At 41.6% G+C, this 144,179-nt stretch overlaps 1 protein-coding gene across 2 annotated transcripts; it reads left to right on the forward strand.

The window, feature by feature from the left end:
• The first annotated feature begins 21,683 nt into the window (after positions 1–21,683).
• RYK (receptor like tyrosine kinase) lies at positions 21,684–117,584 on the forward strand. Of its 2 annotated transcripts, none has more exons than XM_037061252.1 (15): positions 21,684–22,130; positions 54,274–54,395; positions 64,658–64,757; positions 66,393–66,527; positions 68,668–68,721; positions 72,474–72,618; positions 76,270–76,370; positions 81,251–81,376; positions 82,739–82,825; positions 87,188–87,257; positions 91,499–91,631; positions 95,391–95,500; positions 95,665–95,824; positions 115,063–115,199; positions 116,459–116,670. In XM_037061252.1, exons 1-15 carry the CDS (start codon positions 21,902–21,904, stop codon positions 116,568–116,570), a joined length of 1,821 nt encoding a protein of 606 aa, XP_036917147.1. In that variant the 5' UTR covers positions 21,684–21,901; the 3' UTR covers positions 116,571–116,670. The 2 variants fall into 2 exon arrangements, with proteins under 2 accessions (XP_036917147.1, XP_036917146.1); XM_037061251.1 differs by having other exon boundaries at positions 21,685–22,130; positions 81,242–81,376; positions 116,459–117,584.
• Positions 117,585–144,179: the final 26,595 nt, after the last annotated feature.

A 144,179-nucleotide genomic window follows, 5' to 3' on the forward strand; every position in this document is an offset into this window, starting at 1 on the left:
CATCCTCCCCCTATGCCCAAAGGCCCCCGACCACATCCTCCCAATGGCCATCACCCCTTTTCCTCTGTTTTGGGGTACCAAATGAATCAAACCAGCTCACATAAAAGGTGAGATAGAGACAGAGAGAATACACAGGGAACAACATACACCAGGAATCCAACCAGCTATTTCTCACTCACTACCACCCACCTCCCTGATTTGATCCACCCTCACCTCTCCTTTCTTTTATTGCAACACCCATAGCTGATCATCCTGCTTTCACCTTGATGCCCTAAAATTTTCTTCATGTACAGATAAAATACAGGATTTTCAGCTAAAGTTACATTTCAGATAAAAAACAAATAAAATTTTAGAATAAATATGTCACAAATATTATACGGGATGTACTTCTACTAAAATAGTCATTCATGTGAAATGCAAATTTAATTTGACATTATGAAGTTATATTTACTAAATCTGACAACCCTACTTGTGTAGCAGCCAGAGACATTCTTTTACAATGTAAATTAGCTCATGACAGCCCTGTGCTCAGAATCCACTCACAGTGTCCTATCTCTGAGCAGAGTCCCCACCACGGTTTGTCTTCCTCAGCACCTTTCAGATCTCGGCCCCCACTCTCTTCCTCTGCCTCTCCATCCAGCCCTACTCACTGGCTTCCTTGTTGTTCCTTGCACTTCTCCCAGGAAGAAGCTGCATTGCTAGCACCTTCTTTAGGTTTCTACGTTGATGATACTACTTTCTCAGTAAGGCCTTCCCTGTCCACCCTTTAAAAACTGGAGCCGTCCTTACTTTCTATCACGTCTCCCTGCTTTTCTCCATCACACGGGTCATCTCCTAACCTACCGCCTTAGACATAGTTATCAGTTCTGTTCTCTGTCTCCCCACTAAAATGTATGGTCCGTGAGGACAGGTACTGTGTTTTGTTCAAGCTGAATATCTGCACTAGAACCCTGCTTGGCATATAGTAGACACTCAATAAATATTTGTCAAGCTAATGATGAAACCCAAGGGCAAGAATTACAGCCAGGAATGTTCAGAAACAAGGGGGGGTTGTGTTTCTTTCTCCACAGACTTGGTCTAATCTTTCTCCACTTATTCATCTTGCTCAAGGCCCCCTTTGGCCTCCTTCCCGTGTCTCACCAGGACTTGTCGGGGGGCCATCAAAAGACCGAAATAATCTGATTGGCTCAGCTCGCTTGTTCTCTCTTCCTTTCTCCCTCCCTGTCTCTCTTTGCCACTTATGTTTTTAATTTCTTAATAAATGAGCAATATTTCTAAAATCTATACATTATTTTCTTAGTATGCCAAGTAGGAAGAGGAATGATTTGGGGGCTTTGACAGCCAAGGACAAATGCCACTCCACATTTTCCCTGTGTCCTGTGCCAGGCTCAAATTCCCTGCCGAGAACCACCAGCTGTCTCCTTTGTATTCACTAGAAGACAATAAGCTTTACTTTGCTAGCAAATAGCCTCAGCCACATAGCAGAGAAATGTACATGTCCAAAGTGAACCCCCTGGCAGGGGTTCTGCTGCACGGCGTGTCAAACGCCAAGGCTGATGGAGGCTCTTCTTTCTGAGTTGTAGCTGGGTCATCTGGTCACCTTCTCCAGAGCAGAGAAAAAGAGAGATGGAGGGACGCACTCTGGTTCTTCTATGTATCAGCCCAGAAGTGAGGACCATCACTTCCACTTACAGCCTTCTGTCCAGAATCGGGCACATGGTTCCACATAATTGCTGAAGGGCTAGGAAATGTGGGAGAGTCTATAGATATTTAGTGAGCAATAGATGTCTCTTCCCAGACACTCTGAAGAGAAGAGATCAAATCTAAGCCAACTCTAAGCATCTGAACTAGACCAGGTGGCAGTGAGGGAAAACGATGCTTTTCTGGGTGATACAGGCACCAATTACACCTCCGTCCCCACTTCCTGATCCCATACCTGCTGTGGAAAATAATACCACTACCTTTTATTTCTCCAGCACTGACACTTTTTAAAGACCTTTTTTTTTCACCCATGTGGACTTCACAAGAAGTAGGCAGAGATTGCTACCTTTTACAGAGGAGAAGCTATGTCATAAGGCCAGGCAGGGGGGTGTGGAGAGGCCTGGGAAATGTCGTCTTCCATGTGTTCCGGAGGAGAGAATCTAGACTGCCCATGAGCCATCTCTTCCAACTCAAAAGATTGCTGGTTTGATTCTCAGACAGGGCACATGCCAGGGTTGTGGGTTCAGTCCCTGGTAGGAGTGCCTACCAGAGGCAACCCAATTGATGTTTCTCACTTGCATCAATGTTTCTCTCTTTCTCTCTTCCTTCCCCTCTCTCTAAAAGTAAGTAAATAAAATCTAAAAAAAGAAAAAAGAAATAGGCATTGACTGGTGGTTGTATGTGAGATACTATGCGTGACATACATCTGGGGATGCCGCAGAAAATGAGACAGATGTAGTCCCCACCATCATGTATTCCATTTATGCTATTATCCTCTCTCCATACCTTGTCTGCTCCCAGGAGTTCTGTGGAACCTACTGAGAACTCTGCACCTGGACAGCCTGCTGGTCTATGGTAACATGGAGAGGGGAGGAGAATGCTCCTATCTTCGCTCTGCACAGCTCTGAACCATTAGGCTCTGCAGCTGCACTGCTTGGAAGCAGAGTCTCACATAGCCCTTTGCTAATTCTGCTCCTTCTGCTTCTACCGGGAGGCATCGAAACCAGTGAGGCAGCCAGTCCTGGGGTGGTGGAGACTCAAACCCTCTCATCACCCTTGGTCCTCATCTTTGTCCTCTCTAGGGACCTTTCTTCATTCTTCAACCAAAACCCCAAAGTTGGCCATGTATGTCAACTAATGCAAACACTAATGGACAGGGGTGTCCCCAAGTGCCACCTACCAGGAGCATTGTAGACTCAGGGCCAGGTCACCCAGAACACCCTGAGATGACAGGAACACTCAGTGGACATCACAAAGAATAGTTGCTTTTTTCTTTTAGATTATTTCCCTAGGATAAATTCTCAGATGTGGGATAACTGGGTCAAGGCACGAAGACACTTTTTATGGCTCTTAAGTCAAGTTGACAACTTGTTTCCCAGGATTCGCACGGAGGGTAAGCACTATCTACGATGACATCAGTTTCTTGCACTGTCACCAGGATTAAGAACCACTGTTTCAAATTTTCTCACTGTGATGGGCAAAAAGTCATACTTTTTCCCTTATTTTAATGTGTATTTCTGTGATTACCATAAGCTTTCATCTTTCACCACATTTGTTTATGGCAATGTCTCCACTTTGATTTGTGAGCACAGCTGTTGGTTCATTATTTAATCAAGCCTTAATTTCTTAAGCCAATTTTTATAAATACTTCTACAACAAAAATGTTAGTCTTCTGTTTGTGGTAATCGCATCTCAGAGCCTCCACCCTACTGCTCCCATTCTGGCCTCTTTGACTTTTTATTTTGGTTATTTTATTTTCATTCTTTTTGCAGAAGTTTTGCATTGTCTGTACAGAAGTCCTAAATTTTTATTTATTCAAACTCACCAGTCTTTTCCTCTGTGGTTTCTTCTTTCTTTTTTCTGTCTTTTTTGTTTCTACTTCAATGCTTACAAACATATTCCCTGTTCATGAAGTTGATCATTATTTGATTCTGTTTTCTTCTAGTTTGTCTTCTATGATTTGGTTAATTCATATTTAAACCTTTAAACCAAATGAAACTTATTTTAGTGCTGTACCATTTCTTTTTCCAACTAGTAGGAAGTGTCAGACTTTCTATAATTCCTTAAACTAAATAGATACGTAAAAACAAATAAGCATATAAACAAACAAACAAACAAATAAGTGAGAAGTGTGACCAAAGCATCTCGGGACATGTGAGGCCTGGGAATGGGCCTGGGTACAGGAATTCTCCCCCTTCCCACATTCCCTTGCGCTCCTGATGCACGAACAGTGCTGGTAATGACCCATCCATTCAACTCCTTTTCCAGCAGAACCACTTCAGAGGAACAGAATGAACTCCAATTGGTAACATCCGTCTTTCTTTTTGAGTGTAGCATCTACTGGGCGGAGGGTTGGTGGAGAGGATGGAGGGTTAGCTTAGGAGCCTTTGTTTCAGGATTCACGAGGTTGTACTCTCTCAAGTTGTCTGTGACAGTTACATGGTTTGGGGTTTGTGTCACATACGATATTGTGACTTGCATCAGCAGCATCTAGGACTCCACAGGGAGAAGGCTGTGGAGTTGCAGCCCCCAGCAAAATCTTTTAAAGTGTAGACAGAGTAGCGGTGAGCCCAAGAGGAATGTGGGCCAGGGAGTTCATTACAAAGAGCAAATACTCACCTTGATTTTTTTTTCTTAACTGAAGGTCAAGAGATGGCTTACTGCTACTGCATTATAATGACAATTCTAATATGTCATTGGTCAGATAAGTGGTTGTTAGGAAACCAGATTATTATTTTGAAAAGTGATAAAGAAAAGAAAGGAGTAAGGAATTTATTTTGCTTTTCCCATAAAAACTTTATTTGAGGGCAAAGGAGTAGTTGATGGAGATTTTTCCATGACAGATTTCCAACTAACGTGTACAAAGGAGTGAGGCAGTCAGCCTTCAAGATGGAACCCCATGACCCTGCCTGCTGGTATTCACACCCTCCCACGCTGTACCACTCGGCATCGACAATGATCGGCTCCTGGCCAATCCTGTTTCATCCATAACTACACTCAGCCCTCCTCACTCTGTCACCATACTGGGTACTTTGAAGTACATCCCAGAGATCACATCATTTTGCCCACCGATTAATCTTGACATCACCAAAAGAGAAAGAGATAGACATCACATGTCTACTGATGTGACACAATGAGAAGAACCCAACACTATGAAGTATTATTACTAAAAAAGAAAAAAATGAACCTGAATTTAATCAAGTTCCAACTACAAGTTTACAGAAAACACAGAGACTATGTAGGAAACTCTACATATAAGTCACCTGACTTGCTCAATAAACAAATGACCTGGAAGAGTGAAAAGGAGCATTCAGAGACCCCAGCGATCTGTGAACTGTATTCATCAGAGTTCTCCAGTGAACCAGAACCAAAAAGATACATGTAAGAGGAGATGTCTTACAAGCATTGTTTCACATGGTTACTGAGACGGCGAGGTCCCACAGTCTGTTTCTGAAAACTGGAGACCCGGAAGGCAGTGAGAGCCTGAAGGCCTGAGAATTTGGGGGCTGGTGGTGCAAGTCCTCGCCTGAGTGAAGGCCCTATAGCTGGAAGCAGCAATGTCTGAGGGCAGAAGATGCTTGTCTCGACCCAAGCAGAGAGAGCAAACTTGTCCATCTTTTTGTTCCATGCAGGCCCTCAGTGGACTGAACGGTGTCTGCTGTGAATTGGTGAGGGTGATCTCTACTCAGTCTACTGATTCAAATGTTATCTCTTCTGGAGACACCCTCACAGGTGCACTCCAAAATAACGTAGCCATCAGTGAGGTAAGAGAAAAACAAGTACAGTGTTGCCTGAAGAAACATTTTCGGGGGAGGCATTCAATCCACTACAGCATTCAAAGCCAATGTGGCTGGTGGTAGTCTGTGGGGAATGGTCCCCTCTCACTGTAGCCAAAGTCTGTACAGGAGAGATACCATGCTACAGCCTGAGCCCAGTCAAATTGGCAGCTAAAGAGCTAAGGAAAGCCCTCCTCCAAGTTTAGTTTAGCACCATACACTCCTTTGCTAATTCTAGCTCTGCTCCAATACTTGACTCTAACCCCCACGCTTCATGGGCAAGGCTGAAGGTAAGTGATCTTCAGAAGAAACACAGATAAACAGATACCCTTACCCTAATTCAAAGACATTTGCTCTCCGTGGCCTCTCCCACCCTCTCCTGGCAATCTCTTAGCTCATAACCACTGAGCCATCAGATTTAGGAGGACATTTTGGCATTTGGATGACTCTCCCATGCCCAGGTCAATGCAGAATAACACTGAATCCTCATTGACTAGGAGAGGAAGGGAAGCACCACCTCCCTGGGGCTCTTATTTGTAGTTGAAACCATGCTGGACCATCCCTTGTTCTCATTTGGGAGCAACCACCATTCCAGATCCTACGCTCACATGGCATGGTGAGATGGTCTGCAAAGAAGACTGTTGTTAATTTCTGTCTCTCTGAATGCGCCTGCTGCTCCTTACAAACAGGTATGGAATCTAATTCCCCTGCCGTGGCTGGCCTTTGTGAGGTGCTTGACCAGTCGAATGTGGTATTCTGGGACTTTGGAGGCTAAGTCACAAGGCTTTTGTACAATCCCCTTAAGCATTCATTTTTGGAATCCAGTTGTAATTGTGTGAGAAGTTCAAGTAGCACGGAGAGGCCAAATGTAGGCTCTGCGGTTTATAGGACTTGCTGAGCTCCCAGCCAACAGCTGCATCAATGGCTAGACACATGAGTGAATCATCCAGAATGTCTAGCCCAGTCGAGTCTTCAGCTGACTCCAGCCCTAGTTGTAAACTGACTGCAATAGCATGCAAGGCCCCAAGAAAGAACCATCCAGCTGAGCCCAGCCAATCCCTAGAACTGTGATCAACACAAATAAATTGTTATCTTAATCTACCATGTTTTGAGGCAGATTGTTACAAAGCAATATATATATATATATATATATATATATACACATACATACATACATATACATACATATATATATATTAAATGAGAGAAGATATTAAATGTATGATCAAGGAATAATAAAGACCTTGCCCTGGCTGGTGTACTTGCCCTGGCTGGTGTAGCTCAGTGGATTGAGCACGGGCCTGCAAAACAAAGGATCATGGTTTGATCCCCAGTCAGGGCACATGCCTGGGTTGCAGGCCAGTTCCCAGCAGGGGACACATGAGAGGCAACCATACATTGATATTTCTCTCCCTCTCTCCTTCCTTCCCCTCTCTCTAAAAATAAATAAATAAAAATATTTTTTTAAAAGAAATAATAAAGACCAAGTGCCACAGGATTTTGGAGGAAGGGGATATCACTCCTGGGTCAAGGAGGGTTTCCATCAAGAAAGTGGATTTTGAATGCTGGGTGGGCGTTGAAAGGTGGAGCATAGGGCGACTCTATCTGAAAGAAGTCACAAGCACAGCAACAGCAGATGGAGAAAAGGAAGGGTAGATAAGAACTGCTAGTAGAATTTGTTGAAAACACCCATCTTTCAAGATCCAGTGCAAGAGTGCCCCCTACCAGGCACAGGTTGCCACTGCCTGCTCCTCTCTTCCATTTGCCTATTTCCTGCCCGACCTAAAGTGATTTTCCACTTTTGTCATAGTACCAGGACTCCTTCAGCCACTTTTTTTCTTTCATGTCCCTGTGATAGTTTGGGTAAAGGTAAGTGTCTATAACAAAGAGTTCTAAAAATACAGTGGCTTAAATTACACAGATGTATATATTTTCTCTCCCATATAACAGTTGTGAGATGAGAACTGCTCCTCAAGGTCATTCAAGGACCCAAGTCCTTCTGAGTCATTGCTCTGCTGTCCCTTTGGGCAACGTCATTAACTGCATGATAGAAACTTGGTCACCATCAGATGCAGGCTCTAGCCAATCTGGAAGATGGAAGAGAAGTGAAGGAGGCCAGCCTGGGGTCCTGGACCTGAAAGCGGCACACATCACTTGCAGCACACACCTTTGTCAAGAACTTGGCCCCAGGGCCTCACCGAAGCCCGAGGGAGCTGGGGAAATGTGGTCCAGGTGGACAGTAATTCTCATAGGACAGTAATTCTCTTACTAGGGAAGTGGAGGGTTAGGGGCAGGCAGTGGCAATCTGTACTCATTTTCTCCTGAGTCTGGGAGCTTCTTGGGGGCAGGGACCACATTTTCCTCATCTCTGATCCCCAAAAACTGAGTTTGATTCCTGACACAGAATAGTGTTCGAGCCATGCCTGCTGAGTGGATGAAGCTGTTGCAGTGGTCTAGGCTGGGTGTCATAAAGGTGTAAGCCAGTGCTGGGACCTGAGAAAGGAGAAAGAGAACAGATGTGGAAGAATTTAATAGGGAAAAATGCACGGGGCTTGATGAATCTTGCCAAAAGAGAGAGCTTTTAATGTTATGATCTTTTGTCATCTAAGTTGACAGCTCTTTGGCACAAGTTTAAAGAACTTGAACTGAATACCTCACTTAACAGAAATGTATTGAACACATTCCAAAGTTTCCAAATTACTTTAGGAAAAGGCATGCCTTGAGCTGGAAGACTTTCAGGGTTCTTGTTCAATACTTGCCTCTGCTACCGTTAACAGGTTAGAGCGCCTAACCGCACATCTGGGCTTTCACCTGGCGGCCGTTCTACACCACCGACCACACCTTCCTGCTCCAACAACACCTTGCTGGAGTGCTAACAACTCCCGCCACTTCCATAAAGGGAAGTGTGTGCTTATTTGCTGCTGTCCAGGCACCATTTGCTCTCTAGAAATTGGGCTCTTTGGCTAAGCACAGCTCAGACATGGCATCTTTCAATGTCAGCACAGGCTTTGGAATCACTACAGACCGAGTCTGAATTCTGGCTCTGCCATTTACTACCTATTTTGGTTGAGTCACTCAACTTGCGTAAATCCCAAGTTCCTTCACCTGTGAAGTAGGAGTTGTAATGGGGCGCCATCACTTAGTGTATGAGGATTTAATGAGGTCTGAGTGGAAAGCACTTGGCCTTGGCCTTTAGTAAGTATCCAATAACAATAGCTCTTAAACTGCTATGGTAACTAGGTTGTCAGGCCTCTGTGCCTCTTGAGTCAAAGAATATTAACAAGTGCAACAGAAATAATAACCAGTCATGGCCATTCACAAAACTCAAGTGTGTACTTTGGAACCTCAGTCATTTCTCGAACTGGCCTTAATTTCTGACCTTGTGGTTCTGTCCTGGCTTCTGGAGGACAATTTGATCCTGGTGCATAGAGTCCCACCCCATGACGTCTCAGCCAAATTTGGGGTGATTCTCAAATTGGCGCTCGGAGCTCTGTTTCTACTCCCTCTGCTCCTCCCCCGTCTGGCATAGTCTGGTCATCAGCATAGACAGCAGGCAGCCTGGTCATCGGCATAGACAGCATGCAGAAAGAGAAAAGGGTCTTTTTTTGGTCTCCTATTCTTCTGGGACCCATGTTGTTGTCAGCTACTGATGTCCTGTGGTTTGTGGTGCTCTCTAAGAGATGACAGTGTGGCCCCTCTGGTCAGTGGCACATTCTATTCCATCTCAAGGAGCCCAGTCTCATCCTTCCCTCATTTCTAAGGAACAGGCCTGTCCTCCCCTTATCTCCTGGGGCAGGCCAAGCTCATTCCCCAACCAGGCCATCTTGCCACCCACTGCCAGCTGACTTGTGGCTCTGTCTGAGCTCACAGAAGACCCCCAAGCCCCACTTGAGCCTGTGAGAAACTGGAGGCCACTCATGTCTAAGTGCACCATGCCACCAGCCCTCTTGCTTCCCCTTCTCAGAAGGTACAAGATGCATCTGAGTGACTGCAGCTGGGAAGCTGAGCCCATAACCCATCAGTCTTCCTTTCTCTTAGATACCCCTGTCCCTCCCAGAGCAATGCTTTCTCCCTTTCTCCTCACATCAGAACTAAGGACGAGGGGCAGGAGTTATTCTTTCCCTAGTGTTCTGTCTCCTCTTTCTCCCTCCTCCCCCAGTACAAAGCCCTTTTTTATGTAGGAGGAAGGGATACACACACACACACACACACACACACACGGTAGAAACCAGTTCTCCGAGTTTGTGCATACTTTCCAGACTGTTTTGTCTGCTATCCACCGGAGAACAGAAAGTCTTTGAAATGATAAGCTAACCAGTCTGCCACTCTTGTTAGCAGGCTTTGTGTGGTGGTTGAGGGGAGCAAACATGCTATTTGATGTCTCAGCTGTTATTATGCTGCAAACTGAGACTTCGTGTTTGATCCTGTCTCATGAGGTACATGGCTTTTTACTAAGTTGATGTAGTTGGAAAGAGGTCTACCAGGCTGCTCAATTACTGCAATGAGCAGAACCCCTTGACTGTATACAAGCTGACTCCTCTATACCCCTATACCTCCTCTATTCCCCATTCCAACCCTTTAATTTAATTTTTATCAAAGCTATGGGTATATGTAGTTTCAAAAGTCAAACCATTCTCTAAAACGTTAGAAAAGCAGAGGTCTTCTAGCCCCCTTCCATGTCCTCCACTCCTAGTCTCACTTTAGCTGATTATTTTGATATTTTCTTCTGCCGGTATATTGCTAAAGACTGGGATTATATTGTTACTTCTTCGCTTTTAGGCACTATTCACTGATTTCCAGGTGTGAGAGATGAAGCTGGAGCTCTTTTGAAAGACTCCCATACATACCAACTTCCCCTTCGTCCATCAAGAATTAGGATTGACACCATTTTGGCAAGGTCATCATTAGTCACAGAGGAGCGCTATCATATGTTTTAATCGCCTTTCACTTCTCTCTCATAACTTTTTGTGTTCCGTGGAGTTCATTCATAATTGCTCCTTTCCCCTTTGCTCGTTTTCTATGTATTTATCTCTAAATCGTTGCCCCCTTCTTGGAGGCTGCCCCTGGGCCCTTCCGCCGAACCACCTGGGCTGTTGCTCTCCTGCCTGAGGCTCAGTTGTCGTCCATATTAATCATCTTATCGTTTCCATCTTCTACCTCTATATTTTCATTCTATCTTGGGGGATATTTCTTTAACTTTTTATTTCAACTTTTATATTAGCTTTCAAATTTTTATTGTCATAGTTTTTTTCTCAAAGTGCTCTTTGTTTTTTGATCTTTTTTTTTTAAAAAAGCAACCTGTTCTTATTTCATGAATTCTATATTATATCTAATTTCTCTAGGAACATTATTATTATCATCTATTTTAAATATTTTTTCTAGTCTTGGTATTGTCTATTTATACAGATTTCTTTTTTTCCTGTTTATTTTGATCTTTGCCTTTCACGGTGAAGAATAACCCCAAATACCTAGTGATCTTCGATGTCTGTAGCCTTTCCTTTCATAATTAGGAATGAGGCTAAAAATCTGATTCTTCACTGGGAACCTTTACCTACAGTAATAAAGGTGAAAGGGAGACCAAGTGTCAGTATCTTCAGATATTTTTTTTCGGGACCAATCAGGTTTCCTGGAGAAAAATCTTCTAGTCTCCCACCTGGCTGTCGGAATCCTGGGAGTAAGACACAGGAAGAAAGCTGAAAGTAAAGGGTGGGGATTTCTTCTCTACTTGGTGTGCAGACTTTTACTTTACCCTCCCATTTTTAGTGTGGTATGTTGGCTCTCATCAGTGCCCGATGTCCTCTAGCCCAAAGAGCTCTGTGGTTTCCTTTCCAGATGGTAAACTTTTAGCTTTGTGCCTTGCTTGGGCAGAACACCTGGGGATCTATACGCCTCTCAAAGAGAGAATCGGTCCTCCCATTCTTGGCCCTTCCTGCATTCCCCTTTCAGAGAGACTGGTGCCTCAATCCCTGATTTAGGTTTTAGCTAAGTCAGTTACCACTGTTCTTCTGCCTTCGGCTTCCAAAATATAAAGACTCTTGTCTTTATTCCTATTTTCCATCTGGCCTTACACCCTTAAAAAAGTCCCTTTCCTGGCGTTTTCGTAGGTGTCAGGGGAATTGAAGAGGTGAAAGCTGTGTTCAATCTCCCATCTTTAAACACAAGAGTCTCACTCTGTTTTAGCTCCTCCTGGTTCCACTCAGGAACCATCTAAACTAGGCACCATGATGTATCCTCTACGACCTTGCTCCTTTTTCCTTCCACTGCTCTGGAAGGTTAGTGTTAACATTGCTGTCATTCTGTCTCCATCATAATGGCACCACTAATCACCTGGTCCAAGTTCAAACACTTGGGATTCATCCTCCCCACAATCTCAATTTATCATCAACCCTACTGATCCTATCCCATACATATCCATTAAATCAGGTTCCTTATTTCCATCCCCATTGCCCTGTTATCCTCTCTCACCTGGTTTACTGGGGAAGTCATGCTGCCTGCTTTCCCAGCCTCTGGTCTTACCTTTTCACTTCTAGTCTATCCTCTAAATATTCACGAAAATGATCCAATAACATGTTTGCCTGCCTGCCGCGTCTCTCCCTACACATATTTAAGCAATAATTCCAATTGTGGCAGAGAGGGAGGAAAGCTAATATTTAACATCAGAACAGACTGCAGCTGCATCTTCCCTTCGGGCATGCATTCCTCCTGAGCACAAGGCTCTTTGTTTGACAAAACACCTGTGCGGATGTGGCAGGTGAACAGTTGAGAATATAAAACAAACAGATAGTTAAACTCCTCTGCTGAGGATAGAAACCAGAATTGCAGGGTTAAAGGGCATCCTGAAAGGGAAGAGAGTAAAGCCTTGGGAGGTGGGAACCAGATATCCTCTCAGGATCTCAGTGGGCAGTGGTAAGAACGGGACTGTGCTGTTGAGATTAGAGGAGCCTAATCCATCCTGTCAAGATTTGGATGGGTCTATGCTGGTCTAGAACCCCTCCCATTCTGCCCTCAACCCCATTGCCCTTTACCCTACGTTTTTAATAAAGTTTATCACATAAATGCTGCAAGGAGGAAGCTCTGCACAGACAACTAAGAACACAGGTGGAGGGTGGTGCCCCTGGTGTCCCTGGGAATTCTGGGTAGGATGAAACTGGAGCCTGCAGATCCCAGGAACAAAGGGGCTTTGTGTTTTGGGGGGTGGGTTATGTGTAAACCTATTGGAAGCAAAGGTGGAGTTTCAAATCAATTATATATAAATTTCAAAGTGTTAAATAAAAAGATAACTCACAGAATGGGAGAATATATTTGCTGATACATCTGATAAGGGGTTAATATCCAAAATTTATAATGTACTTATAAAACTCAACACCAAAAAAACCAAACAACCCAATTAAAAAATGGGCAAAGGACCTGAATAGATACTTCTCCAACGAGGATGTACAGATGGCCAATAGACTTATGAAAAGATGCTCAATGTGACTAATCATCAGAGAAATGCAAATAAAAACCTAAATGCAATACTATCTCACACCTGTCAAAATGGCTATCATCAATAAATCAACAAACATCACGTGCTGGTGAGGATGTGGAGAAAGGGGAACATTTTGCACTGTTGGTAGGAATGCAGACTGGTGCAGCCACAGTGGAAAGCAGTATGGACATACCTGAAAAAATTAAAAATGGATCTGCCTTTTGATCCAGCAATCCCACTTCTGGGAATATATCCAGTGAACCCAAAACATTAATTCAAAGAACATAAGCACCCCTATGTTCATTGCAGTGTTATTTATGATTGCTAAGATGTGGAAGCAGCCCAAGTGTCCATCAATAGATGAATGGATAAAACAAGATGGAATATTTACACGATGGAATTCTACTTAGCTGTAAAGAAGGAGAAAATTTTACCCTTTGCAATAGTATGGATAGACCTGGAGAACATTATGTTAAGTGAAATAAGCCAATCAGAGAAAGACAAATACCATATGATTTCATTCATTTGTGGAATCTAACAAACAAACTGAAGTAACAAGCAAAACAGATAGACTTATCGATGGAGAACATATGACAGCTAGTCGGGGGTGGGGTGGGGTTAAGGGGTGGAGGGATTGAGCAAAAAGGAAAAAGGACTCATGGACATGGACAACAGGGTGGTGATTGTTGGGGGTGGGGGAATAAGGGGACTAAATGATAATAGAAAAAATATAATAAAGATTAAATTTTTTAAAAGAGATTCTCAAAATTTTAGGTGATTTTTATTTATATTCAAATCACAAATATGAAGCTATTAGAGATCTGTATTGTGATGAAATATTAGAACAGTGAAGAAATTTTTTCAAAAAATGTATAAAAAGAAAAAACCCAAAGTGTTGCCATTTCTCCTCTGTGTAGTATCATCGCCATGGCAATAACGTCGCAACTGCGTTTCCTATGGGCCAGGCAACAGGTTGGTTGCTTTGCATGCACCATCTCTTGTCCTCCTCTCTGGATCCCAGAGAGGGGATTGGTTGCTAAATTGGTGTTAGTTCGATTTACAACTAAGAACCTATAACTTGCCTGGGGTCACAGAGTTGGAGGGGCTTAGGGAGTCTGGGTCTCAGCCTTGCTCTGTCTCTCTGCTATTCAGCGCTCTTTTCTGTCTCTTGGATTAACTCTCAGCTACTCCTAGTGGCCCCAACTTTCTAACTGTGGTCAGACTCAGTCTCAAGTATGAATAAAAATTATCCACCCTAGCCCTGGCTGGTGTAGCTCAGTGGACTGAGCGTGGGTCTGTGAACTAAACAACCGCAGTTCGATTCCCAGTCAGGGCACATGCCTGGGTTGCAGGCCAGTTCCCAGCAGGGGACTCACGAGAGACAACCATACATTGATATTTCTCTCCCTCTCTCCTTCCCTTCCCCTCTAAAGATAAATAAATAAAATCTTTAAAAAAATTATTCACCCTGTTTTGCACACTGAATGAGGTTACTCCGAGGAAGCACTGTGACCCTGTCCAGGGGCCCAGTAGACCAGGACATTCCTTTCACTCAATGTCCTTTTCACTCCAATGTTCCACTGCACCAGTGTCCTGAATCTGGTCTGTAGAACTGGTGATGCCAATAAGTGTGCCCCGAGAAAAATGTCCTGTGATTAAATAAGTGTGGGAACTATTGAATTAAGTAAGGTTTAAGAGGACTTTAAACAATCTTCAATATGTTCACGTGCATTTGATTCTCCACAGCCAGGCGTTGGTGTGCCATGTCTCCTGAGCTTACTGGATAAACTGTTCCATAGAAGAACACTTTTTTAAAAATAGGGTTATTGATTTTAGAGAGAGAGGAAAGAGAGAAGGGGTGGGGACAGAGAGACATCCCTGTGAGAGAGAAACAGTGATTGGGTGCCTCCCACACGCTCCCCAATGTGGGGATTGAACCCGCAACCTAGGTATGTGCCCTGTTTGGGAACCGAACTGGCAACATCTTGGTGTATGGGACCATGCTCCAAACAACCAAGCCACACTGGCCAAGGCTGTGGAACAACACTTAACTTCTTACCAAGCTGCTATATCACGGAATAGAGTGTAGGGACTGACTTCCTTTGCAGAAAAGCACTGAGGAAATGCAGACATTAAGCAGGGGTTTTAGGTAATGCAAACTGACCACCTGTAAAGATGATATTTTCGACTGGAAGAATGAGGACCCCTAGAGTTCTGCAGGGTCTCATATATTTTCACTGACAGAACGGGGTGGAGACAGATGCTGAGGAGAAGGGATATATTTTGAGTAAAAAGAGGAACTCCACAGACTTTGATAAAAAGAACGGAATCTAGCAGAAGGAATCTGAGGAGAACGAAGCCAGACGTAAAAATAGCATATACCTAACATGTAAGGACAACTCCACAGTATTTAAATTGCAAGGATGACATATACCTTTAGTTTTTCCAGATAAAACCTGGCTCTGAGGACCACTCCTAATGGTTGGCAAGAAGTCTCCTACCAGTGGTTTTCTGGAACCTTTCCCATTCCCTTGCGTCATGGCAGAATCCCAGGCTTATCCAGCCCAGAGCCCTGGGGAAAGGTAGGCCTCTGGTCAGGATAGCACTGGAAGGCTCACCAGTCTAACTCCTGCTATGAGGATTTGGACTTCGGCTCAGACCAGCGCTGTTGCTCCAGGCACAACTCTGAAATGGCCCTCCCAGGGCCTTCGTTACAGACGGGGCTTAGTTATAGGGGCCCCTAGGGCCACCAGGACCACCCCTCCAGGTCCACAGACATTTAGCCTCCTCACCGAACCTGAAACCCTTCCCCTTCGCAGCCTCCCCGAGGTTTTCTTGGCAGTTATATATATCTATCTCACTCCTTCCCTGGAAGTCCTAACCTAGTCCCCAGCCCCAATCCTAATCCATCCAGTTTAATTCCTTAACCAAGCTCCTGAGAATACTGGTCTGTTGACTCTCTCCTGGGGGTGGGGAGAGTCAGGCTGACCATAGCATTTAAGGATATCATGAGTTAAAGATCCTCTTGAACAGGCAAAAAACAGTGTCTTTTCTTTCTTTGGCTGATGAATTCATAGCAGGCGCCATAACAGTACCATTGAAAAAGGATGATGTTTTTCCGAGAATGCATTGTATCACAAATATGCTGTTCATGTGTTATGGTTATATTCGTAGTAAAATAAAGGAAAGGGTTAGAGACAGTTTCAGTAAAACATTGAAGCCCAGGAAGGTAAACTCAGTCTAGTGAAATCCTAGTTCCAGTGGAACTGCCCCCGCAACGCCCCAACTCCCCAACGCCCCACCTTTGCCATCTGGGGCTGGGAAAACCGCGGAGTGATTCTGACACTTAAATGAAAACGACACCCTGTGCAGTGGCACTGATGCCTGGAGTGCTGGGTGGCCGCGCGCAGGAGTCCACATGCCGCAAACACATGCTGCTCAGCACCAACGACCATGCGTAACAATGACGAGCCACGCAGAGTGAAAAGGAAAAGAATAGGACGGCTGGCTCCAGTAGCTTTATGTATTAACTGGGGCCCCGTTGTTTGGTCAAACCCCAGTCTAGGCGCTGCTGTGAACGTGCTTTTTAGATGTGGCTAACATTTAAATCAGTAGAATGGGAATAAAGCGGATTATCTTCCATCACGTGAGTGGGCCCTCTCTAATCAGTTGGATGAAGGCTTTAAGAGCAAAGATTGAGGTTCCCTGAGGAAAAGGAATTTGGTCTCCAGACTGCAGCATAGAAATTCTTCCTGCATGTCTAGCTTGCGGATTTTGGACTCAAGACTAAGGCATCAACTTTTCCCTGAATTTCCAGCCTGCCAGCCTGTTGTACAAATTTTAAACTTGCCAGCTCCCGCAACAATATAAGCCCATTCCTTCGGATCATTCTCCTCCTTCTCCCTCTCTCTCTCCCTCTAACTCCTATTGGTTCTGAAGAACCCTTACTAAAATACAGTTGGTTACAACTACTAAGAGCGGAATATTCCATAAATACAATAAATAGTGTTTGAAACAAATGTCTCCCCATATGGAAAAAATAATATCATGTCATATACCATATATAACTATAAATTCCAGCTGGACTGAGGAGCTCATTTTGTAAAAGAGAGAAGTACAGAAGCATTAGCAAAATATAAACATTGTTAATTGTGGAGTCCTACTTAAGCAAGACTGCAAATCCAGAAACCATAAGAAAAACACTGGAAGATTTATCTAAAATAAAAATCTAAACTTTATATTGAGCAAAGGACATCATAACCAAAGTTAAAAGAAAAGAGATATAATCAAAGAAATTATGTACAAATCAATAAGACACAAGCAACTCACTAGAAAAGTAGTCAAAAATTGTGGGCAGGCACTTCACGAAGTAAATCGAATGGGCAATAAATATTTATGAGAAGATGCTCCACCTCACTAGTGAGGGAAATGCAGATTGAACAACGACTAACTTTTCTTTCCCCAGACTGTCAAAAGCGAAATGAAAAACACTGATGTACTATATTACCTTGTGTCTCTCATTTGTGCCATTGGTGGTAGTGTATATAGGTGAAGTCCTTCAAAGGACAACTAAGGGGAATCTGTCAATATGAAAAGGTACCTCCCTTTGACTCAGCAATTCCACTTCTGAGAATCCCCCCTTCGGAAGAGCTACACGTGTGCACAAAGGAGCACGTGCAAGAATGTGCAGTCTGTCACCAGAACTGTGAAGTCCGTGCCACTTGACTCCTTCACAATGCAACGGGTTAATATATTCCTGGTGAAGGGAGGAGTTCTCAAAAGTAAACTAGCCCTTGGCTGGTGTGGCTCAGGAGGCTGAGTGCCAGCCCGAGAACCAAAAGACTGCCAGTTCAATTCCCAGTCAGGGCACATGCCTGGGTTGTGGGCCGTGTTCCCCAGTTGCACGCATGTGAGAGGCAACCGATGGATGCATTTCTCACACATTGATATTCCTCTCCCCCTCTTTCTCCCTCCCTTCCCCTCTGTCTCTAAAAAGTAAAAAAAAAAAAAGTAAAAACCAACCAGCCAACCAGTAAACTGACCTACAGTACACAGAGTACTATAGGGCACTATAGGGGATCCCCAACTGGTCCTGGCAAAGGAAGGGGCAGTTCCCAGAACTTAGAGCCACGCTTTTGTAGACCCCTTCCCCACCGAGTGACAGTCCAGGGTGGGGATTGTTCCCAGGGCTCCCTGAGCTGGGCGCCTATCCTTGTGGATGTGAGCTGGGACTCTAAGTGGGGCATCAGACACTCCATGCAGGGAACACCCCAGTCATTTTTATTATTGCAAAGGCTTCATTTGCCCCTCCCCACCAAGCCCTTCCAGCCACCCACCCTGCTGCATTTCAAGCTCAAGGCTGTCCTTTTTAAAGGAGTAATGAAACAAGTCAGGATGATGGTGTTTTCCAGTCCTTCTGAAATTTGACTCCTGGAGAAGCAGAGTAAGGTCAACCACAATGAAAAGCAAAACCATGAGTGGGGGCAGTGCATTGAGTATGGTGGTGATTGTGGCCTTCACTTCCTCTAGGCAGAGAAACCTCAGGAGGCTGAGGTCAGGGCTTCCCAGCATTTTCACGGTGAGGCTTATTGGGAAATGTCAAAAGTTGCCACCCACACCTTGGCTGGGGAGGGAGAGGGAACTCCTTCTCTAGGGATGGGAAGAGGGTTATGGGAAGAGCTTTGTGTCAGACCAGGAAAGACTGGGAACTGTTTTTTTTTTCCTCTGGTAGGTTAAAGTGTTGGGAAAGTTACAGTTTTAATCTTATTTAGAAGTTAACATTTAAGTATAGATTTGAAGAGGTGAGAGATGAAGCCTGTGGGTGTCAGAAGGAAGAGCATTCCAGGTTCAGGGAAGGTGCAAAGGCCCTGAGGTAGGATTGCATCTGCTGTGTTAGAAATACAGCAAGGAAACTATTATGGTTGGAGCTAAGTGAGTACGGGGAAGATAGAAGGAGATAAGATCAGAAAGGAAGAGAAAAAGGTGGAGGGTGAGCACTGCCTTGATATCTTTTTAAAAAATAGTTGGTGACTTATTAAATACCTTGATATCTTTGTAAGGACTTTACCTTTTATTCTAGATGAGTTGGGGAGCCATTGGCAATCTAAAAGCCAGGGAGTGACATGATCTGGCAGACATTTGATAGGATGGCTCTGGGTGCTGTGTTGAGAGCAGACTACAAGAGTAAGGGCAAAGCAGAAAGGCCAGTGAGAGACAACCGCAATTGCCAAAAAGAGAGATGGTAGAGCTGAGTCTTTCTTGACGGAGTGGCCAGCATCACCTGGAGGTCCCAAGATATTCTTTGGGGGACAAGGACTTCTTAGAACAAATGATAAAATGTGCATATCAGTCCTCTGTGCATTGCTAACAGAAGTCTCTACTTACGTTAGTCTGGAGTAGGGCCTAGGAATCTGCATTTCTATAAGGTTTCAAGTGAGAGCCCTGATGGTCTGGGAACCCCAGTCTGAGAATCACTAACTTTTTCTTCATAGCACTGATGATAATGTGCAATAAATATTTGTTTATAGTACATCCTCAAGGAAGCACCTTGCTCATCTCTGTGTCCCTGTGCCAAGCATGCTGCCTAGTACGAAGAATATACTGAGTTTGGCTTTGGGCCAGGTGTGGTGCTATATTGAATGAAATTCCTTAGGATCCCTGGCTTGAACGGTTTGGAGGTTATTGGTGATGAAACTTTCTGGAAAGTGATCACTAGAGGGAAGGGATTGATTATAATAGCAATAACACTGGGTGTGTGACTGACAGGAAGTCCAGAATCTGCCTAGGTGTTTTACTCACATTTTCTCCGATTAAATTTTTTATTTATTTTTTATTTATTTATCTTTTTAGAGGGGAAGGGAAGGAGAGAGGAAAGACACATCAATGTATGGTTGCTTCTCGTGCATCCCCTGCAAGGGAACTGGCCCCTGCGGGAAACTGGCCTGCAACCCAGGCATGTGCCCTGACTGGGAATCGAACCGCGATCATCTGGTTCGCAGGCCCGCGCTCAATCCACTGAGCTACACCAGCCAGGGCTTTTCCGATTAAATTTTATAAAAGCCCTGTGAGTCAGGCATCCATCACCCTGACTTTATGATTGAGAAAACCAAGGCTCGGAGAGTTTAAGTAATTTTCCCAAGGTCGCCCCATTAACAAGTACCAGAACCCAGCCAGGCCTGACTGACAGCTCTGCTATGTTTGTATCACCGACTGCCTCAGGAAGCCACTGATAAGAGGATATTGCTTTGAAGACAGGAGCTTCCTTACTTGGGGACTGTGAACCATTTTCAAAAATTCAGACAATATACCATCCTTTTAAAAAAAAGTCTCCTCTCTGAATTGGGAGCCCTGTTCACACAGCGCACTGCCCACCCCCAAGACTGTTCTGATGGAGCTCGTCCCCTAATAGGGACCAGTGCCTGCTCCAACGTAAGTATTTTTGCCGACCTGTGTGGTTTTGATCAGTCTCTGGTGGAGCACTTTCCCTCAGCCTCACGCTCTGCCCAGCCTCCTCCTGCCTAACGATGGGTGCAGTACTGTGCTGGGGGGCTGAAGCTTGATAAGCGGAGGCCAGCCGATCTCTAAACGGAACCCTTCCCTCTCACCCCAGAAGGAGAAAATCAAGTTCCAGGACTTCCGGCCTGATCAGCCTCTCTCTTCCCTGAGCCTCCCCAGAGGATAAAAATAGCAGCCTCCCAGGGCCTCGCTGAGGTGGAGCAACTGCGCCTGGGAGCTGCCTGATCCAGGAGCAGCTGCTACCCTGGCCGTAGGCCACTGGAGGCCTGGGGTCAGGCCCAGGAATTGCCCACGGGGGCGAGGTGGCCCGGGATGGGCATGCCTCACGGACAGACGGGGCACCTGGAGCAAATTTGACCGCGATAGTGGGTGATCATTTAAATACACCAAGATCCTCATCAGGCCTTGCTGGGCTGCCTCTAAAAAAAGACTATGTACCCGTGATTCTTGACCTCTGTGGGAGATAGGGACTCCCTACAACGAATGATGAGATGTGCATACCACTTCTGGGGTGCACAGGCATACACAGCACACACAGGCATACACAGCACACACATCAACACACACAGCACACAGGAGACACAGATGTACAGGCACAAGTACACACTCAGACACAGACACACATTTGCACACAATGTTACATTCTTGGGAGAGGGGGCTATCAAAGCCTGGTGTGGACCACGGTTTTACGACCCCAGATGCAGTTTGATAATAAGAATGCAGAACAACTATAAAACAATAAAAATTTGTAACGTTTAACAATAGGTTAGTAAAGTTTGCTAAGGTCTTTTTGAAGAGCTTAAATGTTTAAAGTATATATGCATGACAACACAGAAAGGTTAATGTTGACTTCAATTGGTGGGGTACAAGGTGATTTTGATTTTTCCCCATTTTTTCACTGAGCAAAAACGCAAGTTTCTCTGGGCCGCCTCCAGGTATTTCCTTGGGTCTGGGGAGTCCACTCAACTGCAGGCTCGGCCCGGGCCTGTCTGCCCACACTCCCCGGCGTGGTAAGGGTGTTACAGACAACAGACAAACATCAGGCTGGTGACAACGTAGGGGCGGGGGAAGACTCCTTTAGAGAGTGATCTGCGATCCCTTCTCCAGCGATTGCACTTTACAATCAAAGCGCCCCGCGCCAAGGCTGGCCCGCACCGAGCCGGCGATGCATGCGCGCTCGCTCTCGGGACGGCGGCGACGCGCACGGGCGCGCCCCCGCGGCCAGCCCCCTGTAGTGGACGATGCCGCCGAGAAGACGGCGGCGGCGGCGGCGCGCTCCGGCAGTCTAAAGCAGCGGCCGGCTGCCACGGGCCGGCGGCGAGATGAGCTGGGCGGCCGCCCCCGGCTCGGAGCTGTGAGGGGCTCGGGGCCGGGGGTGGGCGGCGGTGGCGCCGCTGCGGGCGGCCAACGGTCTCTCCTGGCGGCGGCGGCGGCGGTGGCCATGCGCGGGACGGCGCAGCTGGGGCCGCCGCGCCGGGGCCGCCTCCTGGGGGCCCGCGGCCTGAGGGCCCCGCCGCCGCCGCTGCTGCTCCTGCTCGCGCTGGTGCCCCTGCTGCCCGCGCCCGGCGCCGCCGCCGCTCCGGCCCCGCGGCCCCCGGCGTTGTTGCCCGCGGCCGCGGGGCCCAGCGTGAGCCTCTACCTGAGCGAGGACGAGGTGCGCCGGCTCATCGGTGAGTGGGGCCGACCGCGCTGGGGCGGGTAGGTCGGCCCGGGCCCCCGGCTGCTTCCGGCCGTGGACGGCCCAGTCCTCGGGCATTGATCCGTGGGTCGGTCCCCGCCTTGTTCCCCGGGGATCCCCATCCCGTGGGATCCCCATCCCGTGGGATCCCCATGCAGTCCCAGCACCGGGACGGGATGCCCCGGGGCCCCGGCCTGTGCCTGCGGAGCTGCGTGGGAGGTGTGGTCCCTGCGTAGCCCCCGCCCCTGGTCAGCCTTCTGGCTTCTGCCCTACGCCCTCGCTCCTCTGCCACGGAGAGACTTGGGGACCCCTCGGCTGCCGCGAAAGACCCGGGATCCACCCCATTCCATCCTTCGCATAACCTCCTCAGCCCTTCACCATATTTTCTAGAGTCAAACGCCCTTACAACTTTTCTTCACTGCCGCACCAAGTTTCTTTGACCTTCTAATGCGTGTCACTTTAGGGCCCTGGATTTTGGATACCTCGAAATCCGCGTTTTATGTTGACTGAATCTGTAAACCCTTAGCGGTGGTTTTGATGTCCCAGGAGAGGCTACACTGCTGACTGAGCTCATACTCTTCGGTTATCACGCTTAAAAAAAAAAGAGAGAGAGAGACAGGTTATAAGGACATTTCATTACATGGTCGCGGCAGTCTCCAAATCTTGGTATTGATAAGCATGCTTTTAAATAGTGAATGAATCTTCAGGTAGCCCACACCTTGTAGCTTCTTCGGTACCTTTTTGGTTCATGTGTGGGATGTGTTGGAGTGTGGACTGACCCTGTATTCTGGGCCACTGTCCTACTTTGAATACCTTGTAGGGAAAGGAGAACTTAGCTTTGGGTCAATTGGTTCTGTTCTACTTAATTAGCTTTGTCATTTGGGAATGAATTTAAAACATAATGGTTTTCTCGTGTTGGGACTTTTCAGATTCTGGAAATGACCCCTTAGGGGAAGGTGTGATAGAAATGGTCCAAATGGGAAGTCTTTCAGTAGTGGCACGTACCTGGTCATTTACTTCTTTTGTGTATTATGGCAGTCCCTTTATGTCATCTCAGGTTTGTGGTGCATCTGAGTGAGTTGAAAAAATTAATCTCTTAAGCATCAATTATTGGTCAGTTTTATTTTTTGTAAGTTAAAGACTTCCTTGAGGTGTTTTGAGGAATTGCTTTTAGCAGACTGTTTAGACATTGTTACATGCATGGGTTTGCAGTCTTTGACCGAAGAAGAATGCTGTGTTTTGTAATGTCTTGCATTCTTAACCCTCTTTTTCTTCTAGCTGAATCAGCTGAACCTAGTTTACCTGAATTAAAACCGCAAATTGGGTTAGTACTTGGATCATAAAACTAGGGTTTAGGAAAAATAATGAATGCTTACAGATCGACTCATCATATTAATTTTAAAAAAATTTAATGTATTATTCATGGTTTTGTAAAGTTTATTTCACTGTTATTAAAAGCATGTATATAATTTGTGACTTTGTTTACATGTAAGGAACCAGTCTGGTTGGGGGTAGGGGACAGGGGGCAACCAGAGGCTGACACGGATGGAGTGCCTGTCATATACCTGCGCCTACTTGTGTTATACACATCATTTCCTCTACTTCTCTTGTGACCTGATTAGGTAGGTATCATTATTCCCATTTTACAAATGAGTAAAGTAAGGCTTTAAGTAGCTTGTTCAAGGTCACACAATTTTATATAATCTTTTTAAAAAATCGAACATAGGCCCTGGCTGGTGTAGCTCAGTGGATTGAGCGCGGGCCTGCGAACCACACGATCGCGGTTCGATTCCCAGTCGAACATGCCTGGGCACATGCCTGGGTTGTAGTCCAGTTCCCTGCAGGCCAACTCCCAGCAGGGGACGAACGGGGGGCAACCATGCATTGATGTTTCTCTCCCTCTCTCCTTCCCCTCTAAAGATAAATAAATAAATAAAATCTTAAAAAAAAATCGAACATAGTATTGACATAGGCCACAAAGTTTTATGGAATTAAATGACGATAATAGTTTATACAATAGAAGTCTGATTATGGCATGGTGGAAAATAAAATGATTGCTAATTAATACTTGAAATGATATTTTTGTTACCTGTTGATGAGCAGGAATGAGCTATTGGGAGCAGAGAGGGAGGATGCCTTGCTCATCAGACTGGTCCACCTCTGAGGCAAGAGGGACCTCCAGCAGTATTTTCTCCAATGCAGAGAGAGTTAACCTGTTACAGTGGGTTTCTTGATTATCCATCCTGCCAGATCCAGGTCCTCTCCTTCCATTCCCTTCCCACGTCCCTAATACTTTCTACCTTTAAAGTGTTCCTTGGCTGCAGAAGAGTGAGTGGGTAGGACTGAGGTGTATACCAGGCCTCCTGAGTTCTTAGAATGTAGTTTCCCACAGAAACTCTTAATGGTATTTAAGTCTACTTGAAATACTTCTTTATACCATATTTTTATGTCTTTGTGGGTAAATGCGTTCTGAAAGCTAAGTTGGGAAACTAACTATCACTTTATAATATTTCTATGACAATGAGTTTGGAATACCAAGTAAGACACATACATAAAATTGATAGTGGCAACTTTATAAATCAAACGAATTTCCCTTGATATGAGAATAAATTGCTATAATCAATTAATACATACACACAATTTATAAAATATCAAATAGTGCTAAAAGGCTCAAAATGAAAAACAACGATCTCCAGCCTTTGGCCTTTTAATACTCCGGGCTCTACTTTCCAGGAGAAGTTACTGTGTTAACCTGGCTGGCATAGCTCAGTGGATTGAGCGCGGGCCTGCGAACCACACGATCGAGGTTCGATTCCCAGTCAGGGCACATGCCTGGGTTGCAGGCCAGTTCCTGGCAGGGAACACCTGAGAAGCAACCATACATTGATACCTCCCTTTCTCCTCCCCTTCCCTTCTAAAGATAAATAATAAATAAAATATTTTTAAAAAGTTACTGTGTTAAACTAGTTCTGCTTATTTTTCCTGGTTTTTACTTTCATATTTCTGAATCAGTGTGTAGTGAGCATTTGACTTCCTGGTGTCATAACCGAGTACTTGCCTTCTTCTGTTCCCCAGGCCCCCCCAATAACGTTGTATAACAATTTTTGGTAAAACCAGTAGTCAGTATTTACATTATTGTATATATATTTGTTACTTCTGAATGAAATAGTGACCCATGATTATTTTTTCCCCTGACCATTTTTGTGTTTCCTGGAGCAAATAATTAATTGCCTTTTAAACTTTTTGGTTAGTTTTTTAAACGTAGGCTACATTCTTTTAACTACTCCAAGAAGTATGTTAAATGCCTTTTGATTTTTTTTCCAGGTAACACATCAAATCATCTGTCAGTTCCACTTGGTTTCCCCTTAGAGACCGGCCCTCCAGAGTCTTCCATTCTCTTATTCCATTTTGGACAGTGTTTTTTTTTTTCCCTTGGGACTTCTGTTCCCTTTTTTGTCTTGGAGCCTGTGTTTTCTAGACCTCCTGTCTTCCTTTTTCTGGTTGTGCTTTGTTTTGTTGAAGTGTATCTCCCTTTCAAAAGGGGCACAGGGAGGCGAATTACCCGAGGCCTTGCGTGTCTGAGGGGTCTCTCTGGTCTTCATGCTTTGTAGATGGTTTGGCGAATTTAGAATATTAGGTTGAAAATAAATTTTTCCCACATGATTTTGATGGCATTTCCATACTTTTCTGGCCTTCAGGGTTTCTGATAAAAAATTCGAGGCCATTCTGATTCCTTGTTTTCTTTTTTCTTTTTCAAAGTCTTTTTCTCTAGTGTTCTGAAGTTTTATAAGGCCTTGTGTGGGCCCTTCCTTCTGTCTGTCCATCGTCTATCTTGTCTCAGTGGGCCAGTTCAATCTGGAGAACTATTTTGGAACAGTTTCCAAAAATGTCCATTACTCCTTTGGTACCTTCCTTCATTTTTTGTTCTTTCTTTCCAAGATATCTATTGGTTTGGTTATTGGATTGCCAGATTTTGTTAATATGTTGCCTCTTATTCATATCTTTGTATTGAAAGTAGAAAAGGCTGAGACTTTCTTAATTTCATCTTCCAAGCCTTTATTTTTGAATTTCAGTGATGTTTTTAAATTTTAAAACCTACTATTTTTGTTCTCATGTCCATTTCCATTTCATTCTTATTTTGTAGGTGTATTATCTTTCCTTATCTTTGAGATGTGTGTACATGTTGTTTTTTAACTATTCTATGTGTTTAGTATGTTTTTAATATTTGGCTTCCTCCAGTGTGCCTGTTAATTTCAGGGTGTGTTTTATGTTTGTTTATATTACAAATGTCTGGTGGTCCCTGGCTGCCTATAATTAAGAGCAAGATGCTGAAAAGTTGATTAAGGGGGAGAAAATGTTGTGTGTGTGCTGGTGGTCTAATGTGACTGCCCTGGGTGGGGGTGCAGGTGGACCTTTCACTGGGAGTCCACCCCCCACATCAGCACTTTCAGATCTTCTTTGGGACTAGTCGGTGTCTGCAGAGGAGACACCTGCAATTTTCGGCCTCGGGTAGGTTTGTGATACACCAGCTACCTGGGTTTGGGTTAGATTCTGATTTCTCTGTGTAGTGCTCCTGCCACTGTGGTTCAGTTTCTTTAGAAGCACCTTTGGGTCTCTTGCTGGACCTGGGGCCCAGCTGCTTTGAATACCTCCTTCAGAAGCTCCCCCTTCATCAGGCCTGAGCCCAGGTTGGTCTTTGGGGGCTTTTGAAGGCTCCATTGCTGAGCCACTCAGGAGTCCTGAGGGGCAGTGACCACCCCTTCAACTGCTATCTAGCTTGCAAAAGTTGTTGAAATGTATAATGTGTTGTTGTCTTCTTTTCCTTTCAGTTTGTGTGGTTTCATGTCTTTGTGATTTCATTGTTATCATTTTAGGAGAGTTTGGGGAAGGAATGAGGAGAGAGGCTAGTGCTCATTCCACAGTGTGTAAGTGACAGGATTGGGCTCTTTGACTGTTGGAAGAGCTGGTGCCATGTTGTAGCAGGTTTTGGGGTTTTTTTGTAATAACAGTATTAAGAAGACTAGTGGCAGTTGGAATAGCAGTCTGCATGTTTTTAGAATGCTGCTAATGCGTGGCTCTTGTCTGTGTCAGGTCCAAAGGTAATCCCTGTGTTAGGTATGTGCTGTTACCTCCGTTTTACAGATGAGGAAACAGACGTGGAAGAGGTGTAGGTAACTGGTTCAGTTCCCTGGTGGCTGTCATACAGTGCTGATGGAAGTCCATTTCGTACGAAGACTCCAAAGCCTCAGGAGCTTTTCATCATATGTGGCATCTCTGTGTCCGCAGGCCTTGCTCCATTGTTCTCATTTACTCCTCTTAACAAGCTGCATCATAGGCATCCATTTTCTCATTTTGCCAATAAGGACTCTGAGTCTGGGCCCTTTGTGCAGTGAGGAGAGTGTCAGGTCTTGACTCCATCCTGGTGGTGTCCGGAATCCATACTGCCTCTGTCAGTTCCGGAGGAGTGATTACCCAGAGTACTTGAGTGTAATCTGCAAGCCTGCTGCCACATGTGCTTGCTTGTGGTCTGGATCATTATCTGCATTCTCCCATTCTCTAATTGTGCTTCCTGGAGTCCAGAGCTTATAAAAGTGGTATGTGGCCGGGGCAGTGCTAGGCTCTTGGGAGTAAAATGTTGGTGAGTGGGGTTGTGGCGTAACCTGGTCATGGCAGTGGTGTTGGTGGCATTAGGGAACCTGTAGGGGTCAGTGGAACTTCTAAGGATAGGCGCTGCCTCCCAACAGTGAGAAATTTGCTTTGGACAACTTGCTTCTCTGTTAAATATCCCCTGGAAGAGTCAAGCATTATTCACATCGTATTTAAAATCAGGCCAATACTAACTGAGATCGTTTGTTCCCCCAATCAGTCCAGTAAAAAATTTTGAAGCCCATAGCATGGTAGAAAATGATGATTCAAAATTATTGAACTTTTCTTGAGGAACTTAGAATTTTGTAGGCAAGACTGTTTATCTGTAAGAGTTATATTACTGATTTGAGATAAGTTACTGTAGAAGTGATGACTTTTGACAGTAGAAGGGGGGAAGGGAGAGAGGCTTAGAGAGTTTTAGGAAAGGTATTCCAGGAAAGGAGACATTTGAGTCTCGTCTTTAAGGATGAGTTTGATTGGCAGAAAAAAGAGACATTTCTTGCCAGACAAAGAAAATAGTGTGATCAATTTCACGTACCTGTGGAAGCAGATGTATGTGAAATTCAAGGGTAGGAGAAATCTAAGGTGGCTAAGATGAGAAAAATTGGCAAAGTCAGGGAGTGGTAGAGTATAAAGCTGGAAAGTAAGCTGAGACTGGACTAGGACTTTAAATTTTATCTTGTAAGTAATGAGGAGCTATTGAAGAGTTTAGGAAAGGCGGGTGCCCAGTCAGGACTGAATTATAGGAAAGATACCTTCGGCCCCAGGGATAATGATGGCTTGTAGACCGAAAAGCTGGATCTGGGAAGTGGGACAAAGTCAGCCTTGTGATAAGAGGGATCAACTAGGGCAGTTAAAGGGGTAGGATGGATTTGGGAGGAATTTACAGGGCGTTTGCAGGAGACTTGGTGGAGACCTGAGCATTAGAGAAGAGGGAGGAGTCGCAGAGGAGTCCGGGGTTTCAGGTTTGGGCAGCTGAATCAAAGGACTCTCTCCTTTGGGAAGTGGTTGAGGGAAAGAAAAATGAGATGAGCCATGTGTTGCTCTTCTCCCAGCATCTTTCTTTCCTCTTCAGCCTCAGGCCAAGTGCTTGGTGCAGGAGGGCAATGAGGGTGTCCCCTCTGCTGAAGCGTCTGGCACAACCTACCACTGCTGAAACCCTGAGAAGGTGGGGTGCTGGGGGGGAGTGGGTTGGCCCCTGCGGCAGACTCTTCGCCCTGGGCGTTTGGGGTGGGGTTGGTGGCACCGACACAGCATCGGTTTGAATCCATGTGTTCTTCATTGGGAGAGCAAGGCTGAGTGAGACATTGTGCAATTGTGGGTTTTGAGTTATTTTTTCCTTCTTCATGCTACACATGTGGTAGAACTCTGTCCAATTACAGCTAAACCTGTCCCTTATGAGTCACATCCTGAGTTGACTAGTCAATTCTGAAGGTGCTGCCTAAAATACTGTTTGGATTTTAAGGGTCACTTTAGAAACAAAACATGCAGGTATTTTTTGAACACCATGAATGGAGAAGCCCCACAGCATTACTTTTGGAGTTTTAATGCAGCTACGCCAGTGTTCTGAAAAAACTTGTGAGTTATACAAACTAAAACCAAACAAAAAAAGAACTTGGACATGAAACAGAGCCATTAGCTACTATGAAATTATATCACACTTGAAAGTATGCTTTTTGTGTGTGTTATCCATGTCGATGTAAATCAAGTACGATATTTCTAATCAAAATGTTTTTAAACAGCTTTCATTTATGTAGGGCCTCTTAAAATGTGATGAGCCAAAAAAAAAGGCCTGTGTATTGCTGAGTTACAGAATAAACGCTTACTGAAGGATTTTTTTTACTGTGCCTAGCAAGTGACAGTGCTGAGTGGTAGGGTATTTCTGAAAGCAGTTTCATAGGTCCCATTCTTATTCATGAGATAAATGTTATGTCTTGTTCATAAATAATAGCTCTTCTATAAGTATGTGTATTTTCATACACTAATTGCTAGGTGGCAATACCTCATATGTGTTCTCTTTTATTTTATCAGCCATAGGAAGTAAGTGGCATTGACTTTTTTTACAGATAAAACTGAGCCTCTGGGAAATTACAGAATTTGCTGGAGGCCACAGAGATGTTGGGGGCTGTGTGACTCCAAAGTATGTGCTTTCTCTGCTGTGCTGCCTCTGCAGGTTAGCAGTTTACTTAGTCTCTGTCTAACCAGAATCATGGGAGGGGCGTAAACAAAATACGGGTTCCTAGACCTACTCTGAGCAATTTTTTAGGAGACCTGAGATGGGCCACAGCTAATGAACCTTTTGGATGCCACGTTTCATTGACTAAGACGTGTAGTCTTTCTACATTTGAACACCGCTGAAATTGGAAGCATTTTGCACTGCACAGGGAGTCATCAGTTAATCAGCAGTTAGTTTTTCATTCTTAGTAGCACAAAAAACAATGGTGCACTTTAGATTAAATGAAATACAGTATTATAAATAGATACTGTTGTAAAGAAAACTTACACATAGTTTTCCACCCTTTCGTTTTTGTTTGTTTATTTGTTTGTTTGTTTGTTTTGGCCTGTCACAACTTTCAGGGTGGCATTTATTATTTGCTGTGGTAATGGCTGTGTAGTAATGTCCTTGCAGGGAATCCAAATGATTATAGTGAGGCATTACCATTAGGTGTAAGAGCAAAGGCAGCTCAGTCTCAGCTAGTAAATTGATGGCAAGAGAAATGTCGGTGGGTCTCAACCTTTTTTGTGAAAGCCGTAGGGCCTTTTGCTAGTCAAAGGCATGGATGCCTACACATACTAAATTTTGTAGAGTGTGGCAGGGATTCTTGGACTTTGTGGGCCTTGCAGGGACCCCTGATGAAAGCTTAACTGGGGGCATCTGAGTCGCACAAAAGCTGGTTCTGGAAGTGGGCATCTGTTCTGTTGCATTCTGTATTTCATCCTGGGATTCCCTGACCTACAGAATTTTATAAAATTTGCATACATTAAGGGTCATTTTGTTTGATGAGTTTGGCAAATGCACAGTGCTGTGTATTCACCAGAGTATCATGCAGAATAGTTTTAACACCTTAAAAAATTCCCTCAGGAGTGAGCATTTATATTTATAAATACCTCCTTCTATTTTAAGTAAGTTTGCTTTTTTAAAAATGTATTCATTATGGAAAATTCTAAACATTCAAAGGCAGACAGAGTAGTTTGCTTAACCTCTATGTCCCCACCATCCAGTCCACGGTTAGTAACTCAGGGTCAGTTTTGTTTTGTCTGTCCTGCTCCGCTCCCCAGTCCACTCCTTGTCCTCACTTCCCCTCCTTTACTTCGATTGTTTTGAAACAAACCTGGACATAAAATTTTGTGAAACTTTTTATTATGTATCTCTAAAAAATAGGAACGCTTTAAAAATTTACAATAACCATTATCATGCCTAAGAAATGAATAATAATTAGTAAATATCAGATATGTAGGCTGCTCCGATCTTCCTGACTTATAAATGAGTGTTTATATTGAGACAGTTGCCTGCCATGGGTTCCTCTCTCCACCCTGCCCCCGCCTGTATGTACCCTGTGTGGGGTTCTCTGGTGCCAAGCTCTTTCTCACCCTAGGGTCTGCATTAGGTGAGTGGTCTGCCTCACGTATTCTTCCCAGGTCTTTACATGGCTGGAGCCTTCTGGATCTCCACTTAAAGTGCCACTTTCTCAGAGAGCGTTGCCTTTCATGGGTTGTGCCACTCTGTTCTGTCACCCTGTTTTCTTTTAAGCACTTGATACTTCTATTGTTTCTATACCCCCCACCCCCAGCCCTGTCCTGTAGGAAAGTTTCTTTTCTTTGAGTAGAGGCCTTTTTTATTGTTCCACTCTATGTCCCTAGCACCTAAGGCAGTGCCTAGTATGTAGTACGTGGCCAGTAAAAGTTCAATGATTGAATAAGTGAATGAATCATACTTTCTTTTTGGATTCAGTATCTTGTACCTTACTGGGGTCACCATTCTCTTGGTCATTTCTCATTGTCTGCTAAGTTATTATCCAACAGGGAAATTGGACTGAACTTACACTTAGGAATAGAAGCTTAAGTAAATTAGTTTTGAATAGCTTATTTTCTTTGAAGTTGCCTAATTTTCCCAAGTTTTTGTCTCTTGTACCCCCTCCCTGGGTGAGGTGCCCCCCGCCCCCACCGTCTTGGCCTCCAGAGCCCTCTGTGCCCTCTACAAACGAACTTGTGTCCCTGTACCCATCATGTTCTGCCTTTCCTCTGCGGCGCTGAGGCCAGCCCATATCCTGGTACACAGCAGTTTCCCAGGAGACTCTTGGTACACACTACGGTTAAAGGATGGGAAGGATTCAAGAGAGATTCTGGCCTTTTCTAATAAATAAAAGCTGGGAAATATAATTTCTAAAATCTTTTCATCTGAAGTGCCTAACCCGCTGTTAATTTTATCCAGTGTATTTTTTCATGTCAAACATCTCACAGGTTTGATTTGGATCTTTTTATATCTTCTGTGTCTCTACTTAACTTTTTATTCTTTCTTTTTTAAAATCTTCACTTGAGAATATGCCATTGATTTTAGGGAGAGAGAAACTTCAGTGTGAGGGAAACAAACATTGATGTGTGAGAGAAACATCTATCAGTTACCTCCTGTACGTATCCTAACCAGGGATGGAACCCTCACCCTAGGTATGTGCCTTGACCAGGGATCAAACCAGCAACCTTTTGATCTATGGGACAGTGCTCCAACCCGCTGAGCCACTTGGCCAGGGCTCTACTTAACTTTTTGATCATGTGTACCGTTATAATAGTTGTTTCAGTATCTTTGTCTGCTAATTCTAATGTGTGCCAGTTCTGGGTTGGTATGTATGTGTGTGTGTAATGTATGTATGTATGTATCTATCTATCTATCCATCTATCTATCTATCTATCTATCTATCTGTCTTACATACCTGATAGTTTTTGACTGAATGAGAGGCATTGTGAATTTTCCCTGGTGGGTGCTGGATGTTTTTGTATTCCTATAAATATCTTGGCTTTTGTTCTAGGACTGTTAAGTTACTTGTAAACAGTTTGATCCTTTCAGGTCTTGCTTTAAAAGACTTGTTAGATAGGACAGGAACAGTGCTCAGTGTAGGGCTAATTACTCACCATTACTGAGGCAAGACCATTCTGGCCCTGGCTGGTGTGGCTCAGTTGGTTGGACATTTGGTCGGTAACCAAAAGTAAAGGTTGCAGGTTAGATTCCCGGTCAGGTCACATGCCTAGGTTGCAGGTTCGATTCCTAATTGAGGTGTGTGCAGGAGGCACCCAGTCAATGTTTCTCACACCTATGTTTCTCTTTCTCTCTCTCCCCCTTCCCCTCTTTCTTGAATGGGAATAAAATAAACCCTTTTTTAAAAGGCCATTCTGTGTACTTTCTCCAGTGACCTGTGAATCATGAAGCTTTCTAGTCTGGCTGGTGGGAATAGGTACTAGACACTTTTATCCTTTCTCTGTGCTTACTCTGATCAGTACTCAGCTGAAGGCTGGAGGGCATGGTCTAAGATCTACAGAGAATGATCTACAGAGAATGATCTGAAGGCTGGAGGGAATGATCTCTGTAGATCTACAGAGATCTTGGACACTCTGTCTGTGCAGCCCTCTCCTCTGGTTCTTTGTCCTGCATTCTTTACTGTCTTTGTCTTGCTGAACTCTCATATATTTTATCTGATTTTCGTTGTTGTTGTTTCAGATGAGAGGGTTAATCTAGTTTTGTTACTCAGTTTTGTCCAGAAGTGGAAATGGCCAAGGATTATTTTTTTGATTGTTTGCATCATTTCTACAGTTGTTTAACTCTTTAAATTATGTGTTAAAGAAGAGAATTTAGTCCAATTTAAAGAAAAATGTCCTAAGGTTTGTGTATGTATGCGTGCACAGGTACACAACTGTAGGTATATAAGAGATAGCATTGTGTGGGACAGTATTGGATTGGGAATCTGCATATTGAGTTTTAATTCCATCTTCTCCTGCTATATGTGGGTAGACAAGTAAATAATATTTCTGAGGGTTGGTTTCTTCAATATAAGGTAAGATGCTTTTCAACCAAGAACAGGATGTCTGTTACCAAAGTTGCTATAATGCATATGAAAATGCTACATAATCCTCAAAACAGTTTATTTTAGTTATTGGTGGGGGATTTACATGTTTTTGGATGAAAAACAAAATCACAGAATGTTAGAGAGAGAGGTCATTTAGATATCATATGGTTGATCAGTTGCCTTTATTAGCAGCATTTATCACTCATTGAACAATTATTTATCGAGTCTATACTAGGCTGTACTTTAGAGGTTTGGGACATATTCTGATGAGTAAAACAAATAAAGATCTTTGCCTTCATGGAACTAACTTCTAGCAGAGTACTAAGTGACTCGCCTGAGAAAAGAATTGAGGTAGATTTGGAACTGGATCCCAAGTTAGCACTTTGCAAAGCTTCCTGTACTGGCAGGGAGAAGTGATGTTTGTGAGTTTCCCATTGTGCACTGAGACCCTGGATGTGGACGTAACAGTGAACTACCTAATGGCCTGCACAGCTGATTGGAGCATGCTCCTGTTAAGGGGTTGCCTGTGAAAGAAGTTGAGTGGTGACCGTGTCCAACTATGAGTGAATTACTCCATCTCTGTTACAGGGCCATACCCAAAATGCTCGTATAAGCTGGTCAGATCGTTTTCTTTAAATAGGGCAGGAACCAGTGACAGATTTCTTTTTCAGAGTATTTTTTTATACCAGATACTGGAACTTTATGTTATAGTGCTAGAGATCATGGGTTATGGTTTTCTTCCTTACTGCCCTTGGATAGGATTTGGGAATCACCTTTAACATCTCTGCAGTCGTGGTGCAAATCACATCTTTGGGGGAATTCTTTTATAGATATTTTAAAAAATTACAAATATATTAATTGAATGTGAAATCTTGTTCCCTGATCCTGTACTTTAGTGTCCAACTCTCTCTCTAATTTCTTACCCATCTGCCATCCTATTTTCAGGTGGGGAAAGTGACAGTGCATCCCCTGAGTCACCCATGGGAAATCAGAAGTGACCGTACTTGCCCTCTGTTTGCACATAACTTCTTCTAGAGGTGATGTCATCACAGTTTAGAGGGGCGAACCTGGCAGAGCATTCGTGGTGGGTGGCTTTGGGCCTCCATTTTCAGGGATCTGGGACTACAGTGAGAGGCAGGGTCTGAAATGTGCTCTGTGGAGGATGGGGGCAGGGAGGTGCTCAGTAAGTGGATCTTTGCACCTGACCTGTAGCTTGGTTTGTTAATTCAGTGACAACTAAATTCAGAGCCATTTTAATGGATTGTTTTGAAATGAACTGGTGATTTTGAGCTCACACCGTGTTTTCTTCCTAAAGTGGCGAAGTGATGAAAGGTGCTCAGCGACTGCAGATGGGTGGTTTTTCGGAGGGTCCGAGAGGCCTTCCCTTGAGGCTGACTCTGTAGTTACCTCTCAGGGGCTAAAAGGGGGTGGGTCCTCTTGCTCTTCCTTTGAGGAGGCCAGTTTTACGTAGGAGAGGAGGCATCCTGAAAGAAGGGGGGACAGCATCTTCTTTCTCTCAGAAACTCACTTTCCTTCTTTTTATGCTCTCTGTGAGTGTATGTGTACCCCTGCACCCAGCTCTGTCGGGATACTTCAGGTTGTACAAGGTGGACTGAGGATTACATAAAAAATCTTGCTCTCTAAGAATATTGTTTAAACAGCTATAGTGATTGGAGATTTATATGCTTTTTGTTTTCTAATTATGAAGAAATGTCCCTTCCTACAGTCTGACATTTGCAAATTCCCTGTCTTATGATGTAGTTAAATATTAGGTCTCAGCTAATTTTCTTGGAATAATTTGACTGTCGATTTATTAGATTCTGATGGGCAAATTGTATTTTATTATATCTATTTCAGCTTGTCAGTTTCCATAACCTAGGGGAATTTGAAATCAGAGCTCCGTATTTATCTTTTAGTGTCGATGAAGATATGGAGTATCGAATGATTTCATATGTAGTAAGCGATTTTGGCTTTTTTCCCTCTGGCTCATATACCACACTGTCCTCAGAACCTAGAAGATTATCTTGACTAAATAATTTCTTTTACTGAAGTTCGACTAGCATTTGGAAACTGTCGATGATATCATAGAAAAAAAATAGAGTTTTGGCTGACATTTGGAAACCATGGATGATATCATAGAATAATAGGATTTTGTGGCTGAGGAGGGACGATAACATCATCTGGTTTACTTCCCTTGTTTTACAGTTAAGAAAACTGATGCCTGGAGAAGGTGGTTAAATATTTGGTTGCCAAAGTTCAGCTCCTTATTAGCAGAAACTGTGCTTTAGTTCTTTCCATGACATCACTTTTCTTTTCTTGCCTTAACTGATTTCTGACTTTAAAAACAAAAAAGAGCATTTCATCCAGTTCATCAAAATCCATCTTTGATGTAGTTGATTTTTATCAATAGCCAGCCATTTATGCATCTGACATTTGAGTAGCCACCAATTCTAAGCCCCCAGCCCTGCTTGTAAGGTATTGGGGAAGACAGGCGTGGGAACAAGTATTGTAAAGGTGGCTCTTTTTGCAAAGGGGGATGGTTTGCTCATTGACACTAACCATCCATTGTTGTAGCCTTGGGAAGCAGGTAGTTAACTTTTAAAATCATTTGGAAAAAGTTTTGAACTATTAAATTATTTGAACTTGAGCCCTGGCTGGTGTGGCTCAGTGGATTGAGCATTGGCTTGTGAACCAAAAGGTTTCTGGTTTATTTCCCTGGCAGGGCACATGCCTGCGTTGCGGGGCACGTAAGAGGCAACCAGTCGATGTTTCTCTCCCTCCCTTCTCCTCTCTCTGAAAAATAAATAAATAAATAAAATCTTAAAATTTTTTTATTTGAACTTGAGCTATAGGACAGGCCAAGTCATGTAGAATACAGGCCTGAGTTAAGTTTGAACTTAAGATTGTCTGGGGAAAAAATAATTTTTTATTGGATGTTGAGAATTTTGCAGAAATAACTTTGGTTTTTCAGCTTGGATTTGGAGTTTTTAAAATCATGAACAAGTGTCATATTTTCTGACGAGAGCAACATTCCTGCTTTGCTTCCATCGGCAGTCTGGTAATGGTAATTGAGCAACTAGGTTAGAAGAGGAAAGTTCTGTGCTTTCTGACAACAAAACGCTACCACTTCAGGGCACAGCTGTCTGCTCTTGGGTTAGTCTGTCTTCCAGCAGAGCCCCTTTCCACCCGACCTACTCTACTTCACCTGCTGTGTCCTCTTTTCTCCAGGCCTTGCCCCTGGATCTGTGGAGCCCCAGTTCTGTGTGAGGTCTCCTTTGACTTCGCAGTGCCGCTTTATCTCTTCAGCTTAACTGAAAGCTGATTTCCTCTTGCAAGCGATAGTTGCCTTGTAACCCTTTCAATCACTGAAAGCTGCTTTTATTACACTCCCTCCCCATTTTTGGGTCAGGGACCAGTTCTTTTTCAAAAATAATAATTTGTTGAAGTAAATTCACATAACATAAAATTAATTCTTTTAAAATGAACAATTTAGTAACATTTAGTACAGATACACATGTAATTGTACAATCACCACATCTGTCTAGTTCCAAAACATTTCCATTGCTCCAAAGTAGAACAATTTACGCATCGTGCAGTTCCTTCTCATTCCCTTCTTCCCTGCCCCCAGCCCTTGGCAATGACCAATTTACCTTCTATTTCTATGGAGTTATCTATTCTGGGTATTTCCTGTAAATGGAATCATACAATATGAGACCTTTAGTGTCTGGCATTATTTATTTATATTTATCTATTAGTGTTTAGAGGAAGGCGAGAAAGAGAGAAACATTGATTTGTTGTTCTGCTTATTTATGCATTCATTGGTTGCTTCTTGTATGTGCCCTGACTGGGGATCAAACTCACAATCTTGGCATATCAGGACAATGCTCTAACCAATGAGCTAGCTGGATAGAGCTGGCTTTTATTTAGTGTAATGTTTTTGTGGTTTGTCCACATTGTAGCATGTATTGGTACTTCCTTTTTTTCCTATGGCTGAATAATATTTCATTCTATATATGGACCATAGTTTGTTTATTCATTTGTCTGTCATGGACAGTAGGGCTAGTTCCACATTTTTACTATTATGAGTAATGCTCCATGAACATGTATATAAATGTACTTGATTGAGCATGTTTTCAAGTTTGTACATATACCTAGGAGTAGGATTGTGGGTCATATGATAATTCCTTGTTCAACTTTTGAGGAACACTAAACTGTTTCTCACAGTGGCTGTATCATTTTGCATTTCTACCAGCAGAGTACAAAAGTTCTTAATTTCTCCACATCCTTGCTTACACTTGCTGATTTCTGTTTGTTTGTTTGTTTTTATTAACACTAGTTGGTGTGAAGCGATATTTCATTATGGTTTTGATATGCATTTCCCTAATGAATAACAATGTTGAGCATCTTTTCATGTGTTTGTGGGCCATTTATATACTGTATTTTGCCATGTATAAAATGCACTTTTCCCCCCAAATTCTTTGAGGGAAAAATAAGGGTGCCTGTTATACATGGCTTTAATGGTTACACACTATGAGTATAATAATCCTGTGTGTAATGTGCAGAAAAATGGGTGCACATTATACACAGGAGCATATTATGCATAGCAATATATGGTATGTTCTGTGGAGAAGTCCCTTACCCATTTTAAAAAATATATTTATTTACTTTTTAGAGAGGGGAAGGGAGGCAAAGAGGGGGAGAAACATCAATGTGTGGTCACCTCTTGTGCGCCCTCCACTAAGGACCCAGCTCACAACACAGGCGTGTGCCCTAGACTGGGAATCAAACCAGTGACCCCTTGATTCTCAGGCCAGCACTCTATTCACTAAGCTGCACCAGCCAGGGCCCTTGCCCATTTTTTAATTGATTTGTCTTTTTGTTGTTGAGTTGTATGAGTTCTTTATATATTATAGTGCAGGCCTTTATCAGATACAGCATTTGCAAGCATTTTCCTCCATTTTATAAGATGTCCTTACCTTGATAATGTCTTCGGACGCACAGAAGCTTTTAATTTTTATCTACTTCTGTTGCTTGTGCTTTTAGTGCCATATCTGGGAATCCAATGCTAAATCCAAGGTCATGAAGCCCTACGTTTTCTTCTAAGAGTTTCAATGTTTAAGACCTTGTATTTAGGTTGTTGTCATACCAATACTTTGATTAGTTTTTACGTATGGTATGAAGTAGCAGTCTTAATTTTATTATTTTGCTTGTGTATATCTACTTCTTTCAGCACCATTTGTTTAAGAGCTATTCTTTCTCCATTAAATGGCCTTGCCAAAAAATGATGGGCTAGAAATATATAGGTTTATTTCTGGACTTGGTCTACACATCTGTGGTTACGTTGGGACCACACTGTGTTGGTTTCTGTGGCTTTGTGGTGAGTTTTGAAATAGGGAAGTGTGAATCCTTCATCTCTGTTCTTCATTTTCAAGATTGTTTGGTTCTTGGAGGACACTTGAAATTCCATATTAATTGAAGAATCTGCTTTTCATTTCTGCAAAAGAAGATGGTTAGAATTTTGACAGAAATTGTACTGATAGAGGACCTTGGGGAAAGGAAGAGTGGAGGGGGGCTGGAGATTGAGTTCAATTGATGGTTGTCATCAATTATGCCTAGAAAATGAAGCCCATATAAAACCCAGAGAACTGGGTTCCAAGACCTTCTGGGTTGGTGAACACATGAGGATTTGGGGTCCATCCTGCCAGTGGGAGGCAGGGTGTGAATCCTACCAAACCTCCAGAAAGCCCAGTTAATTCAGATTCAAACTTCTCCCATGAATGAGATCTGGGCTTTGCCAACAACATCCAGATCCTCCTGTTATTCTAAATTGAAAGGCATGACACCAACATCAGAGACAGTGGGCTGTATTTCTTTGTGCAACAATCACACCCATTTCCCAGGTGGGTAGCAGCAGCCAACTTCGTTCCTGTCCCATCTGCAAAGAAAAAAGGAATTTCACCCAACAGTGGTCCTAGCACCTACCTGGCGTTTCCTTCTTCCTGCTCATTTTCCAGGCCTTGTGCTCTAGTCTTCTGAGGAGTTTCCCAAGTCACACCAATCCTTTTGATAAAATCCTTCAGCTTTAATTGGCTACTCAGTTTCTGTTTCTGCTAACACAATTGACTAATAACTATTGATGAACTTTACTGGTGCAAAATAGTTTTAGGTGGAATGCTATGTGCTAGTATGCCTCTAATTTAAAAATGAATGTATTTAGAGGGAGAGAGAAGATGGTGGCTAGGTAAGAAGGAGCAGATTCCACTCCCCCCTACACACGGGAGAAAAACGTGGCCGATCTTCGGAGGAACAGAGCAGACAGCCAGCCACCAGTACCACAGCATATATGAAAATAGGAGATCAAAAATTGTAGCAGACATTGAACAACCAGACAGTAAAGAGAGTGCTTCAGGATAATAAGGGCCCGAGGATCAGCACAGGGATCAGGGAGGCAGCCCCAGGCCTGGGGCCTGCTGGGCTGGCCACAGGGCTCTTGGGACAGAGCTGGGTCGGTGCTCCCTCCCCGGCCAAGCAGGGTTTGAGCAGCACTGGGAGACACCTGGCTGCTTGACGTCGCAGAGAGGGGAGTAAGGACTGAGTGGCAAACACACGGGGCTGTGAGCACCCACGTGTAGCCCTGGGAACTGTGCGTCCGAACCTGTGCAACCAGAGGCGGCCTGGCTAGGTGCACGTGCCCGCTACCCCGGGAGAGAGCTTTGTGGAACACCAGGGGACTACACCCATGGACCTAGAGAGCATGTGCACCTCAGCACCCACAACTGTAAACCTGCCCCTCAGCCTGCTGCAGCCAGCAAGAACAGAAAAACTGGTTTGGCCAGTTTGAAGCCAGCAAGAGGTTTTTTGTTTAATTTGGGGGGGCAGGGCTGGGAATATAAGACAGAAAACTGTACTTGAACAAGAATTAAATAAAAATAAAAGAATTAAATAAAATTCAAATTTCAAATCCTCAAAAAAATAATTTATTTTTAGATTTTTATTATTTTTAATCTCTTAATTCCTTTTGCTTCTCTTTTATTCTTCTTGTTTTATTCCTTCGTCCTCCCTTTCCAATTTTATCTCTCTTCCTTAGTCTGCTTTTTTTAAATACCCACAAATGAGACGAAAAAACCCGGAACTGTGAAAAGACCAGAGTTGGACCCAAAGAGGGGACATCCCAACAGCTGAGACAGAGAGCCAAATTTCACTTTGCTATTACAGAGAACCTGCAAGATACTGCATATTTGTATTATTATTTTTCATTGTTCTTACATCTTTTATTTGAATAATATTTTTGTATTCCTCTTTTTTCTGTTTAGTCTTCTTTGCTTGGCTGGTTATATTGTATTGTTTGACAGGTTCCCCCTGCTCTCTCTTCCACAGTATATTGCTAATTTACTGTCCTTCACTTCACCTGTGTTCCATTAGCACACTACTGAAAGTCCAGTACTCCCTATTCTTGGTGTCTAGATCTCATAGATTCTGTCACATGATTGTTGCTCTAATATTATTGTAAATAATAGCTGTACCATACTATTGTAAATACTAAACAATGCCCCTCCCAGATATTAGCCCACTCCACGGTTTCCTGAACTCTATTACTGTAGTGGTTAACTCTATTCTCTCACACACTACACCTATTTACTATCCTTTATTCTCACCTTACCCTAGAATCTGACCGCCCACAACCTCACTGCTTTCTAGATCCAACTCAACAATTCTTCTCTCCCCAATAAGAGTCTTATCTTCTTTCCATCCTTTCTAAAAAGTGGCTAGTTGGGTAGAATATCACGGTTAATACTATACATAGCTGAAGGATCTCCTATCTCTTCTCTACCGGCTGCTACTGTAAATAGCATAGAATACTCTCTTGCTGTCTTAAACCGTTTTTGCCTCCCCCCTACAACTGATCACAAAAAAGAGTAGGCAGAAGTGGCGAACGCCAGGATACTCAAAGGAGGCTGCACCACTGAATCTCACAGGTATTCTACCACAGAAGTTCACACCATAAACCCAGGAAGTCAGAACAGATCGATTTAAGAAGCTGAAGCTAACAAGAAGAGTTTCACAAACAATGGGAAAACAAAGAAACAATCCCCAAATGAAAGGAAAGGAGGAAGCCTCAGAAAGAATGCTAAATGAAATAGAGCCAACTCAACTATCAGATATTGAGTTCAAAGCAGTGGTTATCAGGAAGCTCCATGAGGTCACAGCGAATTACCAGAAACTACAGGGAAACTACAATGAACTCGTTGCAAATTATATCAACATGAAAAAGGAAATAGAAACTATCAACAAGGGCCAAGAGGAAATGAAGAATACTATATCTGAACTGAAGAACACAGTAGAAGGAATCAAAAGCAGGATCAACGAAGCAGAAGATCAGATCAGTAATTTGGAGGACAAAGTAGAAAAAACACCCAGAAAGAACAAGAAAAGGAAAAGAGGCTCAGAAAGAATGAAGAGGGTTTAAGAGAAATACAAGACAATATGAAATGTAATAATATCTGAATAATAGGGTTACCGGAAGGAGAAGAATAAGAGCAAGGGATAGAAAACCTATTTGAAAAAGTAATGAGGGAAAACTTCCCTAATTTGATGAGAGAAAAAGTCACACAAATCCAGGAAACAGAGAGAGTCCCAATCAAGAGGAACCCAAAGAGGCCCACTTCAAGACACATCATAATAAAAATGGCAAAATTCCAAGACAAAGAGAGAATCTTAAAGGCAGCAAGGGAGAAAAAGGAGATAACATACAAGGGAGCCCTGATAAGGTTAGCAACTGACTTCTCAATGGAAAAGCTCCAAGCCAGAAGAGAATAGCAAGAAATATTCCCAATAAGGAGAACCAGAGGACTACAACTAAGGCTACTTTACCCAGCAAGGCTCTCAATCAAGGTAGAAGGACAAATAAGAAGCTTTCCGGACAAAAGAAGTCTGAAAGAATACACCTCCACCAAACCAGCTCTGTAGGACATGCTAAAGGGACTGCTTTAAGGAAAGGAAGAAAAAGAGAGTGAGAGACAGAGGAACACAGGTACAAAAATGACAGTGAATAAGTACCTATCAATAATAACCTTAAACATAAATGGATTAAGTGCTCTAATTAAAAGACATAGAATAGCTGAATGGATGACCCACAAGAAAGCATGACCCACACATATGCTGCCTACAAGAGCCCGCTTCAGGACAAAAGACGAACACAGATTGAAAGTGAAAGGCTGGAAACAAATTTTCCAAGCAAACAGACAGGAAAAAAAGTTGGGGTAGCAATACTCATATCAGACAAAATAGACTTCAAAAAAGGGGCCATAAAGAGAGATCCAGAAGGTCACTTCATAATACTCAAGGGAAGAATCCACCAAGAAGACATAAACATCATAAATATATATGCACCCAACATAGGAGCACCCAAGTACATAAAGAAAATCTTAGAGGACATCAAGAAATATATTGATAGCAACACAATTATAGTAGGAGATTTTAACATCCTACTGTCAAAAATGGGCAGATCTTCCAAACAAAATATCAACAAAGATATCATGGCATTGAACAAAGCCCTAGATGAAATGGACTTAACTGATATATATAGAGAGAGCCTTTCATCCCAAAGAAGCTTAATACACATTCTTTTCAAATGCACATGGAATATTTTCAAAGATAGACCACGTGATAGGAGACAAAACAAGTCTCAACACATTCAAGAAAACTGAAATCATGCCAAGCATTTTCTCTCACTACAAGGCACTGAAACTAGAAACCAACCCCAAGGGAAAAAACCCCAAACACCCAAAATCATGGAGATGGAATAGTATGCTATTAAACAATGAATGGGTCAAGAATGAAATTAGTGAAGAAATCAAATAGTTTCTGGAAACACATGAAAATGAACTTACAACAACTCAAAATTTATGAAACACATCGAAGGCAGTCCTGAGAGGGAAGTTCATAGCAATACAGGCCTACCTAAAAAAGATAGAAACATTTCAAACAAACAACCTAACCCTTTGCCTACAAGAACTTGAGGAACAACAAGACAGCCCAGAGCAAGTAGAAAGAAGGAAATAACCAAGGGCAAAGCAGAATGAAATGACATAGAGACAAAAAGCACAATTCTAAGGATCAATGAGTCCAGGAGCTGGTTCTTTGGAAAGATAAACAAAATTGACAAGCCTTTAAGCAGGCTCATCAAGAAAAGGAGAGAGAGGACCCAAATAATCATGATCAGAAATGAAAGAGGAGAGATTACAACTGACACCACAGAAATACAAAGGATTGTAAGAAATTACTATGAAGAACTGTATGCCAAGAAGTTTGAAAACCTAGGTGAAATGGACAAATTTCTAGAAAAATATAATCTTCCAAAACTGAATAAAGAAGAAGCAGAAAGCCTGAACAGACCAATAACAGCAGATGAAATTGAAGCAGTAATCAAAAACTCCCGACACACAAAAGCCCTGGACCAGATGGTTTCACAGTAGAATTCTACAAAACATTTAAGGAAGAGCTAACCCCTGTCCTTCACAGACTATTCAAAAAAATTCAAAATGATGGAACACTCCCAAACTTTTTTATGAAGCCAACATTATTCTAATCCCAAAACCAGATAAAGACACAACAAAGAAAGAAAACCTTCCAATCCATGAAGATGGGATGTTTTTCCATTTATTTAGGTCTCTTTCCCATGTTGTTCTCATTCAGACACTGAGCATTGGTAGTGCAAGAATTTTCATCTCATTTCAGTCCTCTTGTCAGTGTTGCATGTGGAAAGTCTTTCAGAGCCTTGATCTTCTCTTTTCAGTTTGTAGCACTTTGCCAAATTTTGCCTTTCAGTATATTTGGGTATTATTCTAAAGGAAAGTTGCAGGAAAGTGTTTTAGTCATTAGTAATTTATCATTACTAGTGTTAATCTTGATATATCAAAGATGTACCTTTACCAATGTGATTCTTTTGTTGTTTGAGGGCTTTCTCCCTAGCTCCCACTGGTCTTTCTGTATTATTTTAGGCAATAATTGGATTGTTGTTTAGTAAATTGCTGCAGCTGTATGTATATTTCTCTAAACACTTATGAAAACTAATTTTTTTCAGTTACCTTAGTTTTCATAGAAAATTTAAGAGAAGAAAAAGTAAAAGCATGAAATAAAAACCCATAACATACCATTCATAATCAACCACCATCAATATTTTTTTATGTTTCCTTTCTTTTTTGAAAAGTGGAACACACACATTGTGCATATAGATATACTTTTAACTTTCATTCACTGTACATTTATTATTACCTACTATATGCAGAAACTATTCTAAGTGTCAGACATTATTCAAACTTTGCTGTGTATAGTTTGTATCTTGCCTATTTTTATTTAATGTTAAATTTAAACAAATCCAGTTCATTAACATTTATTTGTAACAATCCTGTTCATGGCTTCCTATTATTTTTCAGTGCTTTTTGGTCTTTAAACCCTGTCTTCCAAGGAGAAGCCCAGTGTGTCACATAGATGAGCAGGGAGAGATACCCCACATAGTGGTGGGGGGTATCACCTCTTCTCTTCCAAACAAAGTGGAGAATCAGTGCTCTTTTGCCAGTCACTTATATTCTTTCTTTTCTCCAACTTTAGATGTTGTTGGATTGGCCAAAAGGCCTGTTATATTTTTTCTGTAAAATGAAAGACATTTTTTATTTTCACCAGTAACTTTATTGATTTGGATATTTTAAGTATGTCGGCTATCTCCCAATATTGGCTTCTAGTGGGCAGAGGCCAGGGGTGCTGCTAAACATCTTCCAATGTATAAGACAGCCTCACAGCAAAGATTTATTTGGCCAAAATGTCAGTAGTACCAATAAACTTTTCAAATCACTTTTGACACGTTCAATCAGTCGTCATACCTTCTCCACACACTGCACAAATCCTTTTTTTTTGCGTTTCAGTTGTGTTTTTACCTTTCTTGAAATAATAAAGCATAATATGCCAGAAATGTTGTGTATTTTCTTCCATCTTCAATATTAAGATGGCTGTGCAAAAATCCACCAATTCTGGTAAATTTTTTTAATGCACACTTATATGACAGCTGTCCCAATACAGTCTAACAAAATTGTTTCAAATGGAGATAAACACAACTAAGCACTACTAGAGCCATTATACAGAAAAAAACTAAATGAACTTACTTGCCGAGCCAGTACTTTGATTAATATCTTTTTACATAAAAATTTGTATGTTTATTTGGTTTTCTTAGGATGGATTTTTAGAAGTGGAATTACTGGATCAAAGAATATAAATATTTATAAACCTTTGATAAATATTCACAAATTGCTTGCTTGCCATACCCTGCCTAACATTTAGTATTATATTTAAGGACTGTAAGTGTTTCTGTTACAACATCAAATACATTCCTTTAAAATAAAACCTTTTAAGATTGCCTATTCGCTAAAAATAACAGGCCTTATGGGAAAAATAAGGTTAAGGGCAAACCACTCAAGACCCCTGCAATTTTCAAACCAAGTACTAACAAAGGCATAATTGGTACCTTATGAGATAACTTGGACGGCCCAGTCAAACCATTTACAATGGCTGAGGCTCCCTCAGAGGAGAGTTAAAGATATTGAAACATAATAGGATGGAGATTTCTGGTTTGCATGGTCCTGAGATGGTGCAGATGAAAGAAGCTTTCTAAGTCAGGGAGGCTGCTATAGAGATGGCACAAGAGGAGCACAGCTTGCTGAGGTCCAGGACCCATGCAGAGGCCGGCAGTGCTGCTCTAAGTGGGGAGATCTGGGCCCAGGTGCTTATTTTTAGTTTTCTTAAAATAGGGCTGAGAGGGCTCCTGCTTGGTAGTAGCTGAGCCGAGTAAAGGATCTTTTTCTTTTCCCACTAAGAGTTACAGTTCTTTACCTACTTTTCCAGTTCCCCTTGCCTGGGAAAATTCAAATAGGAACTGACACAATTTCTATGTTATACTGGCATTGTTATTTCATTTACTAACCACTTATAAGCTAATTGGTGTTACAGGAACCTGTCTTCTGACAGAACAGACTGTATTTGTTAATTTGATAGGCAAAACTTTGAACCTCACTTGTATGGCTTCTTTGAAAAAATTCAAACCCTTTCCAACTAGGAATTAAATGCCTTAATCAATAAAGAGTGTCTAGAAAATAAATGATTTCAAAATCTGTACTTGGAAAGTAGCAACTCTGTTTGTTTAGTGATTGCATTACAATTTCAATGTCGGTCTAGAGGGGTGAATTTCAGGTTTTCAATTTATTTTGGTGGGTAACGGGGCTCCATACTGTCAGCATATGAATCTTAACATTTATTTGTTGAGGATAGAAGTTATGGTTTTATAGTGAGTGGCTTCTCATTTGTGGGAGTGGCTTCCTCCCATATTATGCAGCATTCAGTTGTAACGCCAGAGAAGGAGGGAGTGGGGGAGTCAAGTCAGTTCAAGACTGGGTATTTTCACGGTAGAGTATGCGTGTCTGACGTCGGCTGGTGGGGAAAAGCTGAAGGTACTGATAAGTAAGTACTGTATTTTGCCGTGTACAATGCACACTTTTTTGCCCAAGTTTCTGAGGGAAAAATAAGGATGTGCATTATACATGGATAATACTAATTCCCTAGCTATATGTTTTTAATTCTTTTATTTATGCTGATGCATTAAAAGTGTAACTCTAGAAATCAATAGCGATACCCGTATGCAAGATAATATCCTGGAACATGATAACAGGTTTTGTTTCTAAATATAAATAAATAAAAATTGAATTAAAAAAACTAAAAGACTTTTTTCCTGAAGTTTGGGCCAAGAATGTGGGTGCATATTACACATGGGAGTGCGTTATACACAGCAAAATATGGTAATTGAAGTCATTGGGATTGAGGGTGGTAAGAAGAAAATGAGAAATGATTGGCATAATAGAATGGGAGAAACAAGAGAATAGAAGCCTAGAGAACAGCTATTTTAACAGTAAAGGGGAGGAGCTAAAGAGTTTGGAGGTAAAGCAATTTACATATTGCTGCTGTCCATGGAAATGGATTGCTTTGGTTTGGATGAAAGTTGTTGAAGTTGAAGAATAAAAGGAACATTGAAGGACTGGTGGAGAGTGTGTTGGTCTTGAGGAAATCAGGAGTTTGCCATAAGAAGACACAGGAGATGGATGTGTAGAAACCTTATAATATAAACTGGTTCCAGAATTTTCAGTGAATGAAGGAGCAAGATACTGGGGAGGATAGAAGGTGGCATAATTTGATGGCATATGCCTAAATGGAACCAGGGCAGTGCTCACTGAGGGTGGCAGAGTGGGTCCTTTGGGCTCTCTAGGGCCAGCTATTCTTCCAGAAGGTGAGCAGGTTGTGAAAGTCACAGTGGCATTAGGGGGTAATAGTATACAAACGGGTTATTGGAGAGAAGGGATCCTGGACGGGTGACCAGGTAGTAAGTGCTCCAGCAAAAATTGAAGGCCAAATAGGTCTTAGAAGGTTCAGAAGGTTACAGACGCCAGTCTTTGCCAAGCAGTCAGTGAGTGTGTTGCAAAATTGCTCATGTGTGTTCTGAGAGAATGTTTATTAGTTAGGAACCATGGTTTCTGTCTACAGTTTGAGTTGGTAGAACAGGAGAGACCTTCAGCAGTTTGGGGAGAACAGATGTCCTCGGGATGTTGGAAAGGGAGTTGGCCGTATCCCTCAGTCTCATGAGATGAAGGAATTTAGACAATTTCGAGTAGGACTTAAGCCACAAATTATTAAATGACTGCATGAATGGCTTGAGGATATGCTTGTCTTTTTGTTCTTTCTTTTCTACCTACAGCTCTTTTTAACCTAGGTATTTAAGGGAATTAAATTTACAGAACCCCTAGATTTCTTGAAACGTTGAACTATGTCTGGAAAACTTAAATATTTACACATCATTGTTATTATTACCAGCAATGGCATTATAACTGTTACTTATTAGGACCAGAGTTCTTTATTTCCCTGTGGAAGATGTTTGAAGGTTAAATTTGGAAGTTGTTGATTACTTAGGGTTAATTAGTTTTTTCTAAGATTTTATATGTTAGTTTTAGTAACATTCTTGTGGTTTGCAAGCTTTTTAAGATCAGAACAAAGAGGTAAAAACTGTTGACTTTTCCCCCCTCTTTTAAAAATTTTAGTTTACATATAATGAAATGAGCAGATTTGCAATGTGTAGTTGGTTGGAAAATGCACCCTTACACCATGCATTTTGGAAAATGCATGCACTACCCCAACTAGAAATAGAACATTTCCATCACCTCAGAAAGTCCCTGGTGCCCCCTTGCAGTAAGTTCACCAGGCTCCTTCCTGCCTCCCTTCCCAGGCAGCCTCACTGATCTGATTCCTATTAGCATAAATTAGTTTTGCCTGTTCTAGAACTTTATATAAATAGCATTATATAGGATGTACTCTTGTGTATAGTTTCTTTTACTCACACAGTCTTCGAGATTCATCCCTTTTGTTATAAAGTCTCTATAGTTAGTTTTCATTGCTGAATAGCATTCCACTGTACAAATATACCATAATTGGTTATTCACCTGTTGATCGACATTTGTATTGTTCCCAGTATTGGCTATTCTGAATAAGTGCTGTCAACATTCATGTACAGCCCTGGCTGGTGTGGCTCAGTGGATTGAGTGCTGGCCTGCGAAACAAAAGGTCGCCAGCTTGATTCCCAGTCAGGGCACATGCCTGTGTTGCTGACCAGATCCCCCGTGGGAGGTGTGTGAAGGGCAACCACACATTGAAGTTTCTCTCCCTCTCTCTCTCTAAAATAAAAAATCTTTTTAAAATTTATATACATGTACAAGGGTTTTGTGTGTGTGTATGTGGACACATGTTTTCATTTCTTTTGGATAACGACGTAGGAGTGGAATTGCTGGATCGTAGAGTAGTTGTGTGTTAGCTTAGTAAGAAAAACTGCCCATTTTCCAAAGTAGTTGGACATTTTTTATGCTCCCACGGCAGTGTGTGAGCATTGCAGTTGCTCCACGTGCTTGCCAACATTTAGTCATTCTTGTGGGTGATAATTGTATCTCATTGTGGTTTTAATTAGTATTTCTCTGATGACTAATGATGTTTGGTGCCTTTTCATATACTTATTGTTCATTTACATATCTTCTCTTACAAAATGTGTGTTCACATCTTTTGCCCATTTTGTTTAATTGTCTTATTTGTGTAGATCTTTATGTATTCCAGGAAGAAGTCCTTTTTAAAAAGGTAGATGTGTTGTGAATATATTCTCCATTTGTGGCTTTAATTTTATTTTCTTCACAATGCCATTTGAGGAGCACACACTTTTACTATTGCTGCCACCCAGTTCGTCAGTTATTTTTCTTTTGGTTCATATTGCATGACCAGTCCAAGACATCTTTGCTTACCCCAGGTTGTGAAGATAGTCACGTTTTTTTCCAGAAGCTTTATAGTTTTAGCTTTGACATTGGGTTTATGAATCAATCTCAAATTGGTTTTTGTGCGATATGTAACTTTAATCGAACTGCCTTGGTGTCTTTGTGGAAATTTCTTTGGCTTTGTTTTGTGGGTTTATTTTTGGATTCTGCTCATTGGTAATGTCTTCCCTTACACCAGCGCCACCTTGTTTGGATGACGGCGGCTCTTCATTACGTTGTGAAATCAGTGAGTGTGAGTCTTCCAATATCATCTGTTATTTTTCAAGATTGTTTTGGTATTTAAATTTCATTTTAGACACACTTTCTTCAAAAAATCTGTTGGGATTTTGATTAGGATTATTTTAAATTCCTAGATCAATTTGAGAGACTTAACATCTTAATATTGAGGCTTATCTAAGAGAATGGTCTCTCTCCACTTAGGTCATCTCTAATTTTTCTTAGTCACATTTTGCAGTTTTCAATTTAGAGGACTTACATATTTTTGGTTATTTTTTATTTGTTTATTTTTTTATTTTTTAGTATATTTTATTGATTATACCATTACAGTTGTTCTATTCCCCCCGTTCATTCCCCTCCACCCGCACACTCCCTCCCCCACCATTCTCCCCCCCTTAGTTTATAACCACGTGTCTCAAGTTCTTTAGATTCTATATTTCCCCCACTATTTTTGCCCTCCCCCTATCTATTTTGTACCTACCATCTATGCTATTTTCTGTGCCTTCTCCCCCCTTCTCCCCCTCCCACCCCCCTGTTTCTAATGTTATGGTATTGCTTTGTAAATTTTATTTTGCAGTTCCAAGTGAATGGAAATACAGTTGGGGTTGTTTTTTTTTTGTTAAATAGTGATATTTCTAAAACTGCTAAATTCAGGAATTGGTTTTAATAGTAATTGAGTAGATCCCATCATGTTTTGTACATACATAATCCTATCACCTCTGAATAATGAGTTTTAGTTCATCCTTTCCAGCTTCTTTGCATTTTGTCTTATCTTAATACATTGGCTAGGACCTCCAATACAAAGTTGAAGTGATGGAAGTGGACGTCTTGTGTTATTTTTTCTGATTTCAGAAATCAGAATTTAATAATTCATCATTGGTTACCTATAGGGTTTTAGTAGATGCTTTTTACCAGACTGAGAAAGTTTGCCTTTTCCTAATTTGCCAACAGTTTTTACCATTAAAGGCTGTGAATGTTACCAAATGTTTTTTCTGCATCTGTTGAGATGATCTGTTTTTTTTTGTTTTTTTTTTCATTAATGAGTTGAAATATATTGACTTGTAAAAGTCAACCTTTCATATGTACTTGGTTATGATATTTTATCCTTTTTATGTATTGCTGGATTCAGTTCGTTAATGTTTTATGGTGAATGTTTGTACCTGTGTTCAAGAGGAATGTCCATCTATAGTTTTCTCTTTGTAATGTTTTCATTAGGTTTTAATATCAGTGCGATGCTGGCCTCAAAATGAGTTAGGAAATATTTTCTTCAACCATTTTCTGGAAGAATTTATGTAAGATTGGTATTACATTTTTCTTAAATGTTGATAGAATTCATCTGGACCTGGAGCTTTGAGGAAAGGTTTTTAATTATTTGGATTTTTAATTCTTTGTCAGTTCTGATAAATTTTGTTTTTCAAGGATAATTCTGTTTTATATGTTATTGAATTTATTGTCATAAAGTTCATAATCTTATCAATAGCTGTAGAATTTATAGTGATGTTCCCTCTTCATTCCTAACATTGGTAATTTGTGTTTTTTTCTTAACCTTGCAGAGGGTATAACTATTTCATTAATCTTTTCAATAATTGTCTTTTGGCTTTATATTCTGTAGTTAATTTCTTTCTTATGGTATTTGATCAGAAAAGGTCGTCTGTATTATTTCTAGTTAGAACTCATTGCTTTTAAAGTGTATGAATTAATTCATGATTACCCCGCTCCCCTCCCCCCGCTTGTTTTGTGTCCTGTGATTGTGTTATTCAAACCGTATATTCACATTAAAGGTTTACCTGTTTTGATCTTTTGTATTCTGACAGCATGTTAGTTTCCAACGATTGTGGATTTGTCTGTTTTTTCTTGATTTTATTGCTATTGGGTTTTGCTTTGTGTACTTGATACTCTTTTGTTAGTTGTACTACTGTATCACCTCATGTTTTTATTAATAGGGAACTTGTCTTTTTAATAAATTTGATATTAATTAAGGGATTTATTGATGTAAAATCTTTTACTTTGAGTTCTAGTTTGATGTTAATAGTGCCTCATCTATCATTCTTCCTTCTTTTTTTTCTTCTTTCTTTCACCTGGCATATATTTTAAAATTTTATTCTAGGTGTGTTTTTTGTAAATAGCATTATTCTAAACAAGAGTAAGATTCAGATTTTTTTTAAAACAGCGAATTTGTGCTATTTACAGTTATTGTGATTGCTGACGTTTTCTTTGTCCCCAGCTTTCCTGTTGCTTTTCTTCTCCTTTCTCCCATCTTGTTACCTTCTTTCTTCTCCTTACCGCCATTCCGCCCTCCAGATGTTCACTGGCTCTTTCTGATCTGCCAACAGGCAGAGCCTTTGGCAGAAGGCCTCTATTCTTTTCACATTGCTTTTGATGCCCTCTGTAGGATGAATAAAGCAGTGCTACCCAGCCAGGTCAGCACCTTCTTCCCGTGGAAGCCTCAAATCTTATTTCCGAATTGATGATTGTATTAGATTCAGTTAAGAAATGAGATGACTAATGTTATAAAAGTGCCTGCAGCAGATATTTGTTTCTGTATCCACGCTCTTAGTAGGTGTGAGATCCCCGTCTTGACTCCTGCATGCTGCGAGGTGTGAGACCCATGTACAGGCTCAGTAAATATGAAATTTAGATTTCAGTTGGTCTCCTCTGTACCTTTTCCCCTCCATTGTGTGGACGGTGCATGTCATGCATTACTAGGGGGACACCCAACAACTTTAAACAGCAGCAAATCAATTGAGAGGAAGTTATTTCCTGCTTTTATTCTTTCAGTTCTTTTGGGTTCTCCTGGAGAAAGTCTCTGATTCTTTACCTCTCTCAAACTTGTGCTAATGCCCCCATCACCTCCCTTTTTGTAAACAGTGAGCCGGGCTCATGCTCACTTCTTTGATGGGTACGAGTATTTAGAATTTAGTAATACTTTATTTTCTTTCAATTGATTTTTGGGTTACCTTGTATCTTTTCAGAGTAATTTCTGATTTTCTACTCAAGTTAGTGGTTAAATTTTGCCTTTAAAATTTTTGTTTTAAAAAAAACCAATTAATTTTAAAGAAAAAATGTAAGTACCCATAGGATGAGGGAGTTTGACAAAATTGGAGTGACATTTGAGAGTTACTTCTCCAGCATTTCTCAGGCATCCCGATTATTTCTGCTCTATCCGTAGTACTAACTTGCCATTTAGCAGGTGTTTACTGAGCATGTGCTTTGTGCAGAAAACCATGTGAGAACACGAGGAGAATCTTGGTGTGCTGCACTGTGTAGTCCAAGCAGGGATGAGGACGTGTGTTTGTGCAACAGCTGTTCTGAGTGTGCTGTGGTAACTGCTGTCAGAGCGGCGGGGCGTCCTGCTGACGAGCAGGCGGCAGGCGGAGGTCATTTCTGGCTGGGGGCTTGAGGCCTGGGCTCAACACTAGTGTTTTCACCAGGTGCTTTTCTTCCTTCCATTTGGACGTCTCCTTCTAAATCCACAGGGGTTTGGGGGAGAGAAGGGGCTTTTGTTTGTAGGCGTTACTCAGAGAAGCACAGTGTCCAAAAAGAACAGTGTCACCTTGGCCAGGGAGACTACCAGAGTTCTGGTTCCCACGTCCTGTGTTTGACCAGATAACTACTTAATTATTTTGAAGCCCAGTTTCTTCATCTTTGTTGGTGTTGATGAGAGCCGGTGTCCCTCTTGCTTCAGATTGGGGACATTTGGGGTGTGCATTTGTACATCAATTTTATTTTCACCCTATTGTTTATTTGAAATACTGATGGTTAATGAATTTGAGAGTATTTTAGGAGTTTAATTCTTTTTTTCTGTTTTTTCTAGGTCTCGATGCAGAACTTTATTATGTGAGAAATGACCTTATTAGTCACTACGCTCTATCCTTTAACCTGTTAGTGCCCAGTGAGACAAATTTCCTGCACTTCACGTGGCATGCCAAGTCCAAGGTAAGAGGGTGGTCAGCCAGAGATGCCAGGTCAGGCCACCCAGGCCTAGCCGCTGAGACAAGGGCTATATCCGAAGGCTGGGTTGCCATCTGTACAAAACGGTTAGTGGGTGGAGGGCTGTAGCAGTACCAGGTCTTTTCAGATTTATATTTTATATCCTTAGCCTATTCCTCTAGACAGTCTCACATCTTTTAAATGAAGGTAGCCTGGACACTTACATCCTTCCTGGCTTTTCAAACAGGGATGAAGGCCTAGTTTGAAGAAGGGACACTTGGACCTGCTAGTGACAGTGCTGTCCGCGGTGACACGATATGAGTGGGGATAGGGGGTTGGTGAGATAAGTATTGTAGACACGTTTGACATAGTGGATGGAGTGCTCCCGTTTATGGAGAAATAATGAAAGTAGGGTGCAGCTGACCCAGGCACCCCTGTGTGCTGTGGCTAAAAACCTTTAACCGTAAGGAACCTCTTGCCTGGTTTACATGTTGCTGAATGCTTCACTTTCCTCTGACCATCTGGGCTCCTTGAACACAAGTTTCTGCCTGGGTCCAAGAGTGGGAGTCTGAGTGTAGAGCTCACTTCCTCCAGTCAGCTTTAAGCTTTATATACAGGCATCTGAGTAGGATTTTATTTGGGAAATAAAAATAATTTTGCTACTAAAAACAAATAAGAACACCTATTGTAGAATGTTTTTTTAAAGTGTCGTAAAGTGGTGTCTGTCCTGTATTTTTGCAAGTTGACCGCTTTAATACAGATTTTTATTTCTGCTTATAAAGCAGTAATGGTTATTGGGAGACTTCAAATATTATAGAATTGTTTTAAGAACTTTTAAGACTTTGTATGTCTATATCCAGAAGTAATCATTGTTTATAGTTTGGTATACTTCAAGGCTCATTTTTCTTCTTTTTAAACAAAAAGGGGATTTTATGACACATGTGTTAAACAGCATTTCCCCCCTACTTAAGACTGTATCTTGGCATCTTTCCACTTCTCCAGTTATAGGTTTAACTCATTCTCTTTAGTGCCTTTGTAATATGAGAGTATATGGATGTATGATGTATGACACATGGATTTTTAATAGCATTTTATTATTTCAAACAGTGCTCTCTTTCACTCCTTCAAGTAGTTTCTTTCACTTCATTCATTTGGTAGACAGAATCCATGGTAACAGGATGATGAAAACAATTGGTAGCTCATCTTTCATTGCTGTTATTGATAAATATAGAAACATGGAAAAATGTGTGTGAATGTGTATGTGTGTATGTATGTATATGTATATGTGTACGTTTATACATTAAGGGCATCTTTGTTCAGAAACTTTTGTACACTTGCAGCATTATTTCTGAATAATAAATTATCACAAGAAGTGAAATGATTGAGTGAAAGAATGTGTTGGATCGACAGTGCCAAAGTGCTTCTCCCTTCCCTCTCCCAGGACGGTACCAATAAACTAGCATTCCTTACAGAGTGAGTATAGGTGCATATGTCTCTTATTCACTCCCTAACACTAAATATTAAAAGTAAAATGCATATATTCATATTATTGTTGTAAGTGCACCATGTATACTTCATAGAAACATTACACACACACACACACACACACACAGGTAACAAGTATTAAAACATAGCTGCAGGGATGTTGTGGTTAAAGTTGAGTTAGGTTGGATTCTGGGTAGAGCATGTGTGCCTTGCCATCTGGAGTACCCCAAGATGTCCAACATTGTTGCCTTGGGGTATTCTAAATGGGGGATCCTCTTTTAGGAGTGGACAGATACCCTTAGGATGAAAAAATGCAAAAACAGATCAAGAGAGAAAAGTTTATGTGAAACAATTAAGGACACTTACTCCATGGTAAACCTGGATACACTGAAGAGACAAAATTACTGGTATAGGTAATTCAGAAAAGGTTCACCTGAGACATTTAATCTGCAATATGTCAGTTTCAATGAATAATGTGCACCTGAACTCTTCAAGGAAACTGGGCTAATACATTTTTCTGTATTCTTGCATAACATTGTGTGACCTCATTATTTGGAGGGGGCTGGTAAACTTAATTTTGATACAGTAAGACAAAGAATTTTCACATATCCTTTACCCAGATTCACCAGTTGTTACTGGTTTGTTCCATTTGCTTACTTTATCGTTAATTCTGTCTTTCCTTCTCCCCATCTTCACATGCACACACTTTTTTCCCTTGAACTATGTGAAAGTGAATTGCAAGCATCTCATCTCTTTACCCCTAAATACATTACTGTATATTTTCTAAGAACAAGGTTATTTTTTACATAACCAAAGTACAATGATCAAAGGAAACTTAACATTGATACAATATTATTATTGTACTACTGTACTCACATTTTGTTAATTATACCAATCTTTATAGTTCCTTTTCCCCCCCACCTAATTTAGGATCATGCATGCAGTTTGTCCCCTTTTATTCTGGAACCTGCCCGTGGTCATTGTTTGTGTTTCTTGACCTTGACATTTTGAAAATACAAAGGCCAGTTATTTTGTAGAAAGTCCCTCAATTTGAGTTGTTCAAGGTTTCCTCTTGATTAGATTCAGGAGTGTGTCTGGCTGTAACACCACAGAGGCACTGCCCTTCACAGTGCCTTTGATATCAGCTTGTCCCCTTGCAGGCCGTGTTAATTCTGATCACCTAGTTCACCAGGTTTCTCCCCTGTAAAGTTTTCTTCCTTTGGATGGATAAGGAACTGTGGAGAGATAATTTGAAGTTGTATTTAAAAATCCCATTCCTCATCACACTTCCAGCCACTAGTCTTTGCATCCGTGCTAAGAATGGGTTTCACTTTTCCACCAGGGCTATCATGTGGAATACTGTGTTTCCTCTCTAGGAGAGGTCAGATCTGCACGAGGCCGCCTTTTGGTGGGAGTGCTGTAGGAGGACTTCAAACATTTGTGGAGTGGCTGGTCTTGAATTTTAAATTCCTCTGCAACTCCGAGATCCAGTTTCTGCAAACGGCTTTCAGGCAGAGTAGAGTCTTATGTTCCCCAGGAAATGATAAGTAATCCTTTGTTACCTTTCCTACCCTTAGTGTGATGAATATAAAAACAAATAATAGATATATTTTAAAACAGAAATCAAGTGAAATAGTGGAGATTCTATTCCAGTTACCCTACTGACCTTGGAGAAGGTGTGACTCTTTCTGGGCTCACTTAGGAGAAAAGAATGCTGATACATCCTGAGGACGTTTCCTGGGCAAGTGAATGGGGAGGGACCTGCGACTAAACAGACAGTGTGGGATGTGGTATTTACCGTTGAACCGAACTAAACCTTTTGTGCATCCCTTTAAAAAACATATGCACTGATAGTTTTATTTGAAATGAGTTTCAGGGAGCTGACTGTTAGAAGGTGCTTGAGGAGTTTTTGGAACCTGTCCCAGGAGGAAGTTGGAGTGGAAGAGGGTAGACAGAAGAAGGGGCTCAGATGGACACGTGTGTCTGAGTGGGAAACAGTGGTGGCCTGGGTTCATGTCCTATGGCTCTGTTGAGTCTCCATATTCTTCACTCTGTCTTTTACAGCATAATCTACACTACAGTGCTTCTGTGGCAGGTTTTAAACTCTGTTGTTAGTTCATGCTTGGGCTGCTGTTGCTGATACGACACCCCCCGTGCAGTAGACGTTTGCTGACTTGTTGGAGGGTGTCAGCACTAGTCACGTGGCAAGGCCAGAAGCTGAGAGGGGATCTTAGACTCCTCTCACACCTTCCTGTCTTGCATAATTACTCCTTGAATTCATCTCCTGCCTCTCTCGGGACCTAATGCCTCATCCTTAGTTTGGACCTCCATTGTTTCCTACCTGGATATGAAAACAGTCTCGTACATGGTCTCCTTGCCTCTGGACTGGCCTTTAGGTGCACCTGGTACAAATTTGCTCTAGGCTTTATTTTCATTTGCCACCAGAATAAAGTTCTGATTTCTTAGGAAGCCTTCATGTTCTTGTCCTTGCCTTTCTTTTCTGTGTCCTCTCCAGCTAATTATTTTGTGTCACTTTTTCCCTGTGGCAATTTCTTGAATGCCCTGAGCTACTGTTTGGTCTGCTAGAAATGTACTTTCCCTAATTCTTTATCTCATAAAATCAGGCCCAGTGTTACTTCTCCTTGGCTGTGTCACCACTGTCCTTTTCTGTACCCACAGTGCCTTACTCTCCTCCCTCATACCCCTCATCATGCTCTTAAGAATATTGTAGCAGTGATTTTCTTTTCTGTGTCCCTCCTAGGTGCTAAGTGCCTCAAGGGTGGGAACACCTTTTGTCTTTCTCTGTGGCCCCTGTGCCTGGTACAGCACCTGGTCCTTAGTCCCAGGTGCTCCTTCACCAACTATAGAAGGGGGGCAGGTAGGGCACAGCTCATCAGGCAGGGAACTTCTGAACAGTAAAGTTGTGCAGAGTTGCAGTGTGCTGCTGGAGGAGATGTGGATTTCCTGTTTCTAGAAGCGTGAAAGCATAGGCTGGGTGCCTTCGACACCAGTTGCATACATGGCCTTCTTTAGGTATTTTATTCTGGATAAAGTAAATCTGGAAAAATGAATGGAATTCATAGATTGACTATATAGCTAAACTAATTTCACAACTTAATCTGTAACAGGTATAAGAATTTAGAGGAAAGCAGTCATCTTGTATTGTAAAACACTTTATAGTGAAAAACTAAGGAGTATGTGTGGGTTAATCTAGTGTCAGGCTTTGGCCACCTTTACAGCTCATAATTCCAGTTTCGGGTCATAATCTCTGGTGATTTTAGCACAGTTGATCAGTTAAATTTTTTTTTTAATTTTTCTTTAGAGGGGAAGGGAAGGAGAGAGAGAGAGAAATATCAATGTATGGTTGCCTCTGCTGAGGACACACAATGTATCGTGTGTCCCCTGCCGGGAACTGGCCTGCAACCTAGGCATGTGCCCTGACTGGGAATCGAACCGCGATCCTCTGGTTCGCAGGCCCGTGCTCAATCCCCTGAGCTACACCAGCCAGGGCTTTGATTAGTTAAATTTTTTTAATTTGAAAATTAATATTTTGAATGTTCAGTGTATGCACATGGTGCAAAATCCAAATGGCATAAGGGGTACACAGTGAAAAATCAGTCCCTCACATCTTCCTGGAACCACCTCAAAGCCCCTCAGCCACCTACTCCCCTTCCCTGAGGTACCACTGTCCCTTGCTTCTAGCCTCCCCTCCTAGAGGTAGGTTGTGGTAGAGAAAGCATCTGTGCATGTGTGTGAGTGTGTGTGTGTGTTTGAACAAGTGATGTACTGCATATTTTTCAGTGTGTCCTGGTAAAGTTTCTCATTGCTTATAGAGTTGAACTTTTTTCCCTTCAGGTGACTGTATCAGGTATTATTACATGGTTGTACTTGGGTTGATTGACCAGTTGTTATAAGAGGAAACTAAGACCCGTATTTGGGAGGAAGTGGAGAGTAGAGCTGACTTGAAATGGGAAAGTCATGCTAGGGGGCAGGAGAGACGTGGAGAAGGGCTCTTCACCGGATCATGTGGGCTTGGGATGTGGTCTTGAACTTTCAGGAGGACCATGGCTCCCAAGCTCTAACACTTTATCAGCATCTCTCACTTCTTGTTTTTTAAGATTTTGCCAGATAAAATATTTGCTTCCAAAGGTATCCATGATTGGTATGTCAGTTCACATTATAGATATTCTAACATTAGTTTTCACACATCAAAGCTTTTGCTAATAATGTTGTTCTGGAGTATTTACACAACTCTGTTTTGTCTTGCCAGACAGATTGTGGTCTCCTCAGAGGCTGGAGCTGTGTCTTATTTTTGCTGTGTGTGTCACATTGCCATAGTGAGTGGCGGGTAAATACCACTGGGTAATTGCATTTCCAGGTGGGACGGGGACTCTGATAATGCTACTCTTTCACAAGGCCACACCCTTTTAAAAAAGCAAAAAGTACAGATAGTTTTTTCTGTATTCCAAAACATTCTCCAATATTCAGAAAAACACTGCATTTGTTAATTGTCAATATATACATTTTAGATAGCAGAAAGGCAAAAATATATCAAAGGGTGGCAGAATACTTCTCAAACATACCCCCACCCCATAGCTGTTCTCTGGTGTTGGAATTTTTCATCATTGTCTGGGAGGGAACGTGCCCAGAGTTCCTCCAGCAGCCCCTGGGATCAGCCTGCTGCACCCCCTGCAGAGTGGGGTTTCTAAGGGGAAGGCAGTACTTCTGATAATTTCAGAGAAATAAAGAGGCTGTTTGGCTGGAGGGAAGTGTATTCACTTTAAATCTGTGCTATGTTTCAGAGGGAAATGGCTTTACTCATCAGTTGCCTATTTGCAGTTGCCATTTGTTACCAAGTAAGGGAAGATTATCAAAAATGTTTATTTTTTGCTTATTCAAATATTTATATTTTCACTAGTTTCTTTTCTGAAGTATTTTGGCTCATTCTTTTTTTCTGATAAACAACTGCTGTTTGAATTTCCTTTGTTCCAGTAGATTATAAGTGTTAGTTGTAGAACAGATCCATTTCTTCAAAGGATTGTTGGCCAGTGAGATTGCATATAGATCGACAGATGCCAAAGCACAGAAAATGGGAATTTAATAGTGGTCAGTTTCTTCCCAGGAACTGCAGTTGTAAAGTTTGTATCTTAAAGACTCAAGAGAGAGAAGAGGACTGCTTTGTGCATGTCTCACGTGTTTTGACAGTCCCTCACAAAGGCAGCCAGCAAAGGGCAGACTTCCACACTTTCCAACGTATTCCTCCAGGCTGCTGTTCTGGCCCCGGTGTTGTCCTTCTCAACCATCTTCCCGAACCCCTTTGCCACCTCTGCTCCTGCCCCTCACTCTACCCAGCTCAGTCACAAGCTCACTCACAAGCTCACTTCCCTCTGCCCTGCCCATCTCTCCACTTGCCACACTGAGATCCTCTGGTCTCGTTCCCTGTCCTCAGCGCTGCAGTCAGGGCTCCTGACCCCATGTGCTGTTCTCCGCTTTCCCAGGGGTTCTGGTCCCTGACTGTCTGTGCTTCTGCTTATCATGACTGAGTCCTACAATCAAGGAGATAGTTAAGTGTGGGGAAACATACGTTTGGCTTTCAGTCTTGTTAAATTCAAGGGCTAATAAGATTATTAGGTAGATATCTCTAGTGTAAGGTCTAGTGTAATTACACTAGAGATTAAAGATACAGGAGAGCGAGAAAGACCGTTTGATAATACGCAATCCCATCATGGTGAAATGGGCTAGAACCTAGTGTACTAGAGAAGGACGTAGCATTTGGAGAAGATAAAAGTATGGGTGTTCTATCAGATCTTCCTCATGCTGAAAAGAAAGGCAGAAAGGGGGTTCCTGTGTGCTCACTGAGGGGGACAAGAACGTTGCTGAGTGGGGAAGCAGGCAGAGCAGCAGGTGGTGGGTGGTTGAGGTTCTTTGAGATTTGGAATAGGGACACAAGGGAGAGAGGGTTGGTGAGGAAAGGATAGCTGAGCAGTATTCTGGGGCTACTCTGAGCCTGGGGGTCAGCATTGTGCAAGGGCACCCTCCTGGGATGTGACTTCCTCTGGCAGTGCTGGGCAGCAGGAATAGAATGAGGGGCGGGCAGGAGCCGGGGCTGTCCTGTCAGGGTGAAGGGAGTGAACCAGTTGAGGGAATGTTGATATGATGGTGTCAATAACACTATCTTCTTTGGTGCAGGGACTGTGGGAAAATGAAACCAGGTCACTGGCTGGGCTGGAGAGGAGGGAAATAGCTAATTGGCTGTTTGCATTTCAGCTATGAGCACAGCCCTTATAAATGTGCTTCATAAATGTTGGGTGAATTAGAGTGGTGGGGGCAAAGAACTGGTTTTATAGGAACCAGAGGTAGTGATGGGATCTTTGATAGAGTGGGGTTTTTGCATTGGTTTTGGGTGTGGAGCAGGTTCTTTAGTATATAGGCACACTGAGTGATGAAGCCCCCAGGAAGATGGCAGGAGAAAGGCGAGCCAAGGGCCAAGGCTTCTGCCAAGTCCCGGGTCTGCTGTGTATGTCGATGGCGTGACAAATGGCTATCATGAGGAGAATGTGTGAGCTTCAGAATGTAGGTGATTTTGTGTGGGGAAGGGATGTCTAGAAAGGACCTAATGATCCTAAAAGAATGACAGCCCTACTGCCTAGTCCCTGAGGGTCAGGTGTTGTGGAAACTGAGTGATAAGCAGGGTAGGACATGACTGCTGAGGAAAGCCAGGTTGGGGAACAGGTGGTGAAGACATTGTGACGAGGCTGAAGAGTGTGGGAGGTTGTTTAGAATAGTGGGGTTCTCAAGGTTGAGGGGTACAAAACAGAAGGGCCACAGCAGTGCTCTTGGTAGAGCACAGGAAAGCTGTGTCAAAGTCTCTAGGGTCGGTCAGGAGTAGGCTGGTGTCAGTGGGAAGTGCAGCGGGGTAACAGGGTAGCTAATCTGGAATGACTGTGGATTCCGCTGGAATCCGAATTCATCAGAGGGGACTGGTGCCAGGTGACAGATGTATTGCATTAATTATCCTATTTGATCCTTGTAACAGGTTCTGTTACCTCCCTTTTACAACAACTGAAACTTGGAAAAGTTAGTAATTTACTGGAGGATCACATAGTCTCTAATGGTTCCAAATCCAGTTCTTGCCGACTGCCAATTTCTTCTGTGCACTAGCTCCCCACGAAGGGTCCTGGTCAGAGATGGTATGGATACAGGGATACAAGCCCTGCATTCTCTTACTGTGTAGTCAATGAGAATTGCTGAAAAGCCTGCTACTGCTTGGCCCAGACTTTCTGGGCCCTAGCTCTCTAGCACCCCCTGGTGGCAGGGACAGTATTGTGGTGTGCTAAGGTGAAAAGGGACGCTTGCTAGTCAAGGTGCCACTAAGTCACTGATGTGCAGCAACAAGAACATTTCCTTTGTTGTGACCATTACATTTAATAAATTCAGCCATTAACAATAGTTTGTATACCTATAATAACTGCAAAATAGTAGTTTCTTTTACAGTCTGGGGTGATACTCTTTCCCATTTTCCTTCTTTAAGGCGTGCCATTTCATTGGCTTTTTTCATTAGCATATAAATACATTTGAATATCTCCTATTGATAAAAGAAGAAAGAAAAGCTTTGGAAACTGTTTTCTTCTCCCCAGCTACTGCCTGGCTCCGATCTTCCTAGTTAAGTTTCTTGAGGAAGATTTACAAATTGTCAATTATAAATAACAGCATAGAAAATGTAGTCATTAATATCGTAACAACTATGTATGATGTCAGGCGGGTACTAGACTTTTTGGGGTGATCACTTTGTAAGTTATATACATGTTTAATCACTAGGTTGTGCACCTGAAACCAATACAATATTATATGTCAACTGTAATAGAAAATAAAAAAATTAAGTAATGGCTTCTTGAACCTCTTTCCTGCCATTCTTTTCCAGCCCACTGCCCCTTGGCTTCTACCATCCCTAACCCTGCTCCAAAGCCGCCTTGGTGACCATCAAAACCCAAACAAGCAGTACACAGAATGATGTGAAATACAAGGCCTCACTGAAGGTCTTGAAGGTGGCAGCCATTCTGAATTTCTGCTGTGGCTTTGCAGTTTGAGCTGTTTCTTCCATGAACATCTTTCTGAGCAGCAAGATTATATTTATTAATCGATGCTGCTTGGTTTTTTTAAGCCATGTAGGCCAGGTATTGATAGATAATACTGGTGTTCCAGGGACATCTCTTAGTCACCTCTTTTGCCTTCTGGATTCTGAATTACTTGAGAAACAGTTCCAGAGCTTAGATGGGCACCCAAACAAGAACTTGCTTAGTGGTGAAAGTTGGACTAGAGAACGTGGCTTAGATGTTCTATGAGAAATTCTTGCCTTGGAATCTGCTTGTGGGAGTGGGTCTCCCAGGCACATGGAACCCATCAGAGCTTGGCTTTTTTCAGCCAAAGAAGGCATTGCTGGCTAGTCTTGGCGTGTGAATTACACAGCTCAGTGGCTCTCTGGGGCTTCTTTGTCAGGGGCTGTGTAGTTCCTAGAGAAGCAGGGTTTCTGAAATCTAGGTGGTGGTTTCACAGGAGAGTGGTGCTGCTATACTAGATGTGCAGTGGAGGGTGGCTTCCTGGATTGAATTTTTACCCACTTGAAAATTCCTAGGACCGTTTCTAACAACTGCATTTTTTAATAGCGAGATCATTTGCATATATGAAAGGCTCATGTATTCATTAGTTAATGAGCTAATCAGTGAAGCCAAGTTGTTAGTGTCCTTTCTGTTATCACGGATCCACTTTATTTCTCCACATCACAGGTTGAATATAAGCTGGGATTCCAAGTAGACAACTTTGTGGCAATGGATATGCCCCAGGTCAACATTTCTGCTCAGGGGGAAGTTCCACGCACTTTATCAGGTAAGTCTCAAAGACAGAGGTAACATATTGTTTACAGTTGTGTCCCCTGTGTCCTCCCCAAAACAGTTTATGTACTGATGTGTAGTACATCTTATTTCATAGGCTTAAGATATATAAGAAATTTGAAAAATAGTTTTTATAAACATTGATTATCTGTATTGTGTTTTAAGCCATTCCCTCTTTTCCATCATTTCTAGAACTGTCTGTGTTCAACTCTCATCTTTTCTGCATTGCTGGTCCTGGCCTCTGGGTCCTTTTATCTGGTCTTGTTCCTCCTGGAGTAATTCCCACACTGTGGCCTGAATGATCTGACAGTGTGACACCATGCCCATCAGTGCCCCAACCTCTACCAACTGAATACATCCCAGACTCTGCAGCCAGTGTGCTGTATGTTTACCGTCTGTCTCTGCCTGTCCACCTGCCCTTGTTTCTGCACTTGTCCCCGTGTTCCAGCCGTCCACACTCCCTGCGGTTCTGATATCTGGTCCTTTGCATGTGCTGGTCTCTGTATTTGTAACTATCTTTTCCTCTTTTGTGCTTGTAAATGCCTATTCATACTGAATACTCTGCAAGTCTCAAAATCTGCACTGTCCTTTTTCTGCCTCTTCCTCCATCTCATAATTCTTTGTCTTTGCCTCTCTCTGCTAGCCTGTGGCCACCCGGAGGGCAGGCGCTGACTTTTGTAACTGTCTACCCCAGGCACCTAGCATGGCATCTGGCATGGGATAGGCCCTCAGGGCACGTCATAGTAAATGACTTAAATGTCATATTTACATCAGTTTAACTACTTTTGCACCAGCCTTTTGAGAAAGGCTCCCGAAGATGTGAGATTTTAAGAAAACGGAAATTTTTAAAACTTGGAAGCTTAAGCCACAGTGGTGCTGTGGAAGTCTTTCTGGAAGTCCAATTCACTGTTATTTGTGAAAATATGTTTATCTAAGCTTTAAGAAAGCATAGGAGGGCTGGTTAGTTTTTGTGGGTCAGTAAAGCTATTTAGAAATGCCCATGTCTCTCATGTGCGCATATGGATAGTAGAATGATACATTCTAAACTTGTAGAAAAGGAATCTTAAACTGAAAGACTGAAAAAAATTGCTGTGCACCAAAGTCTGTTATCCCATTGCTACAGTAATTAATTAAAGACACTTTCTGTTTAGAAAGGTATTTTCTGTTTGTTCATAGTTGAGAATTTATCAGATTTGTTTACAAGGTATATGTAATCTCTTCATTAAGAGCAATACATGCTGCATTTTGGTGGTGAATTGTCTCACCTCTTTATCAGATAATTTTTATTGTTATTTTTGTTGATGTGCATGGTAAGGTAGCAGGGTTTGCCTTATAATGCTGTAGCTTTACTACATTATAGTAAGAGGAAAAGTGATATTAAAAATCACAAGCAAAAGTTGAAAATAATTCTCTCTTCATTTATTTCTTGGTTTGTTCTTTAACAAATACTTGATGTCTGAAGTTGTGTAGTCTGAAGATAACTTCTCTGAAAGTTTCTGCTTAGTATCTTATGTAAATGTATTTTTAGTTTCATTGCAACAAAAATAAAATAATTTAAAAATATGTAATGAGCATTTAATGTTGGTTTTTAGAAAAATAAAATAATTTTTCTTGTTTTTTTTTTACACAGTGTTTCGGGTCGAGCTTTCCTGTACTGGCAAAGTAGATTCTGAGGTTATGGTACTAATGCAGCTCAACTTGACAGTAAATTCTTCAAAAAACTTTACAGTCTTAAATTTTAAACGAAGGAAAATGTGCTACAAAAGTAAGGAATTTATTTACCAAAGTATGTGTTTTATCTATAGATGTGGCAGGGTCAAAAACAGATTTTCTAGTCTTTTTTTACAGATTTGTAACCAAATCTTGGTTATAGTCGCAAATGAAAAAAAGAGTACTAACAGATGAAATTCCGAAGTAATTCCAGATGACCTTAGAGCCCGGAACCACAGTCAGGCCTCACTCAGTCCCTGCTTCCTCAAAATCTTTTACCAGAGTTGCTGGGGAGTTTTATATTAGGAATGTGAACTAACACTGTAGCAGCTAAAGATGGAAGGAAACCAGGTAATTCTGATAGGATCCCCTGAAGAGGGAGGAAGTGCGCTTCCCTCAGGAAGTTACCATTACGCAGAAGTGTTGCCCGGGGCCCCGTAGACCTGGGTTCAAATTATGGCTCTGCTTTTGGCAAGAGGTTGGAACACATGACTTAACCTAAGTCTTGGGGTCTTTAATCTGTAAAATGGACATACTCACCTGTTTTAGAGGTGTTTTTTTTTTAAGATTAATTGAATCTAACCTAAAGCTTAGAATACCATTTGTGGGTACCTAATAAATGTTAGTAGCTTTTGTGTTTGAATAATCTGTTACTAATGAAATTACAGTGTATCAGAAAATAAAACCCCTCCAAACTTATTAAGTGCTTACTGTGTCCAAGTGCTTACATGCATTAAACTTATTTAATCCTTGCAACAACCCTAGGCAGTAGGTTCTCTCACTTATCTCTGTTTTCTGAATAGGAAGCTGTGGCGCAGGGCATCTGACCATCTGCCAAGGTCACACTGCTAAGTGGTACAGCTGGAGTACAAACCCAGCTGGTGGCCTGTACTTAGTCTAGGTGTCACCCTGCCTCTTAACACATTTCCCGATTGGAGTTAGTGCTTAGTGTTATGAAAATGCCTCAGACCAGCAAGTGCGTTACAATGGCTAATGTCAGTAAAAAAGCTGTACTGCGTTAGAATGGGCATTTTAAAAATGAAGATAGTTCGCTTTGGTGTTTTGATACATTCTTCTGTTCTAATGTATTCACTACATACCTACTTTTATATATTTTAAGAGTGGACTTGAAAGACTGTCTAGTTCCACTAGTCTCTGTATAATGAATGTGAGGAGCCTGGGTGCTGAGAGGCGCCTCAGCTTGCACCCCAGTCGGTGAAGAATGCAAAGCACTTGGTCCCCGGGGCCTGGAGGAGGTGGGTGGTGACTCTCCACGCGCTTCACCTTTCATGCTTGAAGAGCCAGCAACACGTGATGTGGCCTGTGGAGCCCACCAGTGCAGTATTCCCTGAGCTTAAAGATCAGCTGATACTCAGAATGGCCTCTTTAATATGTACATGAAAGTTAACTTCAAAATTAACAATTGGTGTCATTTCCTGTTCTGTTACAGACTTAATGCAGCACCGCCCTTTTTATTTGGTGGTCATACTAGTGACCACCCCAATCATGACTCTTAGTTTAATGTGTGCTCTTAATATGGTTTGCTTATCTGGTTTTCCATCCCATGACATTTAAAACTGCACAGAAAATGTATCTCTACTACACCAAGTGTTAATGGGCATTACTGGCAAGAAAAGCTCCCTTTATTATACGAGGGTGGAGACTGCTGGGTCACACTAATGTGTTACCCTAGAACTCCTTAGAGCAGGGGTGTCACACTCGTTTCCACCGGGGGCCACATAGCCTTGCAGTTGCCTTCAAAGGGCCGAATGTGATTTTAGGACTGTGTAAATGTAACTACTCCTTAACTAGGGGCAAGGAGGTTGGGGTTTCCACTAGTTAAGGAGGAGTGTTTGCCACCTGTGCTGTAGGGCATTTCCACTCTGCTAGTGGGCGCTGTGAGCCTCCACAGAGGTCACAGAATGTGGCTTTCTTTAGACTTCTCCACCACAGAAGCCCCTTTTTCATTGAGTACCTATATGGAACACCCTTCGGTTAATGATTATAGTGATGATTATCAGAATAACAATCCGCCATTTTCTATCTTACCACAAATGCCTTGTTACTTTGTTCAGGCACTGTTCTGATATAATATAAAACTGTGTGAGAGAAAATTTAGAAAATGTAATTACAGTATTTAAGGATTTTCATGGAGAATAATTTCTAAAGCATCTTCTATCTCCTTTTTAATTCAGAACTTGAAGAAGTAAAAACTTCAGCCTTGGACAAAAACACTAGCAGAACTATTTGTAAGTGTTACTGTGTTTTCCTTCTCCATCATTAGGGATGAAAAGTGGTTGATTGCAGATGAACATGACTGCACGAAGTTCGGAGGCCTTGTGGTTTCCAGTAGGTCAGCAGAGAAATGACACCACGCTCTTTAACTCGCTGATGTTCTGTAGATTGGTATACAGTCAGATGAAACTGTTAGAAAACTCCTCTGAGGTAAAATTCACGCATGTTTCATAACAGGGGATCTAAGGAAACTTTTATAAGCAAGAATGCATATCACATCATTTCAAATGGTCATAATTAAAGTACGAACATGAAACGTGTCAGATCTTCATTTGTTTAGCAGAAGGTTAGAAACTCTGACTTGTGACCTGGACCTGACCCTCAGCCAGTTTCATTCAGGTGAAAACATAAGCTTAAAGACGGATACCGTGTTGTTTAAACCTACAGAGCAGAAAGTCAAAGTCGATTTTTATTTTTATGGTAATGATTGTGTTAGATAGTAACTTAGACTTCTGTTTTCCTTTTCTGACATGGAAACATCACTAAGACTTACTGTTTCTGAGATAATTTTAATAGCATGTCTGAAAGGTTACTAGATTCTTCTGTGGAAGTAATTTTTTGAAAATGGAGGTGAATTGCGAGTATGCATAAGCCAAGATGAGCCCGCATGGGGCCATCCCCTGCTGCAGCAGTGATCGGTGTTGTGCGTGTTGTTCCACGGAGTCTGGTTTCGGATGGGTAGGTGGGCGGGAGGGAGTAGAGCATTTTAGAGTATATACCAAGCCTCCTGTCATTTCACCCATAAGTATTTCAGTGTGGATCTCTTTAAGAAGGTCATTAAGCAACCCACAATCATCCAACACCTGTTCACTTGTATTTGGTTTATTACATGTAGCAGAATTAACAATACTTCCTTAGTATCTCCCAAAAGCTAGTCCGTATTCAGATCAGCCTGTCTCAGAAATGTCTCTTTTGTTTCTCCCCTGAATCCGATACACATGAAGTCAATACACACTGTATTTGGTTCACATGTATTTTATATTAACCAGAAATCACTCCCTCCCCTAATATCATGTGTTTGTTGAAGAAATCGATTTATTTGTCCCATAGAATTTTCCCTCTGTGCATCCTTGTGGTATCATTTAACATGTTTTTCTCTCTCCTATGAACTGGTAGTTAGAGTCTGTACTTGATTAGATTTGGGGCCTGCTCTTTTGGCAAGAACCGTGTGTGGTTGGTAGCATGTGCTTCCTGTTTCATCATCTTCGTTGTCTCAGCAGGCAGAAAGTGTCTGGATGTCCCACAATAGGCCTTTTTTGAAGGTAAAATAATATGAGATACTGTCTGCTTTTTTAGAATGTTTCATTTAGATTTATCTCTGAGAAGAAAAAGAAAAACTTTTAAAAAAAATCGCTGTCCTCTAAGTTTACTTTAAAAAATCTGGTGATCTTACCTATTTCTTTTATGCTAGTCCTCTAAGTTTACTTTAAAAAATCTGGTGATCTTACCTATTTCTTTTATGCTATGTTATTTCTCACAAAGACAGTAGAATGTTGTGTATTCTTGGTCTCCATCTATTTCTTCTTCCTCCCTTTTCATCCATCTAGCATTTATTGAGAGTCTCTGGTGTGCCAAATGCTATCATTGAGGCACAGGATTAAACTCCGAGCCAAACAGACACTGCCCTGAGGGCTGTGGTGGAGGAGGTGGACAGGCCGTGGGCAGTGAGGACAACACAGTGCGGCGAGCCGTGATAAGGCGTGGGGCTCTGGAAACCCCCGGGAGGGCGTGTGATGCCCCCTGAAGGAGTGAGAGACAGCTTTCTGAGGACAGTCACATCTCATCAGAGACCTGAAAAGTGGTAGTGAAATACACAAGTGAGGAGTGGGAACATTGCATACATAAGCCTGGAATTTGGGGAATAATCAGGCAGGGTGCTTTAGGGGATTTGTCCAGCAGAGGGGTCCTCATCCGTGCCCCGGAGTGTGTTTGGGTAGGCACTGCCAATAGCCGCCTGTGGGACAATCCTTGGCGCCCCTCCCAAGACTGAACAGTCTGTGGCGGGCTGGTGAAAAGTCAGGCCTTCATTCGGGCTGCACTCTAGGCTAGATGTCCTAGAAGCCATTTGATCTCTTTGCATTAATCTGTTCCGACTTACTGTTCGTGATCCAGAGTGTTAGAAAGCAATCTGATTTCTAGGTTTTTGGAAGCTGAAACTTTTACCTTTTGTCCTAACATCCCCAGAACTCCAAACTTGTGTTTTTGTCAACCTGACATCCCCATAGGTGTGTACTATGTATTCCTGGACACAGCAAAACTCTTGATTCTCCTCCCCTAACCTGCTTTTTGTTTGTTTTTGTAAAGGTGCCATTCTTCACTTGATTCTGTAAGCCAGAGCTTTGCTTCCTCTTGTTCTTTCTACTTCAGTGTAATCCATTAGCTAGGTCTGTAGACTGCTTCCCCCATCCATTAACTGCCCGTCTTCACTCTAACACTTGCTGAAGCCACCACTACCGCTTTCGTGGACTTCTCGTGGGTGCCCTGCTTCGGCTCTCGCTGCCTTGCACAGCAAGCCGTCAGTCAGATTTGCTTCTTCAGGTGCGGTAATGTGTGCTGTTCCTTTGCTCGGAACCTTGCAGTTATTTTCCATCTCATTTAGGACAAAGCCCAAATTCATTCCTCAGGTTTCATTCAGTAGAGTTACGATGTAAGTTCTCATCAGAACTTACTCAAATCCCCAATCCCACGGGTTCTATTTCTCTGTCTTCCATTCCGCTTGCTCATTGTTCTCTGTGCCTTTGCCTCCTTGTGTCTCTTCCTCAGTTTGCCTGTCTGCGTATGTGTCTTCGAGTCATTTTCTCTATTGCCGAGACTTCTTCTCTTTTTGGAATAATATAAAGCATTTCTTTTTAAATATTTTATTTATTTATCTTTAGAGGGGAAGGGAAGGAGAGAGGAAGAGAAACATCAATGTATGGTTGCTTCTCGTGCATCCCCTGCTGGGAACTGGCCCCTGCTGGGAACTGGCCTGCAACCCAGGCATGTGCCCTGACTGGGAATCGAACCGCGATTGTCTGGTTCGCAGGCCCGCACTCAATCCACTGAGCTACATCAGCCAGGGCAATATAAAGCATTTTATTTCATAAATAGAGTCTTGTTTTTCTGCCTTTATCTTTAAACACACATAAGCAGAATAATTTCTGTTTTCTCACAAGAGAAAAATATTAAGCTTTTTTTTTAACTTACGAGTTGTGGTGTTCTGTGCCCTTTTCCTGCGAGTCACTGGTGGTTGGCAGCAGTGATGTCTGATCCCTCTACTTCAGGCGTCACTGCTGAGGAACTGTGCTGCCCAGCGTGCTGCCTGCTAGCTGCATGTGGCTATTTAACTTAATCATAATGAAGTGAAAGTAGCTCCTCAGTTCCTGAGTTGCATGAGCTGTGTTTCAAGCGCCCTTGTACCGGCAGCACACGCAGAACATTTCTGTCCCGGCAGCACGCTCTGTAGGCGGCGCTGCTGTGACTTCTACACTTGCCAGCCAAAAGTGCTGTGTAAAGTTCTGTTTTTAAAAGTTGCAACAAAACATTTCTAAAATGCTATGAATTTACATCAACACACTACTGGTAACTGATCTTATCAAAGAATGGACATATACAATGATCATCTTTTTTTATACCAAAGAACAAGATACTCATTGTATGTATTGGGTCACAGAGCTATTGATGAATTTGTTTAGAAAGCTTAATGTGCTTTTCATTTTTATTTCAGATGATCCTGTCCATGCAGCTCCAACCACTTCTACGCGTGTGTTCTATATCAGCGTAGGGGTTTGCTGTGCAGTAATATTTCTTGTAGCAATAATCTTAGCTGTTTTGCACCTTCATAGTATGAAAAGGATTGAACTGGATGACAGGTACCGTACATGTTTTGGGAAAGGAAGAAAATAAAAGCAGTTGCATGCATTGCCTGGGAGCCCACACGCTGGTGCGCAGGGGTGCTAGGGAAGGAAGGAGGATGATCAAGCCCTAGCCAAAGAAAAAACTACTGTCTTTGTGATTGCCTTCATTGTGTTTCTCTAATTTTATTATTTTTAATTTGTGAAGTCAGAAATTATAGTTTATTAGTTGGTGGAGAAGCCACGATCAAAAAACTTTTCCTTATCCCCTTTGATGTGACCAGACTCCTAATACCTTTGAAAAATAGCCTTGTTTCTTCCTCCTAGTTGGTTCCTTCATCATTATCCATTCATCCACCCACCCATCTATCCAGTAAACATTTATTTAGAACCTGCTATGATTTACCAGTAAACCATTGGTTCTCAAACTGGTCGCACGTTAGAATCATGGGTAAGCCTTTAAAGCATATCAGTACATGGGTCCTGCCTTCCAGAGATTCTGATGTAATTGGCCTGGGGTGGTGTTTGGGCTCGTTATTTTTCTGAAAGCTTCCTGGATGATTGTAATATGTAGCCTTTGAAATACAGTGGGTTAGATATGCTAAGTGCTGGGAATTTAAAAATTAATGATATACCTCATGGCTTCAGGTATTTAATCTTTGACATTAACCCATAATTATAAAAGTTTGTAAAGTTGATGATTATGGTATATGTATTGTAGTGTGGGGTATAAAAGGTGCTTGTTCCATCCTGGGTGAGTCAGATGACAAGGAGGACATTACAGCCAGGACAGGGTGAGAAATAAAGATGGAATGATAGACAGTCTCCAGTATGGGATTCTTTGTTCCCTCCTCAGTCATTCCCAGTTGCTGACTGAAGATGTTTCCAGCTTCATGCCTAGGCTTTCAAAGTATCTCCCATTTTCTTTGACCCTTTCTCTCTTTCTTTCCGTAGCCTTTCTTAGCACTCCAGTCAACTGATTATTTGTCCCTCACTTTTGCCCTGCACTCTGCCCTTCGGGACTTCTGTTCATGCTTTCCTGCTGTCCCTGAGGCTCCCCTCATTTTCCAGCAGCCCAAACTCTGGTTGTTCTTCAGATTTCACCTTCATTGCCATCTGTTTCACAAAGTGTTTTCTAGGCCTCCCAGCTACCCATTTCCCTCTCCTCTCTGTCTTTCCCTCTGTCTTTCTCTCTGTCTCTCTCTTTTGGGTAACAATTATTATACCTTTTCCTCCTGAAATCAATTTTTTATATACTTCTCTCTCCTACTAGAATGTAAGCTTTTTCCAGTTAGAGAGCAGTGTGTGTTACTGCTGAGTCCCCAGTCCTAACACAGTGTCGTTCATGCAATGGGTAAGCACATTGGTGACCTAAACAAAAACCCAAGGGGACAAGGGAGCATGGTTGAATTCAGTATCTGCCTCTAAGTATCTCTGTTCTTATTGTTCTACTTTCTTTACCTGAGTAGAGGGGGGGGGGGGAAGAAAAGATAAGAATGAAAAGAGTAATGCATGGGTGATATGTTTCATATGTTGTACGTATGTGGTATGGTCGAAGTTAGATTTAGGTTTGAGAGAGGAAGAAATGGTCTTTGGAAGCCCTGAGGAGAAATGAGGCAACGGGAACTTTTTGATCAGACTCAGAGAGGATACAGGTGGAGCTGGGGTGGGGGGGTCACTGAAGAACATGACATTTAGAAGCCATCCTGGTGCATTCACTGTCCTTGAGTGTTTGCATGTGTGCCAGGGCTGTGAGCCCATGCGGGCCAGAGTTGTGTGAGAACTTTGGGGTTCCATGGGGCATACACCTCTGCCTGCTGAAATAGTCTGTTACCACCCATGAACTGGTTCCAGTGTTTTCTGGTTTTCAGGTGAAGATTTCCAGAAATTCCCTGAATAAAAGCAACTTAAATTATCACTTGTTTTCAGAGCATAGCTTGGTGGTCAGTAGCATAGACTCTGCAGCCAGAGCATCTCCGAACTCTGGTTGCTCTGCTTACTAGCTTTATGGCCTTAGCACATTATATGGCATCTTGATGTTTCAGTTTTTCTCATCTGTAAAGCAGAGATAGTAATGGCATATACTTCCTAGGGATGTTGTGAATTTTCAATGAAATAATACCATAATACCTAATAATACCTAATACCTTAGGACACAAACTGCATGTAGTAAGTGCCATTACTATGACTGATGTTTTCAGAAAGGTGCAGTGGGCTGGGAGTGATGGACTGATTGCTTCCGATATTTTCTGTTCTATTAGCCATAGATGATTACATGCCAGGCAGGCTAACAGTGTTGTCTAGAAAGTTCCCATCCAGTAGTCTAATGGCACTGGACTTGATAGTCCGCTGGGGCGAGATAGGCGGTAGGGAAGAAATCCCTGTTGGACTGCAGGCTTCACGAGGGCAGGGGGCTTTGTATATTCTGTTCACTGCTGGGTCCCCAGCACAGTGTCTGCTGTCACACATTTAGAAATAGAGACATCAGTAAGTGCTGCGAGGAAAGTTATCTTTGCCCCAGCTTCTGGCTGCAACTCTAAAGCAGAGTTAATACCTCTATAATGAACCTCACTTGCTTATGAAAATCAAATTAGATAATTTATTTAGACCGGTTTTAAACTATTAAGTGCTAGAAAATGTACATTTTAATTTCATTTTCCACCTCATGTGTTGTAGCTATGTAGATAGTGGTTTTAATAGTTATTGGGTAGATTCCCGACTGCTGCCTGCTTCTCTTTTAATAATATTACTGGGGGTTCGAAAAATGGTTTGTTTTGACCACTTAACATAGTGCTTTGCTCATTGTAGGGACCCACTAAATATCTGTTGAACAAACAAAAAATGGACATGGACATACAACATCTTTGCATGCCCAGTCTTTTCAGGAATTCTGAGTTGGTACAAGAGTGCCACCTACTGGAGAGAAACAGTAGTAAATGATTTGGGGTCTGGGCATTCTACCATCACAGTGCATCTTGGTTGTAGGGAATAATCTAAGTAGTGTTTCTGCATGTATTATACAGCTTGAGCCTTGCAAAAATCCTGGGAGGTAGATTTTTCTTAATTCCATTTTATGGGAAGTAAATGGAAGTTCTTTATTTTCCCCCTATTGGGGGATGGTAATGCTTCCTTTCCCTCCCCATTATTTAATCCTGTAGTGTTTAACGACTTTGATTTTCATTGTGATCATTGAGTAGGACTCACAACTCCAAAAACGGGTGCCTTGTACTTCCTCGTCATTCTGAGGATTGGGGATGCGTAATATTAATAATAACAAAAATAATTAGTAAATGCTTTGTTATTCCCTCATCTGTATGCCATTTGATTTTGGACCATCATTAAAAGAGACCTGTCTTTCTGTTCCTTTTCTTAAAAGCAGTCGAATTGAATGGCATGTGCTCTTTTCATAAGAGGGCACTGATCGTTCCTGCAGTGTACTGTCATGTGCCTGCTGTCTGTGGTGTCTGAGGACTAGTACCTGCATTTCTGAATGACTTAGTGATTGTGGAGATGCAGAGGTGGATTAAAACTTCAGTGTGGGGTGTTTGTGGTGGAGGTCCATGCTTTGTGATCTCCACCAGGACTTCAAGCTAGTTATAATGTCTGCATGCATGAAGAAAGGAAATTTTTCCTTGAAGCTAACTCGCCACGCATTTCTTTTGTTTGCAGCATCAGTGCCAGCAGCAGTTCCCAAGGGCTGTCTCAGCCCTCTACCCAGACAACTCAGTATCTGAGAGCCGACACACCCAACAATGCAACTCCTATTACCAGTAAGAGTTAATGTAATCCTAACGATAATTCACCGAAGTCTTCTTTGGTCTGTCAGTGGTGCTGTGTGGTTAGTTACTTACAGGACATGTACCACACTTTGTACATAGTATCTAGCAAGTGCAGACTTGGGCTTGATCTTCGGCTTCTGCTTTCTAGAATATTAAAAGAAACTCTCTAAAATTGGAGTACAGAAAATAAAATTCTAAGTTTAATTGCTAGATTTGATTTTGCGAAGATTTCAGTGGTTCAAGTATATTCAATTGGGGTACAAAATCACTTCTGTGGGGGTATAGCTCAGGGATAGAGCATTTGACTGCAAAACCACTTCTACAGAAATTCAGAAAAAAAGGTTTTTGGGTATTTAGGTAGAATAAGCCATTGAGCTGCATGGAGACAGAGACCTGTTTGATGGTGTTATGGGCTCTGGTAAGAACTATATGTTTTCTCTTCAGGATAGGATACTAGCTTCTATTGGAGTTGAGAGCATAAGATCTGACTTCCTTAACAGAATTTTGATCAAAGTTTTTAAACTGTAACATGTGCATGTTTAGGGGGAAATTATCATTATTAGAGTACAATTTAGATATAAAGAGCAATCAGGTACCATACAGATAAGGAACAGTGTAATCATCAGGATAGATGGTGGGTCACAGTTCAGGGCCTTACTCAAAGATGCCATTGGTTAGTTAAATTAGGTTCTTATAGGCAGTTGGCTGTTACCTTCCTTGAGCTAGCATTTTTCTTTCATAAACTAGTACTAAGAATATCTGTTCTTCACCCAGTGCCCTGCTGTGGTCTTTCCCAGTAAAAAGAACCAAAATTCTTTGGGGAAATGGGTGGTTCCAGGACTGGGTCAGAGGTGTACAAGATAAACCTGGGACATTCTGCGGAGCCCCAAAGCAAGGAAGCTGTGGAAGACTTGAAGAGCTCCCAAAATGGGTCTATTTGAGCATCTAACATAAAATATGTAAAAATCCATGAGTTCGTAATGGTACATTTTTAAAACATTGATCATTATGCAGTAACTAAGACACCAATAATAAATACCTTACTCTGACAACTGGCTACATGAACTGTTCTTCATAGTAACCAGATAGTGCTGGTTCATGTGGCAAAATATTTCTTTACAGAAGAATCTCAGCTAATCGATATGGAAGGAATGATAGGATTAGAAATTATATTTGTAATCACAATAAAATATTTGACTCAGGGAAAGATTGATAGTGTTTAAAACCATTTGAACAAAGGGAAATGGAAACTTGACCATTTGAGGAATCAGACTGTCACCGTCTGAATCCACTGATGAAACTTAGCGTCACTGAAGCAGAACAAGTGTTACTGGCGGTTTGCGTTCCCAGATGTGACACACCACTCCTGGGGTTTTCTTGTTTCCTCTCCCACCTTCAAGAGTTAACCCGGACCTAATCAGGCTGTAGAACTGCTTTGCAGTTTACAAGCAATAGGGAAGTGAAATGATATTCAAAAAAGCAGATGCCAGATACTCTCTCTGATAACTGACTGAATTTCTTTAATAAGACAGTGGCAAGAGAAAGAAAAGGGGAAGAGAGGGCACTCTAGACTAAAATAGATGTGAAAGAAGTCATAACAGCAGTTGTCATCACTACCAGCAAGAGAAAGAAATGCGTGCTCCTCAGGAAATAGGATGATAAATGTGAGAGTGGTCCAGACTATGCAGCATGAGAACACTTGGCTTGTGATGTTCGGCTGCCAGTCTTGGCTCTTTAGAGTCAGTTTGTCCTTGTGGATATAACCTTAAAGAGGCAGATAATTCAATTATTATATATGCTAAGAGCAAAATACTGTTAGAAAATCAGTGGAAATACATTTATTTATTAAAATGCTTTTTTAGTTACCATCAATAAAAAATTTCCTCATTTTTGGACTTCCTGCCAAGATGGAGGCATTGGTGGAAACACTGTGCCTCCTCGCACAACCAAATTTAAAGACAGCAAAGATTTAGAAACAAAAATGCAACCAAACAGACAGAAAAGTAAATTGTACCAAAGTTTGACAACAACGAACCATTCACCCAGACCAGTAAGAGGAGGGGAGTTGGCGGTGGTGGAGAGGGGTCCCAGCAGGAGGAGGTAGTGATTGGCAATGTGGGTGGGCGCAGACGGAAACTCAGTAAGGCTTGAAAGGAGGCTGACTGACTGTGGACACACATTTGCGCACAGAGAAATCAGGCAGGTTTAAAAACAGTCAGTGAGACAGACTGCACAACCCAGGGCCCTAGCAACAAGAAATAAAGCCTAAAAGCACCGATTGGAAAAACTTTCGGGGGTTGAGGTGCTGGGAGAGACTCCCAGCCCCACAGGAGAGTTCGTAGGGGAGACCCACAGCATCCTAGAATGAACACAAGCCCACCCACCTAGGAGCCAGCACCAGAAGGGCCCAATTTGCTTGTGGGAAATGGCAGAGGGGACCAAAATTTGAGAGATCGGAAAAAATGCCACTGCTCCCTCTCTGACCCCGCCCCCAGTCTCACCCCAGTGACTGGGTTGCCCTGACCCAGTGAACACCTAAGCTTTTGCCCCTCGTACGTAACAGGCATGAACAGACCAAAACATTGTGGCTCAAGCAGAAGAACACCTCAATGCCCCAGAGCCAATACTTCTAAGTGGCCAAGAGATAGCCAACCTATCAGATGCACAGTTCAAAATACTGGTGATCAGGATGCTCACAGAACTGGTTGATTTTAGTCACAAGTTAGATGAAAAAATGAAAGCTACACTAAGTGAAATGAAGCAGACTGCACAGGGAACCATTAATGATGGAAACAAATCTGGGACTAAAATCAATGGAGTGGACCAGAAGGAAGAAAGAAATGACCAAACAGGAAGGAATGAAGAAAGAGGAATTCAAAAAAAAAGAGGAGAGGCTTGGGAACCTCCAGAACATCTTTAAACATTCCAACATTTGAATTATAGGGGTACCAGAAGGGGAAGAGGAACAGCAACAAGTGGAAAACTGATTTGAACAAATAATAAAGGAGAACTTTCCCAATCTGGCAAAGGAAATGGGCTTCCAGGAAGTCCAGGAAGCTCAAAGAGTCCCAAAGAAGTTGGATTCAAGGAACACATGAAGGCACATCCTAATTACATTAGCCAAGATTAAAATAAAGGAGAGAATCCTAGAAGCAGCAAGAGATAAGGGGACAGTCACCTACAAAGGAGTGCCCATTAGACTGTCAGCTGATTTCTCAAAAGAGACCTTCCAGGCAAGAAGGGGCTGGAAAGAAGTATTCCAAGTCATGAAAGGCAAGGACCTACATCAAAGATTGCTGTATCCAGCAAAGCTTTCATTTAGAATGGAAGGGCAGATAAAGTGCTTCTCAGATAAGGTCAAATTCAAGGAGTTCATCATTACCAAGCCCTTATTATATGAAATGTGAAAGGGACTTATCTAAGAAAAAGAAGATAAAAAATATGAATAGTGAAAGGACAGCAAACTCACAGTTATTAACAACCACACCTAAAACAAAAGCAAACTAAGACGACAACTAGAACCATATGGAGCAGAACCATAGAAATGGAGATCACATGGAGGGTTAGCAACAGGGGAGTGGGAGGAGGAAAAGGGGGGAGAAGGTACAGAAAATAAGTAGCATAGACAATGGGGAGAAAATAGATGGGGGAGGGCAAGAATAGTGTGGGAAATGCAGAAGCTAAAGAACTTGTGACACATGGATTGAACTAGGGGGGAATGTAAGGGGGAAGGGGTGTGCAGGGTGGAGGGGAATGAAGGGGGGGAAATGGGACAACTGTAATGGCATAATCAGTAAAATATATTTTAATTGTTCTCATTTTTGTGGACATAACCTTAAGGAGAAAAATCATTTATTATATGTGATAAAATAAGTAGTTTTTAAAAACTCAGTGAAAATATATTTGTTTATACATTTTTTAAAAAGCAGAAAAAGTATTTGAAGACATGATGGCCAAGAATTTTCCAAAATAGCAAAATGCAACAGACCTCAGGTCCAAGAAATTCTGAGAACTTCAGACAGTAATAAACATACAGTACTCACATTGTACTCACACACCCAGGCATGTCGTGGTCAGACTGCTATGCAGTGCAATGAGGTATGACAGGATGACCACTCGTTACAAAGTTCCCCAAGGCTGTTCATGTCATCCTTCGGGCAGCCATGGACAATCATTGTCCAGGTCCACTAACCCTTCTGGGGTTTTTCTCCCCATCATCTCCCAAAGCAAATCAGCAGAGACACCGTTCTAATTTCCCCTTGCTAACTATGGATCTTTCTTTTATTCTGTTTTTTGGAGTGAAAGTTTTAATTTATGGCTAGAAATTTTGTTTTTGCTGTTATCATATATGGTTAAGAGAACTGAAAAACAAATACGAATCTCACAATGGTATGAGTAGGCTATATGAGTGTCAGAATGATTAAATTAACAATATATTTTAAAAGGAAAGACGTTTTTACAAACATCTCATGTGAAAAGCTATTCTGTTAGGAGAGTATGTTAGAAAATCTTACAGTAGGCAAACCGTCCATAAGACAAATGAAATTGAATTCCATGAATCAAAACTTGTTTCCTTTGGCGAAAAACAGTTGGAGTGGTGGTAATGGTAATATTATTTTTAGTGTTTCTAGTGTTAAATCTGCATTTTAAGATTTGGGGGTAGGTGTAAAAATGTGTTGTTGGTTTTTTTTTTTTGTTAAATGGCCTTCGAAAGTCATTCCCCCTGCACATGTGTGTACCTTTTTCCTCTTATGGTTGTTACGTTCATTCATTGCTGTGCCTTGAGTCCTGAGGTTCTAACTGAACCAGGTGACGCTGACGCCATAATAAGGGTATTTATATTTCTTGGTTTGGCTTTGTTGGCTCCTCAGGTTATCCTACCTTGCGGATAGAGAAGAACGACCTAAGAAGTGTCACTCTTTTGGAAGCCAAAGCTAAGGTGAAGGATATAGCAGTATCCAGGGAGAGGATAACTCTAAAAGATGTACTCCAAGAAGGTATCATCTCAAAATCGGGTTTTTAGGGAAGATTTAGTATAAACACTAAATTTTTTTTGTTTCAAATTTTAAGAACTTTGTGTCTAAGAATAGAAAGCAGTACATGGTTTATTTCCTTTATAAAACTGATTTTCATTTCCCCCTTCTTTAAATCTTTAATTTGCCTTTATTTATTTTTAGGGAGGAGAAGGGAGTGAGAAAGAGAGGGAAAGAAACATCAATGTGTGGTTGCCTCTCAAGTGGCCCCTACTGGGGACCTGGCCTGCAACCCAAACATGTGTCCTGGATTGGAAATCGGACTGGCAACCCTTTGGTTTTCAGGCCCATGTTCGGTCCACTGAGCCACACCAGCCAGGGCTGTTTAGTTCTTGTTTAACGATGATCACTACCTAACAGGCCTCTTTGAAATAGTCGTATGTAATTTTTTTTCTGTGACAGATGGCATGGGGTTCTAGCAGGAGAAACATGCATGGGCTTTGGAGTTACACCCAACTTCCAGTCTTATTCTCATGGTATATTACCACTGTGACCTTGGAAAAATCAATACCTTCTGTGTCCAGTTTTCTCTTCTGTAAATTTGAACTGTGTTCTTTACTAGTAGTCTAGTTACGAAGGTTAGAGGAAGTAATGCACATGAAATGGACTAGCACACAGTAGGTGCTCGATAGGTATTAGTACCCTTTCCCTCTCCACTTGGTGAGCCTCGCTTCCTGTTTTTGAGTTTAGGGTATTGATTGGAGAGATGCTGAAAGAAGAGTACAGAAATTAATAACAAAATATTTCATTGAGCTCTTTAAGTGGTTAAATACCAAATCCCACTCCCCCATTTTATAATTCAGTTTGAAATGTTTTGGATACATATGAGTCATTTGAATTTATCTGCTGGTTGGGATACTTGTAGACCAGTCGTAGCTAAGTAAGGGTCTTGAACTGTCCCCAGTGGCAAAGAGTAATTAACAGAAGCAGATTTCTGTTGTTGTCTTTGAGTGTGTGAGAATAGTCCATTTCTCTCCTTTGTCATTGTTCTGAGGCTAAGCCTGGAAACTCATAAATGACTCTGCAGATACCAGACTACTGAGTTTCGGTGCTCCTGGCTATATCATTAGTTTATTTAGGATAATTCAGGAAGAATTCTCATATACTTGTGAGGTTTCTAAAAGCAAATTATTTCATAGTTACAAAGAACTTCTGATAGGCATTAAAAAACAAAGGTTTGGGTCTTTTTACTCTTAGGGCTGCAGTAATGTTGATCCTAGGTACATGCCCTTGTTATGTTTCAGTTACATTGTGCCAGAAAGTTTTATACTTAAAATTTTATGAAGGTTTATTTTATGATCTTGTTAATTATTTTTTTCCTTTTAGGTACTTTTGGGCGTATTTTCCATGGGATTTTAATAGATGAAAAAGATCCAAATAAAGAAAAACAAGCATTTGTAAAAACAGTGAAAGGTAGGATTTTTCCCATACTTTTTCCATATGCTTTCCTGTCTAAGGGGGCTCATGCCAGCTAAATTCTGCCTCAAATTCTCAGTGTGTACCAGACCTTTATAAACCGGTCTATGTTAATTTAGCTCATATGAGACTATTAAGGAAATGTGGGTTGTTCTCATTAAGGTATAGAAACTAGAAGTCCAATAAATTAAGACATTAAACATTTGTTAGATATTTCTCAGGCTTCTAGTTAAACTATATCCACATGGCTTCATTGTTGCTGTATCTAATATTGTGGTTTTCCCAGGTTAAAATTCTTTGTTTTTCCCCTTTAAAAAAAATGTTAAGGCGGGGGCGAGTTAAAAGAGAGTAAACAGGGAACATACAGGGAGGGAGGGAGACTTGACTTGTGGAGGTGAACATATAATATAATATACAGATGATGTATTATAGAACTGTACCATTGAAACCTATATAATTTTATTAAACAGTGCCACCCCAATAAATTCAGTTAAAAATGTTGTTAATAGTTATCCCTCCTCTCTCTCCATCTGTCTAGTACTGAACATTATAAAGAAAAAAGATAACCTGCTATACCTTGTATGAATTACCCTCCTCCTGCCCCCCCCCCCNGTATTATAGAACTGTACCATTGAAACCTATATAATTTTATTAAACAGTGCCACCCCAATAAATTCAGTTAAAAATGTTGTTAATAGTTATCCCTCCTCTCTCTCCATCTGTCCAGTACTGAACATTATAAAGAAAAAAGATAACCTGCTATACCTTGTATGAATTACCCTCCTCCTGCCCCCCCCCCCATTGTACGGAATGCTGCAGAAAACACCCTTATCCCTGTGTCCATGTGTGGGTATTTCTTGGTCTAGTTTTGCATGGACAGCGATGGATGGACTTGGCTGCCCCAAGAGGTATTACATTTAAAATTTTGAAAGATATTGCTAGATTACTTTCTAAAAACTATCTAAAAATAGTTTTTATTTTCGTGAACATATTAATTAACTAGGGAAATGTAATACCTGCTTTTTCAATTATTGTTTTATCTAAGTTTTTAAATTACAGATTCCCTATCAAAATGCATTGTAATATTATTTATATATGGATTATTCCCTAATATTAGTAAGTTAAGTACTAATATTTAAAGACTTTAAAACATTAGAATTTTAATTACTTATAATTGATGTTTCTAAGAGCTTAAATAATTCTTAGTTGAGCTTATTTACTCCTTTTCAGAGAAAGAAAAATGTGGAAGTTTATTTACAAGGTGTTTACTGTCTGACACTGTCTGGTACAGATTGAGATGACAAGATACTAATTTTAGGAAAAGCAAATTTAGCATTTTGAATGCAGAGATTGAGGGCAAAATTAAATTTAGTTTTATGAGTAGGAGGTGACAATTTTATGAAGTTTACAAAATTAATTTATAAGAACTTGTTTCTAAATTTACTTACAGGAACTCATGGAAAGTATTAGGGTTTATGTTTATTTATTTCTAAAAAGTTGGGCTGTGATAACCTTATAGAAATTCTTTGGTGTTTGATTTCTTTGAATTTAGCAAAATTGCTGTCTAAGGATGGTACAAAAGCCACACACACACACACACACACACACAAACCTTTTAATCTTTTCTAAGTAAATGGTTTAACTCACTGTATTATTCAGTATTTTATTCAGCCACCTTTCCTAACTCCAAAACAATTTTAAAGGCTAATATTGAAATGAGGTCCCATTAGATTTTCTGACTAGTTTTTAAGGATAGTGTACAAATTTACACTCCTTAAATATAAAAATTGAACCCTAAGTTTAATAATCACTGCCCTTGGATATACTTTCTCCATTTTTAAAGGAAACATTTCCTTTTAACTCTAATATTTCTTCTGAGGTTTGTAAATATACTGTGGACAATTTAGAACTGGGCTATTATGAATTTGTTCTGGACGATTCTTAACAAAAGAGATTTCCGTACAGAATTGGGTTGATTTAGTGTTGGAAGGGGAGAAAGAAGGAAATAATAGTGATAAGAAAACACAATGTGGATACGGGGACTGTTTCACAAGATAAGATTTCTCTTTCCATATACACTTGAATTGTAGTCATTTACTTGTTTCTCTGTCTTAACACTGTATTTTTTGTTCTCTTTGAGACAGACAAAAACAAGAGAAAGCACATTAAGTCCTTAGCTCAGATAGATGGTCATGGTTTGCTTGGGAAACTGAGAGGAAGTACATTGACCACCATCCCTGCCTCCAAATAGTTGGATAGCTGCATGATTACCTCTAAGATTTGTTCTTTGATGGGGTTATTTTTATTTTTTAATTGAACCTATATAGAACTGACAGCGTTCTTTCACAAATCTGCATGCATCTATGTGCTGCACAATTAGAAGTGCAGCTTAAAATGCAGAAAATACATATTGAAATGATCATTGACCTTTACTTTGGGCATGAGCAGGAAATTTGGAGGTTGGTGTCTTAAAAAATTCATAGTCTTGCATAGATACTTAACAAATACTTTAATATAAATTTACAAAGATTAAAGTTATGAATCTGGGCCCTGGCTAGTGTGGCTCAGTGTGCTGAGTACTAGCCTGCAGACCACAGGGTCACTGATTCGATTTCTAGTCAGGGCACGTGCCTGGGTTGCAGGCTAGCTCCCAGTTGGGTTCATGTGCAAGGCAACCACACATTGATGTTTCTCTCCTTCTCGTTCTCCTTCCTCTCTCTAGAAATAAATAAATAAAATCTTTTAAAAAAAAACAGTTAAAAAATAAAGTTAGGAATCTGAATTTCACACATTGTAAAATTGAATTTCATAAAAATAAATGAATTAATTTGAGGTTATTGGTGTTGTTTTCTCTAATAGCTAATTTTTGTCACTTGTGAATGTATTTTTTATCATTTCGTTCTTTATTGTAGCTTTTCGAATGTAAATTATTTATAGTATTCTTTTCAAATGTATACATGTTGAAGATAGCTCTTTTAGTATTTAAAATTAAAAGACTAGGGCTAGACTGGGAAAGGAATCCAGGAAAATGATTTTTTCTTACTAAGTGTATAAAATTATTTTTTCTCCAATTCAAAGTTTTTTTAGATCATCATTCAGTTCAGGTAGCTCTCGCTTAATACAACATGTTTATCAAAGTTAGGAACTTGAAAAATATGCAGAAAAATGACACATCCTGATATTACCTTCTGTTTTACTTGTATCTCTTTACCAATTGATAGGAAGGTAAACTCTTACCAACTGGGGTTTTCAATCCAAAAAGATCCTACTAGTCTCCCAATAGTCTGGCTATAATTTCATAAAAAATTATTTAGATTATGTAAAGAGGAATGAGGCACTTCCTACCATTTACTAAACAATCCTAAGTGTTAAGCAGTTTTTGGATAACTAGAGTGTGTTTCATAGACAGTGGTGTGGATCGCCTTTTCCAAACAAGTGCCCAGTGTTTCATATTCTTGGCTTTTTGTCCACTTATTTGACATTCCTACGAAAGTCTTAACCAAGTGAAGCTGTCTGGAAAGGGGACACTAATAACAGGTGGTGGGAGAGGGAGTGATTCCATCAGGTAGAGCTGGAAGTCAATGAAACTTGCAGTTTCTCGGCTTTGAAGGCTCCACTTCTAAGGGGTGAATGGGACATGTGATCGTAGTGAGTGAGTGCAGGGTCTGGACTTGACTGTTGGGTCAGCATTTTACTGGGTGGGGCTGGGATGTGGAACTCGAGTTTGCCAATCACTACATCTTTTTCTCCCTCTTACTGCATTGATCAAAGGCTTTATAAATTATTATTATTTTTACTGTTGACTACAAAATAGTTATTGGTTTCTTTGAAAGTGACTTTAAGAATACTATTACTTTTTATTTTGGTATCGAAAGCCATTTTTTAAAAATGGACACTCATTTTTAATTTTATAATGAAAATATACTGTTGACTTAATAGAAATGTTCTTTTTAAACAATGGGGAAATGCCTTCTTCAAAATGTTTTTCTTATTGATTTGTGCAAACTTTTTAAATAAGAGGTTCAGAAAGGAAAATAGCCCTTTATATACTTTATGTGTTGCAGATATTCTTCCGGTCTGTGTGAACTTTCTCTACTTTGTTTATGGAACCTTAATTTCTAATTTTTATGTAGTCAGGTTTATCTTTAATGGCTTCTTTTAATGTTGACCTATTCAATGAAGCAATACCTATTATGATAGAATTTTAAGCTAGACCTATTTAAATTTACTTGTGATTTACAAGGAGACTTTACCTTATAGTCTCAAAGGTATAATCCACATTATTTGCTGATAGCAGCAGAAGATATTAATGTCATATATAGTATCGTCACTCAAGACAGCGTCATGTTCTTTATACAGATCAAGCTTCAGAAATCCAGGTGACAATGATGCTCACTGAGAGTTGTAAGCTGCGGGGTCTTCATCACAGGTGAGAGAGAACCACCACCATCTGCTGAGTGTGGCGACATTGTCTGTTACATTTTTATTTCAAGAACAGTCATGTGTTCTGAATTGAAAGTTTTTGGAATAGTTTAGTTTTTGTCTGAATATAAAAGTGAAATGCATGCCTGTGGCACAAAATTTAAGAACCGTGAAGTATAGGGAAGAGTGTGTGAGCCCACATCTGGATGACCATAGCTAAGCATTTGAAAGTTTATACATATTTATGTGCATATTTCCCTTTTAAAAATAGGATAATGATACACATGTGCTAAAAAACTGCAGTGAAATTTCTGAACATAAAGAATGCTAAACACAGTAATAGTAAAAACAAAAAGACTACCTCCTAAATTCATTGTTAGCTAACACTTTGCCATTTTTGCTTTGTGTGTGTATATACATGTGTATGTATATCATCTATCTAGATAGATGATAGATATTTGTGATTGTGAAAGTATTTTAAAATAAATTGGACATCTCAACACTTTCACTGAATTTCCAGGATACATTTAAAAATGTTTTTCCTGTATACTCAGTACTGTTACTATCCTTAACACATTAAACATGCTTTGCTGTTTAATGTGTTAAGGATAGTAACAAAACAATATATCTTAACTTTTCATGTCAGTAACTATATATTCATGTCCACATTTAAAAAGGCTACATAGTAGTTCATTAAGTGAGTGTATCACCACATTTGAAACAAGGACTGGGTATGATCACCGTGGGCAATGGCCTTTTTGACACTGTAGGGAGTGGAGTGCTTGATGTTCTGTTATACTAACTCTAGGGAGAGGAACCAGAGTGTTTAATACTAGAATGGAATGTTTACCCAGTACTTAGGTACCTAGGTAGTATTCTTTCTTTAATCCTCACCCAAGGAAGTATATATTGACTTTAGAGAGAGAGGAAGGTGGAGAGAGAAACACTGGGGTGAGAAACATGGATCAGTTGTCTCCTGTATGCATGCCAACCAGGGATCGAACCCACAACCTAGGTATGTGCCCTGACCAGGGATCAAACCTGCAACCTTTTGGTCTATGGAATGATGCTCCAACCATCTGAGCCAGCCAGCCAGGGCCCTAGCTAGTGTTTTTACCCTGATGAAAGGCCTATACCACTGTAGCACAGAAGTGGGCAGCAAGGATAAATGCAAAGACAGGATATACCCAGTAAGTAGTTTGTAGCTATTGTATCCTAAAGATGCTCTGGCTAAAAATGTTCAGAGCAAGCATGTGCAGCACTTGCTCATGCGGCTTTAAGCTGTGGGGTTTCCCAGTACCCTGCCAGGATGAATTAGCAGCCCTATTATACCCTGAGAGGATGGAGTGGGATGGATACTCAGTTGGGGTTATTTTGATACTGGACATCCAGTGACAGGGAGAAGTCTTCTAAAGGTAACTTACAGTTTGATCAGGTTCATTGTGTTTCCTGGCTATAAAGCAATACCAGGACTCCGAGTTTTTAATAAGCAAAACACATTGTCAGTGTGTGGAAAGTGTATTATTCTTTCCACTCACTGCTGCAGTTCGTTTTTAAGGGAACTAGGGCCTCACACATTTCTCTTGACCTCTGATGTCTAGACTATTCATGCTGTGTGTACTCATTTGTTTTTCATTCTTCCGTCTACTTCATTAAAGTGCACATTTCATACTTGGAACTCTCTGCTAGGCAAGAGGGATAAAAATGAAATAATGGTCTTCAGTGGTCATATCAGAATTTATCAAGTAGGCTAAATACACTAAGTAAAAAATGACACTTGGTTTTAAATTTTACCTTTTTAAAAACTAGTTATATAACTCCATGCATAAGACATGTTTAATTCATGTTTTAACATTCCGTAATTAAGGAGAGTTGTAAAGTGGTGAAATATTTTAAACTTTCTTAAATGCCTTATTTTCATTCCTTTTTCCACTGGAATTTGGGAGAACAATTTTTATTATAAATTAAGATAAGCTGTATAATTAAAGGCAGCTATCAGTCTATCTTGATTACATTGCAAGTGCTTCATACCAAAGAACTCTTAAGCTATTTTCACTTACAGTTCAGTTCTCCGTTGGCCAGAGGTGCCTGATGGCGGCACCTCTTACACCGAATGCCCTCCAGCCCTGACCGCGCAGGGACACTTGCACGGCTGAGGGGGGGCGCGGCTTTTGTCCAAGTTCCCGCAGAATCCGCCCTTCCCCTACCTTGTCCTTCTGTCTCATCCACTCCTAGACCCCAGAGCTTCTCTTTATCCTCCCCATCTTAAGAAAATGCACGGAATGAAGAGCAGTCCCTTGTACTTTGAAACATTTTCATGCTGCCTGTTACCTTTCCCAGAGGGGATTTTAACCTCTGATGATAGAATAAATGATGTGATCTCATCTAGCAAACTTACTGTGCCTGGAGAAAATGCCTTCAGCTCTGCTCAGTGAGTCTTAGTCATGAAGAAAGCAGCAGGGAAATCGTTTTTGGCAGGGGTGGGGAGAGATTGGGCAGCTCTGCACATCAGCCCTGAATTGCTTGTTTAATCCCGAGTGCAAACTTGCTGTTGTCATTTTAGTGTGCATGGGACTTGGTGTGAAAAGAGACTGTCATCTCCCCTGTACTCCCTTTTGTTCTCCTCAGAGGAAGTGTCCAGGGGGAAGTCTAAGGCTTTTGGAATCAGATAAGATTTGATTTTGTATTCTTTACATACTTGCTGTTCAACCTTGACAAGTTATCTAACCTCTCTCTTCCTGTGCGTTTCCTGCTTGTAAGGTGGGACTGATCAGCGCTGCCACTCTCAGGCTGTCGCGCAGGCAGAAGCCTTACCTGGAGGTTACCTCCTACAGGTTCTCTCCTGTGAGTCGGCATTTTCCCAGCTCCTCGGGGGCAGTGCCCTCCCTGTTAGTAACTCCTGCACAGCACAGGGGGGTCCAGAGCTTTCGCTTGTGCACTGTTGCTCCGGCCAGAATTGTGTGATGGTGCTTTTAAAAGAGATACATACTTACTTGAGACAGTTTAGGAAATATAGAAAAGCAAGTTAGAAATGATCCAAAGTCCTATAACTCAATACAACAACTCTTAAAGCTTAGCGTATTTCTGTGCAGAGTTTTATTTTTTTCTCCATTGCTGTAATTATCCTGCAAACATGTGAATTTTGTGTTTTGCTTTTCTGTGAGATCAGCTTTTACTCATATTCTCCTAATAGCTCTTTGTGACTGTTTACTTGGTACCTACTATTCAGTTATTGGGTGTACTCTACTTGCTTATGGACATTCACGTTGCTTGCAGCTTGTTGCTACTAGTATTGCATTAACTGCAATATTAGTAAATGTAGCTTTCTTTTTTCCTTATTCAACATCTTCAGAAGCAGAATATGCTAAGTTAAGGAACACTGATGTTTTGTAAGGCTGTGTTATTAAATATTAAATGCTTGTTTTCTAAGGTATAGAGTATGAGGCATTAGGTGTAAAAATAAGAGTCCCTGTTAGCTTTTGCCTTCTAGGAATTTTCAACTTAGTGGGGAAGATGAGGTAATTATATAAAAACTTACGTAACCATGGGGGAAAATCAGTGGTTATTTCCAGATGCCAGTAGAAAAAGTGTCATTAGGCAATAGGATAAAATGTATGTAATGTGCCATAGAAATTTAAAAAGGAATAAAATTGTTTACCACATGCTTGTTTAACTTTGCCCATTGATGGGGTTCCTATGTTAGAGGTATGGGAACTAAGGCCAAAGGAGATGGCCACACAGACAGTTAATTGTAAATTAAGGATTTGGAAATCAGGTTCTAAATACTCTGTCACCAGTTAAGACTCTCTTGGCTTTTGTGACAATTTCAGCCTCTTAGAGTCTTCTTGATTATCATATTCTTGTTCCATAGTCTGCATTGGGGCTTATTTTTTAGGTGTGATGATGGACAAAATGGTATATTATCATAATATGCTCACAGTCAAACATTTGTCTCTAATCGTCCTTTAGAGTGAAATAAAGATTTAATGTGGCTAGAATGTGTCTTCAGAGAATCCAGTCCACGGGAAACAACTTCGAGTTCATAACTTTTCCCTAGTGCACATATGGGAAATGTTAAAGTCTAGTTTAAAAAAGCATTTATAATTTTACATTTTTAATGGTAATTATATTTTTAAATATGTTAGAGATTTTCTTGTTTTATTTTTATTTTACTGATTTTTATTACAAATGAGCCCCTGAGGTTTTAGATTTCACTTGTCTTTCTCCTGGTTTCTGATTATTTTATAGAAATCTTCTTCCTATTACCCATGTGTGTATAGAAGAAGGAGAAAAGCCTATGGTGATATTGCCTTACATGAATTGGGGGAATCTAAAATTGTTTTTACGGCAGTGCAAATTAGTAGAGGCCAATAATCCTCAGGTGAGAAAATTTGCCAAATACAAGTTATTTACCAATAGTTTCTGATTTTATCTTTGAAAGTAGATGTTTACATTTTAAATATAAACTGTGTAAAGGCCTGCAAGAAGGAGCTGAGAGTCAGATGACGTTATAACCTGTTGGACTGGGGGAAGGTTGGTGTGTGATTCCTGCCTAAAGGCGTATGCCGCGCTGGCGCCGAAGTTTTCTCTCGTGTTCCCATTGTGTGTGTGTTTGTTCAGAGTCACCTCAGACCCTCTGTGACACCCTCGCAGTCGTTTTCTGAAGGTGCTTCTACGAGATCTTCCTTCTAAAGGTAGAAGCAGGCCCATCTGATCTGTATTGAGAGCCATTTGATCCATATTGCGCCAAAAGTTTGTGGTGACTGGAGGGCATATTTTTAATATACTTTGCTGTAAGGTGTTAGTCATCTAAGAGTTTCTTTCTTGTCACTGCTTGTCCACATAGCTCTGAAGCATTTGGTTAGATTCCAAACACATTATGATGGCGGTAATAGTAAAGCATAGTATGTGTTTTGCTGCCACTGTATTTTGTAGCCCAGTTAAGTTTGTTTCAGGATTTATAATAATGTACTTATTAAAGTTGTCAGGAGAAAAATAGATTCAACGGTTGCATTGAGTAGTTGGTTTAATATGTTTGATAAGCTTTGTATATTGACAGGATTATAGCCAGGTTCCTAATGTGGGTTGAAGGCTAAAGCCCACCTGAATCACCTGGGGAAGAATTTCATTCCCCAGCCCACAACATTGGCTCCAGGGGAGTACATTATTGCAGAGAGCTATAGGCTTGTATTAGTTTGAAAATGGTCCTTAGGGGATAACCTCCTAATAAAAACTATTTTAGACTTCCAGTCAAAATGGCGGTGTAGGCAGATATGGCTCACCTCTTCACACAAGCACATCAAAATTATAACTCAAATATAGAACAGCCATTACTCAGAATGTCAGAAATTGAATTGAACGGAAGTCTGACAACTACGGAATTAAAGAAACCACATCCATCCAGGCTGGTAGGAGGGGTGCAGAGGTGGAACAGTCTCTTCCCTCACCCATGTGTGGTGGATAAGAATTAGGGAGGGATATCTTGGGAGCGAGGGGTCCCAGGCCCACACCAGCCCCGCAGCCCAGGGTTCTAGCACTAGGAAGGTAAATCCCTACAACTTCTGGCTGCAAAACCCAGTAGGGATTGAGTTGATGGAAGAAACTGCTAATGCCCTAAGCAGTTCCTCTTAAAGAACCTACACACGGATTCACCTACTCAGATTCACTCCCTCTGAGCTCCCCCACTGGGCTAGCAGCTTAAAGGGCACCAGTGGCATATTGGGAGAAACTGAAGTGTCTGGCATCAGGCAAGCAGAGGCCATTGTCCCTTTTCTAAACCCTTCCCCCACAAAGCTAGCAAGCTGGTGTCATATCTGAGACTCCCATCAACCTGGCTAATACTGTTTGACTTGCCTTAGAGATCCCCAGAGACTCTGCCCCTCCCAACTTACAAGTCCACCCAAGGTGCTTTTCCATATCAATGGCTGGTCTTGCCTCATGCTTCACAACTTCTTAAATCCTCTCAAGCAACAGCTGGCTTCAGTGAGGCCCAGGCCCAGCACTGGCAGCAGCCAGCCTAGATTCACAGCTTGGCTTTGCCTGGGAATCTCCAAGCCCAGCACAGGTAGCAGCCATCTCAGATTGCTTTATATCTCAGGCAAGGTGGCCCCAGGCAAAAACAGGTGGGGGCTGATCTTGGCCTGTACCACCTGGGAAACCCCAGCATCAGCACACCCAACAGACAGCTACAGACCACATCAGAGCACCACCAGCCTGCCCCTGCACAAATTATCCTCCACATAGAATTGGAGGTTTGTAGTCAATGGTCACAGCCAATCCCTGCAGCTGACTGGCCTGGGTAAAATCCCTCCCATTGATGTGCTAACTACAACCAAGGCTCAACTACAAGAGGAGGGTATACTCAGCCCACACAGAGGGCACACCTTGAGTACCCAGCTTGGGTGATAGGGGAGGCTGTGCCACTGGACCCAACAGGTCACCTAGTACATTAGGCCATGCTACCAAGACACAGAGTCACAACAGCTCTACCTGATACATAGAAACCAACACAGGGAGGCTGCCAAAATAAGGAGATGTGGCCCAAATGAAAGAACAGATTAAAACTCCAGAAAAAGAGCTAAATGAAATGGAGATAAGCAATCTATCAGATGCAGAGTTCAGAACAGTGGTTATAAGAATACTCAAGGAACTTTGTGAGGATCTGAGCAGCATTAAAAAGGTCCCATTAGAAAGGAAGAATACACTAATCGAAATAATTAAAATAATGAACAATTTATAGGGAAACAACAGTAGAGTGAATGAAGCTGATAATCAGAACATAAGGAAGCAAAAAAACAACCAATCAGAACACTAAAAAGAAAAAAGAATCCCCCCCCGCAAAATGAAGATAGTATAAGCAGACTCTGGGACAACTTCAGCAGTCCAACATTTGCCTCATAGGGGTGCCAGAAGGAAAAGAAGAAGAACAAGAGATTGGAAATCTATTTGAAAAAAATTAATGAAAGAAAACTTCCCTAATTTGGCAAAGGAAATAGACATGCAAGTCCAGGAAGCACAGAGAGTCCCAAACAAGGTGGATGCAAAGAGGATCACTCCAAGACACATCAAATTAAAATACTAAAGGTTAAAGATAAAGAAAAAATCTTAAAAGCAGCAATAGAAAAGCAATTAGTTACTTACAGGAGAATTCCCATAAGACTATCAGCTGATTTCTCAAAAGAAACTTTGCAGACTAGAAGGGATTGGCCAGAAATATTCGAAGTCCTGAAAAGCAGGGACCTATAGCCAAGATTGCTGTACCCAGCAGAGCTATCATTTAGAATGGAAGGGCAGATAAAGAGCTTTCCAGACAAGAAAAATCTAAAGGAGTTCATCATCACCAGACTATTCTTATATGAAATGTTAAAGGGGCTTTAAGAAAACGAAAAAGATCAAAACTAGGAACAGTAAAATGACCAAAAAAGTACATATCTATCAACAACTGAATCTGAAAAACAAACTAAGCAAAAAAGTACAGGTACAGAATCATGGATACAGAGAGCATTTTCATGGTTGCCAGATGGGAGGGGCTGTAGGGGAGTGGGTAAGGAAGTGAGGGGATTAAGAAATACAAATAGGTGGTTACAGCATAGCCATGGGGATGTAAAGTACAGTGTAGGAAAGGGAGAAGCCAAAGAATTTATATGCATGACCCATGGACGTGAACAGTGGTGGGGTATTAACTGAGGTGGGGGGAGGGGTAATGGGTGGAGGTTGACTCATCCTCCACCCAAAGGGGAAAATCAGGACAACTGTACTAGCATAATCAATAAAATATAATTAAATAAGCATAAATAAATATTTTAAAGGGACTAGTTATTGAGTAATAAGCATTTGAAAGATTACCTTGTTAATTCAGCATTGAACAGACACTTATGAGCAGCTACTGATGTGCTGGGTGTTGGGGAGATAGGTATACCTAACAGATGAGAGAAGTAAATGTTAAACTACTTTACAGAACAATAAAGATGATAGTAAATATGACTACAAGGGATATATTCTTGGTCAAAAGGTAACTTTATTTTTAAGTGTGTAGGTATTAAAAGTATTTCTGGATGGAGTGGAATTATGCAATAAAATAAGCAGCTGCCATCACAGTTTCGGAGCTAACTGCAAACGTTGTCGTTTACTGTTCCCACAGGCAATTTCTCAACAAGACCTGGTCCACATGGCTATTCAGATTGCCTGTGGGATGAGCTATCTGGCCCGAAGGGAGGTCATCCACAAAGACCTGGCTGCCAGGAACTGTGTGTAGGTGCCATGGGCTCATCCCTGTCATTTGATGTGTCATATTCCTTGGATTTGGGGTTCTTTCCAGAAGTCACAGCAGAAATTATGTTGTATTTAAAAGTGCTCATGACCCAAATTTTTTAAATACTCTGATTGCATTTGATAGTTATGTCTTTACTTTTCAGCATTGATGATACACTTCAAGTTAAGATCACAGACAACGCCCTCTCCAGAGACTTGTTCCCCATGGACTATCACTGTCTGGGGGACAATGAAAACAGGCCGGTTCGGTGGATGGCGCTGGAAAGTCTGGTGAATAATGAGTTCTCCAGCGCTAGTGATGTGGTAAGTGCTCGAACCCCCGGATGTCAGCAAAATGAAGAGGAGGCTTTCTGGTTTAAAGTATTTCTTTTTTTCTTTTAATCTAGTAACTTTTCCCTGAAATTTTTCATTGGGAAATGAAACTGTAGTTAGCTCCTGGTCAGCCAGTTTATGCTGAGAAGCTCTGAGCCAAACCAGGGCCTACCATTGTGTGGAACCTCACTGTGAGGCAGCTAGAGAGATACCAGCATACCAGTATTAGAGGTAGCAACATTGAGGCTCTAGAGTTTGATTATTTTTCTTTTCTTATTGAAGTCTCAGAATGCCCAAGTGGTTCCCAGATCATAAAGATTTATTGTTTTCTTTTTTAAAATGACCTCTTTGAAATATTATGGTCTATGTAGCTTATAATTCCTCAGATGTCACTGTCTTCCCCTTTGTCAGTTTCTGGGTGGCTCTGCCCATTTAAGCAGATCAAATAGTGTGATTCTTTATACTTAGTGATATATAGTTTCATAAGTCACAGATACTTGTGAGTGTTTTGCAGACATTTTTTATTGTTTTTAAATTCTGTCACTTTGTGGTCTGATTTGAAAGATTAATTTGTTTTCCTGTCTCTTGCTTGCTGCACTTTATTATTGTAGTTAACATTCAGAGATTAGGTTAAACTGCTGATAAGGTAGATATGAGGGCAAGGAGCCATGGGAACATATTCTTGGTCAAAAGTAGCATTTTATAACACTCATTGTATAGGTATAAAGAAGTATTTTGGGATGGAGTGGGATTGTGGAGTAAAATAAGCAGCTGCCATCATGATTTTTGTGCTAACTACAAGCGCTGAATGATCATCACTCGGTGATGTCTGTTGGTGTTACATGTAAAGTCTTAATAGAATAATTTGCTTCAAAGTTAGAACTGTAAAAGAAGTGCTTACTATATCATTATATACTGTGTCTTGAAATATTGTATTTATAGTATTGAGTAACCCTTTAACTTCTAAGTGTGTGTGCTTTAAGGGTTACCCTTTAATATGCTCTTCCCCGCAGGACATTAGTGTCCTGTGGCTGCTGTAACAAATTGCACAGTCCTGGCGCTTTACAGTGACAGAGGTTTGTCGTCCCAGAGTTGAGCTCAATAAGCCGAATATTTGAAGTCAAGATGTAGGAGGGCTGTGCTTCCTCCGGAGGCTCCAAGAGGCAAATCCTCTCACCTCTTTCAGGGTCTGGAGGCTGCTGGCATTCCTGGCGGCCCCTCTCCCCGCTCCATATTCACATCCTCCTCCCTGTGTGTTTGTCTCTCAGAACGCCCTCTGCCTCCTTGTAGGGATATGTATGATTGTATTCAGGGCCCACCTTCATAATCCAGTGTAAGCTTCTGTTCTCAAGGCCCTTAACTTAATCACTTCTTTTGCCATATAAAGGTGATCCTTACAAGTTTCAGGGATTCAGATGCGGACGTATCTTTGAGGCCACCATTCAATTTACTATACTCAGTAATTGAAGTTAAGATTTCCATAATGAAAAGCTTATATTTTTGTTTAAAAGCCTTGAAATGAGAACGATTTGATAAGGAAGAAATCCTCTATTATTAATTAAAATCTGGTTACATTTTTTTCTTTTTCAGAAGCTAGGTTAGTTATTTGATATATATTGTGTCTTTATTACATATCAAGTGTCCTGATAAAATGTGTTCACTTGATGTGAGTGAACGATCTATTTGCATCATTTTTTTCCAATAAAGTCTTTTATTGTGCATATCTTCAAAATACTTAGTTTTAACTTAATTTAAAATCAATCATTCTCTGAAAAAAACCCTCATCTGACACTTGTCAGGTGGGCAGAGTAAATATGAGTGATGGAAAAAGGATGCTTTGCTTCATGCGCAGCTGCAGGAGTCAGCAGTGGTAGAAACTTGCTTCACGTCGCCATGGCCTCTCCCGGTCAGAGGCAAGGGGTGTGTGAGAGGATGGCTGGGGAAACACACCCAGACTCATGGATCCTGAACCCGAGGGCTCAGCTTGTAGAGCAGCAGGGAGCCAGGCCTAGTCTGTTTTTTCAGGGTTTCATAATAGAATAAAACTTTTCTAACATTAATGTCAGAAGTTAAAATTTCAAGTTGTCTTACTTGAAATATGCAAAGCAACACACAGTTTTAATGGTTACCTAAAGAAAACCTGGAATTTTTCTTTGTAGGGGAGGGATTGTATTTTTGTTTTTGATTTTTCTCATACTATAAAAAGGGAAAGCAGGGTTTGGTTTTAGGCCAGCACACAGCTGCTGTATTGAATGTTAGTAAGGACAGATTATACTATTTTATAAGGTGCTTATGCTTTAAGGTTGCCAGGTCTTTATTCTGAAGTTATAAATTGTAGCTGGAATTCTTCACCCTGTATCTGTATTAAGCAAAGCTGTTCTTATGGGGGGAGGGGGGGAGTGGATTTAACTCCGGTGTTAGAATATAGTTTTAAAAAACAGTGTCAGTTGAGTTAGAGCTATATGGTTTTCAAATTTACCCCTTTAGTAGAAAAGCCTACTTCTGATGAACATTTTTTTCAGCTCAGAACTGATTATAAATATTACTGTTATTAATTGAATATATTGGGATGATATTTGTTCACAAAACCATACAGGTTTCAAATGTACAACTCAGTAAAATACTTCTGAATATTTGTGAATATAGAGAAGTAAAAAATTTTCCTTAGTGTTTTGTTAAAAAACTTCATTCCATAGTTGATTTAAAAGATTAATTCATTCATCTCTTTGGGATGGTAATAAATTTTTTCAGTGGTTTATTTAAAGTATTTATGGTTTTGTTACTCATTGAAATATAGTATAGTTGCCTTAGTAGAAATTACGTGGCAGTTGAGGTAAACCTAAAACTGGTCTAATGGGCAGGAAATGGAAGGTATTTCTTAGATGACAGTGTATAAGTGTGCCCTGTAACCGCAAGAGTCTGGGATTGTTTATGATTCTCTTGCACAAAAGAGTATTGATAGCTAATATTTCAGAGGGCTATGCAAGATGGCCAGTTGCACTGTTTGCTTGCACGGTGGAAGCCCTCAAAATATGCATTGCTTCACTTAATATACTTCTTCCTTTAAAAAAAATATTTATTTATTTATTTTTAGAGAGGGGTAGGGGAGGGAGAAAGAGAGAAACATCAATGTATGGTTGCCTCTCACATGCTCCGTATTGGGAACCTGGCCTGCAAGCCAGGCATGTTTTTTATATATTTAGATTTAGATTTAGATGAAATATTTGAAAAGAATCTAGAGTGAAAGTTAAGTTAGATAATACACTTTCAATCAATGAGACTGTATTTAGTGAAGTATCTCTAAGCAGTGAGACCTTTATCTCTTCAGCTAGGTACTCTGCCTGTGTTAGCTGGTAAAGTCTGTGTGAGGATATGTGATTTAGTTAAGCAAATATTTCAAAGTTCTATTTAAAATTAGTTACTTTCTCATTATTATATTCTATACATTTGCAACAGTTCACAAATTTTACATAAGAATCTGCCGTCTGTCAGAATGTAGTCATACCAAATACCTTGTTGCTCCTTCATCATTTGACAGCGTTATTTTTAAAAATTATGAACTTAATGGTAAGCAAATTAACAGGCAAATTACTTTAAAATAATAATTATTTTTAGCATGTTTTGGCCTAAACTTACTTGAAATGTCTTTGTGACCCAGATTCTTCGGAGCTGTACTTAGAGTGCGATGGTGGGACTACTCATTGATTGACATTGATTGTTTAACTCCTGAAACGTTCAGGTTTTTCTCCAGTAGATTCTCATCAATTCATTTCCTTTAAAATTGTGTGTGTGTGTATCCCCCCTCAAATATGTTTTGCCTTGGATAGTTGATATTTAAGGGAATAGGAATACCTTTCTGTTTCCTTGTAATGATGGGGTGATTTTTAATGTAAAAATCCTGCTTTTCATTTTTTGTGGGATTGAATTTTTTTTCATTCTTATATTAAAGCACAAATTTTAAAGATTGCTTTTTTAACTTTTGTATTAAAAATGCGAAACAACAACAACAAAAAGAAACAGAAACAAACTCATAGAGAATAAAACTGATAGTTCCCAGAGGAGAAGGGAGGTGGGGAGATGAGTGGAAAAGGTTAAGGGAATTAAGTACAGACTTCCAGTTATAAATGTTTTGGGAGATATAATGTGTGGGAGAGGGAATATAATCAATAATATTATAATAACTGTGTGGTGACAGATGGCTACTAGACTTACTGTGGTGATCACTTCATAAGGAATATAAATGTTGCATCACTGTGTTGTACATCTGAAACTAATATAACTATAGTGCATTAATTATAATTAAAATATATTTTTAAATAATTCAAAAAAGAAAAATGTGCATGCATAATCATTATGCTCTGTTCCCACTTTTTTTATGGATAGAACTGGGAGTTGAAACGCTACACTTAATATCTACTTTTGGACGGAAAAAGCTTCATGCAGAATCACATGCAAAACAAGTAATAGAACCTCATTCCCCCCAGTCTCCACACATGTAAAATACACATTTTAGATATAAATGTCACAGCTAACTAATTATATTACTACCTTGGAAGGGACATTTTCTTTGTCCTTTAAAAGACCCTTAACATTTTTGCATTTGTTTATAGTTACAAACTTTACATGATTTGTTTGGAAATATATTAATGTTTTTCCATCTTAAAAATAATACATTGTAGGCCCTGGCTGGCGTAGCTCAGTGGATTGAGCGCGGGCCTGCGAACCAGACAATCGTGGTTCGATTCCCAGTCAGGGCACATGCCTGGGTTGCAGGCCGGTTCCTTGCAGGCTAACTACCAGCATGGGAGGCACAAAAGGCAACCATACACTGATGTTTCTCTCCTTCTCTCCTTCCCCTCTAAAAAATAAATAAATAAAATTAAAAAAATTTTTTAAAAAGAACATTAAAAAAATAATAATAATACATTGTATCTCTGGGTTTTGTTTTTACAATTTTTAATGGAAAGTTTCAATATTTCAATATGTCAAGATTCTTACAATGTTAATATCAGCTTCTAACTGTTGAACTTAGGAAATATGCACAACTAGATTTGACTAGTTATAAATCTCTTTCTAATATTTTAAGGTATGACGTCATCATGGGCATTCTTAAGAATTTCTGGATATTGTTTTTATGTGAATACTACCATAGATTTTTCCGTGATTTTCTTTTCCTTTATTTGAACATAATTTTTTTGATTTATATCTTCTTTGAATTATTTAGCTAATTATAGTAGCTAACATAATTCTGTTAAGAGATCACCTTGTATTAAGAGACTAAAACAAAAGTAAGAGTTTCTTTCTTGTTGGTTTTCTTGTCTGTATGGTATTACATTGTGTTTAAAAAGCATTTTTTAAGTTGACAAAAACAACTCAAGGAAATGACTTTATTGCTAATCTAATCAGTGTGGGTTATGGCCATGAAGAGATTCCTTCAAGGTATTTGAACAGTTCTGAGGGTGCTAGACAAATTAAAATGTGTTCTTGTGCCTTTATGCGATTTTTTGGTGAACATTAGACATTACCTAGAAGGAGGGAGATTTGTAAAGTTGTCCAGGTGGTGCATATATAGCAGAGTGCTTCCCATTACCTGTGGTTGCCCGGTCACAGGGACAGTCACTGCCACATCCTGAGCAGAGCTGGGCAGGAAATCTCACATTCGTAACGTGCCCATGAAGAGGGCTTTTCTGAACTACTCCAGTGTCAAACACAAAACTGTAGTTTTCAGAGAATGCTTATTATTTTTAAAAGTATAGGAAACTTTATATTATTTCTTCATTACTATTTTTAGAATAATGCTTAGAAGCCCAATATTTATTTACTTGTTTCCATTGTGGTTGCAGATTTTACACATCAACAATCTTAAGACTTACTATTTGAATATTAAATTTGCATTAAGAGAAATTTCTATAAAGATATTAAAAAGCTATAGAGGTGACAGTATCATTCAGGCATTAGGAAATAAAGATTTAAAGTTTAATATTAAAATACATTGTTTGTCATTATTTAATAATATTATTTTAATACTCCTAATATTTCCTGAGAATGAGGAGTAAAAATGGGTTTACTTCAGGAACAGTTCATATATTTTCAGAGGTGGCTGGTTTCTATTTTCTCTGATTGAGTAATTGCCCTTGATGTGTTTCCTGTGTTTGGCTCTCCCTAAGAATAGATACTTTCCTTAAGAGATCTTGTTAAATAACATTCCTGCCCTGCCCTTTATATTAACGTTCTCTTCAAATAGACCCAGTGTTCTGGCGGAGCAGTGTCTAAGCCTCTTGTACAGTGAAGGGAAGGGTCATAAATAGCAGAAATGTATGATGGCCTTCAGGCATTCAACATGGGCTCTTCTGTCTTCCTAATCACAGATCCTAGGAGGAATTTATAGTATAAGTAGTCTCTTTTCAGTCATATACGACACTATATGCCTAAAGATAGCTGGTTTTTGATGTGAGGTTAGCAACACGTGCTAAATTTGGTGCCTGATGCAATCAGTACATTTCGTATACAGTCACTGTACGTCTGGGCACATTTGTTTAGCTGGAGTAAAAAACATATTTACCACTGTGGCAAATCTGGAGGAGTATTAAGATTTTTAGGTAACAGTTAACATTGAAGAATTATTTAAAAGGACCCAACTCCTTTAGGGGTTACTTGTATAAATTTATTAGATCTTAAAATGTAAGTAATAAAACATTTTTAAATTAACATTCTCCTATAGATGTATAGTTCAGTTGTAGTTATTGAAAAGGCCTAGAAAATATGTCTGAAAATTTAAAATTCACAGAATAAAATCTTTAAGAATTTGGATATTTAGGGAGGGGTATATGTTAATAAAGCCTGTACCTTGTACACAGAGGAGTGTCAGTTTTGAACATTTGTGAATATTTATTAGTGTTGGTAAGTTGAGTAAACTTAATCTTCCACTGCTAAGAATATTTCTTCATGATATTTTCATCTTCAAAGTGAACTCTTACAGTGAGTTAGTAAAGAAGGAGCCAACCTCCTTCCCTTGTTCTTCAGAGCCTCCGTTCCTCACCTCATCGTCCCGTTTTTACCGTCATATTTTCCACTGTTCATTTCCTTAGATTCTGCATTTTAGCCAATCTGGAGTTCCTGCTCGGTCCAAACATACTAGGTACCTTTGTGACCTTTGATTTCGTCTTCTTAGGAGTCCCCAGAGTATTTTGTACCTGCCTAACCTCATCTATCATATGCTGTTATATATATTTATGGACAAGTCATTCTTCCCAGAGTGGGCAGTGGGAACTCAGCCTTACTTGTTTTCCCTTAGCAGATGGTCCATAGTTACAGAATTGTAGTTGACGTACATATGTATGCCTTTTGGATCATTTATTTTAAGAACATTCACAGCCTGCAGTGCCGATCTTATCCTTGGAGAGCTGTGTACTTGACTGTGTAAAAGAACCCTAAATGGCCTCACACTGTCCTTGTATTTCCATGCTGGATCCTCACATTTCTCTTTGTCTCACTCCCACAGACTTCACATCAGGGATCCCATCTGTTTTCCTGACCACAGGTGTTATTTGAGTAAATGGCTTAATTCACCTTTGTGGCCTAAGGTCCTCCCCGCATTAACTATTAGATATATTGCATAGATGTCTACTCTGCCTTTTAACCTAGGGCCCATGTTTCTGAAAACTTTAATCTTTGATTTGTACGTTTATTTGTTCTGCTCTTGCAGTGAACCCTGAGTCACTGTGAAGATGCAGCATGATTGAGGACAGCAGGTAGACTATCTGGTTTGGGGAAAGCATGATTAATTTGACGTGGAGCATTGAGTTTAAGATACTGATGTGTAGAGTGTGGGTCTGGAGTTCTGGAAAGGCATGCAAGCAGGATATTAGAGAATGGACATCAGCTTCCTAAAAGTGGTGATTGAATGAACAAGAGCATTTGATCTCAGAGAAGGAAGAGAGAAGGAAGCCAAGCAGGTAGGAAATGTTTCCTTTTTTTTAGATTTTTTAAATGTTATCTGCAGAGAGAGGGGAAGGGGAAGAAAAACATCAGTTGGTTGTCTCTTACATACCCTTAGCCGGGGACCCAGCCTGCAGCCCAGGCATGTGCCCTGATAGGGAATTGAACCAGTGACCTTTAGGTTCACACTTAATTCACTAAGCCATACCAGTCAGGGCCAAAATATTTCTTTTTAGTGAGAAAAGAAAGAGAATGGAAAGATTCAAAGAGAATCCAGAGAATGCTATGTCATAGAAGCCAAGAAAGGAAATAGTGTTGAGGAGAATCTAGTCTATAAACATATGTGCAGCCCCAGCTGGTGTGGTTTAGTGGATTGAGTGCCAGCCTGCAAACCAAAGGGTCGCTGGTTCAATTCCCAGTCAGGGCACATGCCTGGGTTACGGGCCAATTTCCAGTAGTGGGTGTGTGAGAGGCAACCACACACTGATGTTTCTCTCCCTGTCTTCCCCTCTCTCTAAAAATAAATAAAAATCTTTTTTTAAAAATATGTGCATTGGTCAGAAAGAATGAGGAAATCATTGGGGAAGGTGGGGGAACAAGCAGATTTAGTAAGTCATTAAAGACAGACGTGATTGTTGTGGAAGGTGAGAGAGTGGCGGCAGTCAAGTGCAGTTTGAAGTTCGGTCATGAAGAGGAATGAAAGGGTCACAGCTTGAAAGGATGGCAGGATCAAGAGAGGCTCTATTTTGTTATTTTGTGATTTTACTATATTGTGGTGTTTGGTTTGTTTTTTTAGGCCAGGGAAGCAGTGGGGAGAAAGAGATTGGATGTATGATTATTGGAGGGAAGGTTCAAAAGATGACAGGTATATGTGCCCCAGAGTCCAGATAAAGGTATATAGTCTTAGCACAGGAAGTGCACCTCTCTCCTGAGATGGGAGTAAAACAAGAGATAGGGGAGAGAAGATACAGGAAATTCTTGAAGAAGGATCTCTCATTGAGCTGTTAGAGAGCTTCAGTTGGCTGAATATATGTGTAATTGGGGTCCCCAGAGACATGGAATGGAGGATGAGGGGTGGACAGAAAGAACAATGAAGGAATAGCTACTGAAATGTTTCCAAATTTGGTAAAAACTGTAAACCCACCTATCTAAGAACTCAACAAACCCCAAACACAGGGATCCTGAAGAAACTAAACCATAGCCACATTATAATCAAATTACTCAGAACTAGTATAAAGAGAAAATCTTAAAAGCAGCCTGAAAAAAAATATGTTAATGTATTTAACAGAGGAACCAAGGAAAGAATGGCAGCAAATTTCTCTTTGCAAGCTATGCAAGAGAGGAAACAGTAAGAGGCCCTGGCCAGGTAGCTCAGTTGGTTAGAGCATTGTCTTGATGTGCCAAGGTTGCGGGTTCCACCTCCAGTCAGGTTACATACAAGAAACTACTGATGAATGTATAAATAAGTATAACAACAAATTGATGTTTCTCTCTTTCCCTCTCCTCTTTCCTATCTCTCTCTAAAAATAAATAAAGCAAGCCCTGGCTCATTGGATTGAGTGCCAGCCTGCAAACCAAAGGGTTGCTGGTTCAGTTCCCAATCAGGGCACATGCCTAAGTTGTGGGCCAGGTCCCCAGTAGGGAGTGCATGAGAGCCAACCACACCTGGATGTTTCTGTTCCTCTCTTTCTCCTTCCCTTCCCCACTCTAAAATAAATAAATAAATAAATATCCTTTAAAAATAAATTTATTTTAGAAAGTAATAATAAAGTACCATAAGAAAAAAGAACTATGAATGTAGAATTCTATGCCCAGGAAACATGTCTTTCAAAAATGAAAGAGAAATACCGACCTTTTCAGAAATATAGTAACTGCAAGAATTCATCTCCAGCAGTCCCACACTACAAAACGTGTTAGAGGAAACCCTTTGGGAACCAGTGATACCACACAGAAACATGGGTCTACACAAAGGAACACAGGGTACCAGACATGTTAACGGTAAGGGCAGTACACACGATTTTTTCTTATTATTTAATTCTCTTTAAAAGATCATTGAAAACATTTCAGTACCCGTCGCACAGTAACTGATCAAACCGAAAATCAGTAAGCTGAATGACAGCATCAGCCCACCTGATGTAATTAACAATCACAGGACACCCCATCCCAACAACAGCAGAATTCCTATTCTTTTCAAGTGTGCACGGAATGTTTACTAAGCCAGACCATATTCTGGGCTGTAAAACAAGTCAATACATTTAGAAGGATTTAATTCATACAAAGTAGGGTTTTGTGACTACAATTGTAACTAATTTAAAAATTGAAAATAAAAATCTAGAAAATCCCCAATATTTAGAAACTAGACACTTCCAGATAATGCAATGCAGGTGTCAAAGAAGAAAGCCAAAGGTATATTACGAAGTATTTAGAATTGAGTTAAACACACTTAACGTTTTGGAATGCTGCTGCTCAAGGGGGACATAGATACCATTATATGTCAACATTAGAAAAGAGGAAATGTCTCTAATTAGTGACTTTAGTTTTCCTCTTAAGAAATCATAAAAAGAATAAATCAAACTCCAAGTGAGTAGATGAAGGGAAATAATAAAGATTAGAAGTCAGTCAAGTGTGAAACAGAAAAACAATAGAGAAAATCAGTGAAACCCATGCTTAACTTTTTGAGAAAATCATTAATGTTAAACCTCTTGCCAGACTAATCACACACACAAAAAAGAAGTTGCAAACTAACAATATAATTAATGAGAGGTAATACCGTTTATAGATTCTCGTGGGTATTAAGTAGCAAAATATTATGAACAACTGTTTCCCTGTAAATTTGGACACTTAGCTGAATGGACAGGGTTTTGAAATAAGCTCACTCAAGGAGTGGATGATCAGAATAGCTATATATATATCCTTACCATATATATATGGTACCATATATACAACTGTTTATATATATATTTATATATTTATATTTATATTCATTATATATATAAAATGAATTTTTTGAAGTAAAAACCTTTCCTAAAAGAAAACGCTAGGTCCATAGTGAATTCTAGGGCACTTGCTGAGTACCTCCAAACATTTCAGGAAGAAATAATACAAATCCGACACAATTTTCAGAAAATTTAGGAAAGAATCCTTTCTAATTCATTTTATAAGGTCAACATTACCTGCAACAACATCAGAGAAGGATCAGCTTATTAGTCCTCATGATCATAGATTCAAAAATTTTAACCTGAAGTTTAGCAAGTAGAATCCAAAAATACATTTAAAAAATAATAATATGACCATATAAGCTTTATCTCAGGATACAAGTTTTACTTGAAAATCAAACAGGGCGATTCACTATATTAACATACTAAAAAATAAAAAAACAGCCCTGGCTGGTGTGACTCAGTGGATTGAGTGCTGGCCTGTGAACCAAAGGGTCACTGTTTGATTCCCGGTCAGGGCGCATGATTAAGTTGCAGGCCAGGTCCCCAATAGGGGGCATGTGAGAAACACCCACACATCAATGTCTCTCTTCCTCTCTTTCTCCCCATCTCCTCTCTCTAAAAAGAAGTAAGTAAAATCTTTTTTAAAAAGCATATGATCATCTTAATAGATACAGAAAAGTATTGGAAGAAAATGAAAAAATCATTACTAATAAAAGTTCCTAGCAGTGTAGGAATGGAAGACAACTTCCTCATCTGATAAAGGACATCTGCTGAACCCCAAACTTAAAGCTACCATCCTACTTAATGCTGAAAGACAGGACTCTCTGTGCCTAGTACTTCCCGGTAGAAACCTAATATGGTACATTCACTTTGGCAAATAGTTTGGCAAATCTTGTTTTGAATCTTTATGGGTGCTTTATTCATAAAGTTTCTGAATGTAGATCTGAGAAGATGGCAGGATTGTTTCCTAACAGACCATCCTAAATTCCTTTTTAAACTGACCCTTTTTATAAGGAGGAGAAGAAAAGTGTAGGTAAGAGGTTTGGAATTCAGGGGAAAAGTTAATCAGGTAAAAGCCCCAGCATTCTCTCATCGGTGCCCTGGGCAGTGGTCTTTATCTGTGTCCTGGGCATCTCACCTTGGAGACCAATGCCTCAGATTCCATCTTGACGGCTTGCAGTCCTCCCGAGGCACAAAGGTGGAACTGCTTACGGTCTCCTGGAGTCAAGGTGGGTTGTACCTTCAGTTCCTGAAACAATAGCTTTTTATATACATTGATTACTAAGCTTATTAGCTAGTACCTGAAACTAAAATTTTTCCAGCATTTGAGTCCCCCATCACTTCCCCACTGTTAGTTTAAACTCTCTTATATCTGTGAGATCAGTTTCATATCAAAGTACTTATTTGGCTGTTGAGTATGTATCTTAGCATTAGACCGTCTGGTAGGGGGCTTAGGAATTCGTTTAGTTGCAGATCCACATTGAAGGGGCACGTTAACAAGCTATGGTAAAGCACAAGATGGTTTTTAGCACAGTTGACAAAAGTTGTGCACTCTCCAGCTGGGGCTGTGTTAGTGACTTCCGTGTCCTTTAGAGTTACCATGGGTCCCCAATTATAAATATCGGAGTAGGTTATTTTCTTATTTGCTGAAAGCATGATTTTGAAGGCTTTCCAGTGAGGTACAAACACCTATAAGACATGTACTGAACATATGTTCAACATAAATTTCTCCTGCAAGACAGAATTCAGAGATGTTTAGAACATTTTTGCCAAATATACCCAAATATTTTCATCTCATTTGAAAGGAACAAGTTCTTTATAGCATGGGGTTAAACAAAAAGTAATGAAAGACTGTAAGTCATAGTTTTTGAAAGATGACTTTCAGGTCTTCTTGAGGTTTGGCAGTCCATTGTTCCTCTGGTGCTTGCTTGCTTGCTTTTTTTTTAAAATATATCTTATTGATGATGCTATTACAGTTGTCTCATTTTTCTTCTCCCCTTTATCCCCCTCTGCCTGGTACCCCCATTCCCTCCAGCATTCCCCTCCCCTTAGTTCATGTCCATGGGTCGTACTTATAAGTTCTTTGGCTTCTATGTTTCATATACTATTAAACTCCCCTTGCCTATTTCGTACATACCATTTATGCTTCTTATTCCCTGTACATTTTCCCCCGTTCACTTTGATAGCCTTCACTTCTTCCCTTGTTTTACAGGGTACGCAATCAGTTCTGTGAGCATCCTGATTACCAGTGTTTTGAACTCTGCCTCTGATAGGCTGGCTATCTCCTAGTTGCTTAGTTCTTCTGGAGTTTTGATTTGTCCTTTCACTTGGGTCATATTTCTTTGTCTTAGCACACCTGTTGCATCATAAGGGGTGGAGCCTTAGACATTTGCCAGAGCAGGGCAACCCACTTGGCTGTGTTGTGGTGCTGTATGTAGGGGAGGGGTCAGAGAGGGAACAATGCCACTTGCTTGGCTCTCGCCCCACTTTGATTCACTTTCCCTGCTTCCCACAAGCAAGTTGTGCCCTTCCAGGTGCTGCCCTGGTGCTGAGCTTGTGTGCATTCCAGGACTCCGTGGGCCCCTCCAGTGGATTCTCCTGTCAGACTGGTAGTTTGTCCCACCACTGCAACCCCCACAGGTTTTTACAGCCAGAGGTTTTGAGGCTTTAGTTTCCCCATGCTGGAACCTTGGGCCGCTCATTCTGTCTCACTTCCCAGTTGTTCCTCCTGGTTTATCTGAAAGTGAATGTGGGACTGCCCACCATGCCAGCTGCTTGGCTGCCCATCTCCACCCCTCCTACCGGTCTGGATGAATTTGGCTTCCTTAACTACTTGGTTGTCAGATTTCCATACAGTTTGATTTTCTGTCAGTTCTGGTTGCTCTTTTTGTGTTTAAATTGGTTGTTATCCTCCTCCTTGTTGTGAGAGGAAGTGAAGCCGATTTACCTACTCCTCCATCTTGGCCAGAAGTGGTTTGGCAATTTTTTAAAAAGTTAAACATATATAGTTCATCTTACTGGTAGGTAAATGAAAACATATGTCCTTACCAATATTTGTACACAGATGTTCATAGCAGCTTTATTTTAAGTAGCTGAACCTGGAAATTATTCAGATGTCCATCAACAGGTAAATGGGTAAACAAATCGCTGTATTCATACAATGGACAGGGAAGAACTGTTGAAACATTATACGTACACCATGGATAAATTTCAGAATCGTTATTCTGAGTAAAAGAAGCTAGGCAAAAAAAATAGTTTAAATGATTCCATTTATATATAATTCTAGAAAGTACAAACTGATCTGTAATGACAGAAAGAAAGCGGGAGGAGAGGATTAAAGCAGGAAGACCCTTTTGGAGGAGATGGATATGTTTATTGATTTTGATGGTGGTTTCGGGTGTACACATGTCAGAACTTGCCAAATTGAGCACCTCCTGTGCGGTTCATTGTATGTCAGCCATACTACAATACAGATAAATAAAAACTGTCTTTGCTTTCTGACCACCTGTGCTAGCATACCTAAGACCAGTTCCTTGCTGGATCTTAAGACACAGCTAGGATTCTTGTTAAAAATACTCTCTTCCAGGCTTCTGAACTTTTAGGATAGGTCCCGGGAATCTGTACTTCAAACAAACACCCCAGGTGATTCTTCTCATCAGTCAGGCTAGGAGAGCACTTGGCCCAGATTAAATTAATTGCACTTTGGTGATCTGAACCCATTTCCATGAGAAAGGCATGTTAGGTATTTAATATTAGCAGAAATTGTGCTTTTACTGTGGCCACATGAAATAATTAAGAATTGGACAAAATTTTCTCTCATCGTATATAGTATACTGTAAGTTCTGAAGTAACAGTGGAAATCTCTTAATACCCCCAACACTAGTTAATATTATATTGTAGAAGAAAAAAGAATTTTATTTACACAGTTTTTGACAAGAAACATCAGAATATATTAGTGAAAAAATGCCTTATATACTATATATTAAGCAGCTATGCAGTAGCACAAGTTGGGAGAAGAAGAAGATGGTAGAGTTTGTTATTTTTTTAATATTCTCTGAATAGATAGTCTTACTCAACTCAAGGGCTTCCTGGCTTTTGCAAGGTAGTTTTGTTTACTTGTAGCAAGTAAAGGAGATGGGATTCCTGTCCGAAGCTCTGCCTCTCTGCAGGGAGGCTTAGCCGTTGTTTATATACACTATGTGGTCAATTAGGTGCTGATTTATCCTTTGTAATTGGCTGTTCTTATCTGGTTGAGCTCCTGTCAGCTCATCCTGTTTATAGCTCCATCTGCAAAATACTCTGCTGCATTTTAATATTTAGGAAGAATAGCACTTAGTAAGAATGGCCCAGACCTTGAGACCCTTCTATCTAATAGTAGCAGCAGCCTTTTTTAAAACTGGAAAAAACAACTTGACCTTCTTATCACTCCCTTTCCAATGACGTCAAACAAAAGGAAATCATAGAATAAGTCCGTCTGAATGGTTCAGTTATCAGAAGACTTGAGAGAGCAAGTTTTCCACAAATCATCCGTGTGGAATTGGTCTTGATTTTTTTAAAGGGTTGGTGAGCCAACATGTAATTAATCACTTGTTGGCTTTTAAGGAAATGAAACTGCAGTGTGCCCTGTGGTTTTATTTGGTGTTTATTAGCACTGGAGTTTTTAATCGGGGAATCTTAGGTGAATGCTCAGTGACAATTATGTGGACAGAACAGTGTGAAGGAAGTCGTTTTGTAAAGTCAGACTGTGCTCATTGCAGTGTTACGGGTACCTGTGTACGCTCCAGCTCTCAGAAACCATTAGCCTGCCTGCAGAGGTCCCTTCCAGTCCAAAGTTGTTGGAACATCCCTCCCTCGTCAGTGGATGGAGTTATTCCCCATTACCCAATGGCAGTGTCTGTTTGTTACCACTTCCCAGCATTTCTTCCTCCAAAGTCTGGTTTGGATAGATTACTCCTTTCCCACGGCTGCTGCCACAGTCAGTGAATACGAACCAGACCCATCTCATCTCCTGAAGAAGGGGTGGGAAACTCCTTCCAGCCAGTTTCACTTCTTGGGGCTCTGTTCTGTGTAGTGAACTACCTTCCCTAAGGAAATTGGACACTTTTTAAATAATTAAGCATTACATGTACTGTCCACTATCAGTACTAAAAGTTCATGGAAAAGTATTCAGGTAGACAAATACCTGTATGTAAGTACACAGCATTCTTTAACTTTTATTAATTGGCATCGTTTTTTTATTTTTAAGTGGAATAGAAGGTTCCTCTTACACCGGTAAGTTTAAGGAAAATTCCAGTAGCTCTGTGTCTGTGGGGACTTAAAACCTGCACATCCATCTCCATCTGTTCCCTCAGCCCCCTCCTCCCCTCCACCAAAAGCGTTGTTCCTCCCTAGTGGTTACTGTTAATGAAAAAGATACTAACTTCCAAAAGGCTGAACTCTGGTTTTGGTGTTTAGGGTAATGCTTGCTTCAGAATGGGTTGTGAAGTGTTCCCACCTTTTCAGAGAGTTCCTGTAGGGTCGTGTTGTGGATTGAATTGTATGCCCCACCCCCGCGAACTCCACAAAATAGATTGCAGTCCTAACCCTCAGAATCTCAGAATGTGACCTTATTTGGAAATAGGGTCATTGCAGATAAAGTGTTCAAATGAAGTCATACTCCTTTAGGGTGGACTTTAATCCAGTATGACTGGTGTCCTTATAAGAGTCATGGACATGACATTTGAGGGGAGAATGTCATGTGGGAACAGAGGCAGAAATTGACATGTTGCAGCTGCAAAACAAGTAACACCAAGAATTGTCAGCAGCCACAGCAGCTGGGAATGGGCAAGGAAGGACACGCCCACCAGCATTGAGGGGCACGGCCCTGCGACCCTCACTCTCTCTCGGACTTCTGGCCTGCAGAACTGTGAGGAAGTAAACTCTTTTGGTTAAGGCACCCGGTTTGTGGCCGTTTGTTGTGGCCGCTCTAGGAAACTAATGCAGATTTGTATGAACTTTTTCTTTCAAGTTTGATAGAATTCCCCCAGTGAGACTGTTTGGATGCAGAGTTTTTTTGTGGAAAGATTTTTAAATTATGAACTCAATTTCTTTAATAGATATAGGGCTATAAAGATTTTCTGTTCTTGTATTTTGGTAATTTGTGCATTTTAGGGAATTTGTTTATCAAAGTTATTTATTAAGTACCATAGAGCTGAGTTGTTCGTAATATTTTTTGATGTCTATAGGATTTGTAATGACATTTTCTCTTTGATTCCTGATCATTGCTAATTTGTGTCTTTTAATTTTTTGACCAGTCTGCCTTACTGGTTCTCAGCTGAGAGCAATTTACCCCCCACTCCAAACCATCTCCACCCTTGCCAAGGGACATTTGACAATATCTGGAGGCATTTTCAGTTATCACACTTGGGGCATCTAATGGGTAGAGTCCAGGGCTGCTGCTAAGCACCCTGCAACGCACAAAGCCCCTCCCAACAAAGCATTATCTGTCCTGCAGTGTCAGTGTGGCTGAGGTTGGGAAACGTGCCCTAGGGTTTCCAATATAGACCTTCTACTTTCCAATAACGTTATGCCACTTCATAGTTAACATAGGCAGCTTACAATATGATATTTCCACATAACCCCTTCCATCCTTAGTGCTATTGTGGGCATACATTGTACTTCTCTCTGTATTAGAAACCCCACAATGTATTGTTGCTGTTTTTGCTTTAAACGGTCTAGGACGTTTTTACATGAGGAAAAAATACCTAGTTGTTACTCATACGTTTTCAGAACTCTTCATTCTTTGTGTAGGTCCAAATTTCACCTGGTGTCTTTTCCTTCCACGTGAAGAATTGCTCTTGTGTGTCTTGCAGTATAGGTCTGCTGGCGACATTCTGCCGGCTTTGGCTTGTCTGAAAATTGTGTTTTGCTTTCATTGTTGAAGTAGTTGTTGGTTTGGTATTGTATTCTCCATTAGCAGTTTTTAAAATATTCTATAAGTTATCATTTCATTTTTTGTTTATATAGATTATAAAAAATAAAACTGTCATTTATTAATATAAGACTTTTAAAAAATCTGTATATTTTAGGGAGTATTTCAGAATTATGTTGTTATTGAAAAATAGTAACAAAAGTTAATACACCCTGCTTAGATTTTGTAAACAGACTTGTTTTTGCCTTGTGTTTTTTTCCATTTCTTTTTTTCTATTTTTTTTTCCTCCTTCACTCCCTCAAAAATTTGGTGGGGGGGCATGTTACTTCTCTGAACCACAGTTTGCTCACCTGTCAAATCCGACAGTCAATGACTCTCTCAGGTTTGTTGTGAAAGCGAAGTGAGGTAGAGGATGCAGAATGCCTAGACCTTGAAAGGACTCATAAGCATGTTACCACGGTGCACGGGCACCCTCCTTTCCGACCATGGGCTTTACACGCGGCAGCAGCCCTGTGTAGACACATGGCCTGCCCTCCGCACTCTGGGAGCCAGGGGAGCCAGGGAGGACCAGGAATGAGCACTGTTGCTCATGGTTTCTGTTCCTGCCAAGAGTTCACATGTTGCTTTTAAATAAATCCAATCCTTTGCTCAAAGAAGGTTGGAAGATATTTTCTGAGGATACTTCAATTCTTAACTTAAATTATTTGAATATAGTAAAATTCCATGATATCTTATATTTTACATAATTTACATATTTCACTTATTCAGGATGCTCTTCCCTCCAATTAGGGTAAAATTATATTCATTTTCCATTTCTCATTTGTGTTTATGAGCTACAGTATTTAAGTAACAGATTTTCAGATTGGGAAAATCAATAATAGTGGAGGCCCAAAGTCAATAGTAAAAACAGTAATAGTCAACAATAAAAACAGTTCTTTACAATGGACCCAGTTATCTTAGAATATACATTAACAGTATTCTCATTAAAAGATGCATTCATTAAAATGCTTTCTTCTGGTCCCCCCTAGGTGGCTCAGTTGGTTGGAGTATCATCCTGTACACCAAAAGGTTGCGGGTTCAGTCCCTAGTCAGGACATGTACCTAGGTTGCAGGTTCAATCCCCAGCTGCAGAGTGAATGGGAGGCAACCAATTGATGTTTCTGTCTCCCATCAGTGTTTCTCTCTCCCTCTCTTCCTCTCTCTCTAAAATCAATGAGCATATCCTCAGGTGAGGATTAAGTAATAATAATAATAAATAATAAAATGAAATGCTTTGTCTCTCCTAGCAAGATAAACTAACTGGGGATTGTTGACTTTTCATAGATAATATTTCTCGTTCCTTAAGATTGGTCGATCTGCTATTTTTGGTCCATACCTGGTCAGGGGCAGCCGCACACTGACACTGTTTTAAATATGCCCTCCTGTGTTGCTGCTTTTCTCAGTGGGCCTTCGGCGTGACACTGTGGGAGCTCATGACGCTGGGCCAGACGCCCTATGTGGACATCGACCCCTTTGAGATGGCTGCGTACCTGAAAGATGGTTACCGAATAGCCCAGCCTATCAACTGTCCTGATGAACTGTAAGTTTTTCTGAGCTTGAAGACCTGGGTTGCATTGCTTTTCCAATGTTGGGGTAAAAGGAAGAGAGCAGGTATCCAGAGACTTCCCTTTTGAAAATAATGATGTTTTGGACTTGAATTAGACTCTCCTAGAGAACCACAAAGTCAGCCAGAGTTGTTCACTCTTGACGGCATTTGGCATGAGGACTTTTTGCATCTCAGATTTTATAGTACTTAATCCACAGGTGGCAAACACAAGGCCCGCAGGCTGTGAATCCAGCACCTTGTTTCTACCCAGTGGCAGAGCTGAGCTCTTGCTTAACTGTTAAGGAGTAGTCACATTTATACGGTCCTAAAATTACATTCAGCCCTTCAAAGGCAACTGCGAGGCTGATGTGGCCCCCGGTGAAAACGAGTTTGATACCTCTGGTAATCTAACCCAAGAGACTCGTGTATAGTGAGAAAATGCTGAATGTTATGTGGGTTATTCTGTGTACAGTGAGGGCTGACTTTTATTTATGGAGCCTGAAAAACATACTTAGTTATATAAAGCCTTTCTCATTGTCATCTTGCCGTGCCAGTTGGTACATAGCCAGTCTTCCCACCTAATGGGATTGAGGTGGGCAGGATGCTGGTCAGGGCACTTGAGTGCACGGGTGAGTGTGGCCTCAGCTGTGGAATCCGGGAGGTCTGTACACTAAAAAGGTGACAGCTTTTTCTTTGCACTGATTTTACTGTGGAGCCAAGGTTCTGAGAGCTTAGGTAAAGCTTTTTCTTCCTCCAAGTTCTTCCTCTGAGAACTTAAATACAGGATAATAGGTATTTACATGAAATCTCTGTATTTGCTGATCTCTCTCTCTCTCTCTCTCTCTCTCTCTCTCGTTGCTGTTTAAGTGCAGTTGTTGCCATTTTCCTCCCACAACTCCCCACCCCTCAGCCATCTCCACCTCCCACCCTGTATCCTACCCCCCTTTGGCTTTGTCCATTCGTCCTTCATACATGTTCCTTGACAATCCTTCCCCCTGCTCCCCCTGTATTTGCTAACATATTTTGATGTGCTCTCATGAAGAATTGAAATCCACATGTAAAATCCAGACAACTCATTTTAGCTTCTTTTCATTTTAGATCTGTCAACAGATGGTGATATTGGTTGATTTTTAGTATGTCATCCTCTTCCACACCCACATGTAGACAGAAAACATAACTGGCATCAAATGGACTAAAAAGTTCAGAGTACTGTGTTGTCACTAGCCAAGTGTCCTATTTTTGTCCCTCTGCAGATTTGCTGTGATGGCTTGCTGCTGGGCCTTAGATCCAGAGGAGAGGCCCAAGTTCCAGCAGCTGGTACAGTGTCTCACCGAGTTCCACGCAGCCCTGGGGGCCTATGTTTGACTCTCCCCTTGCAGTCCCATAGCATCGAGGGGGAAGGTGCCTGCAGGGCTCACTGGGAGCCAGTCTGGACGCTTCATCCACCACGCCTCGCCATGCCACGCCACGCCAGCAAAAGCACATTTGTCTTCCAGAACACCGTGCCTTAGGAATGCTTTAGAATCTGAACTTTTTAAGACAGACTTAATAATGTGGAATATTTTCTAGATATCACTTTTATTAGATTGAAAGGTTTTTGTAAATTTTTTGGCCAAAAATTTTTAAAACATAGTAACTTTGGACTAGGGGTACATTCTTACAAAATAAATAAACAGTTTTTAAAATTGTTTAAACACTTGGAATAGCTATCTTAATGCCGATTGCTTTTTATTTTTTGTCTTCATCAAGGTAATTGTAGGTTATTCACCTTTAAAGTTTTTAAAATATTTACCACAAGTGTTGGGAGTGGTCGGTCTTCAAGATGCCGTCCTTTTTCTTAAGAAAATAAAAACAGCATAAAAAGTTGTCTGGTTTGCATTCTACAGGAAAAGGCAATATTGGAGAAAGAAAACTTAAAAGCTAGAATGGAAAAAAAGAAAAATACTTACTAGAAACAGAAATGACCCTTTCTTGGAATATTGTTTAATTTTTTAATTTTTTTACTGAAAAGGAGTTCTGCTTTTTCATTTTTGAGGAAGTAGGAGTTGAGTTCATTGAAACATCTTGAAATTGGCAGAAATTGGCTTTCCCGTGAGCCAGAAGTTGTCTTGGGTGCAGGTCAGTAGTAAAGAATGGTGATTTATTTATTTTTGCTCTCTGGAAAAGGTGAGGATGATACAACTTCAGAAAGTGTGGTCCTGTTTCTAAGGTTAAGAATCCCTTTTAATGTACCTACATAGTGCTTTTCACAGAGTGGGGGCTTGAGCTACTGTGTGTTAAGAAATGTAAACTGGCAAGTTTTGTGCTTATCTTCAAGGCTGGCTTAAGTATAAAATTGTCTTTTAAAACACTTGAAAAATTAAAGGATTTGTTTTATATTATGGCAGCGTTGAAAAGATCGTTCCTGATCAATGATTGGTTGTCTGGCGAGTCTTTGAATGTGCAACAGATAGATGCCTTGTTTCGTCTCACGGGCGGTTCCCTCAGGCCCACAGTCCTTAATGCAGTTATAGCTAACTCTGCTCAGCCTCCAGGTTCTAATAGGCAGTTGGAATTATGATTATAAAGATGTATTACAGCACTGAAACTTTTCTCCAAAACCGTTAAATTAGGGGTGTGTGTAGTGGTACTTGGTTATATTGATAGTGGGCCTAATGCAGAGTCGAATGGGCCTCCTCGATAGTTAGGCCCGTGGGCGCCTCACTCTGCTCCCGTCCTCGTAGATGTACAGGGAGAGTGCGTAGCAGCTGGAGGCTTTTGCTGTTGTTAAAGAAGCTTCATGAATTAGCACATCTGGAGAAACAGCTCACACAGTGCATGCTCTGCCAGGAGCAGGCCAAGAGCATGGTTTTTCTGTGGACTATTTATTAACACTGGTTCTCTGATTTTTATGAAGTACTCAGTGTGCCAATGGCTGGTTTTTAAAAAGCTCCTTGAGCTGTTTGTAAGTTACAGATGTTTTCATTCACAGCCTGCAACCTTAGAAAGCATTCAGTTAACCAGTGTTGTTTAGCACTAATTATGGATTCTACACAACTCGAGCATCCCTTCCAACATTCAGTGCATTCCTTTTTTGTGTTCAGGTTAGCATGTTGTCTAGAAATCACAGTTCTATGTACAAGGTCAGTCCAAAAGAAAGAAACAGACATCTGACTTCTATCCCAAATTAGCAAGCAGTAAGAGGTGCTCTCCGATATCTAGCATGTGTGGCACCTCTGACCTTATCATTTTGTGTTTGTGAGCTGTTTTATGCACATATATTTGTTTTGTAGTAGGTATTTTAAGAGTTTAAATAGATTTTTCTTGCTGAGCTACTTGGAGCTATTGATGCGGGGAGAAAAGAGCAGTCATAAGATTTTCATGGCTGGTCTTCGTCCACTTGTTTTGTTGTAGATTGTGAATGTTACTGAGCACACTTTGAAGAAAATGTTATTCCTGTAGGAAGGAAGCAAATGGACAAAGCACTGATGTGATGTTATAAGCTGGCTCTAGTCACCCAGTGCTGTACTGTATTCTATCCCTTCCTCTAACACGCCATTATAAGAATATTTTATCTGTAGAAGCAAGGAGGATTGGGCTGTTTATTCAATATATATATTGAGTGCCCACTGTATATTTGGGCACTCGCAGGATACGCAGGGAGCAAGGCAAATGAGGTTCTTCCCTTTCTAGGTCTTATATTCTCATTAGAAGAAACAGATAATGAACATAAGATTTTGGTTAAGTGCTCTGAAGAAAAATATAGAACAGTGTCGTAGGGAATAACTTTAGATGTACTACTTAGTCAGGCTTCTCGAAGCAGGTGGCATTTGACCAGAGATCTGAATGACAAGAAGGCAGCTGTGAGAAGGGTATTTGCAGAGGTCTCAAAGCAGGAACAAGCTGGCCTCCAGGCTCAGCCCTTTCTGTTTACCCTCCAGCTGCTGCTGCTGGCAGAAAAGAGCAGAGCAGAGTGTGGCTGCCGTGCAGTCAGGGAAAGGAGGGTTCCCTGTAAGGGCTGGGGAACACAGAGACGGACAGCAGGGCCTTGTAAGCCATGGGACACACTTACGTATTCTTTCTACGTACAATGGAACTTCATTTAAGGATTTCTTTTCAGTAAGGAATGATTGACATGGTCTGACTTATCATTTTAAAAAAAGATTATGCCAAAGTGAAGATTGCATTGTTGGGAGACAAAGATGAAAGTAATGAGACTTCTAAGAAATCGTTGCATAGTTTAGGAAAGAAAAGATAGTGGTTTGGGAGATTGGAAGGGGCAGATTGGGGATCAGTTTTGAATATAACAGGCAGGACGTGGATCCATGGGGTGTTGGGGGTGCTGCGGAGAAGGAAAGAGAGGGATCAGGGCTGACTAGTTTGTTTGGGGCTTGAACATCTGGTTGTATGGCCAGACAACATAGTGAGATGGGAAAAAACTCAGGGAGGAACAGGATTTTCCTATGGCAGAAGGATCAGTACTTGGTTGTAGGCTGTTTGAGTTGCCAATTGGTCAACTAAATGGCGGTTTTGAATAGATATGATTCTGTAGCTCAGGGAAGTGGTCTCATTGGACGTATCAATGTAGGAGTGTAGCCTATAGACCATGTGGAAAGCCATGAACTTGCTTCAGGAGGTGGTGTAGATGGAAAGGAGATCCTAGGACAGAGTTCTGAGCATTCCACCCTTTAATGGTCTAGTGTAGGAAGAAGAGACACCAAAAAAGACTGAGAAGAAGCCACTGTAGTTGGAAAAGCAACAGCCAAAACATGAAAATGAGGTGTCATGGAAGCCCAGGGAAGAAAACATTCCGAAGTGGAAAAAGAAGCCCTTGCGGGACTTGGCCTCGTCACCGGTATTGACAAAACTAGTAGGGGTCGGAGTACAAGGTGGGAAGGTGGGGGTTCCACTGTGAAGGGACATGGAGTGGTAACTAGAAAAGATCAGAGAAGTTTGGGGGAGTTTTTTGGTGGGCGGTGGGGAAAGGGAGGGGAGCATGTTTGTTTTCCAGAAGAAGAAACAGGTCCCAGAAAATCCGTCACAGGCTAACGAGAATGATACCTGTAATAGAGGGAGAAACATCCCTTTGGAGTGTAGGACATACTTCTTTCTTGCCCTTCGGTCCACAAGCACAAAGGCCTTTCCACTCGATGTTTGCTTTGGCTGTGGTAAGCGTTACGTTTTTAATGGGGAAATGACGTGAGAGTGCGTTATACAAAACTTTAAACATTCCCACTGTATGAAAATCTGCTATGTTGACTGACCTGGAAACTTAGACCCATCACGGTCCTCTTGCTGGCTGCCATCTTTTGCCCCAGGGCCTTCAGAGCTGCATAATTGGCCTTGACCTTTAACCCACCCATCCAGCCTCTGTTGGAGTAACGGTTCCCAAAACAGAGCTGCCATGCCTGCTTGGAGACCCCTTCAGCAATCTCCCAAAGCCTGCAGGGTACAGGGAGAACTCCTAGGTGCAGTGTCCACTGACCTCTGCAATTTCACCTCCCGCTTCTCCCCCAGCTCACTCCTTCGGCCTGACCGCTCTGTGCTGTTTCACGGGTTCGGTTTTTGGCATGTGCTGCTTCTCTTAGAAGTCCACGCTTCACTTTAGGTGGCCTGGGCACCCAGGACACTCTTTTGACACCTGTGATACCTTAGCCTGCTCCTGCGGGAGCTTTACAGCCTTGTTCCCTGGGTTTGCACCCTGCCGAAGGTAAGACAGGGAGTAAATGTATTTACCCCTTGGCTGTACGTGTTTTGAGAATAAGAACTTGTGTTTCACTCAGGTCTGAGTTGCCATCGCTTAATTAGCACTGAACATGTGGTAGGGTTGAATATTGGATGAATCGATGAGTAAAAACATCTAAATTTACTTGAGAGCAATAAAGAGACTTTTAAAAGCCTGCTAATTCCTTTAAAATGTGATTTCATATTTAAAGTATTGTGTTCTATCACCAGTGTGATATTTGTATCCAAATTTGAAGAGTTTTCAGGTTTATGTGCAGTAAGCCAATAAGGCATGACATAAAAGAGGCATATTGGAAGGGGAAGACCATAATGCCACCCCACTGCTGGCTTAAGCACCTCCCCATCCTCATTTTCCGGTACCCTTTTTTACTTCATTTTCCTGCCTTTCCTTTGGTCACAGGAATAATTAGCCTGCTTGCAAATTGTGTTTCATACTTCTCTACAAGGTCACTTTTATTTGGAGTTATACACAACATAAATCATTGACTTTGTAAGATTGTTTTCCAGGTGTTATTCTCTCATGGCCCTCACTCTTTAACCAGTTGCTTATGAATAATTTTTGTTCTACATTCATTTTTGCCTGTAGTATTTCAGGCTAAGATTGAACTTAGTGTTCTGGGACACACACACATGTAGCATGAGTGTGCTGAGCACAGTCATGCACTGCTTAACCGAGGGGGTTACCTTCTGAGAACAGTGTCCTTAGGTGACTTCATCGTTGTGCAAGCACCATACAATGTACTTGCACAGATGTAGGTGGTGCAGCCTGCTGCTGTAATCCTGTGTGCTGTGCTTTTGTATGACCGACAGCTCTCAGGTCTGTTTACCCCAGCACCACCATGAACACGCGAGTAGTGCATTGTGCTACGTATACGACCTTAAGGCAGCCACAGTGCCACTAGGTGATAGGTTTCCAGCACCACTGTGATCTTATGGGACCATGATGTATATATGGTCTGGTGTTGACAAAACTGTCATTATGCCGCAGATGACTGTGCCTACGTTTTACACGTAAGTAATCTGAATCTGTGGGCCTCTGTTTTCCTTCTGAGGGTGACGTTCTTTAACTCAGGCTAACCAGGTCTGGAGGGCCTAATGGAAGATACTGGGTTGGCCAGAAAGTTCATTTAGTTTTTCTCCATATGATGGCTCTAGTAGTGCTTAGTTGTCTTTAACTTCATTTGAAACAATTTTGTTAGATTGTATTGTCACAGCTGGCATGTCAGCCTGTATTTAAAAAACAAAACATCAAAATTGGTGATTTTTGTGTAGCTGTTTTAATACTTAAGATGGAAGAAAATTTGCAACATTTTTGGTGTATTATGCTTTGTTATTTCAAGAAAGGTAAAAATGCAACTGAAATCCAAAAAAAGATTTGTGCTCTGTATACAGAAGGTTCTGTGACCAATTGAACATGTCAAAAGTGGTTTGCAGAGTTTCTTGGTACTGTTGACATCTTGGCCAAATAATTCTTTGCTGTGGGGTGGTTTTATGTAATGGAAGATGTTTAGCAGCACCCCTGGCCTCTACCTACAAGAGGCCAGTAGCAGGAGATAGCCAACATATTCATAATATCCAAATCAATAAAATTATAGGTGAAAATGAAAAATGTGTCTTTTATGGAAAAAACTACAGACTTTTGGCCAACCCAGTATCTCCAAATCTCCAAACCCTTCAAAGAACAGATGTTAAAAACTTATTTTTTAAAAGAAAATGGGAATTGATGATATTTGAAACTATTTCTCTTTGAGAAAATTATAAATAGTGTGCCATTCGCTCATACTTGGTTTATCAGTATTTCGAAACTAAAGCATTTTTTATAAACTATTTTATTGGTTTGAGAGAGAAACATTGATTTGTTGTTCTGCTTATTTCTGCTTTCATTGGTTGATCCTTGTCTGTGCCCTAACCAGGGATCGAACCCACAACCTTGGTCTGTTGGGATGCCAGTCTAACCAACTGAGCTCCTTGACTAGGGCCAAAATTAAAGTATTTTTTAGTGATTTTTTTGTTTGTTTTAGAGAGGGGTGAGTACTCTCTGATGATATATCAAAATTGGAAAATAAAAAAGAACTTTACCTTAAAATTCCTTAAGAAGGAAATTAAGGCCGACTCCTTGGTACCTTAATGTTACACTGGAACAAATTTTTTTTTACATTTTTCTGAGTATTTTTTGCTTTCCACCTTCTTGGCTTCAAGATTAAGCATGGGCATGCATCGTTAGGGATGGCATTTGACTGCCAGTGATCGAAATCCAGTTCTAATTAAATGCTTAATCAAATTCAGGTTCATTTCCCTGCTACAATAGGTCCAGCGAGATGAACCACAGCTGGTGCTCGGCTCCCGGGATACCATCCAATACCCCTATTCTCCGTTTTTGCTGCTCTGCCGTCTTTAATCTGTGTTTGTTCTTAGCCCTCCCTCCGCCGCCACTAGGGACTTAGACCTTTACGAGGTAGGAAAATGGGAAAAGAATAAAAAAGCAAAAGGTGTGGGTTGGCTGATTCCTTTTTACGAGGAGACTATTAACTTCCTCCTTGTATACTTCCCTCAACATCTTACCGGCCAGGCCTGCAGCACAGGGGCACCCCTTGCTGTTAAGCATCTCAGGAAACTAGGTTTTATTGTTTTTCCCCAGCAGTTTTATTGAGATATAATTTACAGATCACCCATTTGAAGTGTACAATGCCGTGATTCTCAGTATGTGCAGAGTTGCACAATGTCACTGCAATCTCATTTTTACTGTGAGATTTATTTTCCCCCAAAGAAACCCCACATTCAGTAGCGGTTACTCCTGATTCCAGTCCCACCCCCAGCTTTCGGCAACTACTAATCCACTTTCTATGTCTAGAGTTACCAGTTCTGGAAATTTCATATACGTGGAATCATACAGTATGTGGCTGTTCGTGTCTGGCTTCTTTGACTTAGCATCATGTTTTTGAGGTTCATTCATGTTGTATGGATAATGTAATACTATTAATTTGTCAGTTTATGCACATTTCAGGAAATGCGTTTTATTTGAGCACATTCTTACCCTGACTATTGGTGGGCAACTAGCAGTATCTGCTTCTGTGCAGAAATGGGGTGATGGACAGGAATCAGCTCTCTTTCAGCACTACATGTAATGCTTCAAAAGTTTTGTCAGGGTTCTGGCCAGGTAGCTCCGTTGGTTAGAGCATCATCCAAATATGCCAAAGTTGCAAGTTCAATCCCCAGTCAGGACACAGATAGGAGTCAGCCAATGAATGCATAGATAAGGAAAACACACAAATAAGGAAATAACAAATTGACGTTTCTCTCACTCTCTCCCTTCCTCTCTCTAAAAGTCAATAAAATAATTTTTTTTTTAGTTCTGTCACATGTGAGAGGAAGTGCAGTGATTGTGACGGCTTAATGAATGCTGGGAGTGCCCAGTCAGCTCCTTTGAAGTTGGTGTGTGCTGCCTTTATTTAGTCATGTATTGCTAGATCACATGAATTGATTGGACTACATTTTGTGTGCCTCTAGACAACATTTGCCATCATGTAAGGTTTGTTAATTTTGGGATTGAAACTGTTTGACCACAGCATTACTTGATACACATTCAAAGAACACCTTAGAATCTGTCTGCGAAACTTAGAGGGTAGGAGACTCTGGTAGACTTGAGGAGGAATTGGCCGTGGTCCCCGCTCCAGAGAAACACCACGGTTATTTAATATTCTGAATAAAATTCCTTTAACTCTGACTTTGCTCAGGCCAAATGGGTTTGACTTGACCTTAATCTCTTCCTCAGGAAGTACGATGTCTTAATAATCCTGTAGTTTAAGTTTTGTGTTGGAATCTCTAGGCAGTGTCCTGCTGACCTTTGCTCTTTTTTTTCCCCTTCTTTCCAAGAAAGACCCACAGATGACAGCAGAAAGAAGGGCAGCTTTATTTGACCTGACGGACATTCTTGATCAGCTAAGCAGATGCTTGTCTTGTGTTAAGTACTCCCTAGGGTCCTCTTTGCCCCTTCTGGGAAGGCAGGAAAAGGCAGAGACAGGAGGCTGCAGCCTGGCACTGGGGGCTTGGTGGAAACCTGGTCCGGGCTCCACCGGAGGGCCTTCCGCTGGCCCTTTGGAACTTACTCCTGTTCTTTAGCATCCCTTTGTTGCTGCCTCACTGCCTGGCTCGTGTAACATATGTCCCTCTTAAAGCGATCTCATTCTCTTTCCACAGGATGTGGTATTTCAAGTTCATTTAAACAATAAGATTTAAAAGTAGCTATTAAATTGTTTTCTTTTCCCCTCACAGCCACCTTAGCATAGCATTGCATTTTAGAGTGAAAATGAGGGTAACCTAACACTTCTATTTTACAAATAAGGGAACAATTCAGTTTCACTTCCTGGACACAAGATAAAAAATAGGCTTTTTCTCTTGTTGGTGATTTTTAAGGAGGTGGATGTTCTTGTCCGGAAAGGGGAATTAACTTACTGGAATAGTCATTAATGCTCCAAAAGTGGATATTTAACTTATAGCTGTCGAATTTGTGAATGTTGGTTTGATTTTATTTTTTAGACCTTTGGACAGTTTGGTATTATTGGAGCATAGTGTTCGAGGCAAGAGAAAAATTCAAAGAGTAAATGGCAGATGTGTCATGAAGGGCAGATGTGTCGCTGAGTTTGCTGTGTAAGTGACAGAGAGTCAGTGGAGGGCTTTCATCAGGTTGTGGTGTGGCCACCTTTGTTTCAGCAATGTTAGTGATGGGACCATTGCTTACTGTATGCGGGGCATTGGGCTGCTCTATATGTGTTACCTCATTTAACCCTCACATACCTGTTAAGTATTGTCATCATCTTTATGTTAAAGTACAGGCAAGGGAGGCTGATACAGGTTGCACATGTATGCATAGGGAAGCTGGGATTTTAATCCAGGGAGTCTGACCAGAGCACAGGGAAGACACGTTTCCCGAGAGGGCTGCGGAGGGACTGCGGAACCATGGGAGACCCTACCAGCGGTCTCAACATTTGTAGACATGCAGGGGGTCGGATGGACTTCTGATACACATCTTGAGAGTTTGGCACCTTTACTGGGGGGCTTTGTGAGGGAGCTGACCGAGATCAAACAGGAGTGGAACTGAGCGGAGCTTGGAGATGAGAAATCTGTGGTGGTATTGTCCCGATGGGTTCCGGTATTCTTCTCCACAGAAGTCTGACCGTGGTAGAATCTGCTGTACCAGCAGTGGATTACATAGGGTACGAGTGCACTTCTCTCTCACATCACAGTCCGAAGGGAGGAGGCTGAGGCTGGTGGAGCGGCCGTTTCCAGAACCACTCAGGGCCCCGCGTCCCTTCCTTAGATCGCCATTCCGTGGACGGTGCTAGTAAGGCTCGCTCCCGAAAGGGGGTAAGAGGGGTGGGGAGCAAATCATCCCCTTTTAGGCGAGAGAGAGAAAAGCTGTTGTACACGTCAGTTCTGCTCAGACTCACTAGTGAAGGGAGTCTGGGAAATGGGTCTGGCTGGGCAGTCATGCCCCTGACTAAAAACCTGTTACTGTGGAAGAAGAGAATAGATTTGGGGAACCAGCGGGCAGTCCGCTACGGAAGGTAAAGGTGACTGTGGGGTTGGTGGAGAACTGGAGTTTTTCTGGACAGGTGCGAGGATAGCAGTGCAAGAGAGCTGAGGGTGTTGGTGAGTCAGGCCGTCCACGAAGGACTCCAGCTGGGCAAGGCAGGGCCGACTACCGAGGGCCCGAGACCTTGAGACTAGGAGGCTGCGCAGCAGAGGTGAGACTGAAGGGGAAAGTGGTGGGAATAGGAGTTAGTTCTACGTGGTTAGGGCAGGATCTGAAGTTGAGTATAGAGGTGGCTCAGTTCTGGTGGAACCGTGCCCATGGTGGAGCCATGGGTTTAGGAGGTTGACATGGCGAGACGAGGAGGCTCCCAGAGCTGAGGGAGTCACAGAGCAAGTTTGGTGTGCTCTGCACAGTGCTCAGACTTCCCGTCTCGGCACTCAGTACCCTTCACATCTGGCCCCTGGCTCTCCCATCCTCTCTTCCCTTCCTCTCTACCTAGTACTGAACTGGTGTTCATTTTCCACTTCCCTTCAATTTACTATTTCTTGAAATACTTAGGCATTTTCTGGGGGTGGTTAAAAGATTTTATTTATTTTTAGAGAGGAGGGAACGGAGGGAGAAAGGGAGAAAAACATCGATGTGAGAGAGATACATAAATCGGTTGTCCCTCATACACGCCCCAACCAGAGGCCAAACCCACAACCCAGGCATGTGCCCTGACCAGGAATTGGAACCAGCAACCCTCTGGTTTGTGGGACGATGCCCAACCAAGTGAGCCACACCGGTCAGGGCCACTTCTTGTCCATTTGGGCAACTCCCCCTCTCCTGTAAAAACCGCCACACAAGTCATCTCTTCCAGAAGGCGGTCCTTGATCCCTAGTCTCTTCAAGTCTCTCTGTTTCTGTCTGGCTACCAGCCGCCTTCTTCCTCTGCTTAGGTATAGTCTATAACTTAACCTTATATGTATACACACTATGTATCTGCTAACTGGTAGTTTCTTTGCTTATTTGCATACCAAATTTTTGAGGCAGACAATCTGATTAGCTTAACTCGGCTCATCTTTCACACTGGACCAAAGCTAAACAGTATGTTAGCCACCATCGGCTGATCAGTCACATGTAGAACAGAATGGGCAGATCTGGACACTAACCCAGCTGCTTTCCACGCAGCTGAGGCTGCAGCCTGCGGGCGTGGAGCTGCGAGAGGGATACAACCCAGTCATTGCTTTATCTTCCTGCCCAACCGTGAGTACAGTAGGGGTGTCTGCGGAGATAAAGGTGGGCTGTTTCTCCTTACCACTCAGGAACAGTAAGTTTATACTTTACTGGAGGGATTTGGTCATTGCTGTGTTCATTCAACTTGAACAACCGAGAAACTCTGCTCGGGCCTGGTCATGGTGAAGGCAAGGAGGCCGGCGTGTCTTCACAGTCCAGGGGTGGGAAGGGTGGAGGCGGGCCCGGGCACATGACCAGCCAGCGATGGTGACATGCGTGTGGGAGGAAAGGCTCTGAAGCTCTGGACACCCCCAAGGTTCTGACCGCAGAGAGCCTTCCTCAAGGGCGGAGTAGAACCTAAAAGCCTCAGCATCTGGGGAGGGCGTCTCCAGCAGCGCCCTGCTCTACGGAGGAAGAGCTTGAGAACTGCCTGGGAGTGGCCAACCCTTGTGTCCCTGAGTTTGGTTTTCTAATCGGCCCCCCGAAGTGCTATGAGAGACAGCATCTGTGAACCTCAAGGCCCCCTCCCCCAAACCTTGCCCCTCGAGACCCAGTGGCTCGGACCGCCTGGTGCCATGGTGTGAGTGCAGCTTTGCACACTCCCTGGACCTGGGCCTCCCGTGTGGCATCAGCTGGAATCAGGCTGCCTTCCTTCATTTCCCCCCTTCCTATTTTATTAAAATTTTTGTTTGTAAATCCAGTCTTTTCTATCCAAGAATCTGTTTTTTGGAAAGCAAATACTCCATTTCCCAGAGTAAAAACCTCAAACACCCATCTTGTGGAAAGCTGCGTTCCACAAGAGGGGGGATTTCTCTTCTCAGGATGGTGAGGGGCCCCCAGGGCAGGACCTGGGAGCCACTGAGGGTCAGGCCTGTGTCGGACTCAGCAGGCTGGGTCTCACACGGCCTCCCCAGAGCTGGCTCAGAGACCTTGGCCCTGAATCCTTAAGGGAAGTCCCTGCTGAGGCTGGGCGTGAGAAGCAGCCCCTCTCATGCTCCCATCTGGTCATCCAGAGCCCCCGCCCATCCTCTGCCCTCTCAGGAGACAGACATCTGCTCTCCTCCCCGAGGTTTCCCAGGCAAGGAAAAACCCCTCGACTGTCACACAGATACCTACTACGCTTCTTATTTGGCGGTCTGTCGTTCAGATGACACCATTCAGTACCACTCAGCATGAGGGACCAGCCGTGGCTCCTCTTTCTCTCACCCCCACGCCCCATCCACTCCGAAAGTGTGTCTGCAGCCCCACTTCACGCCATCGGGGCTGCCTGGTCAACTACCGCCCCTCCCACTTCAGTCCCTTCTGCTCACAGCTGCCCGGGCCATCCTGTGATGGGATGTTTCTGACCAAGGGCCTGGCTGGATCATCACGGGGGACAAGTAGCACTCCAGCTTGTTTCTCCAGAACAGCTGGAGACGCCACAATCCTGGGCAGGAGTTCCAGAAGGAATTCCATGGGAAGGATTGCCTCCCTACCCCCAAAACGAGGTGAAGGGAGGAAGCCTCGGGAAACGAGGCAAGGCCAAGGTGATTATACTAGACAAGGACTTCCTGGGCCTTCAGAGAGCTTTCTCCTCTCTCGCCCTTGCCAACACAACTGTCCTCTTACACCCTAGATCCCCTGGGCTCTGTTCTATGTCTGGTCTTCATGCCCTATGATTTTCCTGTCTTTGATGACTTCCTCCTATGTCCATGTCAACCGGGCCATGACTCCCCTTCATTCTTAGTTTGGTGACTCCCCTGCCTGCCTGGTGCCATCCTAGTGCCTGGAAGAGTCAAAGGCTTAACCACTCCTGTTGCACCTCATGGCTTCCTCCGGGTGTCATTGCCCCTGACCGTGGACTACTGGTCCATGGGGGTGGGGCAGTGGGCGGCTCTGTCTGCGAGTCCTTTGGCTCCCAGGGCTGCCAGCTTCAGTGGCCTTTCTAAGCCCTCATCTTCCTGACCCTACCACCCACATCACACTGCTTAGAACCCTCTCCTCCATTAACATTTCTTGGCTGGGCTTTTTCTTTCTCTTTCCTCCCACCCAGGCTTCTGTCTCTCTCCTGTGCCTCCGAATTATGGCAGATTCTTAGGGTTCCTATCCCAGTCTTCTCCATGTTGCCCCTGAGTGATTCCATCTAAGCTCAGACAACTACTCAGTGCCCAGCACCCCGACACCTGGGTCTCTGGTTCAAGCCTTTTAAAATAGCACACGGCTGCCTCAATTTCAACACAGACCACACAAAACAACCTTCCCTTCTTTGTCCTCCGCCAGACCCTCCTTCACTCCTGTTGCTCTTACTGCGTCATCCAGGGGTGGAATTTTGGGGTCTCTGACAAACCCTTTTCAGCTCCCCAACCTTTACAATGTCTCCCAGATTGAAGGGGCCAAAATCTTTTATCATTTCTGCTTGCTTCCCCATGGTACCCTGGCTTGCCAGAGTTACCTTTTTCCTGTTTTGAAAATCACTGAAACATTTTTTAAACATTCTGAAAAATTGTTATGAGAAATATTTTGTCCCTCAACTAGTGTGGATCCATAGAATCATGTGAATGTCAAAGACATGTATTTTTTTTTCATTTAAAAATCCTTTTGCCCTGGCTGGTGTAGCTCAGTGGATTGAGCACGGGCCTGTGAACCACACGATTGCAGTTCAATTCCCAGTCAGGGCACATGCCTGGGTTGCAGGCCATTTCCCAGCAGGGGACTCACGAGAGGCAACTATACATTGATATTTCTCTCCTTCTCTCCTTCCCTTCCCCTCTAAAGATAAATAAATAAAAATCTTTAAAAAATACTTTTTATTTTCAATTACATTTGAAGTACATTATTAGCTTCGTGTGTGCACCCCAGTGATTAGACACTATTACATACTTACTCAGTGATCATTCCAGTAAGTCTTGTACCATCTGACACCATACATAGTTACTAGAATATTATGGACTGTATTCCCTATGCTGTACTTTTCATCCTCATGACTATTTTGTAGCATCCAATTGGGACTTCTTAATTCCTTCATTTTTTTCATCCATCCTCTCTACCTCCTCCCATCTGACTGTCAAAATATTGTATCTATGAGTCTATTTCTTTTCTGCTTGTTTGTTGTTTTTTATATTCAGTTGTTGATAGATATGTATTTACTGCTATTTTCTTGTTAATACTTTTAGTCTTTTTTTTCTTCTTCTTAGCGAAGACCCTTCAATATTTTATGTAATACTAGTTTGGTAGTGATGAACTCTTTTAGCTTTCTCTTGTCTGGGAAAACTTTACCTGTCCTTCGATTCTAAATGATAGCTCTGCTGAGTAGAGCAATCTTGGTTGTAGGTCCCTGCTTTTCATCTCTTTGAATATTTTATGCCAATCCCTTCTAGCCTTCAAAGTTTATGTTGAGAAAACAGCTGATAGTCTTATGGGTGCTTCCATGTAGGTAACTGTTTTTCTCTTTCTGCTTTTAAGATTCTCTCTTCGTCTTTAACCTTTGGCATTTTAACTGTGAGGCGTGTTGGTGTGGGCATCTTTGGGTTCATCTCGTTTGGGACTCTGTGCTTCCTGGACTTGCATGTCTATTTCCTTCACCAAATTAGGGAAGTTTTCTGTCATTATTTTTTCAAATGTGGGTCCAATTTCTTACTGTCTCTTTTCTCCTTCCAGCACCCCCTTGATGTGAATGTTGGTATGCTTGAGTTGTCCCATTAGCTCCTTATACTATCCTAACATGTTTATTCTTTTTTCTTTTTGCTGTTCTGGTTGGATGTTTTTTGCTTCCTTGTATTCCAAATTACTGATTTGCTTCTCAGCTTCATTACTCTGCTGTTGATTCCCTGTAAGTTATTCTTCATTTCAGTTAGTGTATCCTTCATTTCTGACTGGTCCTTTTTTATGATCTTGAAGTTTTTAGTAAGTTTGTTGAGCATTCTTATAACAAGTGTTTGGAACTCTTTGCCTAGTAGATTGCTTGTCTCCATTTTGTTTAGATCTTTTTGTGGAGTCTTGTTCTGTCCTTTCATTTAGGACATTTTTTTGTTTCTGCCTCCTTGTTCTGGCAGCCTCTCTGTGTTTGTTTCTACGTATTAAGTAGAGCTGATACATCTCCCAGACTTGGTAGAGTGGTCTAATATAGTAGGTGTCCTGCAGAGTCCAGTGGCGCAGCCTCCCAGTCACCCAAGCTGGGCACTCCAGGTGTGCCCTGTGTGGGCTGTGTGCACCCTCCTCTTGTAGTTGAGCCTTGGTTGCTGTTGGCACTTCAAGTGGGAGGGATCTACCCACAGGCTGATCAGCTGCCAGGATGGGCTGTGATCAGCAACCACTGGCCTCTGTCCACCATTGAGGATCAGCTGTGCAGGGTCCCACCCCACAAAGCAGGACTTACTTCAGCAGGGCTCTGGTGTCCACTGAGTCTGCCCCTTGGGCAGACACTATTGAATGTCACTTGTGGAGGTAGTTGGGTGGTGATGCTTCAACATGGTCAGAGCTGTCCACTGGGTGTGCCGGCTCTGGGGCCTCCCTGGAGGTACAGGCTAAGGTTACTTGCCCTCTATGTTCTTCTGGGGCCACCCGTATGAGCTGCAAAGCGATCTGCAGATGGATGCTAGTTGCCCTGGGCTTGGCCGTGCCCAGGCAAGGCCAAGCTGTGAACCAAGACCGCTGCTGCTAGTGCCAGAGCTGGGGCCACTTAGTGAGAGGTATGAGGCATGCTGAGGCCAGGTGCTGCTTGTTTGAGAGACTTTAGGAAAATCTAAAGCATGAATCAAGACAGGCCATTCCTATGGAAAAGCCACTGGAAATAGCTTGGGTGGGCATGAAATTTAGGTGGGACAGGGCCTCAGGGAATCACCAGGGTGGGGCAAACAGGGTGAGCCAGTTTTATGGAGTCCCAGATATGACACCTGCCTGCCAGTTTTGTGAGGGGAGGGCTCATGAAAGGAACCATGGCCTCTGCCAGCATTTCTGTCTGGGAGAAAACTGCCCCCAAGTCCTTGCCCTGACGCCAGACAATTCATTTCCTCCCCACATGTCTCTAGTGCCTTTCAAGCTGCTGCCCCGGCCCTGGAGCTCTGAGGGACTGAGTCTGAGTAACTTAGCGCTTTAAGAGGAAATGCCTGGGACCTCTACAGCTGAAGATATCCCTCCCAATTTTTATTTGCCACACCTGGGTGTGAAATTAGCCCATTCCACACCTCTACCACTCCTACTAGTCTCAATGTGGCTTTTTCTCTAATTCCTAGTTGTTGGGCTTCCATTCAGCCAGATTTCAGGTGCTTCTGAATGATGGTTATTCTGTAGTTTCGCTGTAATTTGGATGTGGTTGTGGGAGGAGGCACGTATTGTTTCCCTACACCATCATCTTGCTCAGAAAAATCAAGAAGAGCCCTGGCTGGTGTGGCTCAGTGGATCAAGTGCCAGCCTGTGAACCAGAGGGTCGCTGATTCAGTTCTTGGCTGGGGTACCTGCTTGGGTTGTGAGCCTGGTCCCCAGTTGGGGGTGTGCAGGGGGCAACCACACATGGATGTTCTTTTCCTTCTCTTTCTCCCTCCCTTCCCCTCTCTCTAGAAATGAAAAAATAAAATCTTTTTTTTAAAAAACAAGTCTCAAAAACATGTATTTTTTTTGCCTTATGTTGTAAGCTCCCCAAGCACAAAGGAGCGCTCCACCCCCTCCTCTGCAGTTTCTTCTAGTACTTAGGGTTTATTAAATATATGATATCTTGAAGCAGAGTAATTTTACTGACCAAATAACCTCCCCCCTTCCACTGAGCAATGTACGGATATGAAATTCATTAGTCTAAGAGTTCTCACTGGCAGGGGAAAACAACTAAATGTATTTAAAAGTCTTAGAGAAAGGCACACCAGAGACTGTTTGAGACACATTCCTGAAAGAAACAGAGAAGGAGGGAGGAAAGGAAAGACAGAGGCAATCATTAATGTTGGTCTACAGGGTGAGACGGCCATGTATAGGCAGTTTTTACATGAACCCACTGATGGGATGGGTAACTTTCTTACAGCTCTGTCCCCATGACATCGAACAGTGTCTGTTCATGCATTCACTTAACTTACACTTATGCATGTACCCAAGCTAACTGGAGTCTCTGGAGTTGCTTTTCTAGTAGGGGTAACAAATTTGGTCAATAACCCTGACCTTTGGACCCAAACCTGAGACCACAGGCGCCTACTGGGTGGGGTTGGGCTGCTGCCTGTGGCCTTGAGCCATGAAGGAAATGACCAAGACATCACCAACTCCCTGCTCTAATTCACCAGAACAAACACCACCTAGAATGTCATTCTGAAGACTTGACACTCTTGGCTGACCTACTGTGAAAGGGAGGCACTGGCAACTGCTGTGACTTCATGACAAATGACCTCCCCTCCTTCCTGCTCCAGTAACTAGGTTCTTTGATTTTAAAAAAAGATTATGCAGTCAGGGAAATTAGAAAGAGCACAGTACTTTTGTTACAACTATACTTTCTCGTCTAGCTATGGATACCAGGAAGTGGCTTTGAAATTGTTTTTGAAGAGCTAAGGAAAACCTATTTTTTATAACACATGTATTTCTACGGTAAGCATTTTAACTCCTCGTTGTCTGAGAGAAAATGCCGAGCTATGGTTATAGGACTAGAGCCGATTGTCAGGTTAATTAAACTCTAACAATGAGAAAGAAAATATTTTTGAAAGGGAATGTTGCCTCCTCCTGCCCTATCTTCTGTGTCTTTAACTTCTGTTTCATTTTCCTCATTTTAAGTTTCTGCACTGCATTCTAGGTAACATTTTGTAATCTGCCTTCTGACTTATCAATAATTTTTTTCAGTGTGGCTTTTCCACTTTTTAAGTGATTTGAGTTTTAAAGTTTAATGGCTTTGTTTTTCATTTCTAAAATATTTCTTGTAAAAAATGTATCTTTTTACCTAGTTTCTTATGTTTTTTCACTGCATCTTTTTAATCATTGTATATATGCCTTTTTAATAATCTCAATCTTTTAATTTTATTTCTTGAAGTTCTTGGAAGTTGAAAGCTGCTTATGCTCTTGCTGACTCTCAATTAGAACTAATAAAACTGTCAGACCTAATTTTTTAAAAGAGCAAAACAAAGGAAAGAGACCTAGTAAAGAAAAATTTACCAGAATCACTAGCCTTCCAGTAAACCAACAGTAACTGATATAGTCATTCCTTATACCCAGTACATCATGTCCAGCTACCAAGAAAAAATTACAAAGTATACTAAAAGGCAAAAAAACTCTTTGAAGAGACAGAGCAAGCATCAGAACCACACGTGGCGGGAATGTTGAGATTATCAGAACAGGAATTTAAAACAGTAATGATTCCTGTGCTGAGACCTCTTATGGTGAAAGCAGAGAGCATGTGAGAGCGAGCGGTTGGGCAGTGTGAGCAGAGGGAGAAAGTGAACGTCAAACACCAAACCACAGACCCAGGAAGCTGAGAGAACATCAAGCAGAATAAATGCCTACCCCCTGTGAAAACTAGATGAAACATATCAATTTAAAACTATAGCAAATTAAAAAGAGAGAAAATATTCTGAAAGAAGCTGGCGGGGGAGGGGGAACACCCTACCTTTCGAGGAACAAAGGTGAGAATTATATCTGACTTTCCAGAAAGCATGCAAGCAAGAAGAGAGTAGAATGCAATTAAAGTGTTGAGAGAAAACAAGACTCACCAATCTAGAATTCTTTACCCTGCAAAGTTACTCTTCAAAAGTGAAAAAGAAAGACTTTCTCAGACGAATGAAAATTGAGGGCATTTGTTGCCAGTAGACCTCCCTTGCCAGAAATGTTCAAAGAACTTCTTTAGAGATGAGTAAAATAATATGGGTTTGGAACTTAGGTCTACATAAAGGAATAATAAGTGAATGCAAAGTAAAAGGAATTTAGCAAGTGTAAAATTTGGAAGAGAAAATGTGCAAGACTATTTGGAAAACATTACACAATGATTGTGACAGTATTAAAAAATACATCACCGGAACAGAACAAAGAGACCAGAAACGGGCACAGTCAAATGTGAAAATAGGGAAATGATTTAAGTGACATTTTCTTTTAAAAAAGTTTTTATTGAATTTATTGGGGTGACATTGGTTAATAAAATTACACAGGTTTCCGGTATACACTTCGGTAACACATCATCTGTGTGTTGCATTGTGTGTCCACCGCCCAAAGCTCATCCCTTTCTGTCACCATTTACCCCCTTTACCCTCTTCTACCTGCCCCACCGTCCNTCTAGAATTCTTTACCCTGCAAAGTTACTCTTCAAAAGTGAAAAAGAAAGACTTTCTCAGACGAATGAAAATTGAGGGCATTTGTTGCCAGTAGACCTCCCTTGCCAGAAATGTTCAAAGAACTTCTTTAGAGATGAGTAAAATAATATGGGTTTGGAACTTAGGTCTACATAAAGGAATAATAAGTGAATGCAAAGTAAAAGGAATTTAGCAAGTGTAAAATTTGGAAGAGAAAATGTGCAAGACTATTTGGAAAACATTACACAATGATTGTGACAGTATTAAAAAATACATCACCGGAACAGAACAAAGAGACCAGAAACGGGCACAGTCAAATGTGAAAATAGGGAAATGATTTAAGTGACATTTTCTTTTAAAAAAGTTTTTATTGAATTTATTGGGGTGACATTGGTTAATAAAATTACACAGGTTTCCGGTATACACTTCGGTAACACATCATCTGTGTGTTGCATTGTGTGTCCACTGCCCAAAGCTCATCCCTTTCTGTCACCATTTACCCCCCTTTACCCTCTTCTACCTGCTTTCCTTCTGGTCATCACTGTTCTCTGCGCCTGTGAGGTGGTTTTGGGTTTTGTTTTTGGGGTTTTGGGGGGGGTTGTTTAATTCACTTATGTATTTCAACCTCCCACAATCCCCCCTGACAGCTGTCAGTTTGTTCTCTGTATCTCTAAGTCGGTTTCTATTTTGTTCATTAGGTTCCACATATGAGTGAAATCATACGATATTTGTCTTTCTCTAACTGGCTTATTTCACTCAGCATTATACTCTCCAGGTCCCTCTATGTTGTCACAAAAGGTAAGATTTTTTCTTTCTTTATTTTTAGAGAGAGGGTAAAGGAGAGAGAAAGAGGGAGATAAACATCTATGGTAGTTGACTCCCATGTACCCCCCACTGGGGACCTGGCCTGCAACCCAGGCACGTGCCCTGACTGGGAATTGAACTGGTAACCCTTTGCTTCACAGGCCTGCACCCTCAACCCACTGAGCTACACCAGCCAGGACGATTTTCTTCTTTTTTTATGGCTGAGTCGTATTTCATTGTGTGAATGTGCCAGAGGTTTTTATCCACTTGTCTACTGATTGGCACTTGGGCTGCTTCCAAATCTTGGCTATTGTAAATAACACTGCAATGAACATGGGGGTGCGTATATTCCTTTGAGTTACTGTTTCAGGTTTCTTTAGTTACAATGCCAGAAGTGAAATCACTGGGGCATAAGGCAGTTCCATTTTTAATTTTTTGAGGAAACTCCATACTGTTTTCCACTGTGGCTGTACCAATCTGCATTCCCACCAACAATGTATGAGGGATCCCTTTTCTCCACATTCATAACCAACACCAGTTGTTCGTCAATTTATTAACAATAGCTATTCTGACAGATGGGATGTGATATCTCATTGTGGTTTTAATTTGCATTTCCGATGATTAGTGATGCTGACCATCTTTTCAAAAGTCTGTTGGCCATCTATTCCTCTTTGGAGAAATTTCTATTCGGGTCTTCTACCCATTTTTTAATTGGATTGTTTTGGGGGGGGCGGTTGTCTTGAGTTTTATGAGTTCTTTATAAATTTTGGATATTAACCTTTTATCAGATGTGTGATTGGTGAATATCTTCTTCCATTTAGCAGGCTGTCTTTTTGTTTTGTTAATGGTTTCCTTTGCTGTGCAAAAACTTTTTAGTTTGATGGAATCCCATTTGTTTATTTTTCTTTTGTTTCCTTTGCCCAAGAAGATATATCAGGAAAAAAATTACTAAGAGCAATGTTAGAGAGTTTTCTGCCTAAGTTTTCTTCTAGAAGTATTATGGTTTGGTCTTACATTTGAGTCTTTAATACACTTGAGTTTATTCTCGTATATGGTATAAGGTGGTCTATGTTTTGCATGTATCTAATTTTGCCAACATCATTTATTGAATAGACTGTCTTTACCCCTACTGTATATTCTTCCTTCCTTTGTCATATATAATTGATCATATGTGTGGTTGTATTCCTAGCTCTATTTTGTTTCATTGGTCTATGTGTCTGATTTTATGCCAGTGCCATAGGTTTTGATTACTATAGCCTTGTAGTATAATTTGATATTGTAAGAGGGTACAGCCAAGGAGGGGGGGCCCAAATAGAAATCTGTAATGGGGTCCAAAACTTGGTGTCCAGGAAATATTAGAAAAATACAAATAGGATGTCTTCCCCCCCAACACACACACAAGTCTGAGCTGGGGGATGGGATGCATGGAGCAAGGCCATTGAAAGTTGTTTTGAATAGCAACACCTTTGCAGATAACCTCTAGAACGGTCATTTAACATATCTATAACCTTTATCTGGTTTCATAGATATGTTAAACAGCTGTGACTATGCTTTGAGCCAGGGGAATGGGAGTGACTTCAACCCCTAGGATAACTGGGAGGCAACACCCCCTGGTTACAGAGCCTATGTAAGAGCTTGGAGATGATTGGCTCCACACCACGGGGCCACACCTGCCCAGACTTACAATGGCACCCAGTAAAGCTGGAAAATACGGGAATGCTGGCAGCTGTGGCCAATTGTGGGTGGAGTCAGGAATGGTGGGGCAGAGGAAGATTGGTGCTGGGATTTAAATCCGGGCATGACAGCCATGCAGGGTCTTTTTGGGACCATGCAGCTTGGGCAGAGAAGAACCACGGACTTCTATTTCTTTTTCTGAGGTACGGTACCCGGGACTGGGCAGGGAAGGAAGGAAAAACTGTGCATTTGTGGGTATTCTAAAGGACTTCGGATCTCAATGAAGACATTAATTCATTACTCTTAAGTTTGTGTAACTCTTTAAATAAGTAATTCCTTTCCTTTTCACCAGTCTCTGGCATTGAGAGGCATCTTTTCCTGGCGGCAGGCAAGGCGAACCTAGTACAGGGTGGGGGACCCCCAGAGCACAAGGGTGGGTCCATTCAGTAATAGTATATCATTCATTCCTCCCTGCGCCCCGGGTCTGTTCTGTAACAATATCAGGGACTGTGATACCTCCAACTCTGTTCATTTTCTCAAGATTGCTGTGGCTGTTCAATGTCTTTTGTGGTTCTGCACTTTCTGTTTTAGTAAATTGGGCTGGAACCCTAGAAATTTCTGTGTTAAAAAGTTCCAAGGTGGCCCTGGCTGGTGTAGCTCAGTGGATTGAGTACAGGCCTGCGAACCAGAGGATCGCAGTTCGATTCCCAGTCAGGGCACATTCCTGGGTTGCAGGCCGGTTCCTTGCAGGCCAACTACCAGCAGGGGACGCACGAAAGGCAACCATACATTGATGTTTCTCTCCCTCTCTCCTTCCCCTCTAAATATAAATAAATAAATAAAATCTTTTAAAAAATAAATAAATAAACACTTAAAAAATGTTTAAAAAAAAAAAAGTTCCAAGGTGACGTTGATGCTGCTGGTTGGGAACCACATTTTGAAAACCACTGTTCTCAGGTATTTTTTTCACTTCTTTGCATTTTTTATTTTGACAATTACATTTTTAATTCCAAAGAATATTTTATTGTTTTCTATTTCTCTTTTTTCAATGACTTTTTTTTTGTCTAAGGAAGAAAAACCTACAATTTCAATAAGGATAATCAGTAGGCTTTTTTAATACTCACCCAATGGCATGTTTATCGATTTTTAAGAGGTGGGGAAGGAAGGGAAAGAGAGGGAGAGAAAAACCGATTCAAGGGAGAAACATCAGTGTGTTCCCTGACCGGGAACCGAACCTGCAACATAGGCATGTGCCCTGACCAAGGAAGAGGACCCGCAACCTTTCGGTTCCTGGGACAATGCTCCCACCAGCTGAGCCACACCAACCAGGTCCTCATTAGATTTTTTTAAAGTTATTTTCTCTTCCCAAACTATCTCTGTCCCACGCTCATTGTTCTCATTGTTCATCGTGGCTGTGTGTGTGTGAGTACTGCAGGTCTTACTCAGAAATCTGGGGATCCTTGGCTGTTCATCTACATCAGTGCGTGAGGATTTCTGTTTTAGTATAGGTGGCTGGTATTCGTGTCCTCTACCATCATGTTGATCTGCTTCGTCAATAACTCTCTCCTCCAAGAGGGAGACCTGGGCAGGATTGACTGGCCATCCTTGACTGGCAGGATTTAATGTAGGGGCCATGCTTAGGACATAACCTCCAGCTGATAAAATGGGGGAACTTTTTCTTGGAGCCCCATCCTTCTCCAGAGATCCTGTCTGATTTCTTTTATAGGGAACCCTCTGGTTCAGCCTGGGGGGCATATCCTGCTGGCCTGTCGTTCTGCCTGCTCAAGACAAGGGCAAGCATAGGGTGGATGTGCTCTTGGACACAACCCTTTTCAGATAGACCTAGGACTCGCCTGGTTTACCTTCCCCATTGGCTCCTGTCCTCTGTGCCTATACCTTCTGACCACTAAGTCTCCCCAGCCCTCAGAGAGCAGTGGCTTTCACCTCCTCTGTGGCTGCCTCCTCTGCTCTGCTCTGCCCGTCAGGAGGGTTCCCTGTCATTTTCTTCCAACTCCACTGGTGGCTCCCTTCCCCATGCTTAGTGCTGTGATTTTTATTTCCTCATGCCATTTCTTACTAGTGAAATCAGTGTTAAAATGGGCCTCTTCCTGTCCTTTATAGTGTGACTGAATCATCAGTGTGACAGACAGATTCCAAGCGAGTCTGAGACAGACAACCACAGCATAATTTACAATGAAAATGTCCCAGGAGTGTTTCATTCTAGGAATGAGGGAAGAGCAGGGAAGAAAGCATTTTGGAGAATTTCTTTGAACAGACTCTTATTCTGAATCCCCACCCATCTACCTACCCACAGGTCATCCATCCCCTACAGGGCCGAGGCCACATGAAGAAGGAGGGAGAGTAAGGAGCAGAGAGAGAAGCTGACCAGCCCTCTAACCCTCCTCCCCCCTCTCCTCACACTGCTCAGCAGCAGAGTTGGGAAGCAGCTGGTCTCCACCCCCTTAATCTCTGCTCTCCCCCAGGAAGCCTGTGGGTCTGGGTAGCTTGCCCTTCACCTTCTCTCCTCCCAGGGGCTTTGGCTCTGGTTCTGTACCCTCCCTTTCTCTCCCACCCGCCTCTTCCCCTTTCCTGCTTTCACTCTTTGCCTCCCCTCTTCCTCTGTTTCCGATAGTACTAACCTCACATGGTAAATTCTCATCCCTGTTTATAAGGGACCGTGGCACTCCTCCCTTCCTCTTTCTTTCTGTTTATTGAACAAACACCACTGCACAATGTGATGGTGGGTCTGAGAGGACAATCAGAGCACACAGGTCGAGCTCTAACAGAGGGCAGGATGAGGGAGGGGTCCCAGATTCAGCATGGGGCTGTCAGGAAGGCCTCCCAGGAGCTAAGTTTTGAGGAAAAGCAGAGTTGCGAGAGGAAGGAGATTTGGGGGGAGTGTTCTGGCCGGAGAGAGCACCTGTATGCAAAGTTCGAGAGACGCATGGCAGGGCTGTGCATTCAGGAAGTGACATGCCCTACCACCCAGTCCCTTTGTCTTAGATTGCATCGCAGTGTAAAATACCTCTGTTCTACAGATGAGGAAGCAGCCTAACGGAATCCGTTTCACAAGCACTTCCAGAACATGTCGCCAGCAGTGCAGAGAAGCTGGCAATCGAGAGAGAAGGATTTGATGATCGCCCTGGAATGGTCATATTAATCATAGAATTCTTGAGACTAGAAGCTTTTCATTATTCAAGAGTGGTCAGAAAGCCATGGGACCGGCTGGAGATTTCATCTGGGGCCGGGAATAAAGGTGTTTCCAGTTAATACTCTCTGCAGTTCCACTCATTCAAAGTAAGGAGTAAATGAATCATAATGGGTAAGAAATACCACTGAAAAGGATGCACTGCCCTGGGGACAGAACACATGAAATGACCTCATTCTCACCTGTGCTGGAGCAGTGTTCAGGGCAGGGGGCACCTGTGAGGATTCGTCATGAAGCTGGGCTCCCACGGCAGCCATTCTGTTCTTCCTTTGATCTCAAAGGTCCACAAAAAAATAGCCAAGTTTTCTAAGGGTGTTTGAGTCATGAACCTTAGATAAGATGAGAACACCTTTATTGTCACATGATTATTCTTATTTGTGGTGGATTCAGAGGGTTCATGGAGGTGACAAGCTTGAAGCCTTATAGCTACATTCTTGCCATGAGGGGTCCAAGACTTTTCCATCACCACTGAGGTTCAAAGTTACTACCATCACCAAGCACCCACCCTCAATGACCTCCACACCTATAACAGTCCCTCTCCCCCACCGTCTTTGTCATTGTGGAAAGCAAGTGGCCTCATTAGTTTGATTAAATGTAGCTTTAAATCCTTGTTTTAGAATCTCTCTTCCCCCACCCAACTCCATACACACACACACACACACACACACGTTAGTCTCCCCTAGTTAGTTAAGCACCGTCCAAGGCAATAGAAGGCAGTGGTCCTGACCCAAGAGTCACATGACCTGACTAATGGTCACATGGTCTGGACCTCTGGCAGGCTAAAGGTAGCATCTTAAAAGGAACGATCCTTGGCTACTTTCCAATGAGTCCAGACAGGGATGCTGGAGCAGATCCCAGAACTGTCCTCAAGACCTGAAATGGTTTATTACCATGAGGACTAAGAAGATTTATATACTTTCCCTCTCACCTTCTAAGTTCTTCTGGCTGGGCTAATGATCAAATGAATAAGAACCAGATTAACAGGAGAAAAGCCATTGTTAATACATGTGCATGGGAATGCACATAAAAATGAAAATTCCAAAGACAGGCAATGCCAGGTATATAGACATTTTTGGACAAAAGAGAAAGGTGGGGAACAGGTTATTGCGTTTCAGGAGTGAGAATAAAAAAATGACAGGTACTGGAGGAAGAGCTGAACATTCATGAAAGGACTTTTCTTGCTGGGCAATGTGGAAACAGCAGGACACAGAGCATCCAGCTGACAGGCCCCTGTCTGCAACCCTCCGTTTGCTGAACTTCACTCACGTTAGGCTAAAGCCACATCCTGAGATCCTCCTGAAGCAGGTTTCTCTGTCTGAATCTCTTGGGCAGGAAAGGAGGGAGGGTCAAAGGTATTGGGGTTTTTTCTGAGTCTTTGTTTCTTAATAGACAGCTTAACATCAATAAAATCCCCAAAAGGGCAGTTTCTTCAAGATGGGAAGGTTTGGGTTCTCTTCCTTACCCTTACCTTACTTCTGACCGATAGTACTTAATCCCCAGCATGACCTTGAACCCCTAACCCATGGTGCCTTGTGACTTTGCCCTATATACTCCACAACCTACATGCCATCAGAGTGTTTGGGTTTCTGAGCATTAGCATCCTGTTCTTCTGGGTGGTGCCATTCATCAATAAAGTAGCCGATATTTCTTCACCACAAGTCTCGGTGTTCAAGTGGCACTGGGTGGATGAACTCTTTTTGTCCTATAACATCATCAACATCGTACACCGCCACTGTTGACCATTGTCATTTCCACCCGCCCCCTCCCATCCTCAGCACCATCAGCACCTCGTCATCACCACGGTCGCAGCGATCACTACCATCCCTTCCAGTGCTCGTTGCCCCCTCAGCGCTGCTGTCCTGCCTGTTCTATGATTGTCTTCGTCCTATTAGCCCACAACCCTGTCAGGAAGCCCACGTTAGTTCTTTGCTTCCCAAAGTGGGAAACCTCCATCAGTATGTTTATGTCTCCCCTACCTGCCTTCGGAAGAGATAAGAATATTCCACATGTGTGACACCTTTGCATTGGATTAAAACGCAAAACACCTGGTTCGACTGGTTTCTTTATGAACTTTTAAAAAAATTAAAAATATGTTTATTGGTTTTAGAGAGGGGGGGAGGGAGAGAGAGACAGAGAGAAACAGTGATTTAAGAGAAAAATATCAAATGGGTGCCTCCTGTACATGCCCTGACTGGGGATTGAACCCGCACCTAGGTGTGTGCCCTGAGTAGGAACTGAACCCCCAGCCTTTTGGTGTTTGACATGATGCTCCAGCCAACTGAGCCATACCAGCAAGGGCTTTACAAATTTCTTTTTTATATATATATTTATTTATCTTTAGAGGAGAAGGGAAGGAGAGAGGAAGAGAAACATCAATGTATGGTTGCTTCTTGTGCATCCCCTGCTGGGAACTGGCCCCTGCCAGGAACTGGCCTGCAACCCAGGCATGTGCCCTGACTGGGAATCGAACCGTGATTGTCTGGTTCACAGGCCCACGCTCAATCCACTGAGCTATACCAGCCAGGGCCTTCGAATTTCTTAAGAAAAATTGTCAGCATACCTAAAAGAACCATAGACATTATATTTCAGTTAGCA

This window comes from Sturnira hondurensis, unplaced genomic scaffold, assembly GCF_014824575.4.
Source record: "Sturnira hondurensis isolate 20B ecotype Veracruz unplaced genomic scaffold, ASM1482457v3 Scaffold0013299, whole genome shotgun sequence".
NCBI classification, from domain to species: domain Eukaryota; kingdom Metazoa; phylum Chordata; class Mammalia; order Chiroptera; family Phyllostomidae; genus Sturnira; species Sturnira hondurensis.

Bases quoted from the DNA above. Each gene is read 5' to 3' on its own strand.
- RYK (XM_037061251.1), top strand. From the start codon at position 21,902: ATGCGCGGGACGGCGCAGCTGGGGCCGCCGCGCCGGGGCCGCCTCCTG. The intron at 54,396-64,657 runs GTAAGAGGGTGG...TCCACATCACAG, and splicing joins CGTGGCATGCCAAGTCCAAG to GTTGAATATAAGCTGGGATT. The intron at 95,825-115,062 runs GTAAGTGCTCGA...TGCTTTTCTCAG, and splicing joins TCTCCAGCGCTAGTGATGTG to TGGGCCTTCGGCGTGACACT.